The 144,179-nt window shown below is 39.2% G+C and overlaps 3 protein-coding genes, 1 long non-coding RNA gene and 1 pseudogene across 4 annotated transcripts in view; 3 read left to right on the top strand and 2 right to left on the bottom strand.

Annotated features, from left to right (window-relative positions):
• Positions 1 to 48,865: 48,865 nt before the first annotated feature.
• LOC125964635 (zinc finger protein OZF-like) lies at positions 48,866 to 87,579 on the bottom strand. The gene is given in 7 exon segments (XM_049710910.1): positions 48,866 to 49,166; positions 54,270 to 59,909; positions 59,911 to 60,967; positions 65,747 to 65,839; positions 84,183 to 84,334; positions 86,290 to 86,348; positions 87,497 to 87,579. Coding segments are annotated over 4 exon segments (1,380 nt in total). The 5' UTR covers positions 84,331 to 84,334; positions 86,290 to 86,348; positions 87,497 to 87,579; the 3' UTR covers positions 48,866 to 49,166; positions 54,270 to 59,827.
• On the top strand, positions 87,162 to 87,857 carry LOC125964771 (uncharacterized). Its single transcript, XM_049711341.1, has one exon. The coding sequence runs from the start codon at positions 87,162 to 87,164 to the stop codon at positions 87,855 to 87,857; it is 696 nt and encodes a 231-aa protein (XP_049567298.1).
• Positions 87,858 to 87,870: 13 nt separating this feature from the next.
• On the top strand, positions 87,871 to 99,516 carry LOC125964770 (nonsense-mediated mRNA decay factor SMG5-like; annotated as a pseudogene).
• A 28,538-nt stretch (positions 99,517 to 128,054) lies between these two features.
• Positions 128,055 to 129,760, top strand: LOC125964636 (uncharacterized). The gene is made up of 2 exons (XR_007477835.1): positions 128,055 to 129,198; positions 129,230 to 129,760. It is a non-coding gene; the product is annotated as an uncharacterized LOC125964636 (long non-coding RNA).
• A 7,676-nt stretch (positions 129,761 to 137,436) lies between these two features.
• The window catches only part of LOC101269545 (zinc finger protein 883-like), an 18,719-nt gene continuing 11,976 nt past the window's right edge, over positions 137,437 to 144,179 (bottom strand). Inside the window, 2 exon segments of the mRNA XM_049710909.1 lie at positions 137,437 to 138,480; positions 138,482 to 139,962. Of these exon segments, the coding sequence (XP_049566866.1) occupies positions 138,034 to 138,480; positions 138,482 to 139,962 (1,928 nt within the window). The 3' untranslated portion in view covers positions 137,437 to 138,033.

The following is a 144,179-nucleotide window of genomic DNA, read 5'->3' as shown; positions in this document are numbered from 1 at the left end:
AATATGTAATTGGAGTTCTTATAGGAGTGTGAGGGAGTAGGGGAGAAAATTTAAAGAAATAATGAATGAAAGTTTTTCAAACTGTAAATCTATACATCCATGAACCTTAGTGATCTCAAGCATAAGAAACATAAAGCTACACTAAGGCACATCATAATCAAATTGATCAAAACCAGTGATAAATATAAAATATTAAAAGCAGCTGGAGAAAAAAAATTGTTTGTACAAAGAAGCCAAGATGGGGGAGACCTTCAAGATAGCGGAGGAGTAAGAGGTGGAGATTACCATTCTACCCACAAATACATCAAAAATACATCTACATGTGGAACAACTCCTACAGAACACCTACTGAACACTGGCAGAAGACCTCAGATTTCCCAAAAGGCAAGAAAATCCCCACGTACCTGGGTAGAGCAAAAGAATAAACAGAAACAAAAGAATGGGGATGGGACCTGCACCTCTGGGAGGGAGCTGTGAAGGAGGAAAAGTTCCCACACACGAGGAAGACCCTTCACTTGCGGAGACGGGGTGGGGGTGGGGGGAAGCTTCAAAGCCACGGAGGAGAGTGCAGCAACAGGGGTGCTGAGGGTTAAGTGGAGAGATTCCCGCACAGAGGATCGGGGCTGACCAGCACTCACCAGCCCGAGAGGCTTGTCTGCTCACCTGCCGGGGTGGGCGGGGGCTGGGAGCTGAGGCTCGGGCTTCAGTCGGATTGCAGGGAGAGGACTGGGGTTGGCTGCGTGAACACAGCCTGAAGGAGGCTAGTGCGCCACGGCTAGCCGAGAGGGAGTCCGGGGAAAAGTCTGGACCTGCCAAAGAGGCAAGAGACCATTGTTTTGGGGTGCACGAGGAGAGGGGTTCCTTCCCTGTGTGCCCACAGAAGGCAGAGCACTGCCTAAGCAAGCTCCAGAGATGGGAGTGAGCCGCAGCTATCAGCTTGAACCCCAGAGACAGGCATGAAATTCTAACGCTCTTGCTGCTGCCACCAAGAATCCTGTGTGCAAGCACAGGTCACTATCAACACACCACCCAACCCCTAGAGTCTGTGGAACCCACCAGTGCCAGGGTCCCATGATCCAGGGACAACTTCCCTGGGAGAACACATAGCATGCCTCAGGCTATTACAATGGCATCTGCCACTACAGGCTTGCCCCACATTCCAGTTATGACTACCGTACCCCTCCTTCCCACCAGCCTGAGTGAGCAAGAGTGGCTTAATCAGCCGCTGCTTTAACCCCTCCTGTCTGGGTGGGGAACAGATGCCTGAGGGTGATCTACATGCACAGATGGGACCAAAACCGTTCAGACAAAGAAGAGAAAGGGAAATTTCTCCATGCAGCCTCAGGAGGACCAGATTAAATGCCCACAATCAACTTGACGTACCCTGCATCTGTGGAATACCTGAATAGACAACAAATTGTCCCAAATTGATGAGGTGGACTTTGGAAGCAACTGTACACTTGGGTTTTGCTGTTTGAGACTGATTTGTGTCTGATTTTTATGTTTATCTTAGTTGAGTTTTTAGCGCTTCTTATCATTGGTGGATTTGTTTGTTGGTTTAGGTGCTCTCTTATTCTTTTTATATATTTTTATTTTAATTACTTAATGTTATTTATTTTTTCTTTCTTTTTTTTCTCCCTTTCCCTCTGAGCCATGTGGCTGACACAGTCTGAATGCTCCTGCCTGGTGTCAGGCCAGAGCCTCCAAGGTGGGAGAGCCAAGTTCAGGATATTGCTCCACCAGAGGCCTCCCAGACCCACATAATATAAATCAGCAAGAGCTCTCCCAGAGCTATCTGTCTCAATTCTAAGACCCAGCTCCACCCAATGGCCAGCAAGCTCATGTGCTGGATGCCCCAAGCCAAACAACTAGCAAGACAGGAACACAACCCCACCCATTAGGAGAGAGGCTGCCTAAAATCATACTGAGTTCACAGACACCCCAAAACACACCACCAGACGTGGCCCTGCCCACCAGAAAGACAAGATCCAGCCTCATCTACCAGAACACAGGCACCAGTCCCCTCTACCAGAAAACCTACACAACCCACTGAACCAACCTTAGCCACTGGGGGCAGACATCAAAAACAATGGGAACTACTAATCTACAGCCAGTGAAAAGGAGACCTCAAACAAGTAAGTTAAACAAAATGAGAAGACAAAGAAATATGCAGGAGATGAAAGAGTAAAGTACAAAATGAAGAGGATATAGACAGTCTACCTGAAAAAGAATTCAGCGTAATGATAGTAAAGATATCCAAAATCTTGGAAATAGAATGGAGAAAATACAAGAAACGTTTAACAAGAACCTAGAAGAACTCAGGAGCACACAAACAATGATGAATAACACAATAAATAAATTAAAAATTCTCTAGAAGGGATCAATAGCAGAATAACTGAGGCAAAAGAACGGATAAGTGACCTGGAAGATAAAATAATAGAAATATCTGCAACAGAGCAGAATAAAATAAAACAATAAAAAGAATTGCGGACAGTCTCAGAGAGCTCTGGGACAACATTAAACAGACCAATGTTCGAATTATAAGGGTCCCAGAAAAAGAAGAGAAAAAGAAAAAGAAATTTGCAGAAGAAAATATTTGAAGAGATTATAGTTGAAAACTTCCCTAACATGGGAAAGGAAATAGTCAATCAAGTCGAGGAAGTGCAGAGAATCCCATACAGGATAAACCCAAGGAGAAACATGCTGAGACACGTATTAATCAAACTAACAAAAATTAAATTCAAAGAAAAAATATTAAAAGCAGCAGGGGAAAAACAACAAATAACATACAAGGGAATCCCCATAAGGTTAACAGCTGATCTTTCAGTAGAAACTCTGCAAGTCAGAAGGGAGTGGCAGGACATATTTAAAGTAATGAAAGGGAAAAAATTACAACCAAGATTACTCTATCCAGCAAGGATCTCATTCAGATTTGCTGGAGAAAACAAAAGCTTTACAGACAAGCAAAAGCTAAGAGAATTCAGCACCACCAAACCAGCTTTACAACAAATGCTAAAGGAACTTCTCTAGGCAGGAAACACAAGAGAAAGAAAAGACCTACAAAAACAAACCCAAAACAATTAAGAAGATGGTAGTAGGAACACACATATCGATAATTACCTTAAATGTAAATAGATTAAATACTCCAACCAAAACACTTAGACAGGCTGAATGGATATAAAAACAAGACCTGTATATATGCTGTCTACAAGAGACCCACTTCAGACCTAGGGACACATACACACTGAAAATCAGAGTATGGAAAAAGATATTTCATGCAACTGGAAATCAAGAGAAAGCTGGAGTGGCAATACACATACAAGACAAAATATACTTTAAAATAAAGACTGTAACAAGAGACAAGGAAGGACAGTGCATAATGATCAAGGGACCAATCCAAGAAAATATAACAATTGTGAATATATATGCACCTAACATAAGAACACCTCAATATATAAGGCAAATACTAACAGCCTTAAAAGGGTAAATTGACTGTAACATGATAATAGTAGGGGACTTTAACACCTCACTTTCACCAATGGACAGATCATCCAAAATAAAAATAAATAAGGAAACACAAGCTTTAAATAACACATAGACAAGATGGACTTAACTGATATTTATAGGACATTCCATCCAAAAACAACAGAATACACTTTCTTCTCAAGTGCTCATGGAACATTCTCCAGGATAGGTAATATCTTGGGTCACAAATCAAGCCTTGGTAAATTTAAGAAAATTGAAATCGTATCAAGTATCTTTTCTGACCACAAAGCTATGAGACTAGATATCAATTAGAGGGAAAAAAAACTGTAAAAAACACAAACACACGGAAGCTAAACAATACACTAGTAAATAACCAAGAGATCACTGATGAAATCAAAGAAGTCAAAAAATACTTAGAAACAAATGACAATGAAAACACAACCCAAAACCTATGGGATGCAGCAAAAGCAGTTCTAAGAGGGAAGTTTATAGCAATAAAATCCTACCTCAAGAAACAAGAAACATCTCAAATAAACAAACTAACCTTACACCTTAAGGAACTAGAGAAAGAACAAACAACCCTAAAGTCAGTAGAAGGAAAGAAATCATAAACATCAGAGCAGAAATAAATGAAATAGAAACAAAGAAAACAATAGCAAAGATCAATAAAACTAAAAGCTGGTTCTTTGAGAAGATAAACAAAATTGATAAACCTTTAGCCAGAAAAAAAGGGAGAAGACTCGAGTCAACAGAATTAGAAATGAAAAGAAGTAACAACTGACACTGCAGAAATACAAAGGATCATGAGAGATTACTAAAAGCAACTCTATGCCAATAAAATGGACAACCTGGAAGAAATGGACAAATTCTTAGAAAGGCACAACCTTCCGAGACTGAACCAGGAAGAAATAGAAAATATAAACAGACCAATCACAAGCACTGAAATTGAGACTGTGGTTAAGAATCTTCCAACAGACAAAAGCCCAGGACCAGATGGCTTTCACAGGTGAATTCTATCAAACATTTAGAGAAGAGCTAACACCTATCCTTCTCAAACTCTTCCAAAATATAGCAGAGGGAGGAACACTCCCAAACTCATTCTACAAGGCCACCATCATCCTGATACCAAAACCAAAAAAGATGTCACAAAAAAAGAAAACTACAGGCCAATATCACTGACGAATATAGATGCAAAAATCCTCAACAAAATACTAGCACAGAATCCAACAACACATTAAAAGGATCATACACCATGATCAAGTGGGGTTTATCCCAGGAATGCAAGGATTCTTCAATATACACAAATCCATCAATGTGGTACACCATATTAACAAACTGAAGGATAAAAACCATATGATAGGGCTTCCCTGGTGGCGCAGTTGTTGAGAGTCCGCCTGCTGATGCAGGGGACACAGGTTCGTGCTCCGGTCCAGGAATATCCCACATGCCGTGAAGTGGTTGGGCCCGTGAGCCATGGCTGCTGAGCCTGTGCGTCCGGAGCCTCTGCTCTGCAACGGGAGAGGCCACAACAGTGAGAGGCCTGCGTACCGCAAAAAACAAAAACAAACAAAAAACCATATGATAATCTCAATAGATGCACAAAATGCTTTTGACAAAATTCAATACCCATTTATGATATAAACTCTCCAGAAAGTAGACATAGAGGAAAGCTACCTCAATGTAATAAAGGCCATATATGAGAAACCCACAGCCAACATCATTCTCAATGGTGAAAAACTGAAATCATTTCCTCTGAGATTAGGAACAAGACAAGGTTGCTCACTTCCACCACTACTATTCAATATAGTTTTGGAAGTCCTACCCACAGCAATTAGAGAAGAAAAAGAAATAAAAAGAATCCAAATCAGAAAAGAAGAAGTAAAACTGTCACTGTTTACAGATGAAATGATACTATACATAGAGAATCCTAAAGATGCTACTAGAAAACTACTAGAGGTAATCAGTGAATTTGGTAAAGTAGCGGGATACAGAAATAATGGAGAGAAATCTCTTGCATTCCTATACATTAATGATGAAATATCTGAAAAAGAAATTAAGGAAATAGTCCCATTGACCATTGCAACAAAAATAATGAAATACCTATGAATAAGCCTACCTAAGGAGACAAAAGACCTGTATGCAGAAAACTATAAGACATGGATGAAAGAAATTAAATATGATACAGATAGAGATATATACCATGTTCTTGGATTGGAAGAATCAACTTTGTGAAAATGACTATACTACCCAAAGCCATCTACAGTTTCAATGCAATCCCTATCAAACTCTAATGGCAGTTTTCAGAGAACTGGAACAAAAAAATTCACAATTTGTATGGAAACACAAAAGACCCCAAATAGCAAAAGCAATCATGAGAAAGAAAAACAGAGCTGAAGGAATCAGTCTCCCTGATTTCAGACTATACTACAAAGCTACAGTAATCAAGACTGTACGGTACTTGCACAAGAACAGTAATATAGATCAATGGAACAGGATAGAAAGCCCGGAAATGAATCACACAACTATAGTCAATTTATCTATGACAAAGGGGGCAAGACTATACAATGGAGAAAAGACAGCCTGTTAAATAAGTGGTTCTGGGAAAACAGGACAGCTGCACGGGAACGAATGAAATTAGAACACTCCCTAACAGCATACACAAAAATAAACCCATAATGGATTAAAGACCTAAATGTAACGCCAGACACTATAAAACTCTTAGAGGAAAACATATGCAGAACATTCTATGACATAAATCACAGCAAGATCCTTTTTGATCCACTTTCTATAGAAATGGAAATGAAAACAAAAATAAACAAATGGGACCTGATGAAACTTAAAAGCTTTTGCACAGCAAAGGAAACCATAAACAAGATGAAAAGACAACCCTCAGAATGAGAGAAATTATTTGCAAGCAAAGCAACTGACAAAGGATTAATCCCCAAATATACAAGCAGCTCATGCAGCTCAGTATCAAAAAAACAAACAATGCAATCAAAAAATGGGCAGAAGACCTAAATAGACATTTCTCCAAAGAAGATGGCCAATGAACACATGAAATGATGTTCAACGTCACTAACCATTAGAGAAATGCAAATCAAAACCACAATGAAGTATCACCAAACACCAGTCAGAAAGGCCATCATCAAAATATCTACAAACAGCAAATGCTGCAGAGGGTGTGGAGAAAATGGAACCCTCTTGCACTGTTGGTGAAAATGTAAATTGATACAGCCACTATAGAGAACAGTAAGGAGGTTCCTTAAAAAACTGAAAATAGAACTACCATATGACCCAGCAATCCCACTACTGGGCATCTAGCCTGAGAAAACCATAATTCAAAAAAAAGACGTGGGCTTCCCTTGTTGCGCAGTGGATAAGGATCTGCCTGCCAATGCAGGGGACAAAGGTTTGATCCCTGCTCTGGGAATATCCCACATGCCACAGAGCAACTAAGCCTTTGAGCCACAACTACTGAGCATGCGTTCTAAAGCCCACAAACCACAACTACTGAAGCCCACGTGCCTAGAGCCCAGGCTCCGCAACAAGAGAAGCCACCACAATGAGAAGCCCATGCACAGTAATGAAGAGTAGCCCCTGCTCACCGCAACTAGAAAAAGCCTGTGTGCAGCAACAAAGAACCAACACAGCCAAAAATAAATAAATTAATTTAAAAAACTTTTTAAAATTAAAAACAAAAACAAGTCATGTACCACAATGTTCATTGCAGTTCTATTTAGAAGAGCCAGGACATGGAAGCAACCTAAGGGTCCATCGACAAATGAATGGATGAAGATGTGGCACATATATACAATGGAATATTACTCAGCCATAAAAAGAAACGAAATTGAGTTATTTGTAGGGAGGTGGATGGACCTAGAGTCTGTCATACAGAGTGAAGTAAGTCAGAAAGAGAAAAACAAATACCGTATGCTAACACATATATATGGAAGCTAAAAAATAAAAAAAAGGTTCTGATGAACCGGACATGGGGCAGGAATAAAGACGCAGACATAGAGGAGGGACTTGAGGACATGGGGAGGGGGAAGGGGAAGCTGGGATGAAGTGACATAGTAGCATTGACATATATACACTACCAAATGTAAAATAGCTAGCTAGTGGGAAGCAGCCACATAGAACAGGGAGATCAGCTTGGTGTTTTTGACCACCTAGAGGGGTGGGATAGGGATGGTGGGAGGGAGACACAAGAGGGAGAGGATATGGGGATATATGTATATATATAGCTGACTCACTTTGTTATAAAACCGAAACTAACACAACATTGTAAAGCAATTATACTCAAATAAAGATGTTAAAAAAAAAAGAACAGATGGTCTCATACCTTGGACTAGGGTGACTAGTCCAGTGTCAGGCACATAGTAGGTGTTTGCCCAGGTAGATTCTCTCCAACGAGCAAATCCTGTGAATTTCAGTATATTGCCCAGGTGGGAGGAAGAGCTGATAATACTTTCCTCCTCCCCCAGCCCCTTAAGTATCTTCAGAATTGGGAGAGGTACTGACCCAGCACAGAAATGACAAGGAAGGCAGTCAGAAAATGAGATTCCGCATGGAAGTGGAAATTTTATGCAATAAAATAAGGAAGTCAACTCGGCATTGCCTCAGCTCAATCACTCGATGTACTGGATCCCAATTCTGCTTGCAAGGGGTGCATGCTGCCTGTGGCTGACTAGCCTGAAACGTGACCTGCTCTTATGGGGTCATGCCAACATTACATGCAGGACTATTTTAAATTCATCTTGGACCTAATCTTACTTTCAGAGGTTCTGCTCCTTAACACATCAAATATATTAAAACTCACCCCATTCCACATCAAATCTAATCTATTTTGTTCCAAATTTTGAAAGAGCTTTTATAATTTTGCTTTGAAATTATTTAGCTGTAATAAATATTTAGTGTATAATGTCTATGATTTCTTAGCAGTCATATATGTTTGGGAACTTTTTAGGAAGTGAAAGAAAACTAGTCTCTGTTATCTTTAAACGTCAAGACATTTGACCACTCAATTAAGGAACTCAACAATTAAGGAAGTTGACACAATGTTACATTATGGGTAGACATATAATTAAATGTTTATTAACTCCAAAAAAAATTTGTTAAATATTTCTCAAAGTTAAGATTACTCAGACTTTCCATGGTATACTTGATTCCCCTATGAATGGGTGTTTCTTTATCATTTTCATATTTGGAGCAGAACTGCTCCATGATAGGATCATACAATGACTGTCAACTTAAAAAAAAAGTCAAGATAAAGATTGTCAGAAACAGTGCAAGAAAAGAAAAAGGCTAAAAAGAAAACATAAATGCCAACTTTGGGGAAAAGACAACAAAAACTTTCAAAAATGAAGATAAAATAAACTTTAAAAAAAATCTCTTTTGGTTTTTTACAGAATTTATGTTTTATTTTTATTTCTCTTTGGAATCTGATCAGAGCTACTCTCAAGGGCCCTTTTTCCTAAGACTTATTAGCTAGAAAGTAGGGTAAAGCCAAATCACAGATTTGATATCCCTCTCTAAAAGAAAACAATTAAAATAATACTTTTGTCTGAATATTGTGACAAACTTCAGGGAAGAAAACTCATATAGAATTTAGTTACCTAAGCATCAATATCTCTGTACAGCCACTCAAGACTATAATATTTGGGCTCCCCAGGGAGGTGTCAAAAAAAGAAGGGAGTAACCTAACCTAGAATTATCGAAAGAGTACCTAAATTTCAAAATAGGTCCATATAACCCCATATCCTTTTTATCCTGATCATTACCCAGGAGGTACCTGGAGGAAAATAATCCTCTCTGAAGAGAGTGAATTCAGGTGCCAAACTGCTTTACTAAGGTTAATTTTCAAGACCTGCATATCTAAGATTTGCAGTCTCTGGGGAAATAGATTATAGGTGGACCCATAAAATAAATCATCTAAATATCCAAGGAAAAGGTGGGGTGAGACTATTTTAAAAATTAAGTTATTTAAAACAAGCATGTTAAAAAAAAGGGGGGGTGGGGGAATTCCCTTGCAGTTCAGTGGTTAGGACTCTGCATTTCCACTGCAGGGGGCCTGGGTTCAACCCCTGGTCCCTGGTGGAGGAGTTAAGATCCTGCATGCCACGCAGTGTGGCCAAAAACAAAGGGGAGAGGGAATAAAAATAAAACATGTGTGTGGGACTTCCCTGGTGGTCCAGTGGGTAAGACTCCATGCTCCCAATGCAGGAGGTCTGGGTTCAATCCCTGGTCAGAGAACTAGAACCCACATGCATGTCACAACTAAGAGTTCGTGTGCTGCAAATAGGAAGTCCACATGCCACAATTAAGACCCAGCACAGCCAAAATAAATAAATAAATAATATTTTTTAAAAATGTGTGTCTACAGGGAAGTGTAGAAAACACACATAAGCCTATATAATATGCATATCCCTCCAAAAAATACCTGAGGAGAATTAGGCTTTCTTCTCAGGCTAATCAAAAGGATCAAAACACACACAGCTGATTAGGGAAGTACTTTCCAGGCACAGGGTCAGTCTTCAAAAATGAAAGAGGTGACTGCTTTTTCAAACACCTAATTTTCTACAAAAAATTACAAGGAATACAAAGAAATAGGAAACATGGACCATTCAAAGGGAAAAAATAAGGTGGGAGAAACCATTGCTGAAGAAACACAGGCATTAAAATTACTACACAAAATGTTAAACAACTGTTTTTAATATGCTCTAAGAGTTAAAGGAAAACCCAGAAAGAGAACTGAAGAAAATCAAGAAAATGATAAACAAAATGAAAATATTAGCAAAGAGATGAAAATTACAAAACAAACAGAAATTCTAGAAGTGAATTGAAAATCCACAAGAAAATCTGAGGGAATTCCCTGGCAATCCAATGGTTAGGACTCCACATTTTCACTGCTGAGGGCCCAGGTTCAATCCCTGGTCAGGGAACTAAGATCCCACATGCCATGCAGCATGGCTGAAAAATAAAATATAAAAAAAAAATAAAATAAAAATAAAGAGTTTGAGAGTAGACTTGAGCAGCCAGAAGAATCGTGGAACTTGAAAGCAGGTTATTTGATATTATCCCACCTGAGAAGTTGAAAGACAAAAGTAGAGAGACTCAGGGACCAATTAGGTACCATCAGGTGTACCTATGTATGCATTATGTGAGGCACAGAAGAAGAAAGGAAAGAACAGTGAGATTATTTGAAGAATAAGAGCCAAAACTTTTCTAAATTTGAGAAAAAATAAGTAACTACAAATTCAAAAAACTCATAGGGTAAAGTGAAAGAAGCCCACTCTGTGATACATTAAAATTAAACTGTTGAAAGACAAAAACAAAGAGAGAATCTTGAAAGTAGCAGGACAAAAGTGATGTGTCATGTACATGGTATCCTCATTAAGATTATCAACCAATTTGGGACTTTCCTCGTGGTCCAGTGGTTGAGACTTTGCCTTCCAATGCAGGGGGTGTGGGTTAGATCCCTGGTTGGGGAGCTGGGATTCCACATGTCTTGGGGCCAAAAAAACACAAAAAACAAAAAACATAAACATAAAAAAGAAGCAATATTGTAACAAACTCAATAAAGACTTTTAAAATGGTCCATATTAAAAAAAAAAAAGAAAAGAAAAGATTATCAACTAATTTCTCAACAGAAATCTTGGAGGCCAGAGGCAATGGATGCTATATAGAAAGTGTTGAAAGAAAGGGAAAGAAAAAAAAAAACACCTTATCAACTGAGAATTTTATATCCAGAAAAAAATGTCTTTGTAAATATGGAAAATATTAATATATTCCCTGTTAAACAAAATTGCAGGAATTCATGATCGCTAGACCTTCCTAAAAAAATGCTGAAGGGACACCTATAGTTTAAAATGAAAGCACAGTAGGGAGTAATTTGAAGCCACATGAAGATGTAAAGATCTCCAGTAAAGGTATAAACATGGAAAAATATAAAAAAACAATATTATATATTTTTTGTAATTTTACTTTTTTTTTAACATCTTTATTGGAGTATAATTGCTTTACAATGGTATGTTAGTTTCAGCTTCACAACAAAATGAATCAGTTACATATATACATATATTCCCATATCTCTCCCCGCTTGCGTCTCCCTCCCTCCCACCCTCCCTATCCCACCCCTCCAGGCGGTCACAAAGCACCGAGCTGATCTCCCTGTGCTATGCGGCTGCTTCCCACTAGCTACCTACCTTACGTTTGGTAGTGTATATATGTCCATGCCTCTTTATCGCTTTGTCACCGTTTACCCTTCCCCCTCCCCATAGCCTCAAGTCCATTCTCTAGTAAGTCTGTGTCTTTATTCCTGTTTCACCCCTAGGTTTTTCATGACATTTTTTTTCTTAAATTCCATATATATGTGTTAGCATACGGTATTTGTCTCTCTCTTTCTGACTTACTTCACTCTGTATGACAGACTCTAGGTCTATCCACCTCATTACAAATAGCTCAATTTCGTCTCTTTTTATGGCTGAGTAATATTCCATTGTATATATGTGCCACTTCTTTATCCATTCATCCGATGATGGACACTTAGGTTGTTTCCATCTCTGGGCTATTGTAAATAGAGCTGCAACGAACATTTTGGTACATGACTCTTTTTGAATTTTGGTTTTCTCAGGGTATATGCCCAGTAGTGGGATTGCTGGGTCATATGGTAGTTCTATTTGTAGCTTTTTAAGGAACCTCCATACTGTTCTCCACAGTGGCTGTATCAATTTACATTCCCACCAACAGTGTAAGAGGGTTCCCTTTTCTCCACACCCTCTCCAGCATTTATTGTTTCTAGATTTTTTGATGATGGCCATTCTGACTGGTGTGAGATGATATCTCATTGTAGTTTTGATTTGCATTTCTCTAATGATTACTGATGTTGAGCATTCTTTCATGTGTTTGTTGGCAGTCTGTATATCTTCTTTGGAGAAATGTCTATTTAGGTCTTCTGCCCATTTTTGGATTGGGTTGTTTGTCTTTTTGTTATTAAGCTGCATGAGCTGCTTATAAATTTTGGAGATTAATCCTTTGTCAGTTGCTTCATTTGCAAATATATTCTCCCATTCTGAGGGTTGTCTTTTGGTCTTCTTTATGGTTTCCTTTGCTGCGCAAAAGCTTTTAAGTTTCATTAGGTCCCATTTGTTTACTTTTGTTTTTATTTCCATTTCTCTAGGAGGTGGGTCAAAAAGGACCTTGCTGTGATTTATGTCATAGAGTGTTCTGCCTATGTTTTCATCTAAGAGTTGGATAGTTTCTGGCCTTACATTTAGGTCTTTAATCCATTTTGAGCTTATTTTTCTGTATGGTGTTAGGGAGTGATCTAATCTCATACTTTTACATGTAGCTGTCCAGTTTTCCCAGCACCACTTATTGAAGAGGCTGTCCTTTCTCCACTGTACATTTCTGCCACCTTTGTCAAAGATAAGGTGACCATATGTGCGTGGGTTTATCTCTGGGCTTTCTATCCTGTTCCATTGATCTATATTTCTGTTTTTGTGCCAGTACCATACTGTCTTGATTACTGTAGCTTTGTAGTATAGTCTGAAGTCAGGAAGCCTGATTCCTCCAGTTCCATTTTTCGTTCTCAAGATTGCTTTGGCTATTCGGGGTCTTTTGTGTTTCCATACAAATTGTGAAATTTTTTGTTCTAGTTCTGTGAAAAATGCCAGTGGTAGTTTCATAGGGATTGCATTGAATCTGTAGATTGATTTGGGTAGTAGAGTCATTTTCACAATGTTGATTCTTCCAATCCAAGAACATGGTATATCTCTCCATCTATTTGTATCATCTTTAATTTCTTTCATCAGTGTCTTATAATTTTCTGCATACAGGTCTTTTGTCTCCTTAGGTAGGTTTATTCCTAGGTATTTTATTCTTTTTGTTGCAATGGTAAATGGGAGTGTTTTCTTGATTTCACTTTCAGATTTTTCATCCTTAGTGTATAGGAATGCCAGAGATTTCTGTGCATTAATTTTGTATCCTGCTACTTTACCAAATTCATTGATTAGCTCTAGTAGTTTTCTGGTAGCATCTTTAGGATTCTCTATGTATAGTATCATGTCATCTGCAAACAGTGACATCTTTACTTCTTCTTTTCTGATTTGGATTTCTTTTATTTCCTTTTCTTCTCTGATTGCTGTGGCTAAAACTTCCAAAACTATGTTGAATAAGAATGGTGAAAGTGGGCAACCTTGTGGAAACTGGGCAACCTGATCTTAGTGGAAATGCTTTCAGTTTTTCACCATTGAGGACAATGTTGGCTGTGGGTTTGTCATATATGGCCTTTATTACGTTGAGGAAAGTTCCCTCTATGCCTACTTTCTGCAGGGTTTTTATCATAAATTGGTGTTGAATTTTGTCAAAAGCTTTCTCTGCATCTATTGAGATGATCATATGGTTTTTCTCCTTCAATTTGTTGATATGGTGTATCACGTTGATTGATTTGCGTATATTGAAGAATCCTTGCATTCCTGGAATAAACCCCACTTGATCATGGTGTATGATCCGTTTAATGTGCTGTTGGATTCTGTTTGCTAGTATTTTGTTGAGGATCTTTGCATCTATGTTCATCAGTGATATTGGCCTGTAGTTTTCTTTCTTTGTGACATCCTTGTCTGGTTTTGGTATCAGGGTGATGGTGGCCTCGTAGAATGATTTGGGGAGTGTTCTTCCCTCTGCTATATTTTGGAAGAGTCTGAGAAGGACAGGTGATAGCTCTTCTCTAAATGTTTGATAGAATTCGCCTGTGAAGCCATCTGGTCCTGGGCTTTTGCTTGTTGGAAGATTTTTAATCACAGTTTCAATTTCAGTGCTTGTGATTGGTCTGTTCATATTTTCTATTTCTTCCTGATTCAGTCTTGGCAGGTTGTGCCTTTCTAAGAATTTGTCCATTTCTTCCAGGTTGTCCATTTTATTGGCATAGAGTTGCTTGTAGTAATCTCTCATGATCTTTTGTATTTCTGCAGTGTCAGTTGTTACTTCTCCTTTTTCATTTCTAATTCTATTGATTTGAGTCTTCTCCCTTTTTTTCTTGATGGGTCTGGCTAATGGTTTATCAATTTTGTTTATCCTTTCAAAGAACCAGCTTTTAGTTTTATTGATCTTTGCTATCGTTTCCTTCATTTCTTTTCCATTTATTTCTGATCTGATTTTTATGATTTCTTTCCTCCTGCTAACTTTGGGGTTTTTTTGTTCTTCTTTCTCTAATTGCTTTAGGTGCAAGGTTAGGTTGTTTATTCGAGATGTTTCCTGTTTCTTAAGGTAAGATTGTATTGCTATAAACTTCCCTCTTAGAACTGCTTTTGCTGCATCCCATAGATTTTGAGTCGTCGTGTCTCCATTGTCATTTGTTTCTAGGTATTTTTTGATTTCCTCTTTGATTTCTTCAGTGATCACTTCGTTATTAAGTAGTGTATTGTTTAGCCTCCATGTGTTTGTATTTTTTACAGATCTTCTCCTGTAATTGATATCGAGTCTCATAGCGTTGTGGTCGGAAAAGATACTTGATACAATTTCAATTTTCTTAAATTTACCAAGGCTTGATTTATGACCCAATATATGATCTATCCTGGAGAATGTTCCATGAGCACTTGAGAAAAATGAGTATTCTGTTGTTTTTGGATGGAATGTCCTATAAATATCAATTAACTCCATCTCATTTAACATATCATTTAAAGCTTGTGTTTCCTTATTTATTTTCATTTTGTATGATCTGTCCATTGGTGAAAGTGGGGTGTTAAAGTCCCCTACTATGAATGTGTTACTGTCGATTTCCCCTTTTATGGTTGTCAGTATTTGCCTTATGTATTGAGGTGCACCTATGTTGGGTGCATAAATATTTACAATTGTTATATCTTCCTCTTGGATCGATCCCTTGATCATTATGTAGTGTCCTTCTTTGTCTCTTCTAATAGTCTTTGTTTTAAAGTCTATTTTGTCTGATATGAGAATTGCTACTCCAGCTTTCTTTTGGTTTCCATTTGCATTAAATACCTTTTTCCATCCCCTTACTTTCAGTCTGTATGTGTCTCTAGGTCTGAAGTGGGTCTCTTGTAGACAGCAAATATATGGGTCTTGTTTTTGTATCCATTCAGCCAATCTGTGTCTTTTGGTGGGAGCATTTAGTCCATTTACATTTAAGGTAATTATCGATATGTGTGTTCCCATTCCCATTTTCTTAATTGTTTTGGGTTCGTTATTGTAGGTCTTTTCCTTCTTTTGTGTTTCTTGCCTAGAGAAGTTCCTTTAGCAGTTGTTGTAGAGCTGGTTTGGTGGTGCTGAACTCTCTCAGCTTTTGCTTGTCTGTAAAGGTTTTAATTTCTCCATCAAATCTGAATGAGATCCTTGCTGGGTAGAGTAATCTTGGTTGCAGGTTTTTCTCCTTCAACACTTTCAATATGTCCTGCCATTCCCTTCTGGCTTGCAGAGTTTCTGCTGAAAGATCAGCTGTTAACCTTATGGGGATTCCCTTGTGTGTTATTTGTTGTTTTTCCCTTGCTGCTTTTAATATGTTTTCTTTGTATTTAACTTTTGACAGTTTGATTAATATGTGTCTTGGCGTATTTCTCCTTGGATTTATCCTGTATGGGACTCTCTGTGCTTCCTGGACTTGATTAACTATTTCCTTTCCCATATTAGGGAAGTTTTCAACTATAATCTCTTCAAGTATTTTCTCAGTCCCTTTCTTTTTCTCTTCTTCTTCTGGAACCCTTATAATTCGAATGTTGGTGCGTTTAATGTTGTCCCAGAGGTCTCTGAGACTGTCCTCAGTCCTTTTCATTCTTTTTTCTTTATTCTGCTCTGCAGTAGTTATTTCCACTATTTTATCTTCCAGGTCACTTATCCGTTCTTCTGCCTCAGTTATTCTGCTATTGATCCCATCTAGAGTACTTTTAATTTCATTTATTGTGTTGTTCATCGTTGCTTGTTTCATCTTTAGTTCTTCTAGGTCCTTGTTAACTGATTCTTGCATTTTGTCCATTCTATTGTCCATTCTATCTCCAAGATTTCGGATCAACCTTACTATCATTATTCTGAATTCTTTTTCAGGTAGACTGCCTATTTCCTCTTCATTTGTTAGGTCTGGTGGGTTTTTATCTTGCTCCTTCATCTGCTGTGTGTTTTTCTGTCTTTTCATTTTGCTTATCTTACTGTGTTTGGGGTCTCCTTTTTTGCAGGCTGAAGGTTCGTAGTTCCTGTTGTTTTTTGTGTCTGTCCCCAGTGGCTAAGGTTGGTTCAGTGGGTTGTGTAGGCTTCCTGGTGGAGGGTACTAGTGCCTGTGTTCTGGTGGATGAGGCTGGATCTTGTCTTTCTGGTGGGCAGGTCCACGTCTGGTGGTGTGTTTTGGGGTGTCTGTAGACTTATTATGATTTTGGGCAGCCTCTCTGCTAATGGGTGGGGTTGTGTTCCTGTCTTGCTAGTTGTTTGGCATAGGATGTCCAGCACTGTAGCTTGCTGGTCGTTGAGTGAAGCTGGGTGCTGGCGTTGAGATGGAGATCTCTCGGAGATTTTTGCTGTTTGATATTATGTGCAGCTGGGAGGCCTCTTGTGGACCAGTGTACTGAAGTTGGCTCTCCCACCTCAGAGGCACAGCACTGACTCCTGGCTGCAGCACCAAGAGCCTTTCATCCACAGGGCTCCTTAATTTGGGATGATTCGTTGTCTATTCAGGTATTCCACAGATGCAGGGTATATCAAGTTGATTGTGGAGCTTTAATCCGCTGCTTCTGAGGTTGCTGGGAGAGATTTCCCTTTCTCTTCTTTGTTCTCACAGTTCCCAGGGGCTCAGCTTTGGATTTGGCCCCGCCTGTGCGTGTAGGTCACCGGAGGGCGTCTGTTCTTTGCTCAGACAGGACGGGGTTAAAGGAGCCGCTGATTCGGAGGCTCTGGCTCACTCAGGCCGGGGGGTAGGGAGGGTCACGGAGTGTGGGGTGGGCCTGCGGCAGCAGAGGCCGGCGTGACGTTGCAGCCTGAGGCGCGCCTGTGCGTTCTCCCGGGGGAGTTGTCCCTGGATCCCGGGACCCTGGCAGTGGCGGGCTGCACAGGCTCCCCGGAAGGGCGTGTGGCTAGTGACCTGTGTTCACACACAGGCCTCCTGGTGGCGGCAGCAGCGGCCTTAGCGTCTCTTGTCTGTCTCTGGGCTCCGCACTTTTAGCCTCGGCTCGCGCCCGTCCCTGGAGCTCTCTCAAGCAGCGTTCTTAATCCCCTCTCCTCGTGCACCAGGAAACAAAGAGGGACGTAAAAGTCTCTTGCCTCTTCGGCAGGTCCAGACTTTTCCCCGGACTCTCTCCCGGCTAGCCGCGGTGCACTAACGCCCTGCAGGCTGTGTTCACGCCGCCAACCTCAGTCCTCTCCCGGCGCTCCGACAAAAGCCGGAGCCTCAGCTCCCAGTCCTGCCCACCCCGGCGGGCGAGCAGACAAGCCTCTCGGCTGGTGAGTGCCGGTCGGCCCGATCCTCTGCGCTGGAATCTGTCTGCTTTGCCCTCCGCACCACTGTTGCTGTGCTCTCCTCCGCGGCTCCCAAGCTCCCCCACTCCGCCTCCCGAAGTCTCCACCCGCGAAGGGGATTCCTAGTGTGTGGACACTTTTCCTCCTTCACAGCTCTCTCCCGCTGGTGCAGGACCCGTCCCTATCCTTTTGTCTCTGTTTAGTTTTTTCTTTTGCCCTAACCAGGTACGTGGGGGGTTCCTTGCCTTTTGGGAGGTCTGAGGTCTTCTGCCAGCGTTCAGTAGGTGCTCCGTAGGAGTTGTTCCACGCATAGATGTATTTCTGGTGTATCTGTGGGGAGGAAGGTGATCTCCGCGTCTTACTCTTCCGCCATCTTCCCGGAAGTCAATTTTACTTTTTATTTTGTACAAGATTTAAAAGAAATTTACATGAACATCATTATAAAACTGTGCTAATGAGTACAGAATATATAAAGATCTAACTCGTGACATCAGTAACGTAAAGTTCAGGGGGATGCAACTGTAAAGGATTATTTCTGTATGCAATTAAATTTATGCTGTATCAAAAAAATTTATGCTGTATCAATTCAAAACAGAGTATTATAAATTTAGGATGTTATATGTAACCCTTATGGTAAAATAAAGAAAATATCTGTACAATACATACAAAAGGAGTTTGAAGGCAGTCAACACATGTGACTACAAAAAATTAACTAAGCACAAGGAAGGTAGAAATAGATAAAACAAGTTGCCAGAAATACTCGTAAGAGATACAGAAAACAAATAATTACTTTATTTGTGGCAAAATGGCAAAGAAGTTCTTCCTTAAACAGTAATTACATTAAATATAAGTGGATGAAAGCCTTCAATCAAATGGCATAGTTTTGCAGAATTGATTTTTTTTAGACCTATATACTGTATACAAAAGACTCACTTTAGATCAAAGGACACAAACATTGATAGTGAAAGGATGGAAAAAATATCCTACGCAAATAGTAAGCAAAAGAGAGCTGCATGGCTACGTTACTATTAAGTAATTAATATCAGACAAAATACACATTAAATCTAAAACTGGTAAAAAGAGAAAAATAAGGACATTATCTAGGTAAAAGGAATATTTCACATAGGTGATATAATAATTATAAATATGTACATGCTAAATCTCAGCTCCAAACTATGCAAGGCAAGCACTGACAAAATTGAGGGAAGAAATAGACATTTTCACAATTAGAGCAAAAGATTTCAATACCCCATATTCAACAATATGGAGAACAACCAGAGAGAGGATCAATAAGAAATGGAAAACTTGAACAGCACTTTCAAACAATTAGACCTAAAAGACATATACAGAGCAAACTATTCTGAAAACACAGAATACACACTTTTATTCAAGTACACATTGAACATTTTGTATGATATACTATATGTTAGTTTACAGAAAGAACAAAAACTGTGAAGAAAGCCTATGTGAACTACAGGAAGCCATTATGAGAAATAATCTATGCATAATTGTGGTCCCAGATGGATGAGAGTAAGAAATGGGAAGAAAGTATATTTAATATAATAATGGCTGAGAACTTTCCATTTCTGCAGAGAGATCTGGATATTGAAGTTCATGAAGCTCATAAGTCCCCAGTCAGATTCAATCCAGAGAGATCTTCTCCAACATGCATTGTGATAAAACTGACTAAAATTGAAGGTAAAGAAAGAATTTTAAAAGAAACAATAGGAAAAAAGCATCACATGCAGTGGAACTTCTCCCCCCACCCCCATAAGACTATCAACATATATCTCAGAAGAAACTTGGCAGGCTATGGGACAGTGGGATGACATATTCAATGTACTAAAAGAAAAAAAATGTTAACCAAAAATAGTTTACCTGAAAATTGTCCTTCAGAAATGGAGAGATAAAGACTCTCAGACAAAGAAGATCTAAGGGAATACATCACTGCTAGACCTACTTTACCTAAAATGCTGAAGGGAGCTCTTCAAACTAAAATGAAAATACACTAGAAACATTAAAACATAAAAATACAAAGCACATTGGTAAGGCAGGTATACAGTGAAATCGGAATACTCCAGTGCAATACTGTAATATGATGATCTGTTAAACATTTGTTTCATACAAAGGTTAAAGGACAGAAGCATTGAAAACAACTATACTTACAATAATTTGTTAATGGATAAACAATATAAAAATATTTAAATTTTGACATCAAATCTTAAACTGTTTTGGGGAAGGAGTATGTGAATGGTTAGATGGTTCTCAGCTTAAAATAGACTGTTATATCTATAAGGCATTCATGTTTTATCAGCTTCATGGTAGATAGACAAGAGAAAAAGGGAAGGAAAACAAATGCAACACTAAAGGAAATCACAAATCCACAAAGGAAGACATCAAGAGACAAAGAAAGGAACAGGAAGTCTGCAAAACAGCTGGAAAAAAAAATGACAGGGTGGCATTAGTAAGTTCTTCCATATCAATAAATCCTCTAAATATAAATAGATTAAATTTTCCAATTAAAGGACATAGATGATTGAATGAATTTTTTAACAAACAACTATATTCTACCTAAAAAGGTTTCTTCAGCTTTCATGAAAGTTAAAAATGAGAGAATGGAAAAATATATTCTGTAAAAATGAAAACCAAAAGTGAGCAGGGATAGTTATACTTACAGCAGACAAAATAGACTTTAAGCACAAAAATGTAACATGATACAAAGAAAGTCATTACATAATGTTGAAGGGTCAGTTCAGCAAGAGGATTCAACAAATGTAAATTTTATGCAGCTGACATCAGAGCACCCAAATATATTAAACCAGTACTAACCCTAGTGGTCCAGTGGTTAAGAATCTGCCTTCCCAAGCAGGGGACATGGGTTCAATCCCTGGATGGGAAACTAAGATCACACAAGCCACGGGGCAAATAAGCCCATGTGCCACAGCTACTGAGCCTACACACTCCAGAGCTAGCATGCTGCAATGAAGAGTCCACATGCTGCAACTAAGACCTGACACAGCCAACTAATAAAACTTAAAAAAAAAAGAGGACTTCCCTGGTGGAGCAGCGTTTAGGAATCTGCCTGCCAATGTAGGGGACATGGGTTTGAGCCCTGGTCCGGGAAGATCCCACATACCGCAGAGCAACTAAGCCTGTGCACCACAACTACTGAGCCTGTGCTCTAGGGCCCGCAAGCCACCACTACTGAGCCCATGTACCACAACTACTGAAGCCCGTGCACCTAGAGCCCATGCTCCGCAACAAGAGAAGCCCGCGCACTGCAATGAAGAGTAGTCCCTGCTCTCCACAACTAGAGAAAGCCCACATGCAGCAATGAAGACCCAATGCAGCCAAAAATAAAAATAAATAAATTTTTTTTTAAAAAAGAAAACATAAGCAAAATGGACAAAACTTTAGCTAAACGAGAGAGAGAGAGAGAGAGACTCAAATAAATAAAAACAGAAATAAAAATCAGACTTTATAAATGATACCACAGAAATACAAAGGATTGTAAGAGATACTATAGGAAATTACATGCCAATAAATAACCTAGAAGAAATGCATAAATTCCTAGAAATCTACAACCTTCCAAGACTGAATCAGGATGAAAGAGAAAATATGACCAGATCATTACTGAGTAAGGAGAATGAATCACTATTCAAAAACTCCCAACAAGAAAAGCCCAGAACCAGATGGCTTTCCAGATGAATTCTACCAAGAATTTAAAGAAGAATTAGTGCCAATATTTCCAAATTTTTTCAAAATATTGAAGAGAGAAAACATTACCAATCTCATTTTTTTGAGGTCAGAATTATCCTGCTTCCAAAGCCTGATAAAGACATGACTAGAAGGAAAACAACACAGACCATTATTCCTGATGAATATAGAGGGCAATCCTCAAGAAAATAAAAGCAATCCAAAATCAGTCACACAATGAAACGTCACAAATCCTGATAAAGTGGGATTTATCCCTGGGATGCAAGGATGGTACAAAATATGCACATCAATAAATGTGATACACCACTTTAATTAATTGAAAGTTAAAAACCATATGATCATCTCAATAGATGCAGAAAAAGCTTTTGACAAAATTCAACACACATTTCTGATAAAACTCTCCAGAAAGTGGGCATAGAGGGAAACTACCTCAACATAATAAAGGCCATATGCGACAAACGCACAGTTAACATCATAGTCAACAGTGAAAAGCTGAAAGCATTTCCTCTAAGATCAGGAACAAGACAAGGATGTCCACTCTTACCACTTTTATTCAACATAGGTTTGGAAGTCCTAGCCATGGTAATCAGAGAAGAAAAAGAAATACACGGAATCCATATTGGAAATGAAGAAGTAGGACTGTCACTGTTTGCAGGTGACATGGTACTATACATAGAAAATCCTAAAGATGGTACCAGAAAACTAATAGGGCTCACCAATGAATTAGGTAAAGTTGCAGGATACACAATTAATATACAGCTTGCATTTCTATACACTAACAATGAAAAATCAGAAAAATAACTTAAGGAAACAACCCCATTTATCATTGCAACGAAAAGAATAGACCTACCTAGGAATAAACCTACCTAAGGAGGCAAAAGACCTGGGCTCTGAAAACTATAAGATGCTGATGAAAGAAATTGAAGATGATACAAACATATGGAAAGATACACCATGTTCTTGGATAGGAAGAATCAATATTGTCAAAATGACTATACTACTCAAAGCAATCTACAGATTCAATGCAATCCCTATCAAATTATCAATGGCATTTTCACAGAACAAGAAAAAAATATTTTTAAGTTTGCATGGAAACACAAAAGACCCTGAAGAGCCAAAGCAATCTTGAGAAAGAAAAATGGAGCTGGAGGAATCAGGCTCCCTGACATCAGACTATATTGCAAAGCTACAGTCATGAAAACAGTACCATTACTGGCAACAAAACAAAAATATAGATCAATGGAACAGGATAGAAAGCCCAGAAATAAACCCACACAACTATGGTCAATTAATCTACAACAAAGAAGCCAAGACTATACAATAGAGAAAAGGCAGTCTCTTCAATAAATGGTGTTGGGAAAACTGGACAGCTACCTGTAAAAGAATGAAACTAGAACATTCTCTAGCACCATAGACAAAAATAAACTCAAAATGGATTAAAGACCTAAATGTAAGGCTGGATACTATAAAACTCTTAGAGGAAAACATTGGCAGAACTTTCTTTGGTGTAAATTGCATTAATAGCTTTTTGGATCCACCTCCTAGAGTAATGAAAAGAAAAATAAAAATAAATAAGTGGGGGTAAACTTGGATCTGTTCACTGGTGGGGTGCCTTGGAATATTAGGCTGGCCTGAGGTTCCACGTTCAGCGGAACCACTTATGGAGCCTGCACTGGGCCCTGTGACCTTTGAGGATGTGGCTGTATACTTTTTCCAAGAGGAATGGAGGCTTCTTGATGAGACCCTGAGACACCTGTACCACTATGTGATGCTGGAGACCTTTGCACTTGTTGTATCATTGGGACTTCCATCTTTTAGGTCCCATGTTGTTGTCCAACTGGAGCTGGGAGGAGAACCCTGGGTACATGACAGAGTGGCCATGAATCCAGGCACAGCAAGAGGGGCTCAAAGTGGGCCTGGTCCTGGTGACGGGCATCAGGGCAAGGATGTGATATCATGGTTGGATTCAAATCAGATCAGGAACATGTCCCGTGCCTAACACTGTTTTGGTGGCAAGGCCAGTGACTGTGTACCTCATTTCTATTTTTCCTCATTTCTATTTTTTCTCCATTCTTGATACTTTGCTCCTTCTGTCATTTCTACTCTGACTTCCAACCCAGGATTATCCTTCACCTCTCTGTCTTCCACTCTTCCTTGGTCCTCTCCATCCTTACTCTGCTGTGGTCTTCAATATTGGCCTATACTTAATGTGTCATGAGGTCTGCACCTATCCTTAAAATATTCCTAGAACACCAGCTACTCAGTGACAATCAGATTTTCCTGGGCCTGAAGACACCTTTCCACACAACACACGTGTCACCATCAGCCAACGCCCTGGTGAAAACCATTCCCAGAGGAGAGAGCTGTGGACCCCTTGCTCCTCTGTGCGCTCCACCACACCCTGTGTCTTTTGCCTGGGTGTTGGCATGAAGCAGAGGACAAGGAGATACCTTCTGAGCAGAATGTTTCTGTGGAAGTGCCACAAATAAATATTTCAAAGGAAGACCTGTCCACCCAGAAGGGCTATCCCTATGAGAGATGTAGCCTGTACTTAAAAAGTGGTTTGCATGTAGGTGAGGACCTGGGAACAAACCCTGGCCAGAAACTGTGTGGGGTAGGTGTGAAATTGTACCAGCACATTGCAGAGAAACTCTTCAGAAAATATGTGGATAAGGCCTTTATGAAAAGTTGCACAGTAGGTGCATCTAAGAAGTCTTTCATGTGCCAGGAGGCTGGGAAGGATTTCCCTGGTAGCTTGGCCTTCTCCAGCACCAGGTCACACCACAAAAGGACACTGAGTGTGTGGAGGCCTTTCACAATGGACAAAAGCACAAGTGTAGTGAATGTGGGAAAGCCTACTGTCACAAATAGAGGCTTGCTCAGCACCAGAGAGTCCCCACTGGAGAAAAGCCTTATCAATGCAGTGAATGTGGGAAAACCTTCAGCTATAAACACATCCAGCACTGGAGAGTCCCCACTGGAGAAAGGCGATATAAGTGCAGTGAATGTGGGAAAGCTTTTAACAACAAACCCACACTTGTTGGGCACTAGCAAATTCACACTGGAGAAAGGCCTTATGGGTGTTATGAATGTGGGAATTCTTTAGCCAAAGCTCCAGCCTTAGTGAACATCAGAGAATTCACACTGTATCATGGCCTTATAAATGAATTCAATGTGGAAAATTCTTTACCTCCAACTCCAACCTAATTAAATGCTGGCAAATTCACATGGGCACAGGGCCTTATGAGTGCAGTGAATGCGGGAAATTCTTTAACCAAAGTCCCAGTCTCATTAAACATCAGAGAATCCACACTGGTGAAAGGCCATGTGAATGTACTGAATGTGGGAAACTTTTTAGCCAAAGCTCTATTCTCATTAAGCACCAGAGATTTCACACTGGAGCAAGGCCTTATAAGTGCATTGATGTGGGAAACTTTTTAGCCAGAGCTTTGGCCTCACTCAACACCAGAGAATTCACACTGGAGAAAGACCATATGAGTGCACCAAATGTGGAGAATTCTTTAGCCGAAGCACCCAACTTACTCAGCACCAAAAAGTTCACACCAGAGAAAGGCCTCTTGAATGCAGCAAATGTGGAAAAGTCTTCAGTCAAAGGTTGGCCCCAACTGAGCACCAGAAAGTTCACAGCCCTGGTAGATTTTATGAGTGTATCAAATGTAGGAAAGCTTTCCACTGAAAGTCTAACCACATTCATCACCAGAAAGTTCATACTTGAGAAAAGCATTCCAATGAGATGAGGAGAGCAGCAAATAAGCTATCTCCTTAGTTAAAATACATCATACTGGGCTTCCCTGGTGGCACAGTGGTTGAGAGTCCACCTGCCGATGCGGGGGACACGGGTTCATGCCCCAGTCCAGGAGGATCCCACGTGCCGCAGAGCAGCTGGGCCCATGAGCCATGGCCACTGAGCCTGCGCGTCCAGAGCCTGTGCTCCGCAGAGGGAGAGGCCACAGCAGAGGGGCCCGCGTACTGCAAAAAAAATAAATAAATAAAAATAAAATACATCATACCAAATAGGCTCTGTGAGGGAGTCAACAACTTGAAGTTGAATGTCATACACCTGAACAGCTCTAGTGTGGAGATTGCCTATGAGTACTAAGTTCATATGAAGCTTTTAAGGAGCTATGCTGTACTTTCTAACCTGCTCAGGGCCCTTGCCAGACTAACGTCACTGTGTTTTTATGGTAGAAATCACCTTACCTCTACCAAGGGGAAGTCACCTCAGTGTGATCAGGGCAGGTAGATCTTTGTACTCTCCCATCCCATTGAGAGAAGCATGAGTAGCCTGAGCACTTGGGTGTAATTCTCTCATGTCTAACTGACTAGGACATAGACTTAACTAGTTTTGACCAAGGGGACCCAATCTGGGTTCTGCTGGTGGCTTATGGAGGTTTACCTTCTTCAGTGGCATTGTCTCATGCCATGCTCAATATGGATTTTTCTAGCTCTAAGTCACCTCTTTGGGAACTTTGTATGCTTCAGTGAAGATAGTATTGTTGTAGACAATGCTTCACTCCAGTTTTGGTCTAATTTGCATTGTTGTCCAAGGCTTCCTGGGGTAGACTACAGGGTTTTGTGTGACTAATCTTGTGACCTGGATGTCAGAGCTTTTGGAGGGTTCAGAGATCACTCTGAGATGAGGAGAATTATGAGACCTACCAGCGTTTTTTGGAGTAGCATAAGTTGATTCTCTATTTCACATGCAATGTCACATAATGCTCCTAGTATTGGTAAAGAGATGTTCTCTATGTCCAGCTTGAAAAGAGCCATGTGCCATAATATCCAGAACTTGGTAGGCTGGTGTTGCTGAGTGTTAGATTACAGACGTCAGGTGGGAACAATACTTGGTACAGAAACACTCAGGGAATTAATAGGGAGTTTAGCAAACAAGAGGGGATGGGCCTATTCTAAAGTTGCATTCACAAAATGTTCAGTGATTACGGCTTTTTAGGATAAGGTTTTTGCAGAAATGCTCAGGAGACACAGAGCTATTTTTCTCCTCCTGTGGCCCCAGCCAATGTCATACTGAATAATGTAAAGGTTTTAGGATCCCATAGCATCTCCAAATTGTCTATCTCAAGGCCACTGCTGCACAGTAAAAAATAAAATAAAATAAAATGAGGAAAGATAGTGGAAATTGAATAGTCCTGGCATGTGATTTTTATGACCTAGGCAAAGGTCTTGGATAACTCTAGAAACACCTTTCATTGCTCACCAGTCTTCATTGCTACTGTGACAGAGTTCCTCCCATGAGACAGGGAGAGTGATGGAGTTAATGTGTGCTTGCCAGAGTTCTACTTTTCCAAAAAGGAGATTCATATTTTTATGTGAAGTCAATTTCTATTAAAACTTAATTGAGCTATATGGTTGGTATGCAATGAACTGAACATATTTAAAATGTACAGTTTTGTAAGTTTTAATACATGTAAACCCACAGAACCATCATCATCATAACAAACATCCATCACTCCTGTATCTACCTTCTGACACCTCTCCCTGGGCTCCCAGGCAACTACTATTGATTTAGTTTCTTTCACATTTGATTAGTTATTTTTTTCTAGAATTTTAATATCAATGAAAAGACAACTGCAGAATGGGAGAAAATATTTGCAAATGAAGCAACCAGCAAGGGATTAATCTCCAAAATATACAAACAGCTCATGCAGCTCGATATCAAAATAACAAACCCAATCAAAAAATGGGCAGAAGATCTAAATAAACATTTCTCCAAAGAAGACACAGATGGCCAAAAAGCACATGAAAAGATGCTCAACATTGCTAAATATTAGAGAAATGCAACTCAAAACTACAATGAGGTATCACTGTGCACAGGTCAGAAGAGTCATCATCAAAAAGTCTACAAACAGTAAATGCTGGAGGACTTCCCTGGTGGCACAGTAGAATCCACCTGCCAATGCAGGGGACATGGGTTCGATCCCTGGTTGGGGAAATTCTCACATGCTGTGGAGCATCTGAGCCCATGCACCACAACTACTGAGCCTGTGCTCTAGAGCCCACAAGCCATAACTACTGAGCTTGCATGCCACAACTACTAGAGCCCGCATGCCTAGAGCCCATGCTCCACAACAAGAGAAGCCACTGCAATGAGAAGCTTGTGCACCACAACAAAGAGTAGCCCTGCTCACTGCAACTAGAGGAAGCCCTCAATGAAGCCTTTCAATGAAGCAGTGAAGACCCAATACAGCTAAAAATAAATAAATTAAAATATATAAATTTAAAAATGCTGGAAAGGGTATGGAGAAATGGGGACCCTCCTACACTGTTGGAGGGAATGTAAATTGATACAACCATTATGGAGAACAGTCTGGAGATTCCTTAAAAAATTAAAAATACAACTACTATATGATCCAGCAATCTCACTCCTGGGCATATATCTGGAAAAAAACCATAATATGAAAAGATACATGCACCCCAATGTTCACTGCTCTACAACTTACAATAGCCAAGACATGGAAGCAAACTAAATGTCCATCAACAGAGGAATGGGTAAAGAAGATGTGCTTCATATATACAATGGAATATTACTCAGCCATAAAAAAGAATGAAATAATGCCATTTGCAGGAACATGAATGGACCCAGAGATTATCATAAGTAATAAGTGAAGTAAGTCAGACAGAGAAGTAAGTGAAGTGAAGTAAGTGACACAAAGGCAAATATCATCTGATATCACTTATATGTGAAATCTAAAAAGATGACACAAATGAACATGTTTACAAAACAGAAATAGACTCACAGACATAGAAAACAAACTTATGGTTACCAAAGGGGAAAGATTGGGGGAGGGATTAATTAGGAGCTTGGGATTAACATAAACACACTACTATATATCAAATAGATAATAAACAAGGACCTACTGTATCACACAGGAAAGTCTATTCAATATTCTGTAATAACCTATAAGTGAAAAGAATCTGAAAAAGAATGGATATATGTATATGTATAAATGAATCACTTTGCTGAAAGCCTGAAACTAAGACAACATTGTAAATCAACTATACCCCAAAATAAAATAAAAATTAAATTAAAAAAATTAAAAATAAAAACATTCTTTCATGATAAAAACTCCCAACAAATGCACACAGAAGGACTATTCCACAAATAATAAAGGCCATATATGACAAACCCACTTTTAACATCATACTCAACAGAGAAAGTTTGAAGTCTTCTCCTTTGGAATCAGGAATGAGACAAGGATCCCACTCTCACCCCTCCTTTCAACAATCTATTGGTAGTTCTGGCTAGAGAAATTAGGAAAGAACAAGAAACAATAGGCATCCAAATTAAATGACAAGAACTAAAATTGTCTTTTGCAGATGACATAGTATGTGTAAAAAATCCTAAAGACTCCCCTGCCAAAAATATTTAGAACTAATAAATTTAATAAACAAGGTACAGAATAAACATACAAAAAACTCAGCTGTATTTCTCTACACTAGGAAAAAATTATCTAAAAAAGAAAAAAAAAAAAACTATCCCATTTACAATAGCATCAAAAATATCAAAATGTTTAGGAATAAATTTAACCAAGGAGGTGAAAAATCCACTCGAAACTTTGACAAAAGAAATTGAAAAAGTCATGAACAAACAGAAAGATACACTGGCAAAATTTTTATTGTTATAACGTCCCTACTACACAAAGCCATCTATAGATTCAATGCAACCCCTATCAAAATGTCAATGGGGGGCTTCCCTGGTGGCGCAGTGGTTGAGAGTCCGCCTGCCGATGCAGGGGACACGGGTTCGTGCCCCGGTCCGGGAAGATCCCACATGCCGCGGAGCGGCTGGGCCCGTGAGCCATAGCCGCTGAACCTGCGCGTCCAGAGCCCGTGCTCCGCGATGGGAGAGGCCACAGCAGTGAGAGGCCGGCGTACCACAAAAAAAAAAAAAAAAAAAAAAAAAGTCAATGGCATTTTTCACAAAAATATAAAATTGCTAAAATTAATCTGGAACCATAGCAGACCCCAAATAGACAAAGACATCCAGAAAAATTATTTTAAAAACCTGGAGGCATCATATTTTCTGATTTTAAACTATATTGAAATGCTATACTAACCAAAATAGAAAGGTACTGGCATAAAAACAAACAGGTAGATAATGAAAAAGACTTGACAGCCAAGGAAAAAACTCATGTATATAAGGCCAACTAATATCTGACAAGGGAATTATTAAGATGCAATGAGGAAAAGATAGTTCCTTCAATACATAGTATTTGAAAAAGTGGATATTCACATGCAAAATAATGACACTGGACCCTTTTCTTAAACCACTCACAAAAATTAACTTGAAATGGATTAAAGATTGAAATGTAAAACCCGAAACCGTAACACTCCTAAAGGAAAATGTAGGGAAAAGCTTTTTGACATTGGTCTTGGCAATGATTTTATGTATACAACACCAAAGCACAAACAACAATAGCCAAGATAAACAAGTGGAACTACATCAAACTTCTGTACAGTTTCTGCAAACAGCAAAGGAAAATAACAAGAATATGAAAGGCAACTGACAGAATGGGTGCAAATATTTGCAAGCCACATCTGATAAGCAGTTAATTCCAATATATATAAGAAACTCATACAGCTCAATATCAAATAATAATAATAGTGATCATGACAATAAATAAATAAATAAATAAATAAATAAATAAATAAATAAATAAATAAATAAATAATCTGGTTTAAAAATGGACAAAGGACCTGAATAACATTTTTTTTCACAAAGAAGACATACAAACGGCCAACAGAAACATGAAATGTTGCTCAGTGTCAGTAATCATCATTGAAATGAAAATCAAAACCTCAAAGAGTTATTCACCTCACACCTGTTAGAATGGTTATTATAAAAGTGACAGGAGATAAGTGTTGGCAAGGATGTGGAGAAAAGGGAACTTTTGTACACTGCTGGTTGGAAAGTAAATTGGTGCACCCACTGGAAAACAGTATGAAGTTTCCCCTAAAAATTAAAAATAGAATTACCATATGATCTAGTAATTCCACTTCTGGATATCCATTCTTTTATTTATTTATTTACTTTATTTTATTTATTTTATTTTTGGCCGCATTGGGTCTTTTTTGCCGCATGCAGGTTTTTCTCTAGTTGCAGCAAGCAGGGGCTACTCTTCGTTGCAGTGTGCGGGCTTCTCATTACAATGGCTTCTCTTGTTGTGGAGCACAGGTTCTAGGCATGTGGGCTTCAGTAGTTGTGGCATGCAGGCTCAGTAGTTGTGGCTCTTGGGCTCTAGAGTGCAGGCTCAGTAGTTGTGGTGCACAGGCTTAGTTGCTCCGCGGCATATGGGATCTTCCTGGACCGGGGCTCGAACCGGTGTCCCCTGCATTGGCAGATGGATTCTTAGCCACTGTGCCATCAGGAAAGTCCCTGGGTATCCATTCTTAACAGATGAAGTCACTCTCGCAAAGAGATGTCTGCTCCTCCATGTTTTTTAAGCATTATTTACAATAGTCAAATCATGGAAATAGGCTGTGTCCATTGATCAATAAATGAAAAAAGAAAATTATATATATATATATATATACACACACACACATATATAATGGAATATTTTCCAACCATATAAATGTCTGCCATTTGCAACCACATGGATAGACCTTGAAGACATTATGCTAAGTGAAATAAGTCAGGCAGAGAAAGACTTATATTGTAGGACTTAACTTATGTGTGAAATCTAAGAAAGCCTAACTCACAGAAACAGAGAGTAGATGGTATCTGATAGGGGCCGGTAGGGAAGGTGGGTTGGGAAGGTGAAGGTACAACCTTCCAGTTATTAGATGAATAAGGTCTAGGGTGTAATATACAGCAATGTGGCTATGGCTAACAATACTTTATTATATACTTGAAATTTGCTAAGAGAGTATATCTTACAAGTTATTACCATGGATAACAGTGGTAACTACGTGAGGTGATGGATGTATTAACTAAATTATTGTAGCAATCATTTCACAATATATACATATGTCGAATCATCACATTCTACACTTTAAAGGCACACAATTTTATTTAGCTATTAAATCTCAATAATCTGGAAAAAATAGTGAACAATGTTTTCTTAGTGAAGGAATTTGTCACCACATTGCTCTACATGGAAAGATGTTTTGTAGACATATTTATACAAATATTTCTAACCGAGCTCATATAAGCTCACTTGAGGACTGTATTATTTTAAAGAATAAATGTGTTCATCACATCACTCTGCATGTAAATAGCTGTTTAAATACACACACACACACACACACACACACACACACACATATATATAAATGTTTCATTGTACTACTTTGATGTGAAGCTGAAAACAAGATTTCAGTGAATGATTCTGTACATTCACTGGTTTGCATTTAAATCACTGTTAATGACACATTTGAAAAACGTTTCAAATAACATTACTAGTGTGCAAATTTTAGAGCACTGTCATTTCAGTGAAGATTCACCACATTGGTCTGCATGGTAAACATCAGAGAAAAATGTTATAAATATGTTTGTAAAAGTGCTGCTTGCTTGAGAAGTTGAGAAAATGGTTATTTCAGTGAATGAATGTATTCACCATTTGTATACACACTGGACTGCATATATGTGCATTAAGTGCGCATTTATAAAAGATGCTTCTTACAGTACTTCCTCTGTGAGAAGACTTTTATTTAAGTAAACGAATCTATTCACTCTTGGTAATGATTATAAAATAGTGTGTTTAAAGAGCCACGTATAAAAGATGTATCTAGGAGTGCTATTTAACCTCTAGCGGATACTTATTTCAAGCAGTAGGTGACTTTACTACATGAAATGGATGTTGCTAAATGGTTTTATAGACACAGATGTAAAAGATGTTTCTGAGTACTTCTTACTTGTGAAGTTGAGAATAGTGTTTTATCAAGGAATAGATATGTTCACCACACTGTATTGCTTGCAAAGCAGTGTTTAAAGTTACATGTATAAAAGATGTTTCTAAAAGTACTATTTACATGTAAAGTTGGGAACAGTGTTATCCAGGTATAAATGCATTCACGACAATGGTCTCCATGTAAATCATGTTTTAAAACAAGTGTGAGAATTGCATATAACAGTGCTGCTTGCATGCAGCATCGACATTAGTGTGATTTTAGGAATAGATGTGTTCATTACACTGTACTACATGAAAACAAAATTTTAAAAAAAGCAAATATAAAAGAGGTTTTGAGAATGCTACTTAGTGTCCATATTTGAGAACTGTTATTTCAAGGACAGATGAGTCCACCACACTGTAATGCTTGTAAACTGTGTTGAAAGAGAAAATATAAAAGATGTTTCTAAGAGTGCTACTTGCACGCAGATTTGAGATCAGTGTTCCTTCAAGGAGTAGGTGTGTTAAGAACGTTGTTCTCCATTTAAATAACTGTTTTAGAACGTGTAAAAGAAATTGTTTGTAAGAAGTTTACCTTCATGAGAAATTGAGATGTGAGGTGATATATCGTTGTGGTTTTTATTTGCCTTTCACTGATTAATGGTGTAAAAAAGATATTACTAGAGTCCTTTTTGCATGCAATGTTAAGAAAAGTGTTCTTTCAAACAAAGGATATGCATGTAAAATAGTGATTCCAGGCACATGTATAGATTTTTTAACAGTGTTAATTGCATTGACATTTTATTAATTATTTCATGAAACAGATACATGGAAAATCATGGAAAACAGTGTTTAAAGACACATGCAAACAATATGTTTCTAAGAGTGCTACTTGCATACAAATTTGATGTTATTTCAAAGAATGGTTATGTTTCACACACAGTAAATTATGTAAAACTTACATATATATAAAAGAGGTTTCTAAGAGTTACATATGCATGTGAACTTTGGAACAGTGTTTCTTCAAGAAATGTATGTGTTGACCAAGCTAATATGCTTGTAAAATAGTATTAAAGATAAATGTATAGAGCTTTCCTGGTGGTGCAGTGGTTGGGAATCTGCCTGCCAATGCAGGGGGCACGGGTTCGAGACCTGGTCTGGGAAGATCCCACATGCCGCGGAGCAACAAGGCCCGTGAGTCACAACTACTGAGCCTGCGCGTCTGGAGCCTGTGCTCCGCAACAGGAGAGGGCACGACAGTGAGAGGCCCACGTACCGCGATGAAGAGTGGCCCCCACTCACTGCAACTGGAGAAAGCCCTCACACAGAAATGAAGACCCAACACAGCCAAAAATAGATAAATAAATAAATAAATAAAATGTATAATAGCTGTTCCTAAGAGAACTACTTGAATGTGAATTTGAGACGTGTAACTGAAAATAATGGGTGTTACCCACACTTTATTAAATGTAAATCAGTGTTTAAAGACACATGTAAAAAATGTGAGTACTCTTTGCATGCAATTTTCAAAAAGTGTTATTTCAAGGAATGTATGTGTTAACCACACAGCTGTCTGTTTAAAGCACCGTTAAAGACACATCTAAAAAAGATGTGGACAGCTACATGCAAAAGGATCAAACTGGACTACTTTCTCACATCACATATAAAACTAAACTCAAAATGGATTAAAAACTTAAATATAAGACCTGCAACCATAAAACTTCTCAAAGAAAACATAGACAGTATGCTCTTTGACATTGGTCTTAGCAATATTGTTTTGAATATGTCTCCTCAGGCAAGGGGAACAAAAGCAAAAATAAACAAATGGGACTATATACAAATAAAAAGCTTTTGCCCAGTGAAGAAAACAATTAAAATAAAAGGCTGTCTACTGAATGGAAGAAGATATTTGCCTTTGGTACATCTGGTAAGTTAACATGCAAAATATACAAAGAGCTCATATGATACACCTTCAAAAAAACCAAAAAACAAACTTATGAAAAAATGGGCTTCCCTGGTGGCACAGTGGTTGAGAATCTGCCTGCCAATGCAGGGGACATGGGTTCAAGCCCTGGTCTGGGAAGATCCCACATGCCGCGGAGCAACTAGGCCCGTGAGCCACAACTACTGAGCCTGCGCGTCTGGAGCTTGTGCTCCACAAGAGAGGCCGCGACAGTGAAGAGGCCCATGCACCGCGATGAAGAGTGGCCCCCGCTCGCCACAACTGGAGAAAGCCCTTGCACAGAAATGAAGACCCAACACAGCCAAAAATAATAAATAAATTAATTAACTAAAAAAAAAAAGCAGAGGATCTGAATAGACATTTTTCCAAAGAAAACACACAGATGGTCAATAGGCCCATGAAAAGATGCTCAACACCACTAAACATCAGGGAAATGAAAATCAAAACCACAGTGAGATATCACCTTATAACTGTCAGAATGGCTATCATCCAAAAAACAACAAATAATATGTGTTGACAAGGATGTTGAGAAAAGTGAAACCGCATGCACTGTTGGTGAGAATATGAATTGGTGCAGCCACTATGGAATACATTATGTAGATTCCTCAAAAATTTTAAAATAGAACTACCATAGTATCTAGCAATTCCATTTCTGCATATTTATCTGAAGAAAATGAAAACACTAATTTGAAAAGATATATGAACTCCTATGTTCATTGCAGCATTACTTACAATAGCTGGCCAAGCAGAACTTGGCCTTGGGCACTGGGCTCTCAGGGTAACAAGCTATCTACCCTGGGTGTCCCATACTTGGCTTTCAGCACCAGGTTGCAGAGTCAACCAGCTGCTCAACTGTGACCTCCCATACTTTGCCTCAAAGACAGGCTGCCAGGTCAACCAGCCATCCCTCCTGTGCATCCTGAGTGTCCTAGAATTGGCCTTGGTGTCAGGCTTCCTAGTCGACTAGCTGACCATCCAAGGTGTCCTAGGCACCTTGGACTTTGCCTTAGGTGCTGGGCTTCCAGGTCAACCAGATGTCCTTCAGGGGTACCCAGGATTTGGCCTCTGGCCCAGGCTGCCAGGTTGACCAGCTGTCTGTTGTAGACATCCCAGACTTGGCCTTTGGTGCTGGGCTGCCCAGCTGACTAGCTATCTATCTTGAGCATCCTGGATTTGGCCTCATATGCTGTGCTGCCAAGTAAACCAGCTGTTTTTTCTGGGGAGTCCAGACTTTGCCTTCTGAGTTTGGCTGCTGGATCTACCAGTTGTCCATCCCAGAGTGTTCTGAATTTGTACTGGGCTGCTGGATTGACTAGCTGTTCATCTTGGGCATCTCTGACTTAGCCTCCAGCATCAGGCTACTGGATAGACCAGCTGTCTATTATTGATATATATACATATATACCTATAAAAAAGAAGGAAATCCTGCCATTGAAAAAACATGGATAAACTATAGGGCATTATGCCAAAGCAAGTTAGAGAAAGATAAACATTGTATCATCTCAGTTATACGTGGAATCTAAAATTAAAAAAACCCAAACCTATAGTTACAGAGAACAGATAGGTGATTGCAAGAGGCAAAGGAGTGATGAAGTACATGGGAAAAAAAAAAAAGGTTGAATATTAAATTTTTAGTCAAATCTGACATTCACAATAGAAGAAAAGAGGAATATAAGTTACACTTATAGTAACTACAGTACTACTACATTATAGCAATCCTATAATGCAGGGCATCCGGGAGGAATTTGTTCTCTGTGGTTGTCACACTGGATGTGAAAGGAGGGACTTGCTAATGACATCTAGTGGATAGAGGCCAAGATGCTGCTAAATATACTACAAAGGGACAAGACAGCCTCCACAACAAAAATTATCCAGACTAAAATGTCAACAGCACCAAGGGTGAGAAATCACTGTTGTAGATTTTAAAAAAACAAAAAAACAAAATACAAAAACTTGTAATTTATAAATCGAACTTCTCAAAACAATTACAATTAATTTCAATTTTATGAGTTATTCCTATACGTTTCTTTTGAAGAAAACACTAATTCAGATTTTCCAAGCATCTAAACTATCTACTTTTTAAAAAGAATTAAAAAAAAAAACAAAGCCAAGATCTTTTTCCATTCTCAATTTTAATTATGTTTTTACCTCCCTCAGCCCACTCTTGACCCAAAATTAAGTATAATTTTATATGAAGATTTCTAAAGGTACACAGGAATTTCTCCCTTTCCCTTTTGTGATTATATCTTCTGAAAGGAGGGAAATGAAAAGGTTTCTGAAATGGAATGAAAGATATTTGAATCTAAAGTAATAATACACAATGGTATTCCCATATACAATAAGCATTCTTTGAAAAATATGTATACATGTGATCTTACAGTGTATTCTGTGTACCACCATGTGGTAAACACATTCTTTAAAACATATAACACTACCTGGATGCATCAAATTTAGCACATGGAAACAATTTTTATATGTGTGCTTTAACAGAGAATATATACACCAGTGTTTGGTAAACACATTCTTTCACTGTAATAAGATAAAGATAGATAGCATTTCTAGAAAAATCTTTTTTTTTTAAGTAGTTATGTATTCAGCATTTTTTATTTATTTATTTATTTTTGGCTGTGTTGGGTCTTCTTTTCTGTGCGAGAGCTTTCTCTAGTTGCGGCAAGCGGGGGCCACTCTTCATCATGGTGCACGGGCCTCTCACTATCGCGGCCTCTCTTGTTGCAGAGCACAGGCTGCAGACGCGCAGGCTCAGTAGTTGTGGCTCACGGGCCTTGTTGCTCCGCGGCATGTGGGATCTTCCCAGACCAGGGCTCGAACCCGTGTCCCCTGCATTGGTAGGCAGATTCTCAACCACTGCGCCACCAGGGGAGCCCTAGGAACATCTTTTATACACGTGTCTTTATATAGTACTACATACACAACAACTTGGGGAATACATCGTTTCAATAAAACAGCACCATTCTTATTCACATAAACAACTGCCATTCTTTGAAACATCTTTTATGCATTACTTTAAATAATATTATACTTGAACCACAGTGTGGTCAACAAAGCTTTTCCTTATAACACTTATTATTCACGTATAAAACTAGTATTCTTTGAAACGTCTTTTGTACATGTGTCTTTACATAGTATATTTCATGCAGAACAGTGTGGTGTGGTGACAACATAATTTCCAGGAAGTAACAATACCTGGATGAAAAAAATAAGTGTATGAATCTTAGAAACATGTCATTTACATGGTTCTTTAAGTGTATTTCATTCACCACATTGTGGTGAAATTATCTTTCATTGAAATAACACAATGCTTATTCACATGTATAATTTTCTTCATTATAAACATTTTTTAATACGTGTCTTTACATAGTGTACTCCTTTAATGTAATGTGTTAATTACACTTTCACTAAATAACAGGGTACTTGTTCACATATACAACTAGCATTCTCACACATCTTTTATATGTGTCGATAGTGTATATAATATGCAGCATTGTGCTGAACACATTGTTTCATTAAAATAACACTACTTAGATGCTACTAAACACTAGCACACTTAGAAACATCTTTTATAATATGTTTGAGCATTATATTCATATCATGCACCATACTTTGCTGTACATGTTTTTCATCAAAACGTTGCTTTAATTAGTCACACATATACTTAGCATTCTTAGAAACATCTCTTATACATGTGACTTTATATATTATGTGCACCACAGTGATTCAATCTCCTTACTATACTTGATCTAGTAGTTCATATTTTTATTTTTCATGATTCATAATTGTTAAGCTATATGTTTTTAAATATTTATCTATTTTTTCTATATTGCCTAATTTGTTGGCATATTATTTCTTCATAGTGTTTTCATATGACCCTTAGTGTTTCTAATATATCATTACTTTGAACTAATTTTCGTGGTAATACACTGTTCTTTTTCCCATAAACAACTAGCTTTATGAGGAACATCTTTTTTTTAAACGTTTCTTTAAATAATGGATTCCATGCATTACAGTTTGGTGAATACATTATGTCAGTGAAATGTCACTCTTCTCTTTCATATATATAAATAACTTTCTTTGAAACATCTCCTATACATGTGTGTTTACATAGTGTATAGCAAATATCACAGTGTGTTGAAAACATCTTTAGTGAGATGTTTTCAACACACTAATACTCTCATTCATATATACAACTAGAATTTTTTGAAACTTATTTTATACAGGTATTTTTACATAGCATATTCCAACAACAGTATGCTGAACATATTTTTTCACTGAGAAAAAAAATGCTATCATTTTATATATTCACATATAAAACTAACATTTTAGGGTAATCATTTATACATGTGATTTTCACAATATATTCCATGACCATTCTTCCAGTGATCACATTCTTCCACTTAACACTGACATATTCAGAAGTACAACCACAGTAACTGGAAGCATCCTTTATATATGTATCTTAATTAGAGTAACCTTACGACCACATTGTAGTCATTCTTTCCTTCACTGAAATAACTTTATCATATTCATTTAGAAAATTAGCATTCTTTGAAACAATTTTATACATGAGTTTTACCATAATGTATTACATTATTAATAGTGGTGAACACATTCTATCACTGAATTTACACCCCCTTCATATGCATAAACATTAGCATTCAAAGAAACATGGTTTCCAAACCTGCTTTCACATAATGTTTTCCATGTACCACTTTGTGGTGAATTATTCATTCAGTAAAATAACACTATCCTTATTCACACATACAATTACCATTCTGTAAAACGTGTCTGTATATCTTTCATTATAGTGAATTTAATGTACCACAGTTTACTGAACACATTCTTTCATTGAAAGAACACTACAGAAATGCAACAAATTCTCTTAGGACCATCTTTTATACATGTTCGTTTAGAATATATAACACATATTGTATTTGGTGAACACATTTTTTCATTGAAATAACGCTGTCCTTTATTTACATATACAACTAGCTTTCTTGAAAGGTTTTCTATACATGTGACTTTTCATAGTGTATTCAATGCACCACAGTACTGTAATCATATTCTCTCACTAAAATACACAGATCTTATTCACATATACAACAAGCATTCTAAGATATGTTTTTTAAAATAAATTATTTATTTATTTATTTTTGGCTGTGTTGGGTCTTCGTTGCTGCACATGGGCTTTCTCTAGCTGTGGTGAGAGGGGGCTACTCTTCATTGCGGTGCGTGGTCTTCTCATTGTGGTGGCTTCTCTTGGTGTGGAGCATGGGCTCTAGGTGTGCGGGCTTCAGTAGGTGTGGCTCGTGGGCTCTGGAGTGCAGGCTCAGTAGTTGTGGCACACGGACTTAGTTGCTCTGCAGCATGTGGGATCTTCCCAGACCAGGGATCAGATCTGTGCCCCCTGCTTTGGCAGGGGCATTCTTAACCACTGTGCCACCAAGGAAGTCCCTCTAAGATATGTTTTATGCACAGGTTTTTACATACATTATACTACACTCCCCAGTATGGTGACCACATTTTTTCACTCTAATAACACTGTCATTATTTCAAATATACAGCTAGCTTTATTAGGAAAAACTCTATACATGTAAATTCATAATGTGTTTTCATGCTCCACAGAATGTTGAACTCAGTCTTGCACTAGAATAACTGTCATTTTTACAAGTACAACTGCCTTGTTTGTAATTTTCTTTTATACATGTGTCTTAGCAAGTTTTTTTTCTATGTGCCACAGTGTGATGAACTAATTATTTCACTGAAAGAAGATGATTCTTTATTTACATATACCACAGGCACTCTAACTTCTTTTATACATGTGCCTTTACACAGTATATTCCATTGATCTGGGATTTTCTGTTGGGAGAATTTTGATTACTGATTTAATCTCATTACTTTTTCTTTGTTCAGACTTGCTGTTTCTCCCTGGTTCAGTTTGGTAGGTTGTATGATTCTAGGAAGTTAACCATTTCTTTTAGGTTATTAAATTTGTTGCTGTATAATTATTCATAATAATCTTCTACCATCCTATGTAATTCTGTAGTGTCAGTTATTATTTCTCTTCTTTCATTGAGTTTTCTCACATTTTTTCTTAGTCTAGCTAAAGGTTTTTCAATTTTGTTATCTCAGAAAAATCAGCTCTTAGTTTCATTATCTTTTCTATTGTTATTCTGAACTCTATTTTATTTATTTCTGCTCTGATCTTATGTCCTTCCATCTGCTACTTTGGTTTAACTTGATTTTCTTTTCTAAACATGCAACTTTGGTTGTTTATTTGCAATCTTTCTAACTTCTTAGTATATGCATTTATTGCTATAAGCTTCCCTCTCAGAACTGCTATAGCAGCTCTCAGGGGTTTGGTAAGTTGTGTTCTATTTTTTATTTCAAATATCCTTTGGTTTTTCATTTGATATTTTATTTGACACACTGGTTATTCAGGAGTGTGGTGTTTAATTTTTACAATTTTCCAGCTTTCCTCAAGTTGTTGATTTCTAATTTTATACTACTGTATAAAAAAAAAAAGTCACTTGGTATTGTTACCAAAACAAACTTGGGTCCACTTGCACAATGCACTGTAAAACCAATCTACTAACACTGAGAGTGTAGTGAAGGAAAGTACACTGTTTATCACACCCAATGTGGAGCCAAGCAAGGAGAATGGGCCGCTCAAGCTCAAAAGAGATTCAACTCTACCAGGCCTGGAATGAGCCTGAGTTGCTTTGCTAATATATTTGCATGAGAGTGAACTCTGAACAAGGAGGGAAACATACTAATTAAGAGTTTTGCTTTGGGTCTATAGAATTTAAGAGTGTATTGTACCAACCATAAACACTGTGTATTGAAAATAGGAGCATAGATAATTGCACATGGTATTGGAGAGACTCCTGAAAGCCTCTACCATTGAGGCTCAATATGTAGCAGTAATATGCCTCAATGATCAGCAAAATTTTAAAATAATACATCTCAACCAACATTCCATTTGGGGCTCCCTGATTTCAAGGGGTCATTGCATATGTTGGTGGCTTCTGATCTAATACAAAGTATATTCTGTCACAGCACTTACAGAAGTAAGATAATTAGAGCCCAGATTTGACCTCTATAGACCCCTTGCTATGACACAGTTTTCAATGTAGTTCATATCATTACTTAGATGTGTAACTATGTTGTATACTTTTTGTTCACTAAACTGTAGATTTCTAAGTATAGTCATTGTGGGTCCTGTGAATCTTCTTTAGCAATTGAACCCCTGTTATCTGACATATTTCATGCCATTATGTTTCAAAGAAGAAAAAAAAAAAACCAACAGACTGAGAGAAGGAAAAGAGGGAGTGGTATTTTATACATAATGGTAAACTTACCTTTTCTGGTGCTCTTCAATTTCTTCCCATGGATACAAGTTTGCATCTGATATGAATTTACTACAGCCTGAACAATTTATCATTTCTTCCAGGGCATATCCACTGTAACAAAACATCTCAGTTGTCATTTTTCTGAAAATGTCTTTATGTCAACCTCAGTTTTGAAATACAATTCCCTTGATATAGAATACTGGGTTACCTTTTTCTGATGAGAAGGATGTCATTCACAAGGTTGTTTCAAATGTGTAATATGTCTTTACATTCCCTCCAGAAGCTTTCTTACATTAAAAAATAATCTCTGTTGTAATAGGTTGTATTGACTCAGCCTATTGATACCTTTGTTCTCTGCCAGGAATGCCTGGGCAAGTACATTTACTATATTGACTCAAAGTGAACCCCACAGACATTTCCCACCATCACCACTAGGGAAAATGTTGACTAGGCCAGCCCTTGTGATTCTCATGATTACAGGATGCAGCTCAGCAAGAAACCATCAGGGAAATTTGAAGAATAAGATTTGTTACTCACAGGTCCTTGAGAGTACATGGCATACATGGGGCCACTCAGTGAAGTTGTGGGGAGAGAGGGAGGGAGGGACAGAGGGAGAGAGTACACACCTGGGGCTCTCCGTTTATTAGGATTAGATGGGTGGGGTGTCTGTGGTTTCATGGGTTCACAATTTTTGGGTGAATTTAAAGCATAGGCTGTGAGAATTAGGGTATGGGAAAGAAGAAGTGACCCAAGGGGTCGGTTCTAAGGTTACCCAGAACTTTCTAGAAGGGAAATTTTATGAGTGGGGCAGTCTGGTTCCTTCTTTAGTACTTTTGCTAATAGCTGTGTCACACAGTTGGCAATACCTTTATTTGAGATGTATGCCTTTGAAATTGATGCCAGGGCAATCAAAAGCTTAATGTCAGGCACTTACACTACAATCCACCCTAATATACCTAGGCATCAGATTTAATGGTGAGGACACTAACAGCCAGGGTAGCAGATACGTTAAAAGTCAGGGGTAGGGGGCTTCCCTGGTGGCGCAGTGGTTGGGCGTCCGCTTGCTGATGCAGGGGACGCGGGTTCGTGCCCCGGTCCGGGAAAATCCCATATGCCGCGGAGCGGCTGGGCCCGTGAGCCATGGCCGCTGAGCCTGCGCGTCCGGAGCCTGTGCCCCGCAACGGGAGAGGCCACAACAGTGAGAGGCCCGCGTACAGCAAAAAAAAAAAAAAAAAAAAAAAAAAAAAGTCAGGGGTAGTTTCCAAGAAAATATGCATCTGATTTCAGTTATGATAACAAATCCTATAATAATTATACAAACAATGGTTGGATATTCAGTCAGTAGCCTTTGTCCCAAACTTGAAAGGTCCGGCCATGAAAATACATCAGTGATCTTGGAGGCCCAGGGAATATGTTCAAAGATTTGGACAGTATTACTGAATATTTTAACATCTTGGGCCATCTTGTATCAGTAGGTTTTAACTTGTCCTGAGTTAGTGATGAACATGCAGCAAGTGGTCCCAGGGAGCGCATAAACTGCTCTTTCCTTGGCAAGAAGATAAACTAAGGCCAGGTGGTTTTCTGAAACCACTGGAGCAAGTGACTCATGACTGTTACACAAGGGACAGGGGTCATGGAGGCTTTGTATATGTTGGGTTAAGATTGCCAATAATTATTTCTTGGCACTAAATACCCAATTTTGTGTGGCAAGGGCCAGTGCACTGGTGCCCAGGCTAGTAAGTCCTAGTAGAACTGAAATGCCCAGGACTAAAGCAATGAAAATGGCTTTTTGTCAGTAGAAGCCAAGCAGAGTAAGAAACTCAGTGGTTTTTGTGTCCCGTGGTTTATACCTCCACAGGCAGGACGAGAGAAACAATGATGCACTTAGTGTGTAGCCCAGGGAAAGTCAATCAGAGGAGGGCTGGGAAAGAGAGTAACGTACTGGGTGAGTATCTTACACTGTCGCATAGAGTAGAATCCAAAGTTGGCCATTTTTACTGTAAAATATTCATTAGGCTTGTCAGTGAGAAAAGCAGGAATTTGAGCCCATTGATGGTTATCTGTGCTATAGGAGTGGTGTGATTCACAGGGTACATGGACCAAGATTTGTTTGCTTCTGGGCACAAAATCACCAAGGTGGCTTGAAGGCTACCTCAAAATGACCCTTGGAGGAGCTGTTGGAGTAGAAAACGGATGAGGCATCTAATTGAAGGGAAGCCCAGGGCAAAGACATTATTGTTAAGTGGAGTCGACTGAAATTGAATATGTCAGCAGGGTAAGCATTTAAGGTAGAGTACAAGTGATTGGAGGCCACACGATAGGCCTAGCAATTTCTGACTTCAAAGTATGGGCAGCCCTCTCAGCATATTGGCCAAAAAAATTGCTGGTGTTTGTGAAGCATCTTGCCAATATAGGAGGAAGTGTAGTGGACGTGGTTATGAAAGTGTCAGGGGTAGTCCTGGTAGGGGATGGTGGCGGCCCGCAGAAGTCATGGCTGGGAATTCCTATGTAAGCACAGTAAATTGGAAGATCAAGGAGAGCAGGTAGGGCAAAGAGTCTATATGAGTAATGTTTCTAGGCAGGGAAGCTATGTGATGCTGAATGCATAGTTTTAACTGCCACGATAGGGAAGATAGGAGGCAAGGCTGCCCTGCACTTGACAGAGGATGTACTCACTGTCTGACAAGCCTGTTGGTATTAGGAAGGGTCAGCAGGCAAACACCAGGCAAATTCAGGAAAATAATATTCCAGTGTGTCCCCTGATTCTATTAAGGCAATATATTTAAACCACTCTTCTCACAAACGCTTAGACCCTGTTGCAGTATTTCAGAGACATCACAGTAAACTGGGGAGCAGAGCAATCTGGGCAAGTGTCAAGGTCTCTGACACAGTGATATGCCCCTGGTGTGTCCTCTCTACTGTATGGGGCATAGTCATCTCCAGCAGTGACCTCTTGGGCTGGGGCAAATCATCTGAGATGATGTCCTCTCCAATTCTGAGTTCACCGCACTCAGGGGTAAGGTCCTCTAGAATGGTGCCACCCAGGGGGCAAGTGACCCTCCAATGGGGCTATCCGGTTGGGATATCGGTCATGGGCTGGGACAGACTAGCCTGATACAGCTTGGAAGCTTTCCTGAAGACTGACTTTCATATTTGGTGCCTCCAGCTACTGGAACAAATTATTAACACCTCCCTGGCGTCATCAGGGACACATTCCCCAAAGGAACAGGTGGCTGCCCTTTCATTCCATGTGCAGTGCATCCAAGGCACATAAAGATTCTGAGCACATTTACAACCCAGGCTAAAGAAGATCTTCTGGATACTATTTAGGCGTTCTTGGGACTGACCCATGAGGGTGATGGACAAATCATGGGAGCACAGTCCCTGTAACCAGATGGGTTTTGTGTATGGTCACTCACAGGGCCAATTAGTTTGTAACAATATTTGATATAAAGAATTGGTGGGTAAGTATCATTTAGACATCACCTCCAGAGAACCCATTTCCTGTCAAGGGATTCAATCCCTCTGCTGCTCAGATGTGGTGTCATGCTAGCCTAAACCCTTCCAACACAGCTCTCCAACATTCCCCGTTTATCCACCCTGTGGTGCAGTTGTGGACAGAAGTATTATTCTAATATTGTCCCTGAGTGATGGTTAGGCCCCACGGGATCTACCAGTAACTCAATTATCCAGACTGCATAATGCAGTAAGAATGGCTATAGCCATACAGAGCACCAATATCTGATGGGCTTCAATGGGATTCCTTCTGGATAAGCTACTTGAATATCGATTAACAGCTGACTGCAGTTGCTTTTGACAAGAAAGCCATGGGATACCTCTTGCAGTGTGGGAAAGGTACATTCTCCTGCAATATGGAAAGGCTTCTGATGTCAAGTTTAGCCCTTCCTGTATGCCCCAAACCCAAAAGAAACTCAATAGACTCAGGTTTGGTGCAGAGACCCCAGGAAGCATAGTCAGGCGTGGCCACAGACTATACTCAGAATGTGGAGTAGGTGGCGCTGAAGGTAAGGCTTGTTGGACTTTCTGTTGGGCAGTTTCCAAAGCACACTGCTGGGCCTCTCCCTAATGGAAGGTGGCAAATTTGCATGTGGTTGCATAGATAGGGCAAATAACCAGTGAGAGATAAGGAATGTGTTGCCTCCAGAACATGAAAAGGCCTGAAGCCTGAATGTGTTGTGCCTGTCTGAGCGTAGTGGGTAATTCAACGGTGAGCAATGGATATTTGGCAGTTGGGGGAATTTCTCAGCCCTTAAAGTCCCAGGTGATGCTCAGGAACGTAAAGATAACACTGGGCATTAGATGTCCTGAGGGGCATTTTCCCAGTCACACTGGTGTAGGTGGTGTGTAAGGGTGTGCAACTCTGCCCATATCATTTCCTCAGACGGACAACTCAGCATAATGCCATCAAAATAATGCCTCAAAAATGCAATTTTCCGGGCTTCCCTGGTGGTGCAGTGGTTGGGGGTACGCCTGCCGATGTAGGGGACATGGGTTCTGTCCGGGAGGATCCCACATGCCGTGGAGCGGCTGGGCTCGTGAGCCATGGCCGCCGAGCCTGCGCGTCCGGAGCCTGTGCTCCTCAACGGGAGAGGCCACAGTAGTGAGAGGCCCGGGCACCGCAAAAAAAAAAAAAAAAAAAAAAAGATGCGATTTTCCAATTGCAATTTATCTAAATCCCAGGAGCAGAGGTCCGTGCAATTGCAGTATTGTTTAAATATGCCATTGGGAGCCATAGCAATGTGTTTAACCCATTGAAAAGTGAAAGCAAATTGGATCTGGGATTCCTTTGAGATGGGAACAGATATATTAACTAGGTCAATGACGGCAAAGGACACTCCTTGGGCCGCTTGTATCTCCCCAATCTTTCTATAATACTAGAAACTGGTGTCTTAATTGGGAAAACCTGAGAACTGGGGCTTAGCTAGTCCATGGTGAGGCACCACTCATCAGTGGCTAGCTTAAGTACCAGATAAACACTGCTATTGAAAGGGGAGGTTGGGGGCTTAATGACTCCCATTTCTGTAATAACAGGGCACAGGACTTCAGGGCCCTGTTTAAGTCAGTATTGGGGGTGCTCACCATGTTGACCTGAGGAAGAAGAGTCATTGGCAGCCAGCTGGCCACTCCCAGCAGGAAGGCCAGCAAACTGGGCTTCCTCCATGTGGCATAGATTCATGTAAGTGCATCCATGCCAATAAATAAAGAACCAAGGGGGCCACCATAAGAGGAAGCCATTTGATGTGAGTGGTCCCAACAGTTACATCCGAATGGATCTGACGGTTTTACCAGCAATTCCCTGCAAGTAGTAGGGCTCCCACACTGGGAATTTAGAGGGACTACCTGGAATAATAGTGACATTGTTTCCAATAGGGCCAAAAAAACCCTGCATATTTTTACTGCAGAATGGTAACAGGAGCGACTGTCCCCAGCGGATGGGAAAAGCCCTCAGGAGCCACCAATTATCCAGGATAGGGGCTTAGGTGGCTGGAAGTCCTGGAGGTTAGGGAAGAACACAGAGGGAGCATTAAGGACTGAGGGGGTTTTGTGGCAAGAGGATGGATGGTAGAAAGGGGCTGCAGTGTGAGAATGCTAGTTCTATAGACTGAAATTTTGAGACTGGCTGTTCAGAGATCAAGTGGCCATGACTCCCAGCAGAGGTCTGCTATGTATTCCCTTGAGGAGCAAAATTAGGATGGGAATTCACTGGGGAGGAAATGGGGAGCCTTTTCAATTGAGGGAAATTTGCTTTAGGGCCGTCTCTCTAGGGCAGTGGGGCAGAGGGGCATAAGCCTCAAGTATTTGGGTGTCTGGGTGCAAATCTCTCCTCCACGTCTAACGACCGGGTTCATGTCCTTCGGTGCCTTTTGAATGGTTTCAAAAGTCTCAATAAAATGGAATAGTGCCACTGTGTATTTAGGGGGAGTGCCTTGTAAAAATCCTCTGGACTAAAGAGTTAAATGGGCCCTCTTTAGGGTTAGAAACAGAGAGGCGTTCATTTGAGTCACTATAGTCATAGAAATGGTACACCCATTGGATCATGCCAATTTTGTGCAGCACAAGATGGGCCTCATCTAATGTTTTCTATTCACTGAGCTTAGCAGTAATCACCATGATGAAAGGTGGGCATGGTGCCAGGCAATAAACACCCAGGTGAGGAGAGGGAGGGCTGGTGCGAGTATCAGTGGTTCTTGCCTTCTCTTGTCCTCCCCTCCCCGTCACCAGAGGCCTTAATAACCTTATCAGCTTTTTCCTTGGTGGCAGGGGTATCTCATGAGGTGTGTTTTTTGCTTCTGCCCTCATTCGGGGAAAGCCAAGAGGGCTTAGGTTGTGGTATCTCAGAGGAAATGAGCACACAGCCCAGATGGATCTTTAAGGTCTTTAAGAGGTACTGGCTAGTTGGTACATTTCAGCAGCTGAGAGTAACAATCCAGAGCCCATTCCAAAAATCCGCAACAGTCAATCAACTCCCTTCTCTCCCCTCTGCTGCACCAAATTTTTAAGTTTTCAATTGAAGATATAATTTCAGATCTCAGTTTGACTTTGAGTTTTTCTCCTGTTACCTGAACCTTATGTGTTGGTATTGGAAATTTTGTGGAGGACTTCTTGTAAGCCCTCTTAGTAAGTAGCTGACTCCCCTTCCTGGGTGTCCCAGTGAAGCACCCAAGAATTAGGGTCTGCCTCCACTAATGTCTTACACACAGGTCTTCGGAAAAAGCCCGGAGGCCTCTGGAGAGTAATAACAAAGCCCTGGCCTGCTGGCCTGCTGTGCTCCCAAGCCACGCCCAGGAAGTTCCTATAGGGATTTTACATTTATGGAGGAGTTACTGAATCTCCTCCGGAGTTTCAGAAGGCACTGGCACAAGATGCTCAGAACACTTGCAGTTGTCCATTAAGTTTTTTTGCAACACTGTGTTAGGGACTGGACCCACTGTTTTGTCACAGGGCCCAGCAGTAAGGCGAGGTAAGAATCATGTGATTGGAGATACATGAAACAAGTCACTTGGTTTATTGCACAAAATTAGCACACATCACAGATTAGTCAAAATAGTTAACGTTCAAAGGGGATAACGAACCACACCAAGGAGAAGTCTAAGAAAGAAATGTGTCAGCACCAGCAGCAATCTCTCTGGTCCAGCAACGGGTCTTGAGACAAGCAAGAGTGGGAAGTTGCCTTCTGCTCCCACAGAGGCTCCAGCAGCATCAGTCGGGAACAGCTCTCAGCAGGGTGGAGTCGGTCCTCCAGCAAAGTGCCTTCAAGTTGCTGAGTTCAGTGGTCTCATTTGAAGGAGCCTGCTGGTAGGGTATAGTGGTTACACCCCAGGGGGAACTCCTCTCTCATTAGTTGCTCCTTCTGTTCTGGTGAAGTATTTCCTTGGATGTCATCGAATACCTTATCTACACTTTTTTTTTTAATTCAAGTATAGTTGACTTACAGTGTTGTGTTAGTTTCTGGTGTACATCAGAGTGATTCAGTTGTACATATATACACATATTCCTTTCCATTATGGTTCGTTATAGGATAATGAATATAGTTCCCTGTGCTATACAGTAGGTCCTTGTTGTTTATCTATTCTATAGATAATAGTTTGCATCTGCTAATCCCAAACTCCCAATCCATCCCTACCCTTGGCAACCATGTCTGTTCTCTTTATCTATGAGTCTGCTTCTTTTGCGTATATGTCATATTTGTGTCATATTTTACATTCCATATGTAAGTAATATCATATGGTATTTGTCTTTCTCTTTTTGACTTACTTCACTTAGTATGATAATCTCCAGGTCCATCCATGTGGTTGCAAATGGCATTATTTCATTCTTTTTTTATGGCTGGGTAGCATTTGTTGTATATATATACAACATCTTCTTTATCTATTCATCTATAGATGGACATTTATATAGGTTTTTTCCATGTCTTGGCTATTGTAAATAGTGCTGCTATGAACATAGGGGTGCATGTATCTTGTAGAATTAGTGTTTTGTCTGGGTATATGCCCAGGAGTAGGATTGCTAGATTATACAGCAATTCTATTTTTAGCTTTTTGAGGAACCTCCATACTGTCTTCCATAGTGGCTACACTAACGTACATGTCCACCAACAGTGTAGGAGGGTTACGTTTTCTCCACACTCCCTCCAACATTTGTTATTTGCAAACTTTTAATGATGGCCATTCTGACCAGTGTGAGGTGGTATCTCATTTTACTTTTGATTTGCATTTCTCTGATAATTAGGGATGATGAGCATCTTTTTGTGTGCTATTGGCCATCTGTATGTCTTCTTTGGAGAAATTTCTATTTAGGTCTTCTGCCCACTTTTTGACTGGGTTGTTTGTGTTTTTGTTATTGAGTTGTATGAGCTGTTTGTATATTTTGGAAATTAAGCCCCTGTCAGTTGCATCATTTGCAAATATTTCCTCCCAGTCCATAGGTTGTCTTTTTGTTCTGTTTATGGTTTCCTTTGCTGTGCAAAAGCTTGTAAGTGTGATTAGGCCCCATTTGTTTATTTTTTCTTTTATTTCTATTGCCTTGGTAGAGTGACCTAGGAAAACATTGTCACAATTTATGTCAGAGAATGTTTTGTCTATGTTCTGTTCCAGGAGTTTTGTGGTGTCATGTCTTATAGTTAAGTCTTTAAGCCATCTTGAGTTTATTTTTGTGTATGGTGTAAGAGTGTGTTCTAACTTCACTGATTTACATGCAGCTGGCCAGCTTTCGCAGCATGACTTGCTAAAGAGACTCTTTCCTCCACTGTATATTCTTGCCTCCTTTGCTGAAGATTAATTGACCATATGTGTGTGGGTTTATTTCTAAGCTCTCTATTCTGTTCCATTGATCCGTATGTCTGTCTTTATGCTTAAAGTAACACTCTTAATTCATCACACTAAGACATCCACAGTCATATACCGAACATTTCAAAACCACCAATATGTAGGTTCACATTTGCCACTATGACTCCATTTAAAATTAATTAATATACGTAAGTCCTATGATTTCACACAAGATGAATCATGACACAAAAGAAATCACATCCCGACACCCACAGTATCCCGTTAGGTTGGGGGACAAAGAGTTACAGCAGGAAGTGAGGCAGCCACTTAGAGAAAGCAAGTCTTGGTTGAATTTCCCCTTTCTTGGTGCCATGAGTTTCTGTTGCAAGGATATTTCACTCATCTAGGTTAGGACACAATAGTCCTGGCATGCTACTGCCTCAGTGGTTTCAGGGGTAAGCTTCCCTCCACCTTACCTATGGGAATACCCTTTCCTTGTGCCTTTGACCAGAGCTCCACCTTGGGCAGTGATAATAGCCTTATGATTCAATCCCCCCTCCTTAGCTCTCCTTGGCGTGAGGTGTGGAAGATAGTTGATTATATTAACAGTTAATTAAGACCTTTATAATTAGTGGTCTAATCATTTTATTAGATCATATGGCCTTGACCATGCAGCTGTGGGAAAACTGTTCAATTATTATGGCAGTTGTGACACTTGGGGATGGGTACTGCTGACAACACATGGCAGAGGAATATGCAAAAACACAAAGCAGTGTCATGGACCTCCAGTAAGTGGTTGCTGCCTCCTCAAAGGGTGTTACCCAGCTGGGTTAGCCAGTCACTGATAAAGGGAACTCCCCTTGGTTAACTGCAAGTACAATCATGCAATCCTGCTGGCTACGCCAGCAGGCTGTACTGGTCTCATTCTATTAATAGTGAGGTTATTGAGTAGGAATCCCTGAGGCACTCACCTAGGATGTACTACTCGTGGTGAGAAACCACAGACACCTCCCACCAGAGCCAATGTTGTGGCTGGACCAGCCTGTGGTTATCATAATCATAGAATGCACCTGAGCAAGAAATCATCCGAGAGCTCTGAAGAACAACAGGTCCTGGAGGGTACAGGGCATACCTGAGGGCCACACAGTGAGTTAGATATATAGGCATGGAGCACGGACCTGGGGTTCTGTCTTTATTAGGGTCTGGGGGTGGGGGTGTGTCTATGGTTCTGTGAGTTCACTCTTTCTTGGCAAAAAAATTTTTTTTTTTTTTTTGGTGGTATACGGGCCTCTCACTGCTGTGGCCTCTCCTGTTGCGGAGCACAGGCTCCGGACGCACAACCTCAGCGGCCATGGCTCATGGGCCCAGCCGCTCCACGGCATGTGGGATCTTCCTGGACCGGGGCACAAACCCGTGTCCCCTGCATCGGCAGGCGGACTCTCAACCACTGCACCACCAGGGAAGCCCTTTCTTTGCAAATTTAAAGTATAAGAGCAGGAATTAGGGTGCAGAAGGGGAGAAGCAGGGTCAAATGGAGAGTCATCTAGGTTACCCAAAACTTTCTAAAGGGAAACTTCATGGGGGTTTTTTTTGTACTTCTAATGTGTTTCAGTGAAATACCTATCTAGAACTGACTGTGCAAATCTTAATTCTATAATCCATATATTGTCTGCCTTTGTAATTTGTATGATGGAGTCCCAAATAGTATGCTCTGACTTGTCCAGTGTTGGTACACGACACACCTTTGAGGGCATGGACTTGTTTCCAGACTCCATGTGCTCAAGTCTCAGGTCTCCTATGGGATATTGGGTAGGACACTTAACCTCACTTAAATCATTGTATGTTCATCTGAAAAATGTGTATAATATATTGACAGCCTCATGGGGCTATTATGAAGTGTGAAGACGTTAATCTATATAAAAGGAGTGGCAATGTGCCATTGCAAGTGTTTTACAAGTGTTAGGTGGTGGTGGTGTTACTATCATCAAATTTACATGGATGATAAAATAGGAAGTTTTAACAGATTCAGTTCATTGGCTGTCCAGGACCCAATCCCTGCTTATTCTTCGGGGGCAGACAAACATCTGCCCCAGAAGATACAGAGTTAAGGCCTATTAGCTGGATTAACCTGAGAATACACATCAAACCTGTGGGCATCACAGTTTCTCTCCTGAGTTTATTCCAGCCACCTCCAAATGGTCCACTTGCCTCTAATGTTAGCATCTTTAATATATTTTCTGCAAAACAGCCACAATGATCTTTTAAAATATGCAATGTCTTGGGCTTCCCTGGTGGCGCAGTGGTTGAGAGTCTGCCTGCCGATGCAGGGGACACGGGTTCGTGCCCCGGTCTGGGAAGATCCCACATGCCGCGGAGCAGCTGGGCCCGTGAGCCATGGCCGCTGAGCCTGCGCGTCCGGAGCCTGTTGCTCCGCAACGGGAGAGGCCACAACAGTGAGAGGCCTGCGTACCGCAAAAAAAAAAAAAAAAAAAAAGCAATGTCTTTAGACTTCTGGGCTGCTAGTGACAGAGTACTTAGTGCGCAACTGGTACTAATTCAGTCAAAGACAAGTAATAATGAACAAAATATGTCACGCCAGTATTTTCAGTCATGCACAACCAGGCAATTGCTTTTTGTTATGGGGGCACATTCTTGATCCATAGAAATTATCTAAACTAAAGATCAGATAGAGAAATAGGCTGAGAAACAAGTGAACACTGTATCAATGATCTGTGAGAAAATACTAGTGATCGAATGTGTGTGGTTAAGACATAGGGAAAAATGGTAAAATATCTGAAGAAATAATTCTTGAAAATTTCCAAAATTTGGTGACAAAATTACTTTTTGTATCCAAGAATCTCAAAATCAAAGCAACATAAATGTGAAGAAAATATGTAGGTACACAACAGAAAAACTTCAAAGCCTAAACATGAGAAGAAAAATGTTAAAGCAGCCAGAGGGTTTTCTGAGGCTGAGGTGTGGTGGATCATCTACTCACATAAAAAACAAACAAACAGAAAAACCCAACAACAACAGCAAAAAAGCCGAGTTAACTGGAGAAAATTGTCTTTAAAATATTATTAAAAGTTTCTGGATATTGTCTGTAGTGCATATCGTAAAGGGAAAAACACAGATTTGAGAAAATCTAAATTTTACTAAGAACAGCCAGAGTCTGAAATATGAATGCATTACTTTCCCCTTCTCCCACCCCACAGATCTTTGCTGTGGGCATGCTAATCTGAGCAGATTCAAACCAGCAAATGGGTTCCATTCCCCCATTTCAGAATTTTGCATTTTTACCTCAGGAGGGGCAGGACATGGAATTTCTCATTTCTGCCCGCCCGGGGCTGCAGAAGCTCTTTCTTGCAGACACGGCAGTGAATATCCCCACCCAGACGGTACACATGGGATGGAAGCTCTACTCCAGGTACAGTTAAGTCAAAATTATTTGAGTCCTGATAAACCTCACAGTAGCTCACGGGGTGGAGTATCCACACAGGGAAGGGCAATACAAGAAGACTAGCCATTACAGCCCCTATCCAGCATGTTTGCTGAGCATGCATGTCATTCCAGGAGAAGCAGGATACTGCCTGAACCCAGTTCCAGAGCAGTGATGCAGAGATTTTACCTGGGAAGGAGAGGCAGTTGGAACAGCTCCTCAGTTTTGCCTTGAGGAAGTGCATCAGAGCAGGGATAATTCAAGCCCAGCAGCATTATCAAAAACCGAGGAGACGGTATGTTCATGTTTCCACTCCAACATGTGAAGAGCCTTGAAATTGTCAGTCCCATCTTCACAACAATGAAGAAAATCTAACAAGTAAAGTGAACAACTACACTTCTTGGATCAGACAACTGAGGTAGTTAGGGGAGACAGTGATTAAAACTGCCCACCCTAGCCAGGCACCACAGTAACCATTTGCATGAGTTATTTTATGACAGGAGATCCTGGTAAGGAACATGGAGCTAACAAGCTACCACCAACCAGAAGAATTAGGGAAAGGTCAAAAGGAGAGAGGAGACTCCAGTCCATTATGTCCTACCAACCTCCCAGAATCCGCCTCACTGGAATCCATCTGGGCTAAGCGATGCACACGTCACCAGGAAGGGCCCTGAGTCAGAATGTTTGGCCAGAGACAACCCGGAAGATAAGCCTATTGCCATAAAACCCGAGACTGCGAGCCACATGGCAGAGCAGTTCACCTGGGTTCCCTTATCCTCCTGCGCTTCACCCAGGTGCCCCTTCCCAATAAAGTCTCTTGCTTTGTCAGCCTGTGCGTCTCCTCGGACAATTCATTTCCGAGTGCTAGACAAGAGCCCGCTCTCAGGCCCTAGAAGGGGTCCCCCTTGCTGCAACAAGGTCACTGGGAAAACAATTGCCCCAAAAGAGGTGAATACAGAGAAACACAGCTTGCCAAGAGAAGAAGCTGCTAGAGCCAGAAACTGGTAGGTAAATATAATCAAACTGCTGGAGCTTGAGTATGGACTAGCTTGAGATTTAGAAACTCCCGTGAGCCTATTCTTAGGGGAAATGCCACACATTCATGAGTTTTACCTCAAGGAGCCCCACCAAGTTCTCCTGATGACGGTCAGAGAAAAATCCCCTCGTGTTTCCAGCAGGGAGGGGGGAAAAGGAGCCATTTTTAATATATCCAGAGCATACTGTTCTGTGCCTGTTCTTAAGAGAAATTACTCTGAGTTAATCTAACTCATGTAGGGGAAGGAAAACACTCAACTCCAAGCCTCCCTGTTTCTCACACCTACAGGAAACAAAAAGCTGAGAAGCACTTGAGAAGGATACATCCCAGGGGCACAGGTCAAGTAAAAGACTGATATGTAATCATAGACTGCTTCCCCTCCCCCCACACCTATCAACTCATTAACAGGATTCTTGCATAAAAGAGGATTACAGCTGAAAGAACTGCAAGATTTAGACTCTGAGGAGGAAATTCTAGGGAAACTCAAAGACAATCAAGAACAGAAAAACAAGCATATTAGAGGAAATTGATTTAGACACCTACAGGTATAGCAAACAGTGAACATGCAGTGAACATGCCAGCATAAGCCCTAGCAAGATAAACATAACCCTCTCACTGAAGTCCCAATAAATTATGTCTGGCTTTCAGCCAAAAATTACAATGTATTACAAGACAAGAAAAAATACAGTATGTAGAGACAAAGCAAGCAAGAGAACCAGACTTAAATATGATAGATTCTGGAATTATCAGACTGGAATTTTAAAATATGATTAATAGGCTAAAGGCTCTATTGCAAAAAAAAGGACGACACGCAAATACAAATGGACATTAGGAGAACAGAGATTAAAACTGTAGGAAAGGGACTTCCCTGGTGGTCCAGTGGTAAAGAATCCTCCTTCCAACCAGGGGACGAGGGTTCGATCCTTGGTCAGGGAACTAAGATCCCACATGCCGCAGGGCAACTAAGCCTGTGTGCCACAACTACTGAGCTCATGCACCTCAACTAGAGCCCACATGCCGAAAACTAGAGAGCCCACGCGTTATGGAACCCCCGCGCCACAACTACAGAGCCCATGCGCCCTGGAGCCTATGCTCCACAACTAGAGAAGAGAAAACCCACATGTCACAACTAGAGAGAAGCCCGCACACCACAACAAAGAGCCCATGCGCTGAAATGAAAGATCCCACGTGCCGCAACTGAGACCCGATGCAGCCAAAAATAAATAAATAAATAAAAATAAATAAATATATATATATTTTAAAAAACCTCTAGGAAAGATCCTAAAGGAAAAGTTAGTAGTTAAAAACACTACAGCAGGGATTTCCCTGGTGGCTCAGTGGTTGGGAATCCGCCTGCCAAAGCAAGGGACACAGGTTCAATCCCTGGTCCAGGAAGATCCTACATGCTGCAGAGCAACTAAGCCAGTGTGCCACAACTACTGAGCCTGCACTCTAGAGTCCACGAGCCACAACTACTGAAGCCCACATGCCTAGAGCCCATGCTCTGCAACAAGAGAAGCCACTGCAATGAGAAGCCCACACACTGCAACAAGGAGTAGCCCCTGCTCACCGCAACTAGAGAAAGCCCGTGAGCAGCAACAAAGACCCAATGCAGCCAAAAATAAATAAATAAAAAGTAAATTTATAAAAAAAAAAAGAACACTACAGCAGAAATGAAAATACCTTTGATGGGCTCCCAAGTAGCCTGGACACAGCAGAGGAACAATCAATGAACTTCAAGATGGAAACAGCAAATTGAAATGCAAGAGGAATAAAAGGAAAAAAAACCAGACAGAACACCCAAGGGATGTGTGGACAATTACAAAGGAAGCAACATATGTATAATGAGGATACCAGAAGAAGAAGGCAAAAACAAATGAAATATTTTAAATAATAATGGCTGAGTTTTTCAAAATTAGTGACAGACTCCCACCACAGATCCAGGAAGCCATGGGATACCAAGCCATATATAAATAAAACTATCTAGGAATATGCTGTTCAAACTTCCAGCATATAGAGTATTATTTGAAAGCTACCTGAATTACCTTTAAGTGTATAGTGTACTCTGGGGCAACCATTAAAGCTTTAAAAATGATAATTGGTATATCAAGAGGAAAGAAAATGCAATCACATAAAATGCACAGTTAAAATTACACAAGGCAGGGCTTCCCTGGTGGCGCAGTGGTTGAGAGTCCGCCTGCCGATGCAGGGGACACTGGTTCATGCCCTGGTCCAGGAAGATGCCACATGCCGCGGAGCGGCTGGGCCCGTGAACCATGGCTGCTGAGCCTGCGTGTCTGGAGCCTGTGCTCTGCAATGGGAGAGGCCACAACAGTGAGAGGCCCACGTACCGCAAAAAAAAAAAAAAAATTTACACACAGCAGAAAAAGAGAAGAATGAAAAAGTACAATGAATAAATATTTTAAAACGGCAGATATATGTGAATTATCTAAATATACCAATGAAAAAACAATCTCAGAGTGGATTAAAAAAAGACCCAAATATATGCTATCTATACAAAACCCCTTTGAATGTAAAAAGATATATTAAAGGTAAAGGGATGAAGGGAATTCCTGGTGGTCCAGTGGTTAAAATTCCACCTTCCAATGCAGGGCACATGGGTTCGATCCCTGGTTGGGGAACTACGATCTCACATGCCACAGGGCAACTAAGCCTGCGCACTGCAACTACTGAGCCCACATACTCTGGAGCCTGTGTGCCACAACTAGAGAGAAGCCTGCGAACCGCAACGAAGAGAACACGCACCGCAACGAAGGGTCTGGCATGCCGCAACTAAGCCAAATAAATAAATAAATAAATAAAATTTTAAAAGCCATTAAAAAAAAAACAAAAGTAAACTACAGTAGCTTTATTACTTTCAGACAAAGCTGAATTAACAAAAGGAAAATTATCAGGAATAAAGAGGAGCATTACATAATGGTAAAGGGGTAGATTCAGCAGAAGATAGAACAAGCCTTAAGGGTATGTGTTTAAAAACAGATCAAAATAGGAGGCAAGAACTGGGACTTCCCTGGTGGCACAGTGGTTAAGAATCTGCCTGCCAGTACAGAGGACATGGGTTTGAGCCCTGATCCAGGAAGATCCCACATGCCGCAGAGTGACTAAGCCCATGCGCCACAACTACTAAGCCTGCTTCGCAACAAGAGAAGCCCGAGCACCGCAATGCTGAGTAGCCCCTGCTTGCCGCAACAAGAGAAAGTCCACGCGCAGCAATAAAGATCCAAAGCAACCAAAAATAAATAATTTTTTTAAAAAAGAACTGAAAACAATTATAGTTTGAGATTTCAACAAACTTCCATTTGTACTTAATGGATCCATCAGTCGAAACAAGGACACAGTTGAACTGAGCAGCACCATCAATCAATGGGATCTAATCAACATTTATAGAATACTTTATTCTACAACAGCAGAATACACATTTTTAAGCTCAGATGGCACTTTGATTGAGATAGACAACATTGTGGGTCATAATGCACAATTCAAAAGACAATGAAGCTAGAATTAATTAAAAAAACAGCCAGAAATATCAAAACATTTGCAGACTGAACAATACACTTCTAAATAACATTTAGATCAAAAGAGTCCCAGATAATTTTAAAATATTTTGAACTAAAAGAGAATGGAAATACAACTCCTTTTTCTGTTTACAGGGTAAATAGTGAGTACCACTGTTCACAGCAACTCAATTGAATCAGATTTGTTCTCCCAACGACTGTGCATATGACTTTTGCATAATGAATATAATGTTCACACTAAATGCACTGGTGACCCTGAGACAATAAAAGTCTTGCAGAAAACATTGTTTGGCTTCTTTCCTGAAGAGGCAATTCAGTAACAATTGTATATCTTTTATACGCTGGCCAGAAGACAGTAAGAGAAAATAGGAACATGAGGTATTTTAACTATCCAAATGTATTCTCTAACATGTTTACATAATGATAGTTTTTACATAAAAAGTGCATAATTCCCACTACCCTCATGTTGGATTCCAGTACAATTAAATTGAAGGTGGTCTTTGGGGAAAAAAGTTTTCCTCATCCATTACCTTCACAGGATGTTTTTCCTGTGTAAATTTCGAACACCCACTGGGTAGTCTGGTGGAAAGACTGTTCATAAGTGATTCATTTCAAGGATTTACCTCTTGTGTGAGTCCTCTAATGTCCAGTGAGGGCTGAAATCTGGTTGAAACACTATCCACACACAATGCACATGAGGGATTTCTCTGTGAGTTTTGTTGATTGATGGTTGATTTCTCGAAGAGAAAATTTCCAGGTTTATTATATTCATTGATCTTCCCCTGAGTTCTCTGATGCTGCACTTCCAGTCAAAGTTTCCCCATATCCATTACATTCATAGAGTTTCTCAGTCTGATGTGTTCTAAGACCTGACTTCTGGCTAAAAGCTTTCCCATATTCATCATGTTAATGGGATTTCCCCGTGTGACTTCTCTGATGTGTTCTTAGGCCTGGGTTGCTGCTTTAAGTTTTCTAAAGTTTACTACGTTGATAAGGTTTCTCCCACGTGGGGACTGTCTGATGTACTCTGAGGTTCAGTTTATAGGGGAAAACTTTCTCACGTTCATTACTAATAGGATTTCTCCCCAGTGTGAGTTCTCTGAAATCTTTAGGACTGGCATCTAGTTAAAGCTTTCTCACATTCAACCCATTCATTGGGTTTCTCCTCCGTGAATTCACTGATGCAGAGGTAGATGAGAATTTTCACAGAAGGATTTTCCACACTTACTACACTGTTAAGGTTTCTGTTCTGTGTGAATTTTGATGCCGAGTGAGGTGAGACTTCCTAGAGAGACATTTTCCACATTTATTACACTCATAGGGTTTCTCCCCTGTGTGATTTCTCTGATGTCTTTTTAGGGTTGACTTATGGCTAAAAGCTTTCCCACACTCACTACATTCATAAGGTTTCTCCCCTGTATGAGTTCTCTGATGTTCTCTGAGGTTTGACATGTGGGTAAAAGTTTTCTCACATTCATTACATGCATAAGGTCTCTCCCCACTATGAGTTCTCTGATGTCCAGTGAGGTATGACTTCCTATAGAAAAGTATTCCACACTCATTACATTCATAGGGTTTCTCCCCTGTGTGAATTCTCTGATGCACAACGAGGTATGACTTCCTACAGATAGATTTTCCACACTCACTACATTCATAGCGTTTTGCCCCTGTGTGACTACTCTGATGCTCAGTGAGGTGAAACTTTGTATAGAAGACTTTTCCACATTTATTACACTCATAGGGCTTCTCACCTGTGTGACTTCTCTGATGTCTTTTTATGGTTGACTTATGGCTAAAAGCTTTCCCGCACTCACTACATTCATACGGTTTCTCCCCTGTATGAGTTCTCTGATGATCTCTGAGGTGTGATGTGTGGGTAAAAGTTTTCTCACATTCATTACATGCATAAGGTCTCTCCCCAGTATGAGTTCTCTGATGTCCAATAAGGTAATACTTCCTAGAGAAGGATTTTCCACATTCTTTACATCCATAGGGTTTCACCCTTATTTGAGTTCTCTGATGTACACTAAAGGTAGACTGAGCGGGCGAGGTTTGCCAAAATATGGTATCATGACGGAAGCTCCCTTTTGTGTCACATTTCTGGGGAATGGTAAGGGCTGCATCAGGGCTTAAGTTTCCTCCAATTTCAAAGGTCTTTATTTCTGAGTGAGTGCTTTGATGTTCTGTGCAGTGTAACTCCTGGCGGAAAGTTTTCTCAACTGTGTCTTTATTCTGAAGTTGAGCAAAAAAGTCTTCCTGCAAGTATTTTCCTTGATTTGCCAGACTTTTCTCTAAGAGGTTATCAAGTTTGCTGTCTTATAAAATAAAGAAAATTAAAATCTTATGAACATTAAACACATTTCTTATAGGATGCACCCTTTATATATATGTGCTATATTGTATTTAATTATTTGCTTTCTAGGCACCAAGTCTCCCTGAAATAAACATTCCAAATGTTTATACTATTCCTATACTCCTTGAGAAAAAAGGACAACAAAATTATGATGATTATTACTATATAGTTGGCATTTTAAAAATAAGGAAATGAATGGTAAATAGATAATAGGACTCTCAAAAGTGGTTCACTCAGGAAATCTGAAAATGAGAGACTGGGATGACTGATTATGAGCAGTAGGTAGAATTGTAAGAAAAATCAGTTAATAAGGGTTTTCAAATGATAGATCAAAGAAGGGATTGGACTGAGGAAGAATAACAATGTCCAGGTCCTTATACTTCCAACTAGAGATTACAGTGGGAAGTCTACAAGTTTCCAGCTGGAGTCCCCCCTTTTCTATTCTAAACACATCAACACTAAAATAAATTTATAATTGCACTAATTTTCTCCTGATTATAGAAACAATTGTATAGCTCAAGCTCAAATCCTCCTGGAGTTATTCACAGAAATACAAATGTACAAGAAGTGTAAAAGTGATGAGAGGTAAAACCATAATTTGACCTAGAATGAATTCACTTCTATATGCTGGCTCTAATGCCTTAGTTTACTATACCAGGGTTGTTCAACAACAAAACTCTCTTGAACATCAAATCATAAGTTTCCACTTTCACTATGATTACTCACTCTCTTGAAACTAGTCTTAACCATGACTAATCTCTATATAAGCACTCCACCTACTTCTCAACATACTTAGTTTCTATTAGCTGAGATCCTTAAATAGCATGTTTCAACCTGTTTCCAAAAGCCTATTTAGAAATACCCTTTTTATTCATTTCACATAAAAGTTTCTTTCATATGTGTGACTCATCTTACCTAGGCTATTTTAACCTTTGATGTAAAATGCCAGCCCTATGCTAAAACCTAAGGTGGCACTGAACACACTACTCTAAATACAACAGAAAACAGGAGTTAAGTGGTATCATTCTGGAAAACAACTTTTTTTTTTTTTAACAACTCCAGGCACATTAGATATTCTAGCTACCATTTCACAACTCCATATTTTCCAATCTAGCCTGGCCAGGCTATTTTGTCTCCTATCAGTGGTTCCTTATCTACAATAATATTTTTCAGTTTCAACATTTACCTTCTACTCACAATCCTTTCTCTAAGTAACTCTATATCCCAATTTAAGGATTAAAGATTAATCTAGATATCTTTTGAGGCAATACTATTCTCTAAACTTGACCAAGAAAATACCTTCTTAGAGCTCCCCAACACTAATTTACACTCTCACAATAAGTACTGCCTATACTATTCATCTTAACAATGACTAGATGGGAGCACATGTGCACATTGAGGCACACACATTTTTAAGCAAATTATTATCACTTAAATCAGGATTCATCTTAAAATTAATGGCATGTTGAGTTTTTTAGCTACCCCTAAAATAATGGTTCCTCTTTCAACTGATACCTTCTTAGAGCCTATAAAATATATTTCATGCAGCTTTGTGCTCCTAAATCTGAAACAGAACTCTCATTCTGATTATTTGTGCACTCCTCTGTGATATGATATAAATTAGTAGTCCTTAAAAATGCAGTATGGAACTTCGCTGGTGGTGAAGTGGTTAAGAATCTGCCTGCCAATGCAGGGGAAAAGGGTTTGAGCCCTGGTCCGGGAAGATCCCACATGCCGCAGAGCAACTAAGCCTGTGCGCCACAACTACTGAGCCTGCACTCTAGAGCCCGTGAGCCACAACTACTGAAGCCCATGTGCCTAGAGCCTGTGCTCCGCAACAAGAGAAGCCCGTGCACCACAATGAAGTGTAGCCCCCGCCCACTGCAACTAGAGAAAGCCTGTGCACAGCAACAAAGACCCAACGCAGCCAAAAAAAAAATATATATATATACACATATATATATGTGTGTGTGTGTGTATATATATATATATATATATATATATATATATATTTTTTTTTTAAATGCAGTATGTTTCAGAGCTACCCAGACCACTCTCAGTTACACTCGCTTAGTCAAAGAAATTTGACTGCTGCATCAATAAGTATGAAATACCTCCCTCTAACCTTATGGTCAATCCAATGTAACTACACAATATTAATTATATATAATGTCCCAGAAGAGGCAGGAATAAAGTAGGGAATATTCTTTTCTGGTGCATTATAATACACCAAATAATTTACCCATACACATTCATTTTAAGTACATCTTAATTTTTGTATGTGTGTATGTTTTAACATTCTGTTCCAAATAACAAGATACTATTCAGTTTTTTGTTTCTGACCATTATTTATATGGCATTTTTCTACCAATAGACTTTTGCTGCTTGATTTCATATGCATAATTTTCATTTTAGCTTCATAGACCATGGTTGTCCTGCAGTGTGTAATATTCCATTGTATTATTATATCATGATTTAACTTTAAGTTCACATGTAAATTAGTATTGAGGTTCCTTCCAAAATTGGCCTTTTTACAAATGTTGTATGAAAAGTATCTTATTTTGTTTCCCAGTGAAAATGTACAGGAAACTCTAGAAGATAAACCTGGGAGTGAAACTACTGAGTCATGGGGAACAGGTATGTTAAAATTTAAAGAAAATGCTAATCTGTTTTCCCAAATACCAATTAATACCGCTCCTGCCTTGCTGATGATTCCCTGCATATCATCATACTCTTGGAATCATAAAACTTCTCCATGTTTGAAAATTGAGTGGGAAGAACATCATACTACAGTGTGATCTGCTCTGAATTTGTGCTTCCCAGAGTAAGCATTTTTTTTTCATCTATGCCATTCATCCCCTTCTTTGAGAAATGCCTCTTTATGGACTTTGACTCTTTTTTAAATGGGTTGCTTACCTTTTTACTAACAATTTTAGTAGTTTAATATTTAACATACATTTGAGTCCCAAGTTTTTGTCTCAGGTACTGAATCAGAAAATAAAATATTTTAAATATCTGCTCTCAGAGAGCTTATATTCCAGTGGAAAGAGACAGAGAGAAAAATTCGTACTTCACAATAGTATATTAGGTGTTGAGTGGTTGGGAGAAAAATGAAACAGAAAAAAGGAGGAAATAAGACTATTTGACACAGGAGTGACATTTAAAATACGATAGTCATGGAAGGCCATACTAAGGAGATATCTGTCTTAAGAGCTGAATGCCTTATGTATTATAGAAATAAATTCTTTCTGAGGTATATTTATAACAAATATCATTTCCCACTGTTTGATTTGTCTCCTCATGGTTATAAAAATATGAAACTTAGCATAAATATACATACAACTATTCTGTCCATGATAAGAAATAGTACAGAGTGACCACCCATGGAATTATCATTCTCATAAAGAAACAGAATATGACTGGATCAGAAAAACATCAGGTCTTTCTTAAGCACAAGTTTCTGCATCATTACACGTCACATCACTCATAAAATTTATAGTAATTAATTACTCTCATTTCTGTGCTGTTTTACAACTCTCTTTTAGAGGCCTTAAGAATTTGGACGTTTAGAAAAAATATATTCAATATCGGAAAAGTAAGATGTAACAAAAGTAATGAGATGTAATCCTGATGTTTTTCACATCTTGAAAAGCTAGGAAGCCAAATACATAACTTACAGCTGACAAATCAAGTAACGGTCACAATGATATTGAAGAGGTAAAAACTAAGAGAGATTATAAAAGAAACTAAAGTTGGGTGTTAAAATATGGGAAGGAAGAGAAAGTAAGCATTTTAATTTCATAACTGTTTACACATCAGGTGATTACTAGACATTGTCTAAATAAATGGTCATTAAGCAATTGCATGAGATTATAAATTTTTATGGTCACACCTTAAGCCAAAGTACAACCTAACTACGTTATTAGGAGAAAAACACACTTATTCTAAAAAGAAAAGAAAGCAGGGCTATTACTGAAGAGCTTCTGTAACATTATACACAGAAACAGCATTTAGAAGTAACTGCCGATCAATATGAATGGGTTAATGTAAACTATTAAAAGAAAATGCTATTAGACTGTATTTGAGACATACCTAAAATTAATTTGGAAAATCAGAAATATAAAGTGGTAAATTAAGAAAACATATAAAAATAATTCAGGATTCACTAATCTCAGTCAAGGCTGAATTCAATTTTTCAAAGTTAAATTCAAGGTTTAATATCATGCCAAAAAAAATCTCATGAGTATTTTTTGAAATTTGATCAGCTCATTATTAAAACATGTCATAAAGGTGCTGTAATCAATATGAAATGGTCTAGTGTAGAGATACTAAAGAGGCCACAGAAACAACAGAGAAACCAGGACCAAATACATGATTTACTGACTCTTGACTTCTAAAGTAACAATGCATAAAACTGAAGAAAATTCCCCATGTGAATGACTGCTAAATTGCATGTTTGAATGGAAATGTTTATATCATTTGTATTTAGAATAATCATCTATGTATTTGGGTTTGTACTGTATCTTGACGCTTACTATTTGTAAGATGAGAAAATCAATGTGCTAATATTCCATCCCTTTTCTTACACACTCATTTACATCATATTTGGTATACTCTTTACACACTTCAAGATATAAGTCCTCACAAAGAAAAGTGTTTAAACTATTTCACAATGTCCACCTCTAACTGACCATTTTGGATCTAACTTCCCCTGGAGTTGTGTCTAAAGTACTCAACTCACCTGCATGGCTCTTGTTTAGAAATTCTTCCTCTAATAACAATGGATCATCTTGCTCCAACTTGATGATTACATCTGGTTTTGTAAAATAATACCCTGTAAATGGGAAATAATATGGCATTTAGATCAGCTGAACTGGCTTTAATGCACATGAATGTGAGGGAAGGAATAGTTATAGGAGTAGCAAACTGATGGTGCTCATTTGACCTTTCCTTTGGAGAGGAAACTACAATATAGTTTTTTTCTGAATCTAAAAAGGAATTGATCTCATTAAAGCCCTGAATCATAAGGATACATAACACTGAGTCTACATGTACAGAGGTTTAAATGAGGCTCTGCACAGGAACTTCCAATCATGACCATCATGGTGTAAGAGGAATAATGGTACATGCCAATCAACTGGAAACCATACAAAATCAATAAAATAATGACCTTTAGGGATTACACATGAGACAATGGCACTGGAAAACAAGGACCTCTGAGAGAAGGGAAAGAAACATAATTTCTAGGTTATGGTACAGAAAGAAGACACCAAATCACAGCCTGCTGAACTACAGAATGCAAAGTTCAGAGTTCAGGAAAGCCAAAACAAGTAGAATTTCTGGAGTAAAATATTTCAGAGGAAAGAGGTATGCTGAGAGAGAGGCAGGAAGCTCTAACAGAAAGGTCACCTTGAGTAAAATTTGTACATTCATATAAGAAAGCTTCCAACAATGCAGGAAAAAGAACCCAAACACAATAGGTGGAAAAATTCCCAAGCATACACAGAGACAGGATGTTTGGAAAGAGTGGAAAGATCTTCTACTATGTGAGGTATTAGATGCTCTGTATCCGAGAGTATTATTGTCCTACTACTGTGACCAAGTTAGTCTTAAAGAATGCTCTAGACCTGAAATAACAAGCAAATACTGAATTAATTTAAATGATTTACTTGAATTAAATTACATTAGGGGCTTCCCTGGTGGCGCAGTGGTTGAGAGTCCACCTGCCGATGCAGGGGACACGGGTTCGTGCCCCGGTCCGGGAAGATCCCACATGCCGCGGAACGGCTGGGCCCGTGAGCCATGGCCGCTGAGTCTGCGCCTCCGGAGCCTGTGCTCCGCAACGGGAGAAGCCACAACAGTGAGAGGCCCGCGTACCGCAAAAAAAAAAAAAAAAAAAAAAAAAAATTACATTAGAAGCAAGCACTGAAAGGATTAAAATTATTCTCAACTAATTTACTACTCCCCCAAAAAATGCCCCAAAGAATTTAAACAAATATCACAAAATCTAGCAGTCAACAATGCAAAAGTCACAATATGTAGCACACTATCAAAAATGACTAAGTATGGGGCGGGGAGCAGGAGACAAGATGGCGGAGTAGAAGAACTTGAGCTCACCTCCTCTCATGAAAACATCAAAATCACAACTGCAATCAACCATTGACAAAAAAGACTTGAACCTACCAAACAAGATATTCTACACCCAAAGACAAAGAAGAAGCCAAAACGAGACAGTAGGAGGGGAGCTTCTGTGATATAATCAAATCCCATGCTCACTGGGTAGGTGGCCTACAAACTGGAAAATAATTATATCGCAGAGGTTTTCCCACAGGAGTGAGAATTCTGAGCCCCACGTCAGGCTCCCAAGTCTGTGGGTCTGGCATCAGGAGGAGGCGCTGCCAGAGCATTTGGCTTTGAACACTAGGGGCTTGAGTGCAGGAGCTCCAAAGGACTGGAGGAAACAGAGATTCCATTCTTGGAGGACACACACAAGGTTTCATGTGCACTAGGAACCAGGGCAAAGCAGTGACTCCATAGGAGCCTGTGCCAGACATAGCTGTGGGTCTTGGAGGGTTTCTTGGAGAAGCAGGGGTTGGCCGTGGCTGTCTGTGGGGGCAAGTACACTGCTGGCGGAGGCCTCAAGAAATAATCATCACCATGAGCTCTTCGGGAGATCGTCATCTTGGCACCAACAGCTGGCCCCAACCAACAGCCTACAGGCTCCAGTGCAGGGATGCCTCGGGCCAAACAACCAACAAGGTGGGAACACAGCCTCACCCACCAGCAGACAGGCTGCCTACAGTCTTCCTAACCCCACAGCTGCCTCTAAACAAACCCCCTGACAAGGCCCTGACCACCAGAGGGACAAGACCCAGCTCCACCCACCAGTGGGCAGGCACCAGTCTCTCCAACCAGGAAGCCTACACAAGTCTCTGGACCAACCTCACTGACCACGGGGCAGACACCAGAAGCAAAAGGAACTACAGTCCTGCAAACTGAGGAATGGAGACCACAAACACAGAAAGTTCGATAAAATAAGACAGCAGAGAAGTATGGCCCAGACGAAGGAACAAGATAAAACCACAGAATAACAACTAAGTGAAATAGAGATAGCCAACGTAACTGAAAAAGAATACAGAGTAATGATAATAAAGATGATCCAAGATCTTGGGAAAAGAATGAGGCACAGATGAAGAAGATAGAAGAAATGTTTAATAATGCACTAGAAGCTTTGAGAAGGGAGTTGAACAATACAATAACTGAAATATAAATACATGAGAAGGAATCAATAGCAGGAAAAATGAGGCAGACTAACAAATAAGTGAGCTGGAAGACAGATTGTTGGAAATCACTGCTGCAGAACAGATAAAGAAAAAAGAATGCAAAGAAATGAGAACAGTCTAAGAGACCTCTGGGACAACATTATATGCACCAATATTCGCATTATAGGGGTTCCAGAAGAAGAGAGAGAGAAAGGGCCTGAGAAAATATTTGAAGAGATAATAACTGAAGATTTCCCTAACATGGGAAAGGAAACAGTCACCCAAGTCCAGGAACTGCAGAGGCCCAGTCAGGAAAAACCCAAGAAGGAACACACTGAGACACACATTAATCAAATTGACAAAAATTAAGGACAATGAGAAAGTATTAACAGCAACAAGGATAAGCAACAAATAACATACAACAAAATTCCCATAAAGTTATGAGCTGATTTTTCAGCAGAAACTCTGCAGGCCAGAAGGGAGTGGTATGATATACTGAAAGCGATGAAAGGGAAGAATCTACAACCAAGAATCCTCTACCCAGCAAGGCTCTCGTTCAGATTCAATGGAGAAATCAAAAGCTTTACAGACAAGCAAAACCTGAGAGAATCAGCACCGCCAAACTACCTTTACAACAAATGCTAAAGGAACTTCTCCAGATGGAAAGAAAAAGTCACAACTAGAAACAAGAAACAAGAAAATTATTAATGGAAAAGTTCACTGGTAAAGGCAAACAGAGTAAAGGTAGGAAATCACCCACACAGAAATGATATCAAAGCCAGCAACTGTGAGAAGAGGATGGTACAAATGTAGGATATTGGAAATGCATTTGAAATTAAAAGACCAGCAGCTTAAAACAATCTTGTTTATATACAGACTTCTATATCAAAACCTCATGGTAACCATAAACTGAAAATCTACAATAGAGACACACACACAAAAGAAGACAAAGCAAGGCAAACACAACTCTAAAGACAGTCATCAAATCACCAAAGAGAAAAGAGGAAGGGAAGAAAAAAGCCCCACAAACACAAATTCAAAACAATTAACAAAATGGCAATAAGAACATACATATAGATATGCTCCACCCAAAAGACTTATAGGCTGGCTGAATGGATACAAAAACAAGACCCATATATATATGCTGTCTACAAAAAACCCACTTCAGACCTAGGGACACATACAGACTGAAAGTGAAGGAATGGAAAAACATATTCCAAGCAAATGGAAATCAAAAGAAAGCTGGAGTACCAATCTTCTTATCAGACAAAATAGTCTTTAAAATAAAGACTGTTACAAAAGACAAATAAGGACACTGCATAATGATCAAGGGATTAATCCAAGAAGAAGATATAAAAATTATAAATATATATGCCCTAACATAGGAGCAACTTGATATATAAGGCAAATACTAACAGCCATAAAAGGAGAAATCAACAGTAACACATAATAGTGGGAGATTTCAATGCCACTATTATTAAACCCCACCTTCAAAGGACAGATCAACCACACAGAAAATCACTAAGGAAACATAAGTCTTAAATGACTTAGTTGATATTTATAAGACATTTCCATCTCACAGCAGAATACACATTCTTCTCAAGGGCACACAGAACAATCTCCAGGATAGATCACATCTTGGGTCACAAATCAAGCCTCTGTAAATTTAAGAAGATTTACATCATAGCAAGCATCTCCTCCAACCACAGTGCTATGAGATTAGAAATCCACTACAAGGAAAAAAACTGTAAACACATGGAGGATAAACAATATATTACTAAACAACCAATGGATCACTGAAGAAATCAAAGAGGAAATAAAAAAATACTTCGACACAAATGAAAATGAAAACATGACGATCTGAAACGTGGGAGGCAGCAAAAGCAGTTCTAAGGGGGAAGTTCATAGCAATACAACCTTACCACAGGAAAGAAGAAAAATCTCAAATATTAACAACCTAATATTACACCAAAAGCAACTAGAGGAAGAAAAAACAAATTCCAAAGGTAGCATAAGGAAAGAAATAATAAAGATTAGAGCAGAAATAAATGAAAGAGAGATTGAGAAATCAATAGAATGAAACTAAAAGCTGGTTCTTTGAAAAGATAAAAAATTGGTAAACCTTTAGCCAGAACCATCAAGAAAAAAAGGGAGAGGGCTCAAATCAATAAAATTAGAAAAGAAAAAGGAGTTACAACTCACACCATAGAAACACAAAGGATCTATAAGAGACTACTACAAGCAACTATATGCCAATAAAATGGACAACCTAGAAGTAATGGACAAATTCTTAGAAAGGTACAATCTCCCAAGACTGAACCAGGAAGAAATAGAAAATATAAACAGACCAATCACAAGTACTGAAATTGAAACTGTGATTAAAAAATTTCCAAGAAACAAAAGTCCAGGACCAGATGGCTTCACAGGCGAATTCCATCAACATTTAGAGAAGAGATAACACCTATCCTTCCGGAACTCTTCCAAAAATTGCAGAGGAGGGAATACTCCCAAACTTGTTCTATGAGGCCACCATCACCCTGATACCAAAATGAGACAAAGACACCACAAAAAAAGAAAATTACAGGCCAATATCACTGATGAACATAGATGCAAAAATACTCAACAAAATACTAAAAAAATGAATTCAACAATACATTAAAAGGATCATACACAATGACCAAGTGGGATTTATCCCAGGGATGCAAGAATTCTTCAATATGCACAAATCAATCAGTATGACACACCACATTAACAAACGGAAGAATAAAAACTGTATCATCATCTCAACAGAAGCAGAAAAAGCTTTCGACAAAATTCAGCACCCATTTATTATAAAAACTCTCCAAATGTGGGCATAGAGGAAACCTACCTCAACATAATAAAGGCCATATATGACAAGCCCACAGCTAACATCATTCTCAACCATGAAAAGTTGAAAGCATTTCCTCTAAGATCATGAACAAGACAAGGATCTCCAGTCTTGCCACTTTTATTCACTTTTACAGTTTTGGAAGTCCTAGCCATTGCAATCAGAGAAGAAAAAAAAACAAAAGGAATCCAAATTGGAAAAGAAGAAGTAAAACTGTCACTGTTCAAAAATGACACGATATTATACATAGAAAATCCTAAAGATGCTAAAAGAAAACTACCAGAGCTAATCAGTGAATTTGGAAAGGTTGCAGGACACAAAATTGATGCACAGAAATTTCTTGCATTCCTATACACTAACAATGAAAGATCAGAAAGAGAAGTTAAGGAAACAATTCCATTTACCATCACATCAAAAAGAATAAAATACCTAGGAATAAACCTACCTAAAGAAGCAAAAGACCTGTACTCTGAAAACTATAAGACGCTGATGAAAGAAACTGAAGATGACACAAACAGATGGGAATATATACCATGCTGTTGGATTGGAAGAAACAATATTATCAAAATGACTATTCTACCCAATGCAATCTACAGATCCAATGCAATCCGTATCAAATTATCAATGGCATTTTTCACAGAACTAGAAGAAAAAAATTGAAAATTTGTGTGGAGACAAAAAAGACCCTGAATAGCCAAAGCAATTCTGAGAAAGAAAAACAGAGCTGGAGGAATCAGGCTCCCTGACTTCAGACTATCCTACAAAGCTACAGTCATCAAAACAGTATGGTACTGGCACAAAAACAGAAATATAGATAAATGGAACAGGACAGAAAGCCCAGAAATAAACCCACACAACTATGGTCAATTAATCTACAACAATGGAGGCCAGAACATACAATGGACAAAAGACAACCTCTTCAATAAATGGTGCTGGGAAAACTGGACAGCAACATGTAAAAAGAATGACACTAGAACATTCTCTAACACCACAGACAAAAATAAACTCAAAATGGATTAAAGACCTAAATGTAAGGCCAGATACTATAAAACTCTTAGAGGAAAACACAGGCAGACACTCTTTGGCATAAATTGCAGCAACATCTATTTAGATCCACCTCCTAGAGTAATAAAAATAAAAACAGAAATAAACAAATGGGACCTAATCAAACTTAAAACCTTTTGCACAGCACAGGAAACCATAAACAAAACAAAAAGACAACCTACAGAATGAGATAAAATATTTGCAAAGAAAGCAACTGACAAAGGATTAATCTCCAAAATATACAAACAGCTCATGCAGCTCAATATCAAAAAAACCCACAAAACAGATCAATAAATGGGCAAAAGATGTAAATAGACATTTCTCCAAAGAAGACATACAGATGGCCAAAAAGCACAGGAAAAGATGCTCAACATCTCTAATTATTAGAGAAATGCAAATCAAAACTACAATGATGTATCACCTCCCACCAGTCAGACTGGCCATCATCAAAAAGTCTATTAACAATAAATGCTGGAGAGGGTGTGGAGAAAAGGGAACCCTCCTCCATTGTCAGTGGTAATGTAATTTGGTACAAGCACTATGGAGAACAGTGTGGAGGTTTCTTGAAAACCTAAAAATACAACTACCATATGATCCAGCAATCCCACTCTTGGGCATATAACCGGAGAAAACCATAATTTAAAAAGATACATGCATCCCAATGTTCACTGCAGCACTATTTACAGTAGCCAAGACAAGGAAGCAACCTAAGTGTCCATCAACAGAGGAATGGATAAAGATGCAGTGCATATCTACTGTGGAATATTACTCAGCCATAAAAAAGAATAAACTAATGCCATTTGTAACATCTGTAGCAAAAAGAATAAAATAATGCCATTTGCAGATGGACCTAGAGATTATCACACTAAGTGAAGTCAGACAGAGAAAGATAAATATTACATGATATCCTTACATGTGGAATCTAAAAAAATGATGTAAGTGAACTTATTTACAAAACAGAAACAGACTCATAAATTTGAAAACAAATTTATGGTTACCAAAGGGGGAAGGCGGGGGAGGGACTAGTTAGGAGTTTGGGATTAACATATACACACTACTATATATCAAATAAACAAGGATATACTTTATAGTACAGAGAACTCTACTCAATATTCTATAATAATCTATATGGAAAAAGAATCTGAAAAAGAATGCTTATATAAATATTTAAAACTAAATCACTCTGCTGTACCTTGAACCTACTACATTATAAATCAACTATACCCCAGTATAAAATTAAAATTAAATTTTAAAAAAATGACCAAGTATGAAAAGAAGGAAAACATGATTCATGACCAGGAAACAAGTCAATCAATGGGACAGAAGAAAAAATGTCATCTGAGATTAAATTTCCTTCCAAGGACCTCAAAGCTGCTATTCTAATACACTCCATAGGTTAAAGAAGATAGAGAAAAACATGAACATGTTGAGAAAACAGTGTTAAAACAAAAGTCCAGAACTGAACTTTAAGGCAGGACAATATACTCCCCGGAGGGGAGAAAAACACTAAAAGACTCCAAAGGGTTTTGTTATAAGGATTACCAATATTTACATCAGATATAAAAACTGACATAGATCTCTTTAATAAGACATGTAGGTTCTCATGTGCTTTTGCACTCATTTTGTTATGTTCCAATCATATACTTATTTGGAAACTGCATTGTTTGCTTGTGAATGGTGCAAAAGGCTAATACCTTAGTGTCATTATGGCAGCTTTTGACCTCAAAGGCACTCTGAGAAGGTCACTGGGACTCCCAAGTCAAAGGGCCATATGGTCCTAATAGACCTGCCATATTCAGTGCCTTCAGGAATTCCTCATTAATTTCAAAGGGCACCCGGCCAACTGAGCATTCTATTACTCTAGTGGTTCTTAAGTTGTGGTTCTGGGGTGACATATGAGAATCTGCATTTCTAACAAATTTTCCCAGATGATTCAAAAGTCTAATATTAGAGTCTAATATTAATATTAGAATGTCTAATGTTCTGGGGTGACATATGAGAATCTGCATTTCTAACAAATTTTCCCAGATGATTCAAAAGTCTAATATTAAAGTCTAATATTAATATTAGAATGGCAAACATTTCTGTTCCCCTGTGACTTATTCTAAATGGCAGCTTTTAAAAAAAAGTCAGTATGCCCAAACATGAGATTTTCAAACTGTTCATGCTTATCTTACAAATTCAGTACATTATTCTTACTAACTTTCTCTGCTAAATAAAGGACCTAAAATTAAGTATTAACTTTCACCTGCCCCAATCAAGTTAGGTTCCTCTTGTCTCCCCAAACCAGTCTCTGGAATCCTGAGCAAACTCAAAGTGCTAGTACTTATCCAAAAATATAATGACACTTTTAGACAAATGAATAAATAAAACCCATTGCCAGCTGACCAGATCTAAAAGAAAAGTTAAGCCATCTGGATTTTAAAAAATTATACCAAGTGTAAATATGAATCTACACAAAAGAAATAAAGAGAAAAGTAAATGGATAATATATAAATAAAACACATTGTTCTTGTTTTAAAAATATATTAAAGTGCAAATAACATTTTATAAGAAGAAAGCAATGTATTATGTGGATTATAAGATATGTAGAAGTAAAATAAATGACAACAAGAACACAAAGGATGAAAGATAGAAAAGGAAAATATTCTGTAATAACAAAGTTGAAGTAACAAGATATTTGAAGGCAGACTGACACTTCAGAGATGTATATTTAGAAACCACTAAAAATACAAACAAGTATATCTCAGAAGCCAAAAGTGGTTAAAGGAGATTCATTAAAAATAAGTAGTTCAGGGAATTCCCTGGTGGTCCAGTGCTTAGGACTTGTGCTTTCACTGCTGAGGGCCCAGGTTCAATCCCTGGTCAGGGAACTGAGATCCTGCATGCCACACAGTGCAGCCAAAGAAAAAAAAAAGGTGGGGGTGGGGGGGAACGAGTTAATCACAGAGAAGGTAGGAAAGAAGGGAGGAAAAAAGACAAAAAACTAGAAGATAAACAGCAAGAAGGTTTCAAATTCAACCACAAAGATAGCATTAAATATAAGTGATATGAACATTTTGCTAAAACACAAAAATTATCAGAGCTAATAAAAAGTAAAACAAACATACCCTCTCTTAGAAACTGACTGTGAATGTAAAGACACAGGTTAGAAATAAAAGGACAGAAAAACTATATATCACACGAAGCACACAATAAGCAAATGATAGTCTGACTGACTATACAGTACCAAACAAAATTCAGGAAAAGAAATACTACCAGGAATAAAAATAAACAATGCAAAATGCTAAAAGGGAAAATTCATCAGGAGGATGTAACAATCCTAAGTGCTTTGCCACTTAAAAACAGAGCTTCAAAATGCCTGAAGCAAATCTTGTTAAAAAAGATAACACACAAATTATACTTAGATACTCACATTCCTTTCTCAGTATTTAATAAAACAAGTAGATAAGATATTAAAAGGATATAGAAGCCTTCAGCAATATGATCAGCCCACTGGAACTAATCCCCATCAAGAAAAAGTACTCTTTTCAGTCACATATGGAACATTCCCCAGGATCATATGCTAGGCCCTAAGACAAATTTCAATACATTCAATAAGACTGAACCATGCATGAAATATTATCCAGAGTGACACACAAACAAAGGATATAAAAATTATAACAATAAGAAATTATGAAACAAATAGTTGGAAAGTAAACAAATTCTACAAGACCAATGGATCAAACAAGAAATCACTGGACATTTTAAAAAATATCTTGGATTAAATGAAAATAAAAACACAACATCAAAACTTGTGTGATGCAGCTAAAGCAGTTTTCAAAGGAAAACAGCCTTATGCTTACATTAAAAAAGCAAAACCGGGTGGCACAGTGGTTAAGAATTCGCCTGTCAATGCAGGGGACACGGGTTCAAGCCCTGATCCAGGCAGATCCCACACACTGCAGAGCAACTAAGCCCATGTGCCACAACTACTGAGCCTGCGATCCACAACTACTGGGCCCACACGCCGCAACTACTGAAGCCTGCGCGCCTAGAGCCCGTGCTCCGCAACAACAGAAGCCACCGCAATGAGAAGCCCGCGCACCACAACGAGAAGCCCACACAACACAACGAAGAGTAGGCCCCGCTTACTGCAACTAGAGAAAGGCTGCATGTGGCAACGAAGACCCAACGCAGCCAAAAATAATTAAAAATAAATAAATAAAAATAATAAAGCAAAACCAAGTCTCAATTCATGAGCTTAAATTTTATCATAAAACAGCAAAGAAAGGAAGGGCAAGGTAAACCAAATCAGTATAGAAAGTCCTAAGGTATCCAGAAATAAATAAATAAACTTCTGAAAGTTAATAACCAGGTTCATCAAGGTTGCAGAATACAAGATAGATATGCAAAACTCAGCTGTATTTCTATGTACTAGCAATGAGCAATCCAAATATGAAATAAAGAGAACAATTCCATTTACAATAGCATCAAACAGAATAAAATACTTAGAATAGCTTTAACAAAAGTATAAACCTTGCCCATTTAAAGCAACAAAATATCATTGCAATAAATTTTAAAAGGCCTAAATAAATGGAAAGACAGATAATCTCAATGTTCATGGATCAGAAGAATTAAAGTTGTCAAGATGGCAATACTCCAGGAGTTGAGCTACAGTCGAACCCTCTCAAAATCTCAGCTCTACTCTTTTACAGAAATTGACAAACCAATCCTAAAATTATGGAAATGCAAGTTACCCAGAATAGCTAAAACAACCTTGATAAAGAAAAAACTTGGAGGGCTCACACTATTCAATTTCAATTACTCTGTTATAGAAAACACTCCTGTTTCTCATCTATATTACTGTCTCTATTCACAAAATACTTCTGTATTCTCAATACTACTTCACTGCTCGTCACTAAACGTGTAGAGGTTTTTCCCACTACCAGGCAACTGCAATACGAGCAAGGTGTCCTACATTCAATTCAGTTCTGACATATCTACTTGGAGTTTGCATCAGATCCCACAGGCTAGGGGTTCAGTCCCGCAAGATTGCCTCTCCTTACACTTTAGATGTCAATTACAAGTCCAGGTTGCTACCTGTGCTTCTGACCAGCTAGTTATAAATGGGAGGTTCCTGCATCCTGGTCCTCAGGTTTAATTTGCTAGAATGGCTCACAGAACTCAGGAAAACAGTTTGCTTACTATTAATAGATTGCCAGGTTTATTACAAAGCATACAACTCAGAAACAGCCAGACAAAAAAGCTGCATAGGGCAAAGCTTCCATGCCCTGTCCAGGAGCATCAACCTCCCACCACCTACAAGTGTTCAGCAACAACAAAGCTCTCTGAACCCTAGAGTTCAGAAATTTTTATGGAGATTTCATTATGTAGGAATAACTGTTGTTAGTAATTAAGTCAAGCCCTGGAGGTCTGGGGGTGGGCCTGAATGTCCCAACCCTCAAATCACTTGATTGGTATTCCTGGCAACAAGCCTACATCCTCAGGGGGTTTCCAAATGCTACCTCATTAACATGAACTATGGCATGGTTGAAAGGGGCTTCTTACGAATAACAAAAGACACCTCAATCTCTCTTACATTTAGGAAATCTCAAGGGATTTAGAACTCTGTGCCAGGAACAGGGATGAAGACCAAATCTTCTTTCTTATTATAAATCACAATATCATACTATACTATTAAGGTAGTACTGGTATGAGAATAAACATAAAAATAGAGACCAATGGAATAGAAGTGAGAGGACAGAAATAAACCCTTACATCTATGGACAACTGGATTTCAACAAGGGGGCTACAATTCAATCAGAAAAATATAGTCTTTTCAACAAATGATGTTGGAAAACACTTCACTATTCACATTCAAAAGAATAAAGTTGTAACACATACCATCTATAAAAATTAACTCAAAATGAATAACAGACCTGAATGTAGAGAAAAAAATTATAAAATATACAGAAAAAAATAGGAGTAAATGTTTTTGACTTTGAGTTAGGCAAAGTTTTCTGAGATTTGACAAAAAAGAGGAAAAGAGAAAATAGGCCAGCTGGATATTATCAAAATAAAAAACTTTTGCGATTCAAAGAGCTCCATGTAGAAAGTGAAAAGACAACTCACAGAATGGAAGAAAATATTTACAAAACATATAACTGATAAAGAGACTTGTATCCAGATTATATTAAAAAATCTTAAAAGTCAACAATGAAGACAAATAACCCAACTTATAAATGGAGAATGGGATGTGAACAGACATTTCTCCAAGGAATATACACAAACAGCTAATAAGCAATTAACACATTAAAATGCTCAAAATTAGAGAGATACAACTCATAACTATAATGAAATCCCACTTCACACTCCACTTTTTTAGGAGGGCTAAAAAAAAAAAAACAGTAACAATTATGCAGGTACATGTGGAAAAACAGGAACCCTCATTCATTGCTGGTGGGGTGGTAAAAGAAGTACCACTGCTTTGAGAAGTTCTTTTGGCAGTTCCTAAAATTGTTAAAACAGAGTTACCATATCACCCAGTAATTCTACGCTAAGTATATACAAAGTAGAATGGAAAACTATGTGCACACAAAAACACAACTGGTCTAGCAGCATTATTCATTAACAGTCAAAATGGAAACAACCCAAAGCCCACCAATGGAAAAAAAAATGTGATATATCCATAAAATCAAATATTACTTAACCAGAAATTGAATTTGATTACGGATACATATTATAACACTGATGAACCTAAAAAGATCATGCTGGGCTTCCCTGGTGGCACAGTGGTTGAGAGTCCGCCTGCCGATGCAGGGGACACGGGTTCGTGCCCCGGTCTGGGAGGATCCCACGTGCTGTGGAGCGGCTGGGCCTGTGAGCCATGGCTGCTGGGCCTGCGCGTCCAGAGCCTGTGCTCCACAATGGGAGAGGCCACAGCAGGGAGAGGCCCGCGTACCGCAAAATAAAAAAAAAATATATCATGCTAAGTAGAAGAAGCCGCTCAGAAAAAGCTATATATTTTGTGATTCTACTTATATGAAACCTCCAAAATAGGCAAATCTCTATAGACACAGAGTAGATTAGTAGATTAGGGTTTCTTCTAGGGGTGATGAAAATATACTAAAACTAAATAGTGGTGATAGTTCCATATCTCTGTGAACATATTAAAAAATACTGAATTGTGGGGCTTCCCTGGTGGCGCAGTGGTTGACAGTCCACCTGCCGATGCAGGGGACACGGGTTCCTGCCTCAGTCTGGGAAGATCCCACATGCCATGGAGCGGCTAGGCCTGTGAGCCATGGCCGCTGAGCCTGTGCGTCTGGAGCCTGTGCTCTGCAACGGGAGAGGCCACAACAGTGAGAGGCCCGCGTACCCCCCCACACACACACACGATAGATAGATAGATAGATAGATAGATAGATAGATATACTGAATTGTGTAAATTAAAAGGGTGAACTTTTGGTACACGAATTCTACCTCAATCAAGTTGTTATTAAAAAAAAAATTCCAACAAAGAAAATTCCAGGTCCAGATTGCTTCTGTAATGAATTCTAGTATGAACTTTTAAGGAAGAAATGATATTAATTTTACAGCACTAGGAATAGAAAGAAAAGAAATAGGTGACAATGAGCAACTATTTAAGGCCTATGACTAACATCATACTTAGTTGTAAATAATAAATAAATTCTTCACATTAAATCCTGGCCTGTTCAAAAAAGAAATTAAAATGCATAGAGATTAGAAAAATATCTTTATTTACAAATCATATTATTTACTATATATAATAGTCTAAGAAATCTTCAAGACATCTAGTAGAAGTAACAAGCGAAGTTAGCAAAACAGAGATAAACAACATCAATGAACATGAATTATATTTTTACTTAAATCCAAAAAAAATTGGAAATTGAAGTTTTTAAAAGTATCATTACAGATAGCATCAAAAGATTTAAGGATACATCTCACAAAAAAGGCTGAAGACACATAAGTGAAAACTGTAACACACTGCAAAGGAACATTAAATGCTAAGGAAAAGTAAGGACATTGTTCACACATCAGAAAATTCAATATTATTAGATGTAAATTTTCCCCCAAATCTTCTAAACATTCAACACAATCCTTATAAAACACCACTAGGGTTTCCAGAAAAAATAAAATTTTTTAAAATTTACAGGGAAAGAAAAACAAACTGTAATAGCCAAAAGAAAAAGTTAAGAGGACTTATTCCTTCTGATGTAAAAACTTACTGCATAGACAGATTAATCAAAATAGTGCATGACTAGTGCACTAGTCAAATAGTGCATACCTATTAAGATAGATATTTAGATCAATAAACCAGAATGATATTGAGAGAAGCCTATGCATATATGTACAATTTATTTCAAAAGGTGCCAAGGCAACTGAATAGGAAAAGGATAACCAGTGAGCCAAGCAGACCTTTAGCTGCAAAAATGAATCACAATCTATATTTCACACCATTTACACAGATTACAGAAAAAGTCAAAGACTTAAATGTAAAATCTAAACCAAGGATATTTTTAGAAAAAAACAGAGGAGAAAATCTGAATGACCTTTGTTAGGCAAATTATGAAACAGGGGGTGGGGGGAATAGAATAGGAAAGTAAAGGAAATGATAGATTGGACTTCATCAACATGAAAACCTTTTGCCCAACTGTTTCACAACTAAAAAGATCAACCACAGATTAGGAGAAAAAATTTTCAACATGTGTATCTTATAAAAGTCTTCTATCAAGATTGTATAAAGAACTCTTTCAACTGAATTATAAGCTGAAAAACTCAACAAAACAAATGGGCTAAGGATCTGAACTTACTTTTTTAAAAGCTATGTGAATGAACAAATAGCATACAAAAGTTGTTCATCGTCATTAGTCAAAGAGAAATGATAAATGAAACCCAAGTAGATAAAACAGACCCCCACTAAAAGGATAAAAACTCATCGGGTTTACATCACAAAATGATGGTGAATATTTGGAGCAACTAGAATTACTATAAGTTACTAATGCCCACGTAAATGACACATGCACTTTAAAAACATTTGGCAGTTATTGTTTTCTTCTTCATATACAGGCATATGTCAGAGACACTGCAGGTGTGGTTGCAGATCACAGCAATACAGTGAATATCACAATAAAGTGAGTCGCACAAATTGTTTGGTTTCCCAATACATAGAAAATCTGTGTTTACACACAGAGTAGACTAGTAAGTTTGCAACAGCATTATGTCTTAAAAAACAATGTACATATCTTAATTTAAAATAACACTTTATTGCTAAAAAATGCTAACCATCACTGAGCCTTCAGTGCATGGTAATCTTGCTGGTGGAGGGTTTGCCTCAGTGTTGATGCTGCTGACTAATAATGGTGGTGGTTACTGAAGGCTGGGGTGGCTGTGGCAGTTTCTTAAAACAAGACAACAATGAAGTTTGTCACATCAATTGACTCTTCCTTTCATGAATTATTTCTCCGTAATATGCAAAGCGAATTGACAGCATTTTACAGACAGTAAAACTTCTTTCAAAACTAGTCAATCCTCTCAAACCCTGCTACTACTTTATTAACTAAATGTGTAATATTCTAAATCCTTTGTTGTCCTTTGAAGGATCTTCAGAGTGTCTTCACCAGTAGATTTCATCTCAAGAAACCACTTTCTTTGCCCCTTCAAGAAGCAACTCCTCATCCATTAAATTTTTATCATGGGATTGCAGTAGCTCAGTCACATCTTCAGGATCTGCTTCTAATTCTGATTCTTCTGCTTCTTCCACCCATCTGCAGTCACTTCCTACACTCAAGTTTGGAACCCCTCAAAGTCATCCATAATGACTGAAATCAACTTCTTCCAAACTCCTGTTCAGGCTGATATTGTAAACTCCTCCCATGAATCACAAATGTTCTTAATGTCATCTAGAATGGTCAATCCTTTCCAGAAGGTTCTCAATTGACTCTGCCCAGACCCACAGAGGAATCATTACCTATGGCAGCCATAGCTTTACAAAATATATTTTTTAAATAATAAGACTTGAAAGTCAAAACAACTCAACACATGGGCTGCAGAATGGATGTTGTGTTAGCAAGCATAAATATACTAATCACATTGTACATCTCCATCAGAGCTCTTGAATGACCAGGTGCATAACCAATGAGCATGTTTTGAAAGAAATCTTTTTTCTGAGCAGTAGGTCTAACAATAGGCTTAAAATACTCAGTAAATCATGTTGTCAACATATGTGCTGTCATCCAGGCTTCGTTGTTCCATTTCCAGAGCACAGGCAAAGTAAATTCAGCATAATTCCTAAGGCCCCTAGAATTTCTGGAATGGTAAATGAGCCCTGGATTTAAATTAAAGTCACCAGCTGCATTAGCTCGCAACAAGAGAGTCCTTGAAGCTTTGAAGCCAGGCATTGACTTCTCCTCTCTACGTATGAAAGTCTTAGATGGAATTTTTTCCAATAGAAGAGTATTTCATCTACATTAAAACTCTGTTGTGTCATGTAGCCACCTTCATTAATCATCTTAACTAGATCTTCTGGATAACTTGCTGCAGCTTTTCCATCAGCACTTGCTGCTCCCCCTTGCACGTTCATCTGATAGAGATGGCTTCTTTCCTTAACCCTCATGAACCAACCTATAATAGATTCAAACTCTGCAGGTTGCTTGCCTCTCTCAGCCTTTACAGAATTGAAGAGAGTTAGGACCTTGCCCTGGATTACACTTTGGCTTAAGGGAATGTTGTTTGACCTTTTATCCAAGACACTAAAATATTTTCCATATCAGTAATCAGGCTGTTTCACTTTCTTATCATTCATGTGTTCACTCGAGTTATCACTTTAATTTTCCTTCAAGAACTTTTCTTTTGCATTCACAACTTGGCTAACTGGTGCGATCAGCCTAGCTTTCAGAATATCTCGGCTTTCAACATGCCTTCCTTACTAATAATTTCTATTTTTTAATTTAAAGTAAGTGGCATGTAACTCTTCCTTTCATTTGAACACTTACAAGCCATTGCAGGGTTATTAATTGGCCTAATTTCAATATTATTATGTCTCAGGAAATAGGAGGCCTGAAGAGAAAGAGAGAGATGGGGGAATGGCCAGTCAGCGGAGCAGTCAAGACACAGACATATTTATCAATCAAGTTTGCCATCTCATACGGGTGCAATTCATGGTGCCCCAAAACAATTACAACAGATCACCATAACAAGTATAATAATGGAAGAGTTTGAAATGTTGTGAGAATTACCAAAACATGACACAGAGACACAAAGTGAGCAAACGCTGTTTGAAAACTGGCAGCAATAGACGTGGCTGGACCCAAGGGGCTGCCACAAACTTTCCATTTGTAACAAAAAGTAACAGCTGAGAAGCCTAATAAAGTAAAGCACGATAAAACCAGGTTTTCCTGTAGGTATACATAAGACCCAGGAAACAACAACTAGGGTCTTTACACAAAGGTATGAAAACATAGCCACACACAGACTTGGACTTAAATATTCATAGCACCTTTGCTTATGATAGCACCAAAGCAAAGAGGACCTCATGTCTTATCAACAACTGAAAATACACGCCAAAGAACGAAACATTACTCATCACTATAAAGAATAAATACAGACACACACAACAATATCCATGAATCTCCAAAGAATTATGCTAAGGGAAAGAAGCCATACAGACAGGATATAAAGTGTGATTCCATTTATATGAACTTTCAAAAAAGGCAAAAGTATTGAAATAGAAAGAGGATCAGTGATTATCATAAAATGGGTGGGAAGAGAGGACTGACTGAGAAAGGCCATAAGGAAAATTTTCACATGATAGAAATACCTGTATGATTTTGGTGGTATAGCCGTACACATTTTTCAAAAGTCACTGAATTATACATAGAAACTTGTTGAATTTTATTTTCTGTTAATTATACCTCAATATAGATGATTTTTTAAAAAAACAGGAGAAGAAACAGAAAATCAAATACACTGTAGGCAGTCGCATGATAAAGTAGGCTCACCCAATGAGACAAGGTGGCTGTAGTTCTCCAGCATCACATCTCTGTACAGGGTCCTCTCAGCAGAGCTCATACACTGCCACTCCTCCAGGGTAAACTCCACAGTCACGTCCTTGAATGACACTGATGTCTGTGAAAGCACATTTCTCATCAATCTGAAGAATTCAAAATTAGGTGACATGGATAATACCTTTGGAATGTAAGATGAAAACTGAAATTTTTTCACATTATGAAAAATCAAAAATATCTGACAGTACACACATTATCTGTGATGTCCTAGGGAAGCAGGCATTTTCAGAGTTTTGGCTCTGCCTTTAAATTCCATCCAAAATTTGATCACTTCGAAGTACAACTGCTAACATCACCATTTCTTGAAAGGATTACTGAAAGTCCTGCTATATCATTTATTTCCACCACTATCTCACTAGGGCCCACTCTCAGAGTTATTATTAAATTATAAGTCAGGTCATGTCTTTTCTCAGCTCAAAATTCTCTAACCAACCTAGTAAACAGAGATGAATATTGAATTCATAGATTAGGAGATTCAGTATGATGGAGATTGTCAGTTCTCCACAAAGAAATCTATAGATTCAATGAAATCATAATCAAAAGCTTACCAGGATTTTTAGAATCACAAGTTAATTCTAATATTTACATAGAAAGCAAACAATCTAGAATATGAAAACAGTTTTGAAAAAGAACAAAGTCAGAGGACTGGTATTACTTGATTTCAAGACATACCATAGAGCTTAAGACAAAGAAAGTATGTGATATTAATGAAAATGAAACACAGAGATCAAAAGAAAAAGTATAAAAATGATAAATACAAACATAATGCACACACACAATTATTTAATTTAGGTGTCTGGGCAATTCAATGGAGAAAGTATATTCTGACACAAATCATGTTAGACTAAAAAACTCCATTAGAAAAATAATAACAATAACCTTGATTCATACTTTGCACCACAAAAAATAATTAATTCAAACTGATCAAGACCTCAATGAATATGCTTTCTGTTTAGATTTTAGAGTCACGTGAATATATCACCTATCTAAAAAAGAAATTGACAGCTGGTGTACTGAAGTTGGAACCAGCAAAATGGTTGAGTGCATGCTCCCTCAACTCAGTATTTAGAATATACTAACAGTACAAATTTCCAAGCCCAACAGCAGGCTCTGAAATTCTAGATTTATGACAGGGCCGACCCGTTAACACGTTTGGTTGTTTTCTGATCAGCATTCCCTGTGTTAAGTAGAAAGTTTAAATATATGAAAACAGAAATTATTGATGTAACAACAAATATAAGAGAAAACTATCAACAAGGTCATGAAAATACATTGCAAAAACAGACAAAAATGTACAATTTTCTCTGAAAATAATAAAAAAAATAGAAAACCAGACTAGATCCATGACTGTTTAAATAAAGTGACTCAGTAATCTACATCAACACACAAAAAGCAGATGTACTCACAAAGTCCAGTTTTAGAGGTGAGTTTCAGGAAGTCTGTAACAGATGATTTTCTCATATGAAATAGACACAGAGAGAGACAGAGAGAGAGAGAGAGAGAGAGAGAGAGAGAGAGAGAGAAAGGATAAAAGAAGGAAGGGGGAAGGGAAAGGAGAGGAGAGGAGAGGAGAAAAAAGCAGAAAGAGCCCCGAAGACTAATATAACCAAGATACCGCAGTTAGTCAGGGACATAAGAAAACAAAATTATAGGCTAATGTAGTATGTGAATACAGAATAAAAGTTCAAATATGATAATAGCAAAAAGATGTCAGTTACAAATTTAAAACAAAAAAGGCTCACACCCACTATCAAGTAGGGTCTATACAAGAATTCAAGAGTAAGTTAACATTCTAAAATCCATTTAAGCTACTTGCTACCTCTAATATTTGGAGATTAAAAAAAATAAGCTGTAGCTTTACTCCAATAGATACAAAAAGGTATTCGATATAATTCAGGGTACATTCATGACCCAAGTAAAACTGATTATAAAAGGGAAATAACTTACACTGATAAAAGATGTGTAACAGAATCTGAGAGCAATCTGAAATCAAGAGTTGAATCTATCATACCACTAACAGGGGGATGAAGAAAGAGCTCACCTCAGATATGTTCATTTTCAGTAGGTCTTGGGAGAGTGTAGAGGACGGTGAAGATTCAGCTGGGGGGGGACAGAAAGAGGAAAAGGTCAGAACACCTGGCCTGCCTTATCGTTCCTACATTCACCTCCCAATCACCTCAGAAGCCCAGCTGAGGGGCAGCCTCCCTAAGGACTCACTTTGGCCCTTGAAAAGGCAAGGGAAGTACCCTGTGGAAGCACCACTTGTCCATCTTCCAGTTTGAAATGATCATGGGGCTTAAACCTACCACTTCTCAGTTGGTAAAAATATTTTTTTTTTACTAATTTAAACAATACAAACAAAAAACTAACATACTAAAATACACCAAAGAACGACACGTTTCATTAAAATTAACAGTAGAAGAAAAGACACTGCCTGCATCCTTACTTTGTTTTCCTAACAATATTGTTTACCCCTGGAGTTAGAAAATCCACAGGAAGCACAGTAAAAAGGAGGGCAAGCTTTAAGACAAATTTTAAAAACATTATTGAAGTGGGCTGCATTTTCTCAAAAGGGACTCTTGATAACTTTCTTCTGATGACTGAACGGTATGAACGACTGTTCGGCTCCTGGCTCTGTCACATTCCGGGTGGGCCTGGAGAAGTCACAGGCGCTCTCAAACTCAGGACCACCTCACCACCCTGAGACTCAGATCTGCTTTCTGCTTAACGTGTGTTTAATGCAGATGCTCATACCGCTATCACGAGATAATTGGGAGGCTTATGTAAACCACTCAAGGAAAAGAACAAAGTGTCTTCTGAACAACAACATCTACTGTCACTTTTTCGGCGGTTAGTACCTGGCACTTGCCTCTTTTTCCAAATGACACCACATCGAATTCTCAGAACAACGCCATGAAGCAGGCATTATTCATAGCCTCCTTTGCAGACCTGACTCGTCCCCAGGTTACTTCTCCCGCCCACAGTACCGGTGACACGGCTGTAACTGACCAGGTCTCTCCCGCTCCAGAGCAGGGCTGCCCAGCACACTCTCCGCCCGCGCTTTCTGGCCCGCTCACGGCCAGCGTGACCACCGCGCTTTCCCTCCCACTGTCCGCCACGGCGTCCCCCCGTCAGATGCAGGCCGGGCCGGGCTTTCCATCCCCACACGCACCGTCCCCGCTCCCAACGGGTCTCAGCGCCACCTGCCCCCGAGACCACAAGGCCCGAACCGGGATCGCCCCACCCACCTTCCCAGGGCCGACGTCCAGGCCAGACCCGGGCACTGCAGTCCCGCCTGGACCAGAAGGCGGCCCGAGACGTACCACTTCCGACCCCGCCACGAGAACGCCGCTCTCAGCAAAGCTCCGGGCCACGCGAAGTTCCCGTCCCCACCGTGCAGATCCCGCACCTGCGAGGGCCGAAGCTCCAGGCTCTTCACACCACGAGGCCTGTGAGAGCGGAAGAGATGAGGCGGGGCCTATGTTGCACAGGCGCAGAGGAAGCCCCAGAAACCAGGAGGGCTGTGGAGGGAGAAAGACTACATTTCCCGTCGCTCCCCGCGCCCTGGGGTGTCTTGAACAGAGCAATCCATTTATTGCAGCAGAGTAGAAATACGGGGGAAATGCTTGTTCCGTGGTCCTGGGTTCTCCGAGACCCCGGATTGGGTGTTTCTCCGCACCGTGGTTCTTGGACTATCACCATACCGGGCCTATCTGGGTGTACCAAGGCAAGCAGGTAAAGGTCATGACTGATATCAGATTCTCCAGATTGGTAGATCCTGATAGTCCCGAGAAAATATCCTCCTAATGGAATAGAATTTTCCGTCTCTGCATTAATTAACCTACTTGGCATCAAGGGGGCGTCCTTTGTGAAAGACAAATAGCGTATTTTCTCAAAAGTGAGTTCACTGGTTTAGTCATAATGGGACAGACTTCTTTTTCATTTACTGCAATTTTGAAACCAAGTAGGACGCTACAGGGCTCTTCTGGATACAAAAGCCCTTCCCTGTCCCTTGCATCTTTGTAGGAAAAAGGTTTCAGCTCCTAGACCATCGCTGAGTTCCAAAGGACAGATTCAAACAGTTACTAACCAGGGAACGGAGGGAGTGCAAAAGCAAAGAGAAGCAGTCAAGAAACAATACTGCAGCTATAAAACAGGGACCTGGTTCCTCCTCAAGGGATTATACATAAAATATCTTTGAGTTTTGCTGCAGGATCTAAAGCCCCCTCTCTGCAGGAGGATGGTAACTTCAGGTTGAGCACAATATTCCTGAATAGCACCCAGTCACCTCATCACCAACCAAAGTAGATACCATGCAGGCTCCGACCCCAAATATGCCTATAAAACTCTTTCCTCAAAATCATCGAGGAGTTCAGGTCTTTTGAGCATGAGCCACCTGTTCATTCTCCTTGCTTGACCACTGCAGTAAATCTTTACCTGCTCCAAACATCAATGTTTTGGTCTGTTTGGCCTTACTGTGCATCAGGTACATGAACTTGCATTTGGCAATGATTTTCTATGTAAAAATGCCTGACCTTCTAACACTAAATCTAAATATGACAGTATAATGCACTGATAGCCCAACCATGTTTGTTTTATGCAAATTAGATGGCCCTCCTCATGACATAGGCCTAGCAAAATACTCAATATACTTTGCAAGTATTTTTTTCATACACCACCAATTCTGACCTGAGCAAGGCTGTTGAAAAATCATTATTCTTTCAACATTTTATGGAGTATTTCCTGTGTTCTTTAATGTATATAAATATATTTCAACATTTTGTTTTAAATTATACAAAAACACAAGATCAGTTTCATCAAAAGAGTAGTGCTTGATGGGATAATTGGAGGAAGTTCCCACTCTCCATCTCCTTCCCAAACATAACCAATGTTAATTAGCCTCAACTTTAGTCAGTGCAGTACACCACACAAATACATTTTTCAGATACAAGCTTTCCTTTTTTCTACTTATTTACAGCTTATTTTGACCCTTAATTAAAATGTAATCATATCATCAGGTCAAACTATTTAGAACTACATTGCTGGGCTGCACCCTGCATGCCTGCAAGAAAAGATATCTTTACAAAAGTGAAATAGTGACATTATCCTGTCTGCCACTAATATAATCCTGCCCACTATATATCCTCTCTCTTCTTTAAATCTCTTATGCAGGTTAATACTTTTCTTCATATAGACTTACATATAGGTAAACATTTATTAAGTTCTTTCAATTTGAATCCTATTACAGTAAATAAAACACTCTCACATATGGTATAACAAGTATTTATTTGCACATAGGAGAGATGCTTGTTTTGATATATTAACAATATTTTCTCCTTCATCCTCTAATTTATTTTTTAACTAATTTTAATATTAATAGTCTTGGATTTTCATGCACAAAATGACAAGTTACTCATTTTCAATTTTATCATAATTTGTCCTCTATTATGGGCTGAATTGTGCCCATCTTCCAAATTAATATGTTGAAGCCCTAAGCCTGAGTACCCTACTATGTAACTATATTCAGAGTTAGGGCCTTCAGAGAAGTAATTAAGTTAAAATGAGGCTGTTAAGGTAAGCTCTAATCCAATCCAACTGGTGTTCTTATAAGAAGCTTTGGATACACAAGGAATGCATACCTACAGAAGAAAGACCATATGAAGACACAATAAGAGGGCAACACTAAAAAAGTCCCAGAGATCTAAAGCACAATATAGTGAATACAAACAACAATATTGTATTGTAATCGTCAAACTTGCTAAGAGACTAGATCTTAATTATTCCAATCACCAAAAAAAAAAAAAAAGATAATCATGTAACATGATCAAGGTGCTGATTGTCCCTACAACAGCAATCATACTACAATACATAAACCTATCAAATCAACATGTTTTACAACTTAAATTTACATAATGTTATATGTCAAATATATTTCAATTTAAAAAAGGAGACAACCACCTGCAAGCCAAGGAGAGATTCCACAGAAGACACCAAAATTAAGGACACCTTGATTATGAACTTCTAGACTCTCTAACTGTAAGAAAATATATTTCTGTTGCTTGAGCCCTTAGTCTGCACCATTTTGTTATGGCAGACCTAGCAAACTAATACACCTCTCTAATGAATTAAAAGTAATAAGCACAAAAAGGCTGGTGGAGCTTTATTAAATAAGTCATAATTGAATTTAAGTAAAGATTACTAACGGAGATAAAGTACATATACATCTCATCTCATATATTATATATATTATATATATTATATATGAAATATCTTTTCTGTGTATTCATAAAACCTGCTGTGTGACACCTATTATTCTAGATGCTGTGTTGACAGTAGGGAAAAAGAAATAAAAATCCCTTTACTCTGCTCTTGGTTTTCTGTTCAGGATTAGTCTATTAGTTGGAGTCACAGCAAGCGAGCAAGAGAGTATGGCACTAACCTGGGAGAAAGTCCTGACCAAATTGGTGCTGCTCCCTTAGGTTGAGGTGCTTGGTCATGGCTGGCCCTTTGTTCAGGACAAGATAGTCCAAAGAAGAGCCTTGCTCTCATCTCACTTAACAAACCTTAATGGCAAAACACAAAAAGATCAAACCGTTTACAAATAACATAAATACATCTCAGAACCAAGCTCAAGAATATTTTTTTGACTACAAAATATCCACCACCCAACGAGTCTCTAATCCAATTAAAAATGATCAGATTTGTAAAGATTCAAGAAAATGGGATCCATGCTGAGCAAAATAAACCAATTAAAATTGTTGCTAATCATATACGGGTGTTAGAATTAGGAGAAGGGTTTTAAAACAGTTATTGTCACTGTATTCTGTACATTCAAAAAGTTAAGTAGAGGCATGGGAGATAAAAGATTCAAACTGAACTTCTAGATGTAGATGAAAACTACAATGCTTGATATAAAAATACAGTTGATGGGATCAACAGCACATTATGAATTTCTAGGGAAAAGACATAAGAAAAAAAAAGAGAAAAAAATTAACAATAAACAGCAAATGGTAGAAAAACTTCAAGTGACCAGGTAAATATGCAATTGGAGTTCCTGTAGGAGTGTGAGGGATATGGGAGAGAAAATTTAGAGAAATAATGCTTGAAAACTTTTCAAACTGTAAATCCATACATCCATGAAGTTTATGTCAAGCATAAGAAACATAAAGCTACACCAAAGTATATCATAATCAAATTGCTCAAAACCAGTGATAAATATAAAATATTAAAAGCAGCTGGAGGCTCCCCTGGTGGCACAGTGGTTAAGAATCCACCTGCCAATGCAGGGGACATGGGCTTGATCCCCAGTCCAGGAAGATCCCACATGCCGCGGAGCAACTAAGCCTGTGTGCCACAACTACTGAGCCTGCGCTGTAGAGCCCGTGAGCCACAACTACTGAGCCCACAGTGCTGCAGCTACTGAAGCCCATGCGCCTAGAGCCTGTGCTCTGCAGCAAAAGAAGCCACCACAACGAGAAGCCTGTGCACCGCAATGAAGAGTAGCCCCTCCTTGCCACAGCTAGAGAAAGGCCGTGCAGAGCCACGAAGACCCAATGCAGCCAAAAATAAATAAAATAAAATAAATTAATTTTTAAAAAAAGCTTTAAAAAATAAAAGCAGCTGGAGAAAAAAATAATCTGTACAAGGAAGCTAAGATAAAGATGACAAATTTCTTGTCAGAAACAAAGCAAGAAGAAAAAAGAAAGAAAAGAAAGAAAGGAAGGGACTAAAAAAAAAACCTGTCAACTTGGCAGTTGGGGAGAACAGCAAAATCTTTCAAAATGATGAAAAAATAAAGTTTTTTAAAAATACCTCTTGGGGCTTCCCTGGTGGCGCAGTGGTTGAGAATCTGCCTGCCAATGCAGGGGACACGGGTTCGAGCACTGGTCTGGGAGGATCCCACATGCTGCAGAGCAACTAGGTCCGTGAGCCACAACTACTGAGCCTGCGCGTCTGGAGCCTGTGCTCCTCAACAAGAGAGGCTGTGATAGTGAGAGGCCTGCGCACCGCGATGAAGAGTGGCCCCCGCTTGCCACAACTAGAGAAAGCCCTCACACAGAAACGAAGACCCAACACAGCCATAAATAAATAAATAAAATTTAAAAAAAAATACCTCTTGATTTTATTTTTTAAAGAATTTGTGTTTCATTTGTATTTGCTTTTTGAATTTAATCACAGCTACTCTCAGGGGCCCTTTTTCCTGAAAATTATTAGTTAGAAAGTAGGGTGAAACCAAATCACAGATTAGACATCCCTCTGTAAAAAATAACAATTAAAATAATCATTTTATCTGAGTATTCTGACAAACTTCAGGGAAAGAACCTGACATAGGATTTAGTCACCTCCATATATCTGTACAACCACTCAAGACTATAAGAGTGTTGCACCCTCAGGGAGCTTTCAAGGAAAAGAAGGGGTAACCTAAACTAGAATTATCAGGGCAGAACCTAAATTTCAAAATAGGTCCATATAACCCCATATTCTTTTCATCCTGATCATTATGCAGGAGGTGCGTGGAGGAAATTAATCCTTTCTGAAGAGAGCTGAATTCAGTGACCAAACTGCTTTACTAAGGTTAATTTTTTAAGACCTGCAGATCTTAGATTTGCATTCTCTGGAGAACTAGATTATTGGTGGACCCATATAATAAATTACATAGCTCCAAGGAGAAGCTAGAGTGAGACTCATTACAAAATTAGTTATTTAAAACATCAAGTTATTTAAAACATCAAGTGTACCTATGTATGCATTATGTGAGTCCCAGATGAAGAAGAGAGAAAAGAGCAGAGAGATTACTTGAAGGATGAGGGCCAAAAATCTCCCAAATTAGAGAAAAGGAGGTATGTACAAATTCAAGAAACTCAATCATCTACCAAGAGGATAAACCCAAAGAGGCCCACACTGAGATACATTAAAATTAAACTATTGAAAGGCAAAGAAAAACAGAGAATCTTGAAAGTAGTAGGAAAAAAGTGACTTGTCACGAACAAGGTATCCATCCTCATTAAGATTATCAACCAATTTCTCAGCAGAAATCTTGGAGGCCAGAAGGCATTGGATGCTATATAGAAAGTATTGAAAGGGGAAAAAAATCTTATCAACTGATAATTTTATATCTAATTGAGAGTTTTATATCCAGAAAAAAATGTCTTTATAAATGTGTAAGATATTAACATATTCCCTGTTAAACAAAAGCTGAGGGAACTCATGATCACTACACTACCCTAAAAAATGCTGATGGGACTCCTCCAGATTATAATGAAAGGACACTAGGGAGTAATTTGAAACCATATGAACATATAACAATCTCCAGTAAAGGTATACCCATGAGAAAATTTTTAAAAATTATAATTTTGTTTATAACTTTACTTTTTATTTTCTACAGGATTTAAAAAAAATGCATGAATGTCATTATAAAACTGTGCTAATGAGTACAGAAAATATAAAGATGTAACTTATGACATCAGTAACATAAAGTGCAGGGAGATGGAATTATAAAGGGGTAGTTTTGTGTGCAGTTACATTTATATTGTTTCAATTCAAAATAGAGAACTATAACTTTAGGATGTTATATGTAACCCTTATGGTAGCCACAAAGAAAATATCTGTAAAAGGAGTTAGAAGGCAGCTGACACATGTGACTACAAATAATTAACTAAACACAAGGGAAGGTAGTCATAGACAAAATGAGTTACCACAAAAAGCCATAAGAATTACAGAAAACAAATAATTACTTTATTTATGGAAAAATAACAAAATAATTATTTCTTAACAGTAATTAAATACAAGTGGATTAAAATTCTGAAGCACAAGGCATAGTTTTGCACAGCTGATGTTTACAAAAAGGATATACTATATACAGCAGACTCACTTTAGATCTAAGGACACACATAAGTTAAAAGTGAAAGGATGGAAAAGATATCCTATGCAAATAGTAACCAAAAGAGCTGCATGGCTATATATTAATATCAGACAAAATAGATGTTAAATCTAAAACTGGTGAAAGAGAAAAATAAGAACATTATGTATCGGTAAAAGAAATATTTCACTGAGAATATATAATAACTATAGATATGTGCACAACAAACCTCAGAGCTCCAAAGTATACAAGGCAAGTGTCGACAAAATTGAAGGGAGATATAGACACGTCCACAGTTAGAGAGCAAGATTTCAATATCCCATATTCAATAGTAGAACAACCAGCCCAAGGATCAATAAGGAAATAGAAAATTTGAACAATATAAAACAATTAGACCTAAAAGATATATACAGGACGCTCCACCCAGAAAGCCCAGAACACACACTTTTCTTCAAGTGCATATTGAACATTTTGTATGATACATCATATGTTAGCTTACAAAAAGAACCCCCCCAAAAAGCGAAGAAAGCCTTTGTGAACTATAGGAAACCATTACAAGTAATAATCTATGCATAACTGTGGTCCCAGAGGATGAGACAAAGAAAGGGGTAGAAAGTATATTTAAGGAAATAATGGCTGAGAACTTTCCATCTCTGCAGAGAGATTTGGACATCCAAGTTTACAAAGCTCGTAAGTCCCCAAACAGATCCAACCCAGAGGGATCTTTTCCAACAAGCATTGTGATAAAACTGCCTAAAATCAAAGGTAAAGAGAAAGTTTTAAAAGCAACAAGGGAAAAAAAAGCATCACATGCAGTGGAAACCACCCCCCAGTAAAACTATCAGCAGATACCTCAAAATAAACTTTGCAGGGTATGAGAGGGTGGGATGATAAATTCAACATGCTGAAAGAAAAAAAAAAATCAACCAAAAATAGTTTACCTGAAAAGTTGTCTTTCAGAAATGGAGTGATAAAGACTCTCAAACAAGGAAAATCTAATGGAGTACACAACTGGCAGACCTACACTGCTTACACTGCCAAAGGGAGTTCCTCAAGGTTAAATGAAAAAACACTAAGAACATTAAAACAAAAAATACAAAACATATTGGTAAGGCAAGTATACAGTGAAATAGGATTACAACAATGCATAAATATGATGGTGTGTTAATTAATCATACAAATGTTAAAGGACAGAAGCATTAAAAATAACTACACTTACACACTAATTTGCTATAGATAAACAATATAAAAATACATCAACTGTGACCTCAAATCATAAACTGTTGGGAGAAGGGAGTAAAAGGGTAGAATTTTGTATGTGAATAGTTAGGTTGTTGCAGCCTAAAATAGACTGTTACATGTTTAAGACGTTCATGGCTTATCAGCTTCACAGTAACCACAAAGCAAAGACCTACAGTAGATACACAAGAGAAAAACGAAAGAAAACCAAACATTCCTCTACAGGAAATCATCAGTTCACAAAGAAAGACATCAAGAGACAAGGAAAGGAACAGGAAGACTACAAAACAGCCAGAAAAAATTAACAAGATGTCATTAGTAAGTTCTTACATATAAATAAATACTCTAAATGTAAATAGATTAACATTTCCAATTAAAGGACAGAGTGATTGAACGAATTTTTAAAAAGACTAACTGTATTCCACCTAAAGAGATTTTTTTTCAGTTTTCATGACAAATAAAAATGAGGAGATGGAAAAAATATATTCCGTAAAAATGAAAACCAAAAATGAGCAAGGGTAGGCAGTCGCGGGCAGCCATCTCCCTTCGATGGCGGCGGAGCAGGGCCGGCTGCTGCCGCGGCCAGAAAGACGGCAGTGGTGGAGATAGTGGTAGGTGTAGCGGGGGCCTGTGACCGGGAGCCATTCTCGGGCCCAGGCACCATGAGCCAAGGCTCACCCCCCGCCAAACGGGAGAGCAGCGAGCCCGCGAAGCAAAGGTCCCCAACACTAAGCAGCTTTATCCGGGCTGTGGTAAAGGCTGTGCATCGACTTGACCTCATCCTTTGCAACAAAACCGCTTATCAAGAAGCGTTCAAACCAGAGAACATTAGCCCGAGGAGCAAGCTGCGTGACCTCTGCGTCAAGCACCCGGTGGACTATGGGAGGAAGGCTAAGGAGCTGCTGTGGAGAAAGGTATGCTACGAAGTTATCCAGCTCATCGGGTCTAACAAAAAGCATATCCACAGCCGGAGCACCTTAGAATGTGCCTACAGGACACACCTGGTCGCTGGGATTGGCTTCTACCAGCATCTCCTTCTCTATATCCAGTCCCACTACCAGCTAGAACTGCAATGCTGCGTCGACTGGACCCATGTCACCAACCCCCTCATAGGATGCAGGAAGCCAGTGTCTGCCTCAGGGGAGTAGATGGATTGAGCACAGACGGCATGCCACCAATGGCTAGTGTACCTGGGGGATTTGTCATGATATCAGAATGAATTAGCTGGCATAAACTCCGAGCTGCTAGCTGAGAGATTTTACTACCAAGCCCTGTCAGTGGCTCCCCAGATTGGAATGCCTTCAACCAGCTGGGCACCCTTGCAGGCAGCAAGTACTATAATGTGGAAGCCATGTATTGCTACCTGTGCTGCATCTAGTCGGAAGTGTCCTTTGAGGGGGCCTATGGGAATCTCAAGCGGCTGTGTGACAAGGCAGCCAAAATATACCACAGCTGAAGAAGTGCGAGACTAGGAAACGCTCTCCCAACAAGAAGCGATGTAAGGATATTAAGAGGTTGCTGGTGAACTTTATGTATCTGCAAAGCCTCCTGCAGCCCAAAAGTAGCTCCCTGGACTCAAAGCTGATGTCACTTTGCCAGTCAGTCCTGAAGGACTTCAGCCTCTGTCTCTTCTACCTGCCCTCCCCACCCAACCTCAGCCTGGCCAGTGAGGATGAGAGTGGATATGATTTCCTCCCAGACCTTCTCAGCTTTCAAATGGTCGTCATCTGCCTTATGTGTGTGCACAGCTTGAAGAGAGCAGATCCAAGCAGTAGAGTGCAGCTATTGCCTTCACCCTGGCCCTCTTCTCCCACCTCGTCAGTCATGTCCACATAGGGTGGCAAGCTGAGCTGGAAGAGGGCGAGACTCCTGTCCCGGCATTCCAGAGCGATGGCACATATGAACCAGAGTCCAAGGGACCCTTGGAGAAGGAGGGTCTTGAGCCTCTTCCTGCAGCACCTCAAGAGGGCGAAGCCAGAAAGAACCAGAAGTTCTCCCACCTCTCCTGCCTCTGCCGCCCACCCACAGCTGGTGATGACAGTGACATGAGTGAAGGCTTTGACTAGGACTTGAGCCATGACTCAGTCCAGGCCAGCGAGGGCTCGGACAGTGGCTCTGACAAGAGTCTTGAAGGTGGGGGAACGGCCTTTGATGCCAAGACAGATTCAGAAATGAAGAGCCAAGAGTCCAGATCAGACCTGGAAGATAAGGAGGATGAGGAAGGGACATGGTCCCCAGCCCTGGAGCCACCTTGGGCCAGGTCAGAGGCTCCTGAATCCTTCAATGGCCCACTGGACCCCAGCAAGGCCAGCATTGCCAGCAATCTACAAGCGATGTCCACCCAGATGTTGCAGACTAAACGCTGCTTCCAACTGGCCCCCACCTTCGGCAACCTGCTCCTCCAGCCCACCACCGAAGCTCCCACATTGGCCAGCCCCAGGCCCTGTGTCAGAGGGGATGTGGACAAGCCCTCAGAGCCAGCCTCTGAAGAGGGCTGTGAGTCGGAGGGAAGTGAGTCCAACAGTGGGCGCGCCTGTTGGAATGAGCGCAGCATCCAGGAGAAGCTGCAAGTCCTCATGGCCAAAGGCCAGATTCCTGCTGTGAAAGTCTTCCTGGACTGGCTGCAAACCAACCGCAGCCTCATCATTGTATGTGCGCAGAGCTCTCTAAGTCTGTGGAACTGCCTGTCTGTGTTGCTGAATCTGTTGCCAGCTGCTGGAGAACTCCAAGAGTCTGGCCTGGTCCTGTGTCCCAAGGTCCAGGATCTTCTTGAAGGTTGTGAACTGCCTGACCTCCCGTCTAGCCTGCTGCTCCCAGAGGACATGGCACTTCACAATCTGCCTCCCCTCCAGGCTGCCCACAGATGCTTTAACTTTGACACGGATCAGCTCTTGCTCAGCAGCTTAGAGGAGACAGTCGTGCATATCTGCTGCATCCACAGCTTTGGCCACTTCATTGCCCGCCTGCACGGCAGCATCCTACTGTTCAACCCAGAGGTCAGCATCTTTGTCAGCATCTCCCAGTCTGAGCAAGAGAGCCTGCTGCAGCAGGCCCGGTTCCAGTTCCTCATGGCACAGGAGGAAGCTCAGCGGAATGGGCTAATGAGAGACATGGCCCAGCTATGACTTCAGCTTGAGGTCTCTCAGCTGGAAGGGAGCCTGCAGCAGCCCAAGGCCCGGTCAGCAATGTCTCCCTTCCTCGTCCCCAACACCCAAGCCCTCTGCCACCACCACCCTATCATCCGCCAGCTGGCCACCAGTGGCCTCTTCATTGTCATCATCCCAGTGACAGTGATCGATGGCCTAGATTTGCTGAAGAAGGAACACCCAGGGGCCCAGGATGGAATCCAATACCTGGAGGCAGAGTTTAAAAAAGGGAACAGGAACATTGGCTGCCAGAAAGAGGTGGGGAAGAGCTTCAAGTGGCATAAGCTGAAGAGGCAGGATGCAGATGCCTGGGTGCTCTATAAGATCCTGGACAGCTGCAAACAGCTGACTCTGGCCCAGAGGGCAGGTGAGGAGGACCCGAGTGGCCTGGTGACCATCATCACAGGCCTTCCAATGGACAACCCTAGCATGCTCTCAGGCCCTATGCAGGCAGCCTTGCAGGCCACTGCAAATGCCAGTGTGGATATTAAGAATGTTCTGGACTTCTACAAGCAGTGGAAGGAGATTGGCTGAGACCGACCCCCAGGCCCTGCAGCGGGCTGACTCCACATCTCTCCCGCCCTCCCTGGCAGCCAGGACCACCACCTGTAGTCACCCCACCACACGCAGACTCACTCATTGTACACAGGAAGGAAGCCCAACTGCACACAGGCTGCAGGAAGGGCCCAGGAGCCAGCTGGGAGGGCGGGGGTCCCCCTGTTTCCAAGATAACGTCAGGAAAGCAAGGAAAGTGCTTGGAGCAGGAGAGGCCTGTGGGCCCCTAGCCAGCCTTCCTGCCTCAGCCCCCCTGCTTTCCCCAGGGGCAGGTGGTAGGCACGGGTGTCTTCGTTTCATTGGAGTAGTTCCTGGACTGCTGGGGGGAAGGGACAGCAGAAGGGGCCCTTCTTCCTCACCCAAGGCATAGGGTGGTTGGTGCCAGGAGTTTGGGCCCTCTGGCCTTGTGGGTAGAGGGGTAACACCAGATGTCTGGGTGGTTCTCTGCAGACCCTTCCTCTCCTCGAGGCCCACCCATCCCCCTCTCATCTCCCTTTGCAAAAGCTGGGCAGCTCTGGAGCCTTGGGGACTCTTAAGAAAGAGGGGCCTGGAGCTGCCTGCACCAATAGCAGGGCAGAGCTTAGATCCATCTTGCTGCAGGGGCTGCACATCCACTACCCCACTTCTCATTTCTGTCTCCCTTCATCTGGCTTCCAGTGCAGGGAGCAGGCCCATGACGGCTTCAGGCAGTCAGGCCTGTATGCCAGTGAGGGCTCCTGTGCCCACCAGCCCCATGGTCACTGCACTTTGTACTCTGGGTTGCTGTGCTGGGACAGAGCGGGATGCCAGTAAGAGGAGGGGGGGGCGATGTTTGAGGCCATCACCTCCCTTACTCTCTAGGGAGGGGCCTATGTTCCGATGGGCAGCAGAAAGGAGACATCCCTTGAAGCTGCCCGGCCAGGGGCCCTCTGCCCTGATAGGCTTCCCTACTTTTGTCCTTCCCCAGGACTAAAGGCCTGGAGGAGCTGAGCACGGGTCTAGCTTTTGGAGCGTCGAGGTGAATGTGGGAGCAGAGATCATGAGTGGAACAGCAAGAGCAGGGCTGTGTGTGGGAGGCTTTGGCCAGGATTGCCTCAGCCCCTCCCCCTCAGGCTGCACATAGAGCTCGGACTGGGGGTTGAAGGTGGGGATCTCAGCTCTGCTGTTCCCCCCAGCCCCAGTGCTAGCCTAGCTTCCCAGGCTGTTCTCAGAGGACAGCAGGCATCCTGCCTCTTTCCTCTGAGACGGTTAAGTCTGGGACAACCTGGGGGCAGTGTGATCACCCCCATTTCCAGTCCCTGGCAGAGACTGAGACTAAAGCATCACTGAATAAAGACCCACCGCCACCTGAAACCTAAAACAAAAACAAAACCACAAAAACAAAAATGAGCAAGGGTAGCTATACTTATAACAGAAAAAATAGACTTTATGCCTAAAATTTAACATGAGACACAGAAAGTCATTATATAATATTGAAGGGTCAATTCAGCAAGGGATTTAACACTTGTAAATTTTATACAACTGACATTGGCACACCTAAATATATTAAGTCAATACTAACAGATCTGAAGGGAGAAATTGGACAGCAATACAATAATAGTATGAATTTCATTACCGCATTTTCGACAACAGATATATGATCCATACAGAAAATCAATAAAGAAAGAGCACACTTATGCTCTACTTAGACTAAATGGACCTAACGGGTATACACAGAGCATTCTTTCCAGCACCGACAGAATAGACATTTTCTCAAGGATACATGAAATGTTCTCCAGGAAAAAGCATATGATAGGTTACAAAGCAAGTCTTAGCAAAATTAAAATATTTAAATCATGTTAAGTACTATTTTTTTTTACCACAATGATATGAAACTAGAGATCAATAATAGGAGGAAACCTGGAAATGTGCACATATGTATAAATTTTTAAAACACATACTCCTGAATAACCAATGGATCAAAAAATAATAAAAAGAGACGTAAAAAACACTCTGACATACATAAAAACAGAAATACAACATGGCAAAACTAATGAAATTCAGCAAAAGTGCTCCTAACAGAGAAGTTTATAGTGAAAAATGCCTACATTAAGGATAAAAAGAGATCTCAAGTAAACAATGTAACTTTTTACCTCAAGGAATTAGAAAAAAGAAAACACTCAAACCCAAGTTTAGCAGAAGAAAATTATGAAGATCAGAGCAAAAATAAGTGAAAATCAGATAAACAATAGACAAATCAACAAATGAAGAGCTAGTTTAAAAAAAATAAGGAAAATCAACAAAACTTCAGCTAAACTAACACCAGGAATAAGAGCAGACTTTGTAACTGACACCACAGAAATACAAAGGATTATAGAAGACTACTATAGGCATTTATATGCTAATAAATAGGATTACCTAGAAGAAATGGATAAATTCCAAGAAACATACAAGCTACCAAGACTGAATTAGGATGAAAGAGAAAATTTGACCAGACCTATAATGAGTAGTGAGAATGACTCACTATTCAAAAACCTCCCGGGCTTCCCTGGTGGCGCGGTGGTTGGGAGTCCGCCTGCCAATGCAGGGGACACGGTTTCCTACCCCGGTCCGGGAAGATCCCACATGACGCGGAGCGCCTGGGCCCGTGAGCCATGGCCGTTGGGCCTGCGCGTCCGGAGCCTGTGCTCTGCAACGGGAGAGGCCACGGCAGTGAGAGGCCCACGTACCGCAAAAAAAAAAAAAAAAAAAAAAAAAAAAAACTCCCAACCAGAAAAGCCCAGGAGCAGATGGCTTTCCAGGTGAATTCTACAAAGCATTTAAAGAAGAAGTAGTGCCAGTCTTTCCAAATTCTTCCAAAATATTGTAGAGGAGAAAACATTCCCAAACTCATTTTTTTTGAGGTCAGAATTACCCTGCTTCCAAAACCTGATAAGGACATGGCTAGAAACAAAAATCACAAACCAATATTCCTGATGAATATAGATGCAAATCATCAACAAAATACTAGTAATCCAAATCAGTCACACAATAAAAGGAACACGCACCCTGATAAAGTGGGATTTATCCCTGGATGCAAGGAAGGTACAAAATATACAAATTAATAAATGTGATACACCACTTTAATGGAAAGTTAAAAATCATATTATCATCTCAATAAATTCAGAAAAAGAATTGGACAAAATTAAAAATTATTTCATGATAAAAACTCTCAACAAGTGGACATAGAAGGAATATCCCACAAAATAATAAAGGTCATATATGACAAACCCACTGCTAACATCTTACTCCACAGAAAAAGTTTGAAATCTTTTCTCCTGGAAAAGAGAAGGATGCCACTTTCACCTGTCCTCTCAACAATGTATTGGTAGTTCTGGCCAGAGCAATTAGAAGAGAAAAAGAAGGAACAGGCATCCAAACTGGAAGGGAAGAAGTAAAATTGGCTTTTGCAGATGACATATTATTATATATGTAGAATATCCTAAATACTCCTATGCAAAAAACATTTAGAACTAATAAACAAATTTAATGAAGTAACAAGATACAGAATATAGAAAACAATGTAGCTGCATTTCATTACACTAGGAAAAAACTATCTGAAAAAGAAATAAAGAAAATAATCCCATTACAGTAGCATCAAAAATAATAATATACTTAGGAATAAACTTAACCAAGGTGGCAAAAATCTGTACACTGAGAACTATAAGACTTTGATGAAAGAAACTGAAGAAGTCATAAATAAACAGAAAGATACATTCATGTATTGGAAGAATTGGTTTTTTAACATCTTTATTGGAGTATAATTGCTTTGCAATGGTGTGTTAGTTTCTGCTTTATAACAAAGTGAATCAGCTATACATATACATATATCCCCATATCTCCTCCCTCTTGCGTCTCCCCCCCACCCTCCCTATCCCACCCCTCTAGATGGTCACAAAGCACCGAGCTGATCTCCCTGTGCTATGCATCTGCTTCCCACTAGCTATCTATTTTACATTTGGTAGCATTTATAAGTCCATGTCACTCTTTCACTTCGTCCCAACTTACCCTTCCCCCTCCCAATGTCCTCAAGTCCATGCTCTACGTCTGCGTCTTTATTCCTATACTGCCCCTAGGTTCTTCAGAACCTTTTTTTTTTTTTTTTTAGATTCCATATATATGTGTTAGCATACGGTATTTGTTTTTCTCTTTCTGACTTACTTCACTGTGTATGTCAGACTCTAGGTCCATCCACCTCACTACAAATAACTCAATCTCATTTCTTTTTATGGCTGAGTAATATTCCATTGTATATATGTGCCCCATCTTCTTTATCCATTCCTAAGAATTGTTATTGTTATACTGTCCCTACAATACAAAGGCATCTATAGATTCAGTGCAACCCCTATCAAAGAGTCAATTACATTTTTCACAGAAATATAAAATTGCTAAAATTAATCTGGAACCACAACAGACCCCCAATAGACAAAGTAATCCAGAGAAATAATTTTTAAAAAGCTGGAGGCTTCACACTTTCTGATTTCAAACTCTATTAAATGCAATACTAATCAAAACAGAATGGTACTGGCATAAAAATGCACATGTAGATAATGAAACAGAATTGAGAGCACAGGAAAAAATCTCATGTGTATATGGCTTACTAATATTTGAGAAGGGAACTGTGAACATATAATGGGGAAAAGATAGTCTCTTCAGTACATAGTAGTTGAAAAAGTGGATATTTGCATGCAAAATAATGACACTGGATCCTTTTCTTAAATCACTCAAAAATTAACTTCAAATGGATTAAGACTTAAATGTAAGACCTGAAACCATAAAACTCCTCAGAGAAAACACAGGGAAAAGCTTCTTGACATTGGTCTTGGCCATGATTTTATGTGTACAACACCAAAGCACAAACACATTAGCCAAAATAAACAAGTGGAACTACATCAAACTTCTGCACAGCTTCTACACACAACAAAGGAAGTAAGAAAATGAAAGGCAACTGACAGAATGGGTGCAAATATTTGCAAGCCACATCTAATAAGGGGTTAATTCTAATATATATAAGAAACTCATACAGCTCAATATCAAATAATAACAGTGATAATGATAATAAATAAATAATCTGGTTAAAAAATGGATAAAAGACCTGGATAGACTTTTTTTTCACAAAGAAGACATACAAATGGCCAACAGATACATGAAAAGTTGCTCAATGTCAGTAGTCATCACTGAAATGAAAATCAAAACCTCAAAGAAATATCACCTCACACCTGGTTAGAATGGCTATTATAAAAATGACAGGAGGTAACAAGTGTTGGCAACGATGTGGAGAAAAGGGAACTTTTGTACACTGCTGGTCGGAAAGTAAATTGGTGCACCCACTGGAAAACAGTATGAAGTTTCCCCTAAAAATTAAAAATAGAATTACCATATGATCTAGCAGTTCCTCTCTGGGTGTCCATTCTTAACAAATGAAGTCACTCTCTCAAAGAGATGTCTGCTCCTCCATGTTCTTTAAGCATTATTTACAGTAGTCAAATTATGAAAATAACCTAAGTGTCCACTGATCAATAAATGAATAAAGAAAATTGTGTGTGTGTGTGTGTGTGTGTGTGTGTGTGTATATATATATATATATATATATATATATATATATAGGAATATATTTCAACCATATAAATGTCTGCCATTTGCAACAACATTGATGTACCTTGAGGGCATTATGCTAAGTGAAATAAGTCAGACAGAGAAAGATGCATATTGTAGCACTTAACTTATGATGAAATCTAAGAAACCCTAAGTCATAGAAACAGAGAGTAGGTGGTATTTGGCAGGGAAAGGTAAGGAATATGGGTGGGAGAGGCTAAGATGGTCAAAGGGAACAAACTTCCAATTTTTAGATGAATAAGTTGTAGGGTGTAATATACAGCAATGTGACTATAGTTAACAATACTACATACTTGAAATATACTAAGAGGGTAGATGTTACAAGTTATCATCATGGAAAACAGAGATAACTATACAGAGATAACTATGTGAGGTGATAGATATGTTAACTAAACTTGTGGTAATCATTTCACAATATATACATGTATCAAATCTCCACATTGTACACCTTAAAGTACACAGTGTTATTTGGCAATTAAATCTCAATAATCTGCAAAAAATAGTGAACAATGTTTTCTCAGTGAAGGAATTGTTCACCACATTGTTCTATATGGAAAGAAGGGGGGTTTTTTGTTTTTGTTTGTTTGTTTGTTTCCAGAGTTTGGCTTTATTTTGCAGTATAGAGATTATTGGAGCCACTGTGAGACAGACATCATTGAAGCAGAGGCTCTGTCAAATCAATACTGTGTTGCAGCTTGGTCCGTTGAAGAAGCCACACCTGGGTTGGAAAGAAACTTTGTGTATATATATATATATATATATATATATACACATATACATATACATATACATACATATATATTTCTTTTAACATGACATAGCATTTTTTTAGAATTTTATTTATTTATTTTATCTTTGGCTGCGCTGGGTCTTGTTGCTGTGCACGGGCTTCTCATTGTGCAGCACGGGCTCTAGGCATGCGGGCTTCAGTAGTTGTGGCATGCGGGCTCAGTCGTTGTGGCACGCGGGCTCTAGAGCTCAGCATCAGTAATTGTGGTGCACGGGCTTAGTTGCTCCACTGTATGTGGGATCTTCCTGGACCAGGGATCGAATCTGTGTCCCCTGCATTGGCAGACGGATTCTTAACCACTGCACCACCAGGGAAGCCCTGTAGATATATTTAAACAAATATTTCTAACAAAGCTCATATGAGCTCCTATGAGGACTGTATTATTTTAAAGAATAAATGTGTTCATCAGCTCACTCCATATATAAATTGCTGTTTAAATACACATATATATAAATGTTTCACAGTACTACTTTCATGTGAATTTGAAAAAATATTTCAGTGAATGACTGTCCATCCAATTGTCTGCATTTAAATCACTATTAAAGACACGTGCAAAAAATTTCATGTAACATTACTAGTGTGCAAATTTTAGAACAGCATTATTTCAATGAATATTTGCCACATTGGTCTGCATGGTAAACATTAGAGACAAATGTTATAAACATGTCTCTAAAAGGGCCACTTTTTCGAGAAGGTGTGAGAAAGGTTATTTCAGTGAATGAATGTGTTTGCCACACTGGACTGCCTATATGTGCATTGTTTAAGTGCACATTTACAAAAGATGCTTCTTACAGTATTTCCTCTGTGAGAAGTTGGGAATAATGTTATTTCAGTGAATGAATGTGTTCCCCATTTGTAATGATTATAAAAGAGTGTGTTTAAAGAGCCATGTATAAAAGATGTATCTAAGAGTGCTATTTCACCTCTAGTTGATAGAGTTATTTCAAGAAATAGGTGTATTTACCACGTGTAATAGATGTAAAATGGTTTTATAGACACAGGTATAAAAGATGTTTCTAAGAGTGCCCCTTACTTGTGAAGTTGAGAACAGTGTTCTATCAAGGGATAGATATGTTCACCACAATGTACTGCTTGCAAAGCAGTGTTTAAAGATACATGTATAAAAGATGTTTCTAAAAGTACTATTTGCATGGGAAGTTGAAAATGGTGTTATCTAGGTATAAATGCATTCACAACAATGTTATCCATGTAAATCATGTTTTAAAACAAGTGTAAGAATTGTATATAATAGTGCTACTTGCATGGAAAATTGAGATGAGTCTTATTTTAGGAAGAGATGTGTTCATCATACTGTACTACATAAAAACAAAGCTAAAAAAAAGTTTAAAAGAGGTTTGAGAATGCTACTTGGTGCCCATATTTGAAAACAGTGTTATTTCAAGGACAGATGAGTTCACCACACTGTAATGCTTGTAAACTGTGTTGAGAGAGAAATTATAAAAGATGTTTCTAAGAGTGCTACTTGCATGCAGATTTGAGATCAGTGTTCCTTCAAGGAGTAGCTGTGTTAAGAACATTGTTCTCACATGGATGGACCTAGAGATTGTCATGCTGTGTGAAGTAAGTTAGACAGAGAAAAAGACAAACATCATATGGTATCACTTACATATGGAATCTAAAAAAAGGGTAAAAATAAACTTATCTATAAAACAAAAATAGAGTTACAGATGTAGAAAACAAACTTATGGTTACTGGGGGTAAGGGGGGGAGGGATAAATTTGGGAGATTGGGATTGACATATACACACTACTATACAGAAAATAGATGACTAATAATGACCTACTGTATAGCACAGGAAGCTCTACTCAGTACTCTGTAATGACCTATATGGGAAGAGAATCTAAAACAGAGTGGATATATGTATAGGTATAACAGATTCTCTTTGCCATACAGCAGAAACTAACACAACATTGTAAATCAACTGTACTCCAATAAAAATTAAAAAAAACAACAACACTGTTCTCCATTTAAATCACTGTTTATGCACATTAAAAAGTTGTTAGTAAGAAGTTTACCTTCATGAGAAATTGAGAGGTGTGGTGGTTTATCATTGTGGTTTTTATTTGCCCTTCCCTGATTAATGGTGTACAAAAGATATTGCTAGAGTGCTTTTTGCATGCAATGTTAAGAAGTGTTATTTCAAAAAAAGGCTGTAATGCATGTAAAACAGTGATTCTAGGCAAATGTATAGATTTTTAACAGTGCTAATTACATTGAAATTTTATTATATTATTTCATGAAATAGATGCATGGCAGATCATGTAAAACAGTGATTAAAGACACATGTAAACAATATGTTTCTAAGAGTGCTTTCTTGCATTCAAATTTGATAAGTTATTTCAAAGAATGGATATGTTCAACACAGTAAATTATGTAAAACTTGTAAATATACATGTAAAAAGGGTTTCTAAGAGTTATATATGCATGAGAACTTTGGAACAGTATTTCTTCAAGAAATGTATGTGTTCACTAAGCTAATATGCTTGTAAAATAATATTAAAGATAAATGTATAATAGCTGTTCCTAATAGAGCTACTTGAATGTGAATTTGAGACCAGTGTTATTGCAAGTTCCCCACACTCTATTAAATGTAAATCAGTGTTTACAGACACATGTAAAATATATTTCTAAGAGTACTGGTTAAATGCAATTTTGAAAAAAGTATTATTTCAAGGAATGTATTTTTTGACCACACTGCTGTCCATTTAAAGAACTGTTAAAGACACATCTATAAAAGTTGTGGACAGCTAAATGCAAAAGAAACAAACTGATCTACTTTCTCACATCATGTAGAAAACTAAAGTCAAAATGGATTACAAACTTAAATATAAGCCCAGAAACCATAAAACTTCTCCAAGAAAATATAGGCATTATGCACTTTGACATCGGTCTTAGCAATTGTTTTGGATATATCTTGTCAGGCAAGGGAAACAAAAGCAGAAATAAACAAATAGAACCACATCCAAGTAAAAAGCTTTTGAACAGTGAAGAAAACTATCAACAAAATGAACAGGCCTCCTGCTGAATGGGAGAAGATATTTGCAAATGAAATACCTGGTAAGGGGTTAGTATCCAAGGTATATGAAGAACTCATATGACTCAACCTCAAAAACAAACAAACAAACAGATAACCTGATGATAAAAATGGGCAAAGGATCTGAATAGATATTTTCCCAAGAAAACATACAGATGGCCAATAGGCACATGAAGAGATGCTCAATATCACTAATTATCAGGGAAATGCAAATAAAAAACACAATGAGATATCACTTCACACATGTTAGAAAGGCTATTGTAAAAAACAAAACAAAACAAAAACAAAAACAGATAACAAGTATTGACAAGGATGTAGAGAAGAGGGAAACCTCCTGCACTGTTGGTGAGAATATAAATTGATGCAGGCACTATGGAAAACACTATGGAGATCCCTCAAAAACTTAAAAACAGAATTTCCCTACTATCCAGCATTTCCACTTCTGGGTATTTATCAGAAAGAAATGAAAACACTAATTTGAAATGATATATGAACTCCTATGTTAATTGCAGCATTATTTATAAGAGCCAAAATATGGAATCAACCTAAGTGTCCATCAATAGATGAACGGGGGGATTCCCTGGTGGTGCAGTGGTTGAGAGTCCGCCTGCCGATGCAGGGGACATGGGTTTGTGCCCCGGTCCGGGAAGATCCCACATGCCACGGAGGGGCTAGGCCCGTGAGCCATGGCCACTGAGCCTGCGCATCCAGAGCCTGTGCTCTGCAACGGGAGAGGCCACAACAGTAAGAGGCCTGTGTACTGCAAAAAAAAAAAAAAAAAAAAAAAGATGAATGGGAAAAAAATATATAAATATGTATATATATGATTGCTGGACTATTACTCATCTATAAAAAAGAATGAAATATTGCTATTTATAATACCCAATGGATCTAGAAGGTGTCAAGCTAAATGAAAGACGTCATCTCTGACATCCCACACTTGTCCACAATGTCAGGTTGCCAGGTCAACCATCCATCCATCCGTGGATAATGGGTCTCCTAGAATTGGTCTTGGTGTCAGGCTTCCTGGTCAACCAGCTCACCACCTTGGGTGTCTGGGTACCTTGGATTTCCTCTCAGGTGCTGGGATTCCAGGTCAACCAGATATCTTTCAGGGGTGTCTAGGACTTGGCCTCTGGCACCACGCTACCAGCTTGACCAGTTGTCATTCCTGGACATCCCAGACTTGGATATTGATGCTGGGCTGCCAGGATGACCAGGTGTTTGTCCGGGAGTCCAGATTTTGCCTTCTGAACTTGGCTGCTGGATCTACCAGCTGTCCATTCCAAAGTGTCCTGAATTTGCACTGGACTGCCAGTGTGTCCAGCTGTTAATCTTAGCTATCTCTGACTTAGTCTCCAGCATCAGGCTACTGGATTGACCAGCTGTCCATCATGAGCATCCCAGATTTGTCCACTGTTGTCAAGATGCCTGGTCAATCAACTGTCTGTCCTGGATGTCCCAGGTATCCCAGACTTGGCTTTGAGTGCCAGGCTGCTGGGTTGACCATCTGAATACCCCAGGCATCCTGGATTTTCCTTGATGCCAGATTATTGGTTTGACCATTTGTACATCGAGGCTTCATGGATGTCCCTGATGTGGCCTCAGCCATCAGGCTGTCAGGTCAACCAGCTTTCATCTGGGGTGTCCTGGACTTAGCCTTGAATGCCAAGCTGTCAATGAAGTCAGGTGTCCCAGAATTAGCCAAGGGTGTCAAGTTGCCAGCTATTTGTCCCAAGCATCTCCAGCTTCTTTGCCTTGGCCTTGAGTGCCAGGCTGCAGAGTTAATGAGCTGGCCGTCCAGGGCATCACGGGCATCCTGAACCTGGCCTTCATTTTCAGGATGCTAATTCAACCAGCTATTCACCTGGAGTGCCCCAGTCTTCGCTTCTAGTGCCAGGCTGCTAAATTGATCAGCTATCTGTCCTGGGCATTGCAGACTTGGCTTCGGTGCTGAGCTACTGGGTTCAAAAGAACATCACATTTAAAGAAGTTTCAAGTGGCTTGTTACAAACATACTCATTAAAAATCATTCTAAAACCTTCATTTTATGCCTTACAAAATGGGTATCACTTAGCTTGAATGAACACAAACTTTGGTGAATGCAGCTTGCAAGTACTTTACTGGAAACATGTGTATTACAAGTCTTCTTAGATACTTCATGCATTAAAGAATGGGTAATACTTCCAAACAAGGAAAGACATTGGGCTGAATACATCTTGATAGTATCTTGCTAGAAACATCTTTACTAAAACTCTTATTATACACTACATGCATCACAAAATGAGTATCATTTGCAATCACTGAAAGAACTCTGGGTGGAACACTACTTGCAAGTAGCTGCGTAGAAACATTTTAGTTATGTCTTCCTTAGCACTTCACTACAGGCATTCCAGAATAGTGATAATTTCCATTCATGGAAGAACACTGTGTTGAATTCAGCTTGTAAGTAGCTTGAAATGTTTCACTGCATGTAAATATTACAGGATGGGTATCACTTCCATTCAATGAGAGAACACTATGCTGAACAAAGTTTGAAAGAAGCTTGTTAGAACTTCTTTATTACAAGTCTTGTTAAACAAGTGACTATATGCATTAGAGAATGAGCATCATTTCCATTCTCTGAAAGAATATTGTGCTGAACACAGCTTACAAGTAGATTGCTAGAGTGTACTTTACTGCAAATACTGTGAAACCCTTCACTGCATGCATTACAGAATGTCTACCACTTCCATTCAATGAAAGAACACTCTCCTGAGCAAAGGGTACAAGTAGCTTTTAAGGAGCACCTTTATTACATGTGCTCCTTGTTACACACTTTCCTACATGGATTACAATATGGGTATCACTTCCATTCACTGAAATAACACTGTGTTGAATGCAGCTTGCAAATGGATTTTTATAATCAATTTTATAAAAAGTGCTCTTAGGGCTTCCCTGGTGGAGCAGTGGTTGAGAGTCCGCCTGCCGATGCAGGGGACATGGGTTCGTGCCCCGGTCTGGGAAGATCCCACATGGCGCAGAGCAGCTGGGCCGTGAGCCATGGCCGCTGAGCCTGCGTGTCCGGAGCCTGTGCTCCGCAACGGGAGAGGCCACAACAGTGAGAGGCCTGCGTACCGCAAAAAAAAAAAAAAAAAAGTGCTCTTAAAATCTTTACTCCATATATTAGAGTGTGTGTCACTTCTATTCATTGAAATAACATTGCTGAAGGCAGCTTGCAATAGCTTTCAGAAACACCTTAGTGCAAGTGTTCTTAAACACTTCACCACATACATTAAAGAATGGATATCACTTCCACTGTCTATAATGAAAGTGTAGTAAACACAGCTTGCAAACAAGCTTCTTAGAATCCTCCTTGTAAAAAATGCTTTTAAACACTTCTCTACACCCACAGGAGAATGTGCATCACTTCCATTCACTAAAATGACACTCTGCTTAATGCAGCATGAAATTAGCTAAAAATAAATTTTTAATGAAAGTTTTCTTAAATTTTTCACTACATGAGTTACATATCCAGTATCAGTACATTCCATGAAACGACACTGTATTAAACCCACTTGCAAGTAGTTACTTAAAAAATCTTTAAAGGAATATTCTTAAGCACTTTAATATGTACATTACAGAATGGGTATCACTTCCATTCACTGAAATAACACTGTCGAACACAGCATGCAGGTAGCTTGTTAGAATCGCCTTTATTAAAGTGTCCTTAAACATGTCACTTCATGCATTAAACTTGGGAATCTCTCTCCTCCTTTCACTGAAATGACACAATTCTGAATTCAGCTTGCATGTAGTTTCTTAGGAACCCTTCATATCAAGTGTTCTTAAACACTGTGCTAAAGGTAGCTTATAACACTTCATTACAGGCATTACAGAATGGGTATCACTTTTATTCACTAAAATAACTCTGTGATCAATGTAACTTATAAGCACTTGTTTGAAATATCTTTACTCCAAGTGTTCTTAAACACTTCACTACATGCATTTCAGAAAGTGTATCACTTCCATTACCTGAGAGATCACAGACAAGTGTGCAGTTTGTAATTGGCTTGTTAGAAACATTTTTATTGCAAGTGTTTTGAACTCTTTTACATACATTACAAAATGGGCATTACTTCCATTTATTGAAATAACACAGAAACACAGCTTTTAAGTAGCTTATTAGAACATCTTCATTACAAATGTTCTTAAGCACTTACATACATGCATTGCAGAATGGGTATCACTTCCATTCACAGAAATAACACTGTGCTGAACACATCCTGCAAGAAGGTGTTTAGAAACATCTTTGGTATGTGATTATAGTCACATCGCTATGTGTATTAGATAACAGATATCAGTTCACTTCACTGAAATACCACTGTTCTGAAAAATATCAAGTAGCTTGTAAGAAACATCTTTATAAGACGTGTTCTTAAAATTTCACTACATGCATCACAGAATGATAGCATTTCCATTCACTAAAATAACTGTGTTAAGAGCTTGTTAAATATGCATTAATAGAATAATATTTACAAGTGTCCTATAGTAACCACAATGCATTGCTGAATGTTATCACATTTATTCACTCATATACACTGAGCTAAATGCATCCTGAAAGTAGTTGTTTAGGGAATTCCCTGGTGGTAGTGGTTAGGACTCTGCGCTTCCACTGCACAGGGCCCAGGTTCGATCCCTGGTTGGGGAACTGAGAACCCCATGGAACAGCCAAAAAAAAAAGGTAGTTGTTTAAAACAACATTATTAAAGCTTTTGACAAAATTCAACATCCGTTTATGATAAAAACTCTCCAGAAAATGGGCATAGAGAGAAACTACCTCAACATAATAAAAGCCATATACGACAAACCCACAGCAAACAATATTCTCAATGGTGAAAAACTGAAAGCATTTCCTCTAAGATCAGGAACAAGACAAGGATGTCCACTATTATTTAACATACTATTGGAAGTCCTAGCCACAGCAATCAGAGAAGAAAAAGAAATAAAAGGAATACAAATCGGAAAAGAAGTAAAACTTTCACTGTTTGCTGATGACATGATACTATACATAGAAAATCCTAAAGATGCCACCAGAAAACTACTAGAACTAATCAATGGATTTTGTAAGGTTTCAGGATACAAAATTAATGCACAGAAATCTCTTGCATTCCTATACACTAATGATGAAAAATCTGAAAGAGAAATTAAGGATACACTCACATTTACCACTGCAACAAAAAGAATAAAATACCTGGGAATAAACCTACCTAAGGAGACAGAAGACCCGTATGCAGAAAACAATAAGACACTGATGACAGAAATTAAAGATGATACAAACAGATGGAGAGATATACCATGTTCTTTTATTGGAAGAACCAACATCATGAAAATGACTATACTACCCAAAGCAATCTACAGATTCAATGCAATCCCTATCAAACTACCAATGGCATTTTTTCACAGAACTAGAACAAAAAAATTCACAATTTGTATAGAAACACAAAAGACCCCAAAGAGCCAAAGCAATCTTGAGAAAGAAAAATGGAGCTGGAGGAATCAGGCTCCCTGACTTCAGACTATACTACAAAGCTACAGTAATCAAGACAGTATGGTACTGGCACAAAAACAGAAATATAGATCAATGGAACAGGATAGAAAGCCCAGAGGTAAACCCACACACATATGGTCACCTTATCTTTGATAAAGTAGGCAAGAATATACAATGGAGAAAAGACAGCCTCTTCAATAAGTGGTGCTGGGAAAACTGGACAGCTACATGGAAAAGAATGAAATTAGAACACTCTCTAACACCATACACAAAAATAAACTCAAAATGGATTAAAGATCTAAATGTAAAGCCAGACACTATAAACCTCTTACAGAAAAATAGGCAGAACACTCTGGCATAAATCACAGCAAGATCCTTTTTGACCCACCTCCTAGAGAAATGGAAATAAAAACAAAAATAAACAAATGGGACCTAATGAAACTTCAAAGCTTTTGCACAGCAAAGGAAACCATAAACAAGACCAAAAGACAACCCTCAGAATGGGAGAAAATATTTGCACATGAAGAAACTGACAGAGGATTAATCTACAAAATATACAAGCAGCTCACGCAGCTCAATATCAAAAACAACAAACAACCCAATCCAAAAATGGGCAGAAGACTTAAATAGACATTTCTCCAAAGATATACAGATTGCCAACAAACATATGAAAGGATGCTCAACATCACTAAACATTAGAGAAATGCAAATCAAAGCTACAATGAAGTATCACCTCACACTGGTCAGAATGGACATCATCAAAAAATCTACAAACAAGAAATGCTGAAGAGGGTGTAGAGAAAAGAGAACTCTCTTGCACTGTTGGTGGGAATGTAAATTGATACAGCCACTAGAGAGAACAGTATGGAGGTTCCTTAAAAAACTAAAAATAGAACTACCATATGACCCAGCAGTCCCACTACCGGGCATATACCCTGAGAAAACCATAATTCAAAAAGAGTCATGTACTACAATGTTTATTGCAGCTCTATTTACAATAGCCAAGACATGGAAGCAACCTAAGTGTCCATCGACAGATGAATTGATAAAGAAGATGTGGCACATATATACAATGGAATATTACTCAGCCATAAAAAGAAATGAAATTGAGTTATTTGTAGTGAGGTGGATGTATGGACCTAGAGACTGTCATACAGAGTGAAGTAAGTCAGAAAGAGAAAAACAAATACCATACGCTATCACATATATGTGGAATCTAAAAAAAAAAAAAAAGGTTCTGATGAACCTAGGGGCAGGACAGGAATAAAGATGCAGATGTAGAGAATGGACTTGAGGACATGGGGAGGGGGAAGGGTAAGTTGGGACGAAGTGAGAGAGTGGCATTGACATATATACACTACCAAATGTAAAATAGATAGCTAATGGGAAGCAGCCGCATGGCACAAGATTAGCTTAGTGCTTTGTGTCCACCTAGAGGGGTGGGATAGGGAGGGTGGGAGGGAGAGGCAAGAGGTAGCAGACATGGGGATATATGTATAACTGATTCACTTTGTTATAAAGCAGAAACTAATACACCATTGTAAAGCAATTATATTCCAATAAAGTTGTTAAAAAAAGAAAATAATACCATTCAAATGGATCAAAAATAATAAAATAATTTGGAATAAATGTATCCAAGGAGGGGAAATACTAAAAACTATAAGAGATTGATTAAAAAATCGAAGAAGACACAAATAAGGGAAAGGTATTTCATGGTCATGGATTGGAAGAATTAATACTGTTAATAGATACAGACTCTTCAAAGAAATCTACAGATTCAATGTAATCCATATCAAAATTCCAATGGCATTCTTCACAGAACTAGAATCCTAAAATTTGCATGGACCACAAAAGACCCCAAATAGCCAAAGCAATCTTGAGAAACAACAAAGCTGGAGTCTTCACATTTCCTAAATTGGAACTATATCAGAAAAGCTATAGAAAAAAAAAATGCTGTTGACAAAAAAACAGACACGTGGATCAATGCAACTGAAGAGAGTCCAAAAATAAACTCACAAATATAAGGTCAATTAATTCACAACAAAGTGCCAAGAATATACAAGGGAGAAAGAACTGTCTCTTTAATGAATAGTGTTGAGAAATGTGGACAGCCGTATGCCAAATAATGAAACTGGACCCCTAATTTATACGATACACAAAAATTAACTGAATGGAATAAAGACTTGAAAATAAGACCTGAGACTGTGTAACTCCGAGAAGAAATATAAGAGGGTAAACTCCATGATATTAGTTCTGGAATCAGTTTTTTTTTTGGATTTGACACCCAAAGCAAAGGCAACAAAAGCAAAAATAAACAACTGGGACCAAATCGAACTAAGAAGCTTCTCGACAGTAAAGGAAACCATCAATATATTGAAAAGGTAACCTATAGAATGTGAGAAAATCTTGGAAATCATATATGTGATAGGGCTAATTATGAAAATATACAGAGAACTCATATAACAATAGAAAAAACATTTTGATTAAAAAGTTAGCAGAGGATATGAATAGAGATTTTTCCAAAGAAGACATTCAAATGGCCAACAGACACATGAAAAAGTGCTCAAGATCACTAATTGTAGGAGAAATGCAAATCAAATTCCCAATAAGATATCACCTCATGCATATTAGAATGTATGTAGAAAAGACAAGAGAGAACAAGAGTTGGTGAGGATGTGGAGAAAAGTGAACCCTTGCGCACTGTTGTTTGGAAAGTAAAATGGTGCAACTACTAAGGAAAACAGTATGGACATTTCTCAATAAATTAAAAATAGAACTACCTAATGATCCAGCATTCCACTTATGGATATTCATCAGAAGGAAACAAAATCAGTATCTCAAATAGAAACCTGTACACACGCACACCTCCATGTTCACTGAAGCATTATATTCTAGATGCACCACAATGATTTAATCTCACTAGTAGTTGGTCTGTTCATATTTTCTATTTTTCATGATTCATAATTGGTAGGTTGTAAGCTTATAGGTATTTAGTTTTCCTATATTGTCTAATTTCTTGGCAAATAATTCGTTCATAGTAGTTTCTTATGGTCCCTAGTGTTTCTAATAGATCAGTATTTGGAACTAATTTTCACGGTAATACACTGTTCTTTTTACCATATACAACTGGCTTTATGAGGAACATCTTTTATATGCTTCTTTAAATAATGTATTCCATGCAATAGAATTTGGTGAATACATTATGTCAGTGAAATGTCACTCTGCTCTTTCATATGTATAAATAACTTTCTGAGAAACATCTTTTATACCTGTGTGTTTACATAGTGTATAGCAAATATCAAAGCGTGGTGAAAATATCTTTAGTGAGTTAATATTCTTTTATATATTCAGCTAACAGTCTTTGAAATTTATTTTACACAGGCATTTTTACATAGCATATTCCAACAACAGTGTGTTGAACACGTTTTCACTGGGAAAAACCCTATCATTTTATACATTCACATGTAAAACTAGCTTTTTAGAATAATCTTTTATACATGTGGTTTTCAAAATGTATTCCATGCCCATTCTTCCAGTGATCACATTCTTCCACTTAACACTGACTCATTCAGGAGTACAACTACAGTAAGTAGAAGCAAGCTTTATATATGTGTCTTTTTTTGGCTGCACTGGGTCTTCGTTGCTGCGTGAGGGCTTTCTCTAGTTGTGGCGAGCAGGGGCTACTCTTCGTTGCAGTGTGTGGGCTTCTCATTGCGGTGGCTTCTCTTGTTGTGGAGCACAGGATCTATGTGCACAGGCTTCAGTAGCTGTAGCACGTGGGATCAGTAGTTGTGGCTCGTGGGCTCTAGAGCACAGGCTTATTAGTTGTAGCTCACGTGCTTAGTTGCTCTGTGGCATCTTCCTGGACCAGAGCTCGAACCCGTGTCCCCTGCTTTGGCAGGCAGATTCTTTTTTTTTTTTTTTTTTTTGCGGTACACGGGCCTCTCACTGTTGTGGCCTCTCCTGTTGTGGAGCACAGGCTCCGGATGCACAGGCTCAGCGGCCATGGCTCACGGGCCCAGCCGCTCCGCGGCATGCGGGATCTTCCCAGACCAGGGCACGAACCCGTGTCCCCTGCATTGGCAGGCGGACTGTCAACCACTGAGCCACCGGGGAAGCCCTGGCAGGCAGATTCTTAACCACTGCACCACCAGGAAAGCCCTATATATGTGTCTTAATTAGAGTAACCTTAGCACCACAGTGTGGTCATTCTTTCCTTCACTGAAATAACTCTGCCACATTCATATACACAACGAGCATTCTTTGAAACAATTTTATATGTGAGTTTTATCATAATATATTACATTCATAATAGTGGTAAACACTTTCTATCGCTCAATTTATATCACCTTTATACACATAAACACTAGTATTCAAAGAAGCATGGTTTTCAAACCTACCTTTACATAATGTTTTCCATGTAGCACCTTGTGGTGAATTATTCGTTCAGTAAAATAACACTGTCCTTATTCACATACACAACTAACATTCTGTAAAACATGTACATTTTTCTTTATAGTGAATTCCATGCATCACAGATTACTGAACACAGTCTGTCATTCAAATAACTACAGAAATGCAACAAAATTCTAACTCTTAGGAATGTCTTTTATACATGTTCCTTTACAGGGTATATGATATATTGTACTTGGTGAACACATTCTTTCACTGAAATAACACTGTCCTTTATTTACATATACAACTAGTGTTCTTGAAACATTTTTCATACATGTGACTTTTCATAGTGTATTCAATGCATCACAGTATTGTAATCATATTCTCTCACTAAAATAACAGAAATCTTTTTCATGTATACAACAAGCATTCTATATGTTTCATGAACTTTTTTACATACATTATGCTATGCATTCCAGTATGGTGATTACAATTTTTCACTCTAGTAACACTGTCCTTATTTCAATTACACAACAGCTTTATTAGGAAAAACGCTATACAAGTAACTTCACAAAGTTTTTTCATGCTCCAGAGAATGTTGAACTTGTACTAGAATTACACTGTCATTTTTACAAGTACAACTGGCTTATTTATAATCATCTTCTATACGTGTGTCTTAGAAACTTTTTTTTCCACGTGCCACATTGTGGTGAACTAATTAATTCACTGAGAGAAGGTAATATTTATTTGCACATACCACTGGCATTCTATTTAACATATTATATATATGTGCCTTTACACAGTGTGCTGTGTCTGGTCTGGGATTTTCCGTTGGGAGGCATTGGGAGGCATTTGATTACTAATTCAATCCCCTTACTCTTTCTTGGTCTGTTCAGACTTGCTATTTCTCCCTGGTTCCATTTGGTAGGTTCCATGACTGTAGGAAATTATCTTTTAGGTTATCTAATTTGTGTTGTATAATTATTGATAGTAGTCTCTTATAATCCTATGTATCCTGTGGTGTTAGTTATGATTTCTCTTCTTTCATTTCTTTTTTTTTTTTTTAAGATTTTGGGGGTAGGAGTTTAGTAATTTATTTATTTATTTTTGCTGTGTTGGGTCTTCCCTGTGCGAGGGCTTTCTCTAGTTGTGGCAAGCGGGGGTCACTCTTCATTGTGGTGCGCGAGCCTCTCACTATCGTGGCCTCTCTTGTTGAGGAGCACAGCCTCCAGACGCACAGGCTCAGTAGTTGTGGCTCATGGGCTTAGTTGCTCCGCGGCATGTGGTATCCTCCCAGACCAGGGCTCGAACCTGTGTCCCCTGCATTGGCAGGCAGATTCTCAACCACTGCGCCACCAGGGAAGCCCTCTTCTTTCATTTCTTTAAGAGGGAAGCCCTCTTCTTTCATTTCTTTAAGTCTTTTCTTTTTTCTTAGCCAAGCTAACATTTTTTCTATTTTTAAAATCTCTTTAAAAAATCAGCTCTTAGTTTCATTGATCTTTTCTATTGTTCTCCTGAAGTCTATTTTATTTATTTTTGCTCTGAACTTGATTATGTCCTTCCTTCTGCTACTTTGGTTTGTTTTTCTTTTCTTAACATGTGAAGTTTGGTTGTTTACTTGCAGTCTTTCTAACTTCTTAATGTATGCATTTATTGCTAAAAACTTCCCTCTCAGAACTGCTATAGTAGCTCCCACAAGATTTGGTAAGTTGTGTTCTATTTTTTATTTCAAATATTCTTGGATTTTTCTTTTGAGATATATATTGGTTATTCAGGAGTGTGGTGTTTAATTTTTACAATATGTAGATTCTCCAGCTTTCCTCAAGTTGTTGATTTCTAATTTCATACCACTGTGGTCAGAAAAATATTACTTGGTATTGTTACCGATCCAAACATGGGTCCACTTGCACAATGCACAGTAAAGGCAATCTACTAACACTGAGAGCGTGGTGAAGGAAAGTACACTGTTCACTGCATGGTGCCCAATATGGGGCCAAGCAAGGAGAACGGGCAGTTCATGATCAACAGAGATTCAACTCTACCAGGCCTGGAATGAGCCTGAATTGTTTTGCTAATATATCTGCATGGCAGTGAACTCTGAACAAGTAGTGAAAAATACTAATTAATAGTTTTGCTTGGGGTCCATGCAATATCAGGGTATATTGTACCAACTCATAAACATTGTGTATTGAAAACAGTAGGATAGATAATTGCACTTGGTTCTGGTGAGACCCCTGAAGGCCTCTGCTGTTGAGGCTCAATATGTAGCAGTAATATGCCTCAATGATTAGCAAAATATTAAAATAATACATCTCAGCCAACATTCCATTTGGGGCTCCCTGATTTCAAGGAGTCTTTGCAAATGTTGGTGGTTTCTGATCTAAGACAAAGTATATTCTGCCACAGCACTTACAGAGGTAGGATAATTAGAGCCAAAATTTGACCTCTACAAACCCCTTGCTGTGACACAGGTTTCAATGTGATTCATATCATTACTTAGATGTGTCACTACATTGTATACTTTTCCTTCAATAAACTGTAGATTTGTAAGTATAGTCATTGTGTGTCCTGTGTAACTTCTTTAGCAATTGAACCCATGTTACATGACACATTTAGTGCAGTTACTTATCAAAAACAAAACACAAAACACACACACACAAGGAGAAGAAAAAGAAGGATCAGTCTTTTACATATGATGATAAATTTACCCTCTCTGCTGCTCTTCAATTTCCTCTTGTGGATACAGGTATGCATCTGTTATGACATCACTACAGCCTGAACAAGTATCTTTCTCATTTTTTACCTGGCATATCTGCTGTAACAAAATATCTCAGTTGTCATTTTCTAAAAATGTTATTTTATTTCAAACTCATTTTTGCAATATAATTCCCCTGATATAGAATTCTGGGTTATCTTTCTGTGATGAGAAGGATGTCATCCACATGGCTATTTCCAATGTATAATATGTCTTTATATTCCCTCTGAAAACTTCCTAACATTAAAAAATAATCTCTGTTGTAATATGTTGTGTCGACTCAGCCTACTGATACCTTTGTTCTCTGCCAGGAATGCCTGGGCAAGTGCATTTACTGTACTGACTCAAAGTGAACCCCACAGACATTTCCCACCATCACCACTAGGAAAAATGTCATGACTGGGCCAGCCCTTGTGGTTCTTATTATGATTATAGGACACAACTCAACAAGAAACCATCAGGGAATTTTGAAGAACAAGTTATTACTCACAGGTCCTTGAGAGTACATGGCATACATGGGGCCACTCAGTGAAGTTGTGGGGAGAGAGGGAGGGAGGGACAGAGGGAGAGAGTACACACCTGGGGCTCTCTGTTTATTAGGATTAGATGGGTGGGGTGTCTATGGTTTCATGGGTTCACAATTTTTGGGTGAATTTAAAGCATAGGTGTGAGAATTAGGGTAAGGAAAAGAAGAAGTGACCCAAGAGGTTAGTTCTAAGGTTACCCAGAACTTTCTAGAAGGGAAATTTTATGAGTGGGGCAGTCTGGTTCCTTCCTTAGTACTTTTGCTAATAGCTGTGTCACACAGTTGGCAATACCTTTATTTGAGATGTATGCCTTTGAAATTGATGCCAGGGCAATCAAAAGCTTAATGTCAGGCACTTACACTACAATCCACCCTAATATACCTAGGCATCAGATTTAATGGTGAGGACATTAACAGCCTGGGTAGCAGATGTATTAAAACTCAGGGGTAGGTACCAAGAAAGTATGCATTTGATTTTGCTTATGATAACAAATCCTATAATTACACAAAAAATCCTCTGAAATACAGTCAGTAGCCATTGTCCCAAACTTGAAATGTCCAGCCATGAAAATACGTCAGTGATCTTGGAGGCCTAGGGAATCTGTTCAAAGATTTGGGTAATATTACAAAACATTTTAACATCTTGGGCCATCTGATGGAGGTTTGAACTTGTCCTGAGCTAGTGATGAACATGAAGCACGTGGTCCCTGGGAGGGCACAGGTCCTTGGCCAGAAGATAATCTAGGGCCAGGAGGTTATCTGAAACCACTGGAGCAAGAGACTCATGGGACCGCTGCACAAGGTATAGGGTTTAATGGAGGCTTTGTATTTGTAAAGACGGCCAATAGTTGTATTTTGGCCCCAATTACCCAATTTTGGGTGGCCAGGGCCACTGCACTGGTGCCTGGTTCACTCAGTTCCAGCAGAATGGACATCTCCAGGACTAAAGAAATGAAAATGGCTTTTTGTCGGTGGTAGGCAAACAGATTAGGAAACTGAGGGATTTTGCATCCCAGGGTTTATACCTCCAGAGGCAGGACAAGGTCTGAGACAATGGTGCACTTAGTATGTAGCCCAGGGGAAGTTGATCAGAGGGCTGGGGAAGAGAGTAATATACTAGGTGAGATTCTTACACTGTGGGCCTACAGTGGAATCAAAAGGTGGCCATTCTTACTGTAAAATATTCATTGGGGCCTTCAGTGAGAAAACCAGGAACTTGTGCCCATTCATGTCTCTCTGTGCTATATGAGTCCCAGTGGTGTGGTTAAAGGAGTATGTTGACCAAGATTTGTTTGTGTCTGGGCACAGAATCACCAAGGAGGCTTAAAGCCTACCTCAAAATTATCCTTTGAGGAGCTACTGGAGTAGAAAATGGGTGAGGCATGTAACTGAAGGGTGGCCAGGGAAAGGACATCATTTTTTAAGTGGAGTTGACTGAAATTGAATATGTCAGCAGAGTAAGCATTTAAGGTAGAGTACAAATGATTGGAGGACAAACGACAGGCCTAGTAATTTCTGACTTCAAAGTATGGGCAGCCCTCTCAGCCTATTGGATATAAATGTTGGTGGTGTTTGCTAAGCATCTTGCCAGTGTTGTGGAAAGTATAGGAGGAAGTGTAGTGGACGAGGTTATGCGAGTGTCAGCGGTAGGGGATGGTGGTGGCCCACAGACATCATGGTTGGGAATTCCCATATAAGCACAGAAAACTGGAAGGTCAAGGGGAGCAGGTGAAGGCAAGGAGTCTAAATGGGTAGTTTTCTTGGCAGGGAAGCTGTCTGCTTCTGAATGCACATTTTCAGCCACCACAATAGGGAAGACAGGAGGAAAGGCTGCCCTGCAGTTGACAGAGGATGTACTCACAGTCTGACAGTCATCTTGGTATAAGGAAGGGTCAGCAGGCAAACACCAGGCAAATTCAGGAAAATAATATTCCGGTGGGTCCCCTGATTCTATTAAGGCAATACAAACACTTAGATTCAATTGCAGTGTTTCAGAGACTTTAGAGCGAGCTCAGGAGTGCAGCCATCTGGGCATGTGTCAAGGTCTCTGACACGGTGATATGCCCCTGGTGTGTCCTCTCTACTGTATGGGGCATAGTCATCTCCAGCAATGAACTCTTGGGCTGGGGCAGTCATCTGAGGTGATGTCCTCTCCAAATCTTTGACCCTCCCATGTGGCTATCTGGTTGGGGCTGGTCAGGGGCTGGGGATAGACTAGCCTGTTACAGGAGGCTTTCCTGATGTCTGACCTTCATATTTGGTGCCTCCTGCTAGTGGAACAAATTATGAACACCTCTCTGGCATCACTGGGGACACATTTAGGAAACAACAGGTGGCTGCCCTTTCAACCCCAGCAGAGCTCATCCAAGGCACATAAAGATTCTGAGCACATTCACATCCCAGGCTAAGGAAGATCCGGATGTTATTTAGGCATTCTTGGGACTGACCCATGAGGGTGATGGACAAATCATGGGAGCACAGTCCCAGTAACTAGATGAGTTTTGTGTATGGTCACTCACAGGGCCAATTAGTTTGTGACAATACTCGATATATAGAATTGGTGGGTGAGTATCACTTAGACATCACCTCCAGAGGGCCCATTTCCTGTGAAGGGATTCAATCCCTTTGCTCCCAGATTTGGTGTCATGCTAGCCTAGGCCCTACCAACACAGCTCTCCCACATTTCCCATTTTTCCACCTTGTGGTGCAGTTGTGGGCTGGAGCAGGATTATTCCAACATTGCCCTTGTGTGATGGGTAGGTCCAAGGGGATCTACCAGTAACTCAGTTATCAGGACTGCACAAAGCAGTAAGAATAGCTACAGCCATACAGAGTACCACATTTGATGAGCTTCGATAGGGTTCCTTCTGGCTGAGCTACTTGAATATTGATGAACAGTCGACAAGAAAGCCTTGGGTTACCTCTTGTAGCGTGGGAAAGTCACATTCTTCTGTAACCTGGAAAAGCTTTTGATGCCAAGCTTAGACCTTCTTGAAGATACCATTTCCATTTTGCCAAGGATGCCTCAGTGGTTGTGCTGAGCTTCTGCTGGCAGGCATCTCTAACCCAGGGCATTACAGAAACTTGGGTATGGAGTAGTCCTGGGTGTGGGCCATTTAGGGCCTCGGTTTCTAAAAGAGTCCAGTAGAATGCCAAGAGTTGGCACTCAAGGGCAATGTATCAGGATGCCACTGATATACTAGGTTTTAACTTTTATGCCAAAAACCCAGAAGAAACCAGGTAGACTTAGGTTTGGTGCAGAGGCTCCAGGAGGAATAGTCAGGCATAGCCACGAACTATACTCAGAATGTGGAGTAGGTGGCACTGAAGGTAAGGCTTGTTGGACTTTCTGTTGGGCAGTTTCCAAAACACAGTATTGGGCCTCATCCTAACGGAAGGTGGCAAATTTACACGTGGTTGCATAGATGGGGCAAATAACTAGTGGAGAGATGAGGGATGTGTTGCCGCCAGAACCTGAAAAGGTCTATTATTTGTTGTGCCTGTCTGAGCATAGTGGGTAATTCAACAGTGAGCAATGGATATTTGGCATTTGGGGGAATTTCTCAGCCCTTAAAGTCCCAGGTGATGCTCAGAAACGTAAAGATAACACTGGGCATTAGATCTCCTGAGGGGCATTTGCCCAGCCACATTGGTTTAGGTGGTGTGTAAGGGTGTGCAACTCTGCCCATATCATTCCCCTCAGAGGGACACCTCAGCATAATGCCATCAAAATAATGCCTCAAAAATACAATTTTCCAATTGTAATTTATCTAAATCCCAGGAGCAGAGGTCTGTGGGACTGCAGGGCTGTTTAAATATGCCATTGGTAGGCACAGCAATGAATGTTTAACTCCTTCAAAAGTGAAAGCAAATTGGATCTGGGATTCCTTTGAGATGGGAACAGATATATTAGCTAGGTCAGTGACGGCAAAGGACACTCCTTGGGTGCCTTGTATCTCCCCAATCTTTCTATACTAGAAATTGGGAAAACTGAGAACTGAGGCTTAGCTAGTCCATGGTGAGGCACCACTCATCAGTGGCTAGTTTAAGTACCAGATAAACACTGCTATTGAAAGGGGAGGTTGGGGGCTTAATGACTCCCATTTCTGTAATAACAGGGCACAGGACTTCAGGGCCCTGTTTAAGTCAGTATTGGGGTGCTCACCATCTTGACCTGAGGAAGAAGAGTCATTGGCAGCCAGCTGGCCACTCCCAGCAGGAAGGCCAGCAAACTTGGCTTCCTCCATGTGGCATAGATTCATGTAAGTGCATCCATGCCAATAAATAAAGATCCAAGGGGGCCACCATAAGAGGAAGCCATTTGATGTGAGTGGTCCCAACAGTTACATCCGAATGGATCTGACGGTTTTACCAGCAATTCCCTGTAAGTAGTAGGGCTCCCACACTGGGAATTTAGAGAGACTGCCTGGAATGACAGTGATATTGGTTCTAACAGGGCCAAAAGAAATCCCTGTATATTTTTATTGTCCCAATTGTCCACCAGAATGGTAACAGGAGCGACTGTCCCCAGCGGATGGGAAAAGCCCTCAGGAGCCACCAATTTTCCAGGATAGGGGCTTAGGTGGCTGGAAGTCCTGGAGGTTAGGGAAGAACACAGAGGGAGCATTAAGGACTGAGGGGGCTTTGTGGCAAGAGGATGGATGGTAGAAAGGGGCTGCAGTGTGAGAATGCTAGTTCTATAGACTGAAATTTAGAGACTGGTTGTTCAGAGATCAAGTGGCCATGATTTCTGAAGTTTCATAACACCCAGTAAAGGTTTGCTGTGTATTCCCTTGAGGGGTAAAATTAGGATGGGAATTTATTGGGGAGGAAATGGGGAGCCTTTCTCATTGAGGGAAGTTTGCTTGAGGGAGGCCCCTCCAGGACAGTAGGGGCAGAGGGGCATAAGCCTGAAGTATTTGGGTGTCTGGGTGCAAATCTCTCCTCCATGGCTAAAAACCAGGTTCATGTCCTCCGGTGCCTTTTGAATGGTTTTATCAGTCCTAATAAAATGGAATAGTGCCACTCTGTAATTAGGGGGAGTGCCTTGTAAAATTCCTCTGGACTCAGGGTCAAATGGGCCATCTTCAGAGTCAGAAACAGAGAGGCGTTCATTTGAGTCACTATAGTCATAGAAATGGTACACCCATTGGATCATGCCAATTTTGTGCAGCACAAGATGGGCCTCATCTAATGTTTTCTATTCACTGAGCTTAGCAGTAATCACCATGATGAAAGGTGGGCATGGTGCCAGGCAATAAACACCCAGGTGAGGAGAGGGAGGGTTGGTACGAGTATTAGGAGTTCTTGCCTTCTCTTGTCCTCCCCTCCCCGTCACCAGAGGCCTTAATAACCTTATCAGCTTTTTCCTTGGTGGCAGGGGTATCTCATGAGGTGTGTTTTTTGCTTCTGCCCTCATTCGGGGAAAGCCAAGAGGGCTTAGGTTGTGGTATCTCAGAGGAAATGAGCACACAGCCCAGATGGATCTTTAAGGTCTTTAAGAGGTACTGGCTAGTTGGTACATTTCAGCAGCTGAGAGTAACAATCCAGAGCCCATTCCAAAAACCCGTAACAGTCAATCAGCTCCCTTCTCTCCCCTCTGCTGCACCAAATTTTTAAGTTTTCAATTGAAGATATAATTTCAGATCTCAGTTTGACTTTGAGTTTTTCTCCTGTTACCTGAACCTTATGTGTTGGTATTGGAAACTTTGTGGAGGACTTCTTGTAAGCCCTCTTAGTAAGTGGCTGACTCCCCTTCCTGGGTGTCCCAGTGAAGCACCCAAGAATTAGGGTCTGCCTCCACTAGTGTCTTACACACAGGTCTTCGGAAAAAGCCCGGAGGCCTCTGGAGAGTAATAACAAAGCCCTGGCCTGCTGGCCTGCTGTGCTCCCAAGCCATGCCCAGGAAGTTCCTATGGGGATTTTACATTTATGGAGGAGTTACTGAATCTCCTCCGGAGTTTCAGAAGGCACTGGCACAAGATGCTCAGAACACTTGCAGTTGTCCATTAAGTTTTTTTGCAACACTGTGTTACAACTGTGTAACAGTGTTACAACACTGTGCAACACTGTTTTGTCACAGGGCCCAGCAGTAAGGCGAGGTAAGAATCATGTGATTGGAGATACATGAAACAAGTCACTTGGTTTATTGCACAAAATTAGCACACATCACAGATTAGTCAAAATAGTTAACGTTCAAAGGGGATAACGAACCACGCCAAGGAGAAGTCTAAGAAAGAAATGTGTCAGCACCAGCAGCAATCTCTCTGGTCCAGCAACGGGTCTTGAGACAAGCAAGAGTGGGAAGTTGCCTTCTGCTCCCACAGAGGCTCCAGCAGCATCAGTCGGGAACAGCTCTCAGCAGGGTGGAGTCGGTCCTCCAGCAAAGTGCCTTCAAGTTGCTGAGTTCAGTGGTCTCATTTGAAGGAGCCTGCCTGTAGGGCACAGTAGTTACACCCAGGGGGTTGTGTATCTTATGAGTTGCTCCTTCTGTTTCAGTGAAGTCTTTCCTTGGATGTCATCAAATTCCCCATCTCAACTTTTTTTTTTTTAATTCAAGTACAGTTGATTTACAATGTTGTATTAGTTTCTGGTGTACAGCGAAGTGATTCAGTTATACATATATATACACATGTTCTTTTCCATTATGGTTTATTACAGGGTAATGAATATAGTTCCCTGTGCTATACAGTAGGACCTTGTTGTTTATCCATTCTATAGATAATAGTTTGCATCTGCTAATCCCAAACTCCCAATCCATCCCTCCCCCACAGCAACCACATGTCTGTTCTCTATATCTGAGTCAGTGTCTTTTTCATAGATATGTTCATTTGTGTGTATTTTACATTCTATATAGAAGTGATATCACATGGTATTTGTCTTCTTCTTTCTGACTTCACTTAGTATGATAATCTTCAGGTCCATCTATGTTGTTGCAAATGGCATTGTTTCATTCTTCTTTATGGCTGAGTAGTATTCATTGTGTAATATATATATATATATATATACTACATCTTCTGTATCTATTCATCTGTCAATGGATATTTAGGTTGTTTCCATGTCCTAGCTATTATAAATAGTGCTGCTATGAATACAGGGGTACATGTATCTTTTCAAATTAGTTTCATCCCGATATATGCCCACTAGTGGGATTGCTGGCTCATATGGCAAATCTATATTGAGTTTTCCGAGGAACCTCCATACTGTTTTCCATAGTGGCTGCACCAATTTTCACCCACTGTGTAGGAGGGTTGCACTTTCTCCACACTCCCTCCAGCATTTGTTACTTGCAGACTTTTTAAATGATGGCCATTCTGAGCGGTGTGAGGTGGTATCTCATTTACTTTTAATTTGCATTTCTCTAATAATTAGAGATGATGAGCATCTTTTCATGTGCTTCCTGGCCATCTGTATGTCTTCTTTGGAGAAATGTCTATTTAGGCCTTCTGTCCACTTTTCAATTGGTTTTTTTTTTTTGTTATTGAGTTGTATTGGTTTTTTGTTGTTGTTGTTATTGAGTTGTATGAGCTGTTCGTATATTTTGGAAATTAAACCCCTATCAGTTGCATCATTTGCAAATATTTCCTCCCAGTCCATATGTTGTCTCTTTGTTTTGTTTATGGTTTCCTTTGTTGTGCAAAAGCTTGTAACTTTGATTAGGTCCCATTTGTTTATTTTTCCTTTTATTTCTCTTGCCTTGGTAGACTGACCCAGGAAAACATTGTCATGATTTACATCAGAGAACCTTTTGCCTATGTTCTCTTCCAGGAGTTTTATGGTGTCAAATCTTACAGTTAAGTCTTTAAGCCATTTTGAGTTTATTTTTGTGCATGGTGTAAGGGTGTGTTCTAACTTCACTGATTTACATGCAGCTGGCCAGCTTTCCCAGCACGACTTGCTAAAGAGACTGTCTTTCCTCCACTGTATATTCTTGCCTCCGTTGTTGAAGATTAATTGACCATATGTGTGTGGGTTTATTTCTAGGCTCTCTTTTCTGTTCCACTGATCCATGTCTGTTTCTGTGCCTAAAGTAACACTCAATTTATCATACCAAGACATCTATAGTCACATACCAAACATTTCAAAACAACTAATATGTAAGTTCATGTTAGCCACTGTGACTCCATTTAAAATTATTTAACGTAGCTTAAGTCCTATAATTTCACACAAGATGGATCATGATACAAAAGAAATCAAATCATAACACATGATATCCCATCAGGTTGGGGGACAAAGAGTGATGGCAGGGGTGAGGCAGCCACTGAGAGAAAGCAAGTCTTGGTCGAATTTCCCTTTTCTTGGTGCTGTTAGTTTCTGTTGCAAGAATATTTCACTCATCTAGGTTAGGACACAATAGTCCTTGCACCACCTACTGCCTCAGTGGATGCAGGGACAAGTTTCCCTCCACCTTACCTATGGGAATATCCTTTCCTTGTGCCTTTGACCAGAAGCTCCACCTTGTGCAGTGATAACAGCCTTATGATTCAATCCACCTTCCTCAGCTCTCCTTGGCGTGAGGTGTGGAGGACTCTTGATTATATGAACAGTTAATTAGGCCTTTATAATTACTGGTCTAATTGTTTTATTAGATCATACAGCCTTGATCATGCAGCTCTGGGAAAACTGTTGAATTATTATGGCAGTTGTGATACTTGGGGATGGGTACTGCTGGCAACACATGGTACAGATAATACACAAAAACAGATAGCAGTGTCATGGACCTCCAGCAAGTGGCTGCTTCCTTTCCAAAGGGTGTTACCCAGCTAGGTTAGCCAATCTCTAAGCCAGTCACAGCTAAAGGGCATTCCCCTCGGTTACTTGCAAGTGCAATCATGCAATTCTGCTGGCTACACCAGCAGGATGTATTGGTCTCATTCTATTGATAGTGAGGTTACTGAGTAGGAATCCCTGAGGCACTCACCTAGGATGTACTATTGGTACCACAGACATTTCTCCTACCAGAGCCAATGCTATGGCTAGACCAATGCTTGTGGTTATTATGATCACAGGATGCACCTGAGCAAGAAATCATCAGGCAGTTCAGAAGAACAAGAGGTCCTGGAGGGTACAGGGCACACCTGAGGGCCACAGAGTGAGTTAGATATACAGGCAGGGAGCGTGGACATGGAGCTCTGCCTTTATTAGGGTCTGGGGTTGGCTGCGTGTCTATGCTTTTGTGGGTTCACTTTTTCTTGGCAAATTTAAAGTATAAGAGCAGGAATTAGGGTGCAGAAAGGGAGAAGCAGGGTCATTCAAAAGGATAGTTACCTAGGTTATACAGGGCTTTCTAATAGGGGAACTTCATGGGTTGAGGTTGCCCGGTCCCTCATCTACTTAATTTGCTAATATCTGTGTTACACAGCTGGCAATATGTTTATTTGAAATGGATGTCTCTGAATGGATCCCTCAACAATCAAAAAGTTTTTCCACTCTGTTCTACAAGTTTATTAATTTTGATCCAATTTCTTTATAATATATGGGCATAATCACATCCTTGTATGAGTTTTGGTAGACTGTCTTATATGAAGTTATATTTCATGAAACTGGTTCATTTCACCTAAGGTATACAAATTGGGGGCATATAGTTGTTCGTAATATTCCTTCATTTTCCTTTTAATTTATATGGATTTAGTAGTGATGGTCCCTCTTTGACTTCTGGTACTAGTAATTTGTGTCTTCTCTCTTTCCTTGCTTAGCCTGGCTCAAGGTTTATTGATTGTCTTATCTCTTCAAACAACCAGCTTTTGGTTTTGTTGATTTTTCTCTACAGTCGTTCTCTACTCAATTTAATTGATATCTGCTCTATTTTTTATTTCTTTTATCCAGCTTGATTTAGGTCTGAATTGTTGTTCTAGGTCTAGTTTCATAAGGTGAAAACACATACCTATTTTTCATACTCCTGATGTGTTTTCAATGAAATACCTACCTAGAACTGACTGTGCAAATCTTAACTCTGTAATCCATATATTGTCTGACTTTTTAATTAGTATGATGGAGTCCCACATAGTGTACTCTGACTTTTCCAGGTTTGGTAAATGACACAACATTTGAAAACATGGACTTGTTACCAGACTGCATGAGCAGTTGTCTCAGGTCTCCTGTGGGACACTGGGTAGGACACAAACTCTGTAGCACTGTATGTTTATCTGAAAAACGTGTATAATGTATTATCAACCTCATAGGGCTATTATGAAGTATGAAGACGTTAATCTATTGGATTGGCCAACAGGTTCTTTCAGCTCTTCCTGTAAGATGGCTCCAGTAGAACTTAACTGTCTTTAACTTCATTTGAAACAATTTTGTTAGACTGTATGTGACAGCTGTCATATCACCTTGCATTTAAAAAAAGATTTATCAAAGTTGGCGAATTTTTGTGCAACCATTTTAATACTGAAAATGGGTTTTAAAAAAGCAACATTTTCAGCATGTTATGCTTTATTATTTTGATAAAGGTAAAAATGCAACTGAAATGCAAAAAAAGATTTGTGCACTGTATGGAGAAGGTGCTGTGACTGATCGACCATATCAAAAGTGGTTTGCGAAGTTTTGTGCTGGAGATTTCTCGCAGGAGGATGCTCCACGGTTGGGTAGACCAATTGAAGTTGATAGCGATCAAATAGAGACATTAACTGAGAACAATCAACATTATACCACATGGGAGATAGCTGACATACTCAAAATATCCAAATCAAGCACTGAAAATCATTTGCACCAGCTTGGTTACGTTAATTGCTTTTCTGTTTGGGTTCCACATAAGTTAAGTGAGAAAAACCTTCTTGACCATATTTCTGCACGCGATTCTCTACTTAAACGTAATGAAAACGTTCTGTTTTTAAAACAAATTGTGATGGACCGGTGATGAAAAGTGGATACTGTACAATAATGTGGAACGGAAGAGATCATGGGGCAAGAGAAATGAACCACCACCAACCACACCAAAGGCCAGTCTTCATCCAAAGAAGTTGATGTGTATCTGGTGGGATTGGAAGGGAGTCCTCTATTATGAGTTCCATCTGGAAAACCAAATGATTAATTCCAACAAGTACTGCTCCCAATTAGACCAACTGAAAGCAGCACTCAACGAAAAGCATCCAGAATTAGCCAACAGAAAACACATAATCTTCCATCAGGATAATGCAAGACCACCTTTCTTTGATGACCAGGCAAAAGCTGTTACAGCTTGGCTGGGAAGTTCTGATTCATCTTCCGTATTCACCAGACATTGCACCTTTGGATTTCCATTTATTTTAGTCTTTACAAAGTTCTCTTAATGGAAAAATTTCAATTCCCTGGAAGACTGTAAAAGGTACCTGGAACAGTTCTTTGCTCAAAAAGATAAAAAGTGTTGAGAAGATGAAATTATGAAGTTGCCTGAAAAATGGCAAAATGTAGTGGAACAAAAGGGTGAATATGTTGTTCAATAAAGTTCTTGGTGAAATGAAAAATGTGTCTTTTACTTTAACTTAAAACCGAAGGCACTTTTTGGCCAACCCAATATATAAAGGGAGTGGAAATACACCATTGTAAGTGTTTTACAAGTGTTAGGTGGTGTTACTATCATCAAATATACACGGAAGATAAGATAGGAAGTTTTAACAGATTCAGTTCATTGGCTGTCCAGGATCCAATCCCTGCTTATTCGTCGGGGGGGGGGGGGCAGACAAACATCTGCCCCAGAAGATATAGAGTTAAGGCCTATTAGCTGGATGAACCTGGGAATACACATCAAGCCTGTGGGCATCATAGTTTCTCTCCTGGGTTTACTCCAGCCACCTCCAGATGGTCCACTTGCCTCTAATCTTAGCATCTTTAATCCATTTTCTGCAAAACAGTCACAATGACCTTTTTTTTTTTTTTTTTTTACAATGACCTTTTAAAAAATGCAGTGTCTTTAGACTTCTCGGCCGCTAGTGACAGAGTACTTAGTACCCAACTGGTACTAATTCAGCCAAAAACAACTGTATAAACGAACAAAATATGTCACACAAGTATTTTCAGTCATGCACAACTAGGCAATTGCTTTTTGTTATGGGGGCACATTCTTGATCCGTAGAAATTATCTAAACTAAAGATCAGAAAGAGAAATAGGCTGAGAAACAAGTGAACACTTAATCAGTGATCTGTGAGAAAATACTAGTGATCAAATGTGTGTGGTTAAGACACGGAAAAATGATAAAATATTTGAAGAAATAATTCTTGAAAATTTCCAAAATTTGGTGAAGAAATTACGTTTTGTATCCAAGAATCTCAAAATCAAAGCAACATAAATGTGAAGAAAATATGTAGGTACACAACAGAAAAACTTCAAAACCTAAACATAAAGACAAAAATTTTAAAGCAGCCAGAGGGTTTTCTGAGGCTAAGCACTGAGGTGTGGTGGATCATCTACTCATATTAAAAAAGAGAAAACAAAACAACAGCAAAATAACTGATTTAACTGGATCAAGTTGTCTTTAAAATATTATTAAGTTTCTGGATATTGCCTGAAGGGCATATCACAAAGTGAAAAACATACATTCAAGAAAAACTAAACTAAGAATGGCCAGAGTCTGAAATATGAATGCACTACTTTCCCCTTCCCTCACCCCACAGATCTTTGCTGTGGGCATGGTAATCTGAGCAAATTCAAACCAGCAAATGGGCTCCATTCCCCCATTTCAGAATTCTGCATTTTTACCTCAGGAGGGGCAGGACACTGAAATTTCTCATTTCTGCCCGCCCGGGGTTGCAGAAGCTACTTCTTAGAGACATGACAATGAATATCCCCACCCAGACAGTACACATGGGATGAAAGCGGTACTCCTGGTACATTGTGTCAAGATTATTTGAGTCCAAGCCTAGCAGTATTATCAAAAACTGTGAAGACTGCTCTGGTTTCTACTCCAACATGTAAAAAAGTCAGAAACTGTCAGTCCCATCTATACAACAATGAAGAAAATCTAACAAAGTGAACAACACTTCTAAGACAACAGAGGTCACTGGGAGAACAAATGCCCCAAGAAAGGTGAATACAGAGAAACACAGCTTGCCAAGAGAAGAAACTGCTAGAGCCAGAAACTGGTAGGTAAATATAATCAAACTGCTGGAGCTTGACTATGGACTAGCTTGAGATTTAGCAACTCCCGTGAGCCTATTCTTAGGGGAAATGCCAGATGTTCATGAGTTTTACCTCAAGGAGCCCCACCAAGTTCTCCTGATGATGGTCAGAGAAAAATCCCCTCGTGTTTCCAGCAGGGAGGGGGGAAAAGGAGCCATTTTTAATATATCCAGAGCATACTGTTCTGTGCCTGTTCTTAAGAGAAATTACTCTGAGTTAATCTAACTCATGTAGGGGAAGGAAAACACTCAACTCCAAGCCTCCCTGTTTCTCACACCTACAGGAAACAAAAAGCTGAGAAGCACTTGAGAAGGATACATCCCAGGGGCACAGGTCAAGTAAAAGACTGATATGTAATCATAGAATGCTTCCCCTCCCCCCACACCTATCAACTCATTAACAGGATTATTGCATAAAAGAGGATTACAGCTGAAAGAACTGCAAGATTTAGACTCTGAGGAGGAAATTCTAGGGAAACTCAAAGACAATCAAGAACAGAAAAACAAGCATATTAGAGGAAATTGATTTAGACACCTACAGGTATAGCAAACAGTGAACATGCAGTGAACATGCCAGCATAAATCTTACCAAGATAAACATTAACCCTCCCACTGAAGTCCTATTTATCTTAGTTTCTGGACCCAATAAATCATGTCTGCCTTTCAACAAAAAATTACAATGTATCAGAAGAGAAGAAAAAAACACAGTATGAAGATACAAAGCAAGCAAGAGAACGAGACTTAGATATGACAGATTTGGGAATTATCAGATGAAATTTAAAAATATGATTAATATGCTAAAACCTCTCTTGCAAAAATGGACAACATGCAAGAACAAATGGACATTAGAAGAACAGAGATTAAAATTCTAGGAAAGAACCTAAGGGAAAAACTAGTAATTAAAAACAGTGCAGCAGAAATGAAGATACCTTTGATGGGCTCCCAAGTAGCCTGGACACAGTAGAGGAACAATAAATGAACTTCAAGACGGAAACATCAGATATTGAAATGCAAGAGGAAAAAATGGAAGAAAAAAAAAGGACAAAACACCTACGGAATGTGAGAACAATTACAAAGGAAGGAACGTACATATAATTAGGATTCCAGAAGGAGAAAAAAGAAACAAATTAGGGGAGTTCCCCGGTGGTCCAGTATTAGGACTCGGCACTTTCTGCCGTGGCCTCGGTTCAATCCCTGGTCAGGGAATTAAGATCCCGCAAGCCGCGTGGATCTTAACAAAAAATAAACAACAAAAAATAATGGCTGAGTTTTTCAAAATTAGTGACACACTCCCACCACAGATCCTGGAAGCCAGAGAATACCAGGCCATATATAAATAAAAATATCTAGATATATCCTGTTCAAGCATCCAGCATACGGAGTATTATTTGAAGGCTACTTGAATTACTTTTAAGTGTGTACTGTACTCTGGGGCAACCACTAAAGCTATAAAAATTATAACTGATATGCCAAGAAGAAAGAAAATGCAATCATATAAAATACACAGTTAAAATTATATAAGGAAGAAAAAGAGAAGAATGAAAAAGTACAATGAATAGACAATATTTTAAAACATGACAGATATATGTGAATTATCTAAATGTACTAATGAAAAAACAATCTCAGAGTGGATTTAAAAAAGACCCAAATATGCTACCTGTACAAAACCCCTATGAATATAAAAAGAAATAAAGTAAAGGGATGAAGAAAAAAATGTCATACTAACACAAACCAAAAGAAAACTAGAGTAGCTTTATTACTTTCAGACAAAGCCGACTTTAAGAAAGGAAAGTTATCAGGAATAAAGAGGAGCATTACATAACGACAAAGGGGTAGAGACAAGAAGGAGATATAACAGTCCTTAAGAGTGTGTGCCTAAAAACAGATCATCCAAATTGCTGAGGCAAGAACTGATAACAATTATAGTCTGAGATTTCAACAAACTTCCATTTGTACTTCATGGATTCATCAGTCAAAACAAGGACACAGCAGAACTGAGCAGCACCATCAGTCAATGGGATCTAATCAACATTTATAGAATACTTTATTCTACAACAGCCGAATACACATTTTTAAGCTCAGATAGCACTTTGATTGAGATAGGAAACAGTCTGGGTCAGAAAGCACAATTCAACAAATTTAAGAGCAGAAATCATACAAAACATTTTCTCATATGACAAGACAATGAAGCTAGTCATTAATAAATCATGGCTATAAATATCAAAATATTTGCAGATTGAACAACACATTTCTAAATAACGTGTGGGTCAAAAAACTCCCAGATAATTTTAAAATATTTTGAACTAAAAGAGAAGGAAAATACAACTTCTTTTTCTGTTTACAGGGTAAATAGTGAGTACCACTGTTCACAGCAACTCCTCGATTGAATCAGATTTGTTCTCCAAACAACTGTGCTTATGACTTTTGCATAGTGAATCTAATGTTCACACTAAATGCACTGCTGACCTTGAGACAATAAAAGTCTTGCAGAAAACACTGTTTGGCTTCTTTCTTGAAGAGGCAATTCAGTAACAATAGTCTTCCTTATATACGCTGACCAGAAGACAGTAAGAAAAAATAGGAACATGTTTTTTTTTTTCTTGTGATAAGCGGGCCTCTCACTGTTGTGGCCTCTCCCGTTGCGGCGCACAGGCTCCGGATGCGCAGGCTCGGCGGCCATGGCTCACGGGCGCAGCTGCTCCACGGCACGTGGGATCTTCCTGCACCGGGGCATGAACCCGTGTCCCCTGCATCGGCAGGCGGACTGTCAACCACTGCACCACCAGGGAAGCCCAGAACATACGTATTTTAATTAACCAAATGTATCCTCTAGCATATTTACATGATGATGGTTTTTGCATAAAAAGTGCATAATTCCCACAACCCTCATGTTGGATTCCAGTACAATTAAATTGAAGGTAGTCTTTGGCGGGAGAAGTTTTCCTCATCCATTACCTTAACAAGAATTTTTTTCTGTGTAAATTTCTAACACCCATTGAGTAGTCTGGTGGAAAGACTGTTCATAAGTGATTAATTTCAAGGATTTACCACTTGTGTGAGTCCTCTAATGTCCAATGAGGGCTGAAATCTGGTTGAAACAGTATCCATACACATGAGGGATTTCTCTGTGAGTTTTGTTGATTGATGGTTGATTTCTCAAAGGGAAAATTTCCAGGTTTATTATATTCATTGATCTTCCCCTGAGTACTTTGATGCTGCACTTCCAGTCAAAGTTTCCCCACATCCATTACATTCATAGGGTTTCCCCCACATGGGGACTGACGTACTCTGAGGTTGTTTGTAGATGAAAACGTTCCCACATTCATTAATAATAGGATTTCTCCCCAGTGTGAGTTCTCTGAAGTGTTTAGGACTGGCATTTGGCTAAAAGCTTTTTCACATTCAACCCATTCACAGGGTTTCTCCCATGTGAATTCTATGATGCAGAGGTAGATGAGAATTTCTCTTGAAGGATTTTCCACCCTTGTTACACTAAGGTTTCTGTCCTGTGTGAATTCTCTGATGCCAAGTGAAGTGAAACTTCCTAGAGAGAGATATTTCACACGTATTACATTCATAGGGTTTCTCTCATGTGTGGACCCTCTGATGTAACCTGAGGTTGACTTTATAGGTGAAAACTTTCCGACATTCATTACATCCATAGGGTTTCTCCCCAGTGTGAATTCTCTGATGTCTACTTAGTAATGACTTCCAGTTAAAAGCCTTCCCACATTGAATACATACATAGGGTTTCTCCCCTGTATGATTTCTCTGATGCTCAATGAGGTTAGACTTTCTATAGAAGGACTTTCCACATTTGTTACACTCATAGGGTTTCTCCCCTGTGTGACTTCTCTGATGCTCAGTGAGGTTAGTCTTTCTATAGAAGGACTTCCCACATTTGTTACACTCATAGGGTTTCTCCCCTGTGTGACTTCTCTGATGCTCAGTGAGGTAAGACTTTGTATAGAAGGATTTTCCACATTTGTTACATTCATAGGGTTTCTCCCCTGTGTGACTTCTCTGATGCAGAACGAGGTAAGACTTTCTATAGAAGGATTTTCTACATCTGTTACACTCATAGGGTTTCTCCCCAGTGTGAATTCTGTGATGCTCAGTGAGGTAACTCTTTCTATGGAAGGATTTTCCACATTTATTACAATCATAGGGTTTCTCCCCTGTGTGACTTCTCTGATGATCACTGAGGTAACTTTTTCTATTGAAGGATTTTCCACATTTATTACACTCGTAGGGTTTCTCTCCCGTGTGAGTACGCTGATGTATTTTTAGGGATGACTTATGTCTAAAAGTTTTCCCACATTTATTACAGTCATAGGCTTTCTCTCCTGTGTGAATTCTCTGATGCACAATGAGGTATGACTTCCTACAGACAGATTTTCCACACTCACCACATTCATAGCGTTTCGCCCCTGTGTGACGTCTCTGATGTTTTCTGAGGTATGATATGTGGGTAAAAGCTTTCCCACATTCAGTACATTCATGGTGTTTCTCCCCTGTGTGACTTTTCTGATGCTCAGTGAGGTGAGAATTTCTATAGAAGGCTTTTCCACATTTACTACACTCATAGGGTTTCTCCCCTGTGTGAGTTCTCTGATGTCTTTTTAGGGTTGATTTATGGCCATAAGCTTTCCCACATTCAATACATTCATAGGGTTTCTCCCCTATGCAACTTCTCTGATGTTCTCTGAGGTATGACATGTGGGTAAAAGTTTTCTCACATTCACTGCATGCATAAGGTCTCTCCCCACTATGAGTTCTCTGATGTCCAATGAGGTATGATTTCCTAGAGAAGGATTTTCCACATTCTTCATAGGGTTTCACACTCATTTGAGTTCTCTGATGTACAGTAAAGGTAGTCTGAGGGTATAAGGTTTGCCAAAATATGGTATCATCACAGAAGCTCCTCTTTGTGTCAAGTTTCTGGGATATGGTAAGGGCTGCATTAGGGCTTAAGTTACTTCCAATTTCAAAGGGCTTTATTTCTGAGTGAGTGCTCTGATGTTCTCTGCAGTGTGACTTCTGGCTGAAAGTTTTCTCACCTGTGTCTGTATTCTGAAGTTGAGTAAAAAAGTCTTGCTGCAAATATTTTCCTTGATTTGCCAGGTTTTTCTCTAAGAGGTTATCAAGTTTGCAGTCTTATAAAATAAAGAAAATAAAAATGCCTTATAAGCCTTAAAACACATTTCTTATAGGATGCAGCCTTTACATATATGCCCTATATTGTATTTGACTCTTTGGTTTCTAGCCACCACATCTTCCCAAAATAAGTAAATTCCAAATGTATGTTTCCTATACTCCTTGAGAAAAAAGGACACCAAAATTATGATGATTATCTCTATATAGCTGGCACTTTAAAAATAAGGAAATGAACAGTAAATAGCTAATAGAGGACTCTCAAAAGTGATTCACTCAGGCAACTGGAAAATGAGACACTGGGATGACTGATTATTAGCAGTAAGTAGAACTACAAGAAAAATCAGTCAGTAAGGGTTTTCAAACAATATATCAGAGAAGGGATTGGACTGAGGAAGAATATCAATGTCTAGGTCTTTATACTTCCAACTAAAGATTATGATGGTAGGAACTTATTAGTCTACAAGCTTCCAGCTGGAGTTCCCTCTGTTCTATTCTACACATCAATACTGAAATAAATTCATAATTGAACTGATTTTCTTCTGATTAAAGAAACAATTCTATAGCTCAAGCTCAAATCCTCCTGGAGTTATTCGCAGAATTACAAATGTACAAGAAGTGTAAAACTGATGAGAGGTAAAACCATATATTGACCTGGAATGAATTCACTTCTATATGCTGGCTCTGATGCCTTAGTTTATTATATCAGTGCTGGTAAACAACAAACTTCTCTTGAATATCAAATCACAAGTTTCCCCTTTCATTATGATCACTCACTCTCCTGAAACTAGTTTTTTTGTTTTGTTTTTGCTTTTTGCCACACTGCACTACATGCAGGATCTTAGTTCCCTGACCAGGGATCAAACCTGTGCCCCCTGCAGTCTTAACCACTGGACCACCAAGGAATTCCCCCTAAAACTAGTCTTAACCAGGACTAATCTCTATGTAAGCATTCCATCTACTTCTGAACATACAGCTTCTATTAACTGAGATCCTTTAATATCACGTTTCAACCTGTTTCCAAAAGCCTATTTAGAAATGTACAGTTTATTCATTTCTCATAAAAGTTTCTTTCATATATTTGACTGCTCTTACCTAGATTTTCACTTTCTACATAAAATGCCAGCCCTATGCTAAAACCTAAGATGGCACTGAACACACTGCTCTAAATACCACAGATAAAAAGAGTTAAGTGGCATCATTTTGGAAAATAACCTTTTTTTACCAACTTCAGGCACATGAGATATTCTAGCTATCATTCCACAACTCCACAATATTTTCCAATCTAACCTGGCCAGGCTCCCATCACTGGTTCCTTAACAATAATAATATTTTTCATTTTCAACAATTATCTTCTACCCACATCCTTTCTCTACATAACCCTACATCCCAACTTAAGGACTAACAATTAATCTAGATATTTTTTAAGGCAATGCTATTCTCTAAACTTGACCAAGAAAATACCTTCTAAGAGGTTCCCACCAGTAACACACTCTCACAATACATGCTGCCTATACCATTTATCTTAACAATGAATACCTGGAGAGCACACATGCACATTGAGGCACACATTTTTAAGTAAATTACCATCATTCAATCAGGATGCATCTTAAAATTTATGGCATGTCCACAGTTTTTTAGCTATCCCTAAAATAATGGTTTGTCTCTCAACTGATACCAGTTTAGATCCTATAAAATATATTTCATGCAGCTTTGTGCTCCTAAATCTGGAACAGAACTCTCATTCTGTGATTATTTTTGCACCCCTCTGTGATATAAAATAAATCAGTTGTCTTTAAAAGTGCAGTATGCTTCAGAGCTACCCAGACCACTCTTGGTTACACTGGCTCAGGTTCAATGCCAATATACAGGATGATTCAGAAGTCAAAGAAATTTGACTGGTGCATCGATAAACATGAAATACCTCTCACCTACCTGGCTCTATTGTCAACCCTAATGTAACTGTACAATATTAATTATATATTACATCCTAGAGGAGGGAGGAATAGGGAATATTCTTTTTTGGTGCATTACAATACACCAATTTATTTATACACACACATTAGTTTTACGTATATCTTAATTTGTGTATGTGTGTGTTTTAACATTCTTATTCCAAATAATGAGGCACTATTCAGTTTATTATGTTTCTGACCATTATTTGTATGGCATTTTTCTACCTATAAACATCTTCTGCTTGATTTCATATGCACAATTTTCATTTTAGATTCATAGACCATGATTGCCCTACAGTGTACAATGTTCCGTTTTATTGCTACATCATGATCTAGTTTTAAGTTCACTTGTGAATAAGTATTGAGGTTCTTTGCAGATTTGAGCTTTTTATAAATGTTGTATGAAGAAAGTCTTATTTTTGTCTCCCAGTGAAAAAGTGTAGGAAACTCTAGAAGATAAATCTGGGAGTGAAACTGCTGAGTCATGGGGAACAGGTATGTTAAACTTTTTTTTTTTTTAAATATTTATTTATTTGGCTGTGCCAGGTCTTAGTTGCAGCATGCGACATCTTTGTTGCGGCGTGTGGGATCTTCAGTTGTGGCATGCTGGATCTTTTAGTTGTGGCATGTGAACTCTTAGTTGTGGCATGTGGGACCTAGCTCCCCGATCAGGGATTGAACCCAGGTCCCCTGCATTGGGAGCACGGAGTCTTAGCCACTAGACCACCAGGGAAGTCCCAGGCATGTTAAACTTTAAAGAAAATGCTAATCTGTTTTCCCAAATACTTACACCAATTAATTCTGCTACCTGCCTTGTAGATGCTTCCCTACATGATATCCTCATACTCTTGGAATCATAAGACCTCTTCATGTTTGAGTATTGAGTGGGTATAAAATCATACTATATGAGATCCAATCTGAATTTGTACTTCCCACATTACCCAAATTGAGCACTTTTTCTCATAAATTCCATTTATTCCCTTCTTTGAGAAATACTTGTTTATGGACTTTGACTTTTTTTTTTAATGGGTTGCTTGACTTTTTACTCACAATTTCAGTAGTTTAACACTTAACATACATTTGAGTCCCAAGTTTTTGTCTCAGGTGCCGAATCAGTGAATGAAATATTTTAAATATCTGCTCTCAGAGAGCTTATATTCCAGTGGAAAGAGACAGACAGAAAACAAAATACCTGGCAATTGTATATTAGGTGATGAGTGGTTGGGAGAAAAATAAAACAGAAGAAAGGACAGGGGTGACATTTTAAATATAATAGTCACAGAAGGCCATACTAAGAAGATACTTGTCTTGAGATCTGAATTCTTTATCTATTATAGAAACAAATCCTTTCTGAAGTACATTTGTAACAAATATCATCTCTCACTGTATGATCTGTGTCCTCACATTTATAAAACTATGAAATTTAGCATAAATATACATACAACTATTCTGTCCATTATAATAATACCACAGAGTGACCACCCACGGAACTATCGTCCTCATCAAGAAATAGAATATGACTGTATCAGGGAAACTTCAGGACTTTCTTAAGCACAAGTTTCTGCATCATTACAGGTCACATCACTCATAAAATTTAGAGTAATTGTTTGCTCTCATTTCTGTACTGTTTTACAACTCTCTTTTAGAAGCCTTAAGAATTTGGACGTTTAGAAAAAATATATCCAATATGTGGAGGAGGAAGATGTAACAAAAGCGATGAGATATAATCCTGCTGTTTTTCTCATCGTGAAAAACTAGGAACCAAAATATATGTTTTTAAAATCAAGTAATAGTCATTTTTGATATTCAAAAGCTAAAAATTAAGAGATTATAACAGAAACTAAAGTTGGGTGTTAAAATATGAGACAGAAGAGAAAATAAGCATTTTAGTCTCATAACTGGTTTCATATCAGGTGATTATCAGATACTGTCTAAATAAATAGATGATTAAGCCATTACATGAGATTATAATTTTTTTTTGTGGCCACACCACATGGCACGTGGGACCTTTGTTCCCTGATGAGGGACCAAACCCATGCCCCCTACAGTGGAAGCACGGAGTCTTAACCACTAGACTGCCAGGGAAGTCCTGAGATTACAATTTTTAAGGTCACTACTTAAGCCAAAGTACAACTTAACTAAATTACCGGGAGAAAAATACACTTATTTTAAAAAGCAAAGGAAGGCCTATTACCGAAAAGAGTTTCTGTAACATTATACATAAGTTTGCATTATAGAAGTAATGGACAGTCAATCAATATGAA

The sequence above is a fragment of the Orcinus orca genome, chromosome 6, assembly GCF_937001465.1.
Source record: "Orcinus orca chromosome 6, mOrcOrc1.1, whole genome shotgun sequence".
NCBI lineage: Eukaryota > Metazoa > Chordata > Mammalia > Artiodactyla > Delphinidae > Orcinus > Orcinus orca.
Note: the sequence above shows the minus strand (reverse complement) of the source record. Positions and strands in the feature narration are given on the sequence as shown.

Excerpts from the sequence above, each read along its gene's own strand:
- LOC125964771 (XM_049711341.1), top strand. The coding sequence starts at position 87,162 with ATGAAGCAGGCATTATTCATAGCCTCCTTTGCAGACCTGACTCGTCCC.